General features: G+C 49.2%; 28 protein-coding genes across 28 annotated transcripts; 16 read left to right on the plus strand and 12 right to left on the minus strand.

Annotated features, from left to right (window-relative positions):
- Window positions 1–15,568: 15,568 nt before the first annotated feature.
- On the plus strand, window positions 15,569–17,648 carry HER10_EVM0002798 (amidohydrolase 3; the record flags this gene model as incomplete). Its single annotated transcript, XM_035472493.1, has 2 exons — window positions 15,569–17,074; window positions 17,136–17,648. 2 exons carry the CDS (start codon window positions 15,569–15,571, stop codon window positions 17,646–17,648), a joined length of 2,019 nt encoding a protein of 672 aa, XP_035329020.1.
- A 3,043-nt stretch (window positions 17,649–20,691) lies between these two features.
- Window positions 20,692–21,258, minus strand: HER10_EVM0002593 (uncharacterized protein; the record flags this gene model as incomplete). Its single annotated transcript, XM_035472299.1, has 1 exon — window positions 20,692–21,258. One exon carries the CDS (start codon window positions 21,256–21,258, stop codon window positions 20,692–20,694), a length of 567 nt encoding a protein of 188 aa, XP_035329003.1.
- Window positions 21,259–25,564: 4,306 nt separating this feature from the next.
- HER10_EVM0004332 (nmra-like family protein) lies at window positions 25,565–26,611 on the minus strand (the record flags this gene model as incomplete). Its single annotated transcript, XM_035473981.1, has 3 exons — window positions 25,565–26,165; window positions 26,215–26,444; window positions 26,507–26,611. The coding sequence occupies 3 exons, from the start codon at window positions 26,609–26,611 to the stop codon at window positions 25,565–25,567; spliced, it is 936 nt and encodes a 311-aa protein (XP_035329207.1).
- Window positions 26,612–29,458: 2,847 nt separating this feature from the next.
- Window positions 29,459–30,758, plus strand: HER10_EVM0009207 (uncharacterized protein; the record flags this gene model as incomplete). Its single annotated transcript, XM_035478701.1, has 2 exons — window positions 29,459–29,509; window positions 29,568–30,758. 2 exons carry the CDS (start codon window positions 29,459–29,461, stop codon window positions 30,756–30,758), a joined length of 1,242 nt encoding a protein of 413 aa, XP_035329829.1.
- A 2,608-nt stretch (window positions 30,759–33,366) lies between these two features.
- Window positions 33,367–34,596, minus strand: HER10_EVM0001290 (uncharacterized protein; the record flags this gene model as incomplete). The annotated part of the gene is made up of 3 exons (XM_035471045.1): window positions 33,367–33,784; window positions 33,842–34,326; window positions 34,393–34,596. The coding sequence occupies 3 exons, from the start codon at window positions 34,594–34,596 to the stop codon at window positions 33,367–33,369; spliced, it is 1,107 nt and encodes a 368-aa protein (XP_035328856.1).
- Window positions 34,597–36,264: 1,668 nt separating this feature from the next.
- HER10_EVM0005845 (GDSL-like Lipase/Acylhydrolase) lies at window positions 36,265–36,978 on the minus strand (the record flags this gene model as incomplete). The annotated part of the gene is made up of 1 exon (XM_035475448.1): window positions 36,265–36,978. One exon carries the CDS (start codon window positions 36,976–36,978, stop codon window positions 36,265–36,267), a length of 714 nt encoding a protein of 237 aa, XP_035329394.1.
- Window positions 36,979–38,801: 1,823 nt separating this feature from the next.
- Window positions 38,802–41,350, plus strand: HER10_EVM0009808 (glycosyl hydrolase family 3 N terminal domain-containing protein; the record flags this gene model as incomplete). The annotated part of the gene is made up of 3 exons (XM_035479281.1): window positions 38,802–39,060; window positions 39,112–40,569; window positions 40,632–41,350. Exons 1-3 carry the CDS (start codon window positions 38,937–38,939, stop codon window positions 41,348–41,350), a joined length of 2,301 nt encoding a protein of 766 aa, XP_035329906.1. The 5' UTR covers window positions 38,802–38,936.
- Window positions 41,351–41,750: 400 nt separating this feature from the next.
- Window positions 41,751–42,448, plus strand: HER10_EVM0010196 (DUF218 domain-containing protein; the record flags this gene model as incomplete). The annotated part of the gene is made up of 1 exon (XM_035479664.1): window positions 41,751–42,448. The coding sequence occupies exon 1, from the start codon at window positions 41,792–41,794 to the stop codon at window positions 42,446–42,448; it is 657 nt and encodes a 218-aa protein (XP_035329951.1). The 5' UTR covers window positions 41,751–41,791.
- Window positions 42,449–42,584: 136 nt separating this feature from the next.
- On the minus strand, window positions 42,585–44,086 carry HER10_EVM0005266 (metal-dependent amidase/aminoacylase/carboxypeptidase). The gene is made up of 2 exons (XM_035474888.1): window positions 43,013–44,086; window positions 42,585–42,958 (listed from the first exon to the last, which is right to left on the minus strand). Exons 1-2 carry the CDS (start codon window positions 43,966–43,968, stop codon window positions 42,589–42,591), a joined length of 1,326 nt encoding a protein of 441 aa, XP_035329318.1. The 5' UTR covers window positions 43,969–44,086; the 3' UTR covers window positions 42,585–42,588.
- A 630-nt stretch (window positions 44,087–44,716) lies between these two features.
- Window positions 44,717–46,600, plus strand: HER10_EVM0011695 (uncharacterized protein; the record flags this gene model as incomplete). Its single annotated transcript, XM_035481119.1, has 1 exon — window positions 44,717–46,600. The coding sequence occupies one exon, from the start codon at window positions 44,717–44,719 to the stop codon at window positions 46,598–46,600; it is 1,884 nt and encodes a 627-aa protein (XP_035330124.1).
- A 562-nt stretch (window positions 46,601–47,162) lies between these two features.
- HER10_EVM0012960 (uncharacterized protein) lies at window positions 47,163–48,874 on the plus strand (the record flags this gene model as incomplete). The annotated part of the gene is made up of 5 exons (XM_035482334.1): window positions 47,163–47,302; window positions 47,366–47,584; window positions 47,638–47,893; window positions 47,951–48,547; window positions 48,602–48,874. 5 exons carry the CDS (start codon window positions 47,163–47,165, stop codon window positions 48,872–48,874), a joined length of 1,485 nt encoding a protein of 494 aa, XP_035330264.1.
- A 170-nt stretch (window positions 48,875–49,044) lies between these two features.
- HER10_EVM0001314 (uncharacterized protein) lies at window positions 49,045–50,086 on the minus strand (the record flags this gene model as incomplete). The annotated part of the gene is made up of 2 exons (XM_035471069.1): window positions 49,948–50,086; window positions 49,045–49,889 (listed from the first exon to the last, which is right to left on the minus strand). Exons 1-2 carry the CDS (start codon window positions 50,069–50,071, stop codon window positions 49,045–49,047), a joined length of 969 nt encoding a protein of 322 aa, XP_035328858.1. The 5' UTR covers window positions 50,072–50,086.
- A 1,671-nt stretch (window positions 50,087–51,757) lies between these two features.
- HER10_EVM0007965 (DHH family protein) lies at window positions 51,758–52,710 on the plus strand (the record flags this gene model as incomplete). The annotated part of the gene is made up of 2 exons (XM_035477503.1): window positions 51,758–52,221; window positions 52,278–52,710. 2 exons carry the CDS (start codon window positions 51,758–51,760, stop codon window positions 52,708–52,710), a joined length of 897 nt encoding a protein of 298 aa, XP_035329675.1.
- A 916-nt stretch (window positions 52,711–53,626) lies between these two features.
- HER10_EVM0009055 (DHH family protein) lies at window positions 53,627–55,037 on the plus strand (the record flags this gene model as incomplete). Its single annotated transcript, XM_035478556.1, has 2 exons — window positions 53,627–53,802; window positions 53,894–55,037. The coding sequence occupies 2 exons, from the start codon at window positions 53,627–53,629 to the stop codon at window positions 55,035–55,037; spliced, it is 1,320 nt and encodes a 439-aa protein (XP_035329801.1).
- Window positions 55,038–55,777: 740 nt separating this feature from the next.
- On the minus strand, window positions 55,778–60,772 carry HER10_EVM0012887 (uncharacterized protein). Its single transcript, XM_035483194.1, has one exon. It carries the CDS (start codon window positions 58,384–58,386, stop codon window positions 56,716–56,718), a length of 1,671 nt encoding a protein of 556 aa, XP_035330256.1. The 5' UTR covers window positions 58,387–60,772; the 3' UTR covers window positions 55,778–56,715.
- Window positions 60,773–67,222: 6,450 nt separating this feature from the next.
- HER10_EVM0009113 (mannosyltransferase) lies at window positions 67,223–69,394 on the plus strand. The gene is made up of 2 exons (XM_035478612.1): window positions 67,223–68,456; window positions 68,716–69,394. Exons 1-2 carry the CDS (start codon window positions 67,567–67,569, stop codon window positions 69,137–69,139), a joined length of 1,314 nt encoding a protein of 437 aa, XP_035329812.1. The 5' UTR covers window positions 67,223–67,566; the 3' UTR covers window positions 69,140–69,394.
- A 1,055-nt stretch (window positions 69,395–70,449) lies between these two features.
- On the minus strand, window positions 70,450–71,286 carry HER10_EVM0008238 (uncharacterized protein; the record flags this gene model as incomplete). Its single annotated transcript, XM_035477768.1, has 2 exons — window positions 70,450–71,076; window positions 71,134–71,286. 2 exons carry the CDS (start codon window positions 71,284–71,286, stop codon window positions 70,450–70,452), a joined length of 780 nt encoding a protein of 259 aa, XP_035329717.1.
- Window positions 71,287–71,651: 365 nt separating this feature from the next.
- Window positions 71,652–73,104, minus strand: HER10_EVM0011796 (C4-dicarboxylate transporter/malic acid transporter; the record flags this gene model as incomplete). The annotated part of the gene is made up of 3 exons (XM_035481215.1): window positions 71,652–72,741; window positions 72,845–73,022; window positions 73,080–73,104. The coding sequence occupies 3 exons, from the start codon at window positions 73,102–73,104 to the stop codon at window positions 71,652–71,654; spliced, it is 1,293 nt and encodes a 430-aa protein (XP_035330132.1).
- Window positions 73,105–75,715: 2,611 nt separating this feature from the next.
- HER10_EVM0006229 (GPI mannosyltransferase) lies at window positions 75,716–82,835 on the plus strand. Its single transcript, XM_035475821.1, has 3 exons — window positions 75,716–77,139; window positions 77,232–82,560; window positions 82,619–82,835. Exons 1-3 carry the CDS (start codon window positions 76,673–76,675, stop codon window positions 82,679–82,681), a joined length of 5,859 nt encoding a protein of 1,952 aa, XP_035329444.1. The 5' UTR covers window positions 75,716–76,672; the 3' UTR covers window positions 82,682–82,835.
- Window positions 82,836–83,503: 668 nt separating this feature from the next.
- HER10_EVM0002882 (uncharacterized protein) lies at window positions 83,504–83,824 on the plus strand (the record flags this gene model as incomplete). Its single annotated transcript, XM_035472575.1, has 2 exons — window positions 83,504–83,650; window positions 83,717–83,824. 2 exons carry the CDS (start codon window positions 83,504–83,506, stop codon window positions 83,822–83,824), a joined length of 255 nt encoding a protein of 84 aa, XP_035329027.1.
- Window positions 83,825–84,623: 799 nt separating this feature from the next.
- On the plus strand, window positions 84,624–86,323 carry HER10_EVM0007426 (uncharacterized protein; the record flags this gene model as incomplete). The annotated part of the gene is made up of 3 exons (XM_035476982.1): window positions 84,624–85,182; window positions 85,247–85,312; window positions 85,371–86,323. 3 exons carry the CDS (start codon window positions 84,624–84,626, stop codon window positions 86,321–86,323), a joined length of 1,578 nt encoding a protein of 525 aa, XP_035329606.1.
- Window positions 86,324–87,563: 1,240 nt separating this feature from the next.
- Window positions 87,564–89,303, plus strand: HER10_EVM0003437 (uncharacterized protein; the record flags this gene model as incomplete). The annotated part of the gene is made up of 4 exons (XM_035473112.1): window positions 87,564–87,853; window positions 87,924–88,007; window positions 88,070–88,253; window positions 88,317–89,303. 4 exons carry the CDS (start codon window positions 87,564–87,566, stop codon window positions 89,301–89,303), a joined length of 1,545 nt encoding a protein of 514 aa, XP_035329086.1.
- A 201-nt stretch (window positions 89,304–89,504) lies between these two features.
- HER10_EVM0001865 (L-ascorbate oxidase) lies at window positions 89,505–93,204 on the minus strand (the record flags this gene model as incomplete). The annotated part of the gene is made up of 6 exons (XM_035471600.1): window positions 89,505–89,661; window positions 89,712–89,887; window positions 89,956–91,065; window positions 91,591–91,746; window positions 91,802–92,077; window positions 92,137–93,204. 6 exons carry the CDS (start codon window positions 93,202–93,204, stop codon window positions 89,505–89,507), a joined length of 2,943 nt encoding a protein of 980 aa, XP_035328920.1.
- A 3,678-nt stretch (window positions 93,205–96,882) lies between these two features.
- On the plus strand, window positions 96,883–98,268 carry HER10_EVM0006136 (uncharacterized protein; the record flags this gene model as incomplete). Its single annotated transcript, XM_035475730.1, has 1 exon — window positions 96,883–98,268. The coding sequence occupies one exon, from the start codon at window positions 96,883–96,885 to the stop codon at window positions 98,266–98,268; it is 1,386 nt and encodes a 461-aa protein (XP_035329429.1).
- Window positions 98,269–98,285: 17 nt separating this feature from the next.
- Window positions 98,286–99,425, minus strand: HER10_EVM0000541 (uncharacterized protein). Its single transcript, XM_035470317.1, has 2 exons — window positions 98,945–99,425; window positions 98,286–98,882 (listed from the first exon to the last, which is right to left on the minus strand). The coding sequence occupies exons 1-2, from the start codon at window positions 99,098–99,100 to the stop codon at window positions 98,835–98,837; spliced, it is 204 nt and encodes a 67-aa protein (XP_035328773.1). The 5' UTR covers window positions 99,101–99,425; the 3' UTR covers window positions 98,286–98,834.
- A 673-nt stretch (window positions 99,426–100,098) lies between these two features.
- Window positions 100,099–103,351, plus strand: HER10_EVM0006960 (protein kinase). The gene is made up of 3 exons (XM_035476528.1): window positions 100,099–101,728; window positions 101,805–102,204; window positions 102,264–103,351. Exons 1-3 carry the CDS (start codon window positions 100,886–100,888, stop codon window positions 102,815–102,817), a joined length of 1,797 nt encoding a protein of 598 aa, XP_035329551.1. The 5' UTR covers window positions 100,099–100,885; the 3' UTR covers window positions 102,818–103,351.
- Window positions 103,090–103,545, minus strand: HER10_EVM0010515 (uncharacterized protein; the record flags this gene model as incomplete). Its single annotated transcript, XM_035479972.1, has 3 exons — window positions 103,090–103,140; window positions 103,210–103,257; window positions 103,330–103,545. 3 exons carry the CDS (start codon window positions 103,543–103,545, stop codon window positions 103,090–103,092), a joined length of 315 nt encoding a protein of 104 aa, XP_035329997.1.
- A 522-nt stretch (window positions 103,546–104,067) lies between these two features.
- Window positions 104,068–106,366, plus strand: HER10_EVM0002866 (uncharacterized protein). Its single transcript, XM_035472559.1, has 7 exons — window positions 104,068–104,426; window positions 104,478–104,531; window positions 104,589–104,641; window positions 104,738–104,931; window positions 104,984–105,582; window positions 105,643–105,795; window positions 105,872–106,366. The coding sequence occupies exons 1-7, from the start codon at window positions 104,322–104,324 to the stop codon at window positions 106,085–106,087; spliced, it is 1,374 nt and encodes a 457-aa protein (XP_035329025.1). The 5' UTR covers window positions 104,068–104,321; the 3' UTR covers window positions 106,088–106,366.
- Window positions 106,367–108,825: the final 2,459 nt, after the last annotated feature.

Genomic DNA, 108,825 nt, shown 5'->3' on the forward strand with positions numbered 1-108,825 from the left:
AACCCTAACCCTAACCCTAACCCTAACCCTAACCCTAACCCTAACCCTAACCCTAACCCTAACCCTAACCCTAACCCTAACCCCCGTCCTTATTATTATTATAATTAAGCTCTTATTTATTATAATTACCTAAATTACTAATTACTAAGTACCCCAGAACTACGTTTTTACCCTATATAGCTAAATAAGCTGTAGTTAATATTAATTTATTATTATAGCTTCTACTTTATTAATTATAATATTTAGAGCGCTTTATTATATATTAATATTATTTTCTATTTATAGCTAGGTATAAGACCTTTACTAAAACCTCTTAATACGGACGAGAAGCCTAGTAATTAGTATTATTTTTTATTAATTTAGTAAAAGTAGACTTACTATTTATTTATTTTAAACCCGCTTTTAGTTACTAGCCGTTTATAAATTAGCTTAGTAATCTTAGAGCCGTAGCCCGTTTATAAGTCGTACGGGCTATCCTCTTTTTTATTATCGTTATTCTTATTATTATTATAATTAGAGTCGACTTCTTAGAATAGCTTAGTATATGCTATTAATACGTTATGAAAATATTACTACTTAATAATTATTAAAATATACCACTAGCTATTAATATTTAGTTTTTATTTAAAAGCTAACGTACTAAGCTACTTAATATTATATAATAAGCGTAGTAATATTTAATATTTTCTAGGGCTTAGTTTCTACCCGTTATTATTATTATTATTATTATTATTATTATTATTATTATTATTATTATTATTATTATTATTATAAGGCCCGCTTACTCTATCCTAGCTTATCTATTTACTTCCCTACTATACCTCGTCCCCCTACGTACTCTTTATTATTTATAAGCCCGTATTAAACCGGGGCTTATTTTATACATTAGTTTAGACATCCTCTTAGAATAGTAATACGAACTATAAATAGTATATTAATAAAGTCCCGATTTTACATAATAAAAAGTAATAAATAATTTTAAATTACCTTATTATAATAAAGCTTTTATATACCCTCGTTACGACTATAATAAGTCCTTAGTTATAAAAGATATTATAAATACTTTTATTATATATATTCTAATATTATATAATAAGAAGCTCTTATACTTATAATAAGAACTCGTTATTAATATATATAAGAATTACTAAATATTTTAGTACTTTCTTAACTTAGAGCCCGTATTAATTTATTAATATAAAGTATAGCGTTAAATTACTATTATTATTATTTATTAATATTACTTATTACTACTATAAACTATCGTTTTAAATAATCTTTTAATTACTTATCCTTAGCTAATACCCCTATTATATTAAAAAGTTATTTAATAAATAAGTACTTAATTATCTCGTTTACTATATTATTTAATAGCTTAGTTTATAAAATTACTAATAGTCTTAGTTTAGCTAGGATTATTTAAAAACTTATTAAAGAATAATAAGTCTTTATAAAATATTATTTTTAATTACTAGACTTTAACGTATATTATTACTTAGATATTAAAAATACTAAGACGAGTATTTTTATAAAAAGCTCCTCTCTACTCTTATTTTAGTATACTAAGCTATATATAGCCGTATTATTTTATATAGCTATATTAAAATTACGGAGCTAAATAATAAACTATATTAGTATCGTCTCTTATTTATTACCCTTATTAATTATAAACTATTATATTATTTTTAATATAAGTATAAAGTAGCTCGGGCTATTATCCTTAGCCTCTTCTTAGTTTTAGCTTTATTATATTTTTTATTTTATTACCTTAGCTCGCTAGTTTATTACGTATTTAATAATATAGAGCTAGGAGATTATTATAATAATAAAAGCTTTAGTATAAAACCCCCGTACTTTTTTTATATACTATCTACTTATACACTAAGAATAGTTAAAAAACTAATAAAAACGTTATTATATTCTAAATTTTTAATAAAATAGTTAAGTATAGAGATATATAGCTCGAGAACGACTATTTTAAGTATATTAAAAAGCTTAATAATTTTGGGTACGTTTATATTATATGTTACGGCCAGCTAGTCGTAGTGAGTATGTTAGCAGAAGTTGAGGCTGCGATAACTAAGTAAACAGTGTCGTAGTCGTGGATAGCTTCCCTGAAGCTATGTCTGTAAATCGTAAGGTGGGTAGGGCTTCGGTGATCAATCGTAGTCTTGTCAGAAGGGGTTCTCAGTGAAGATAGCTGAAAGCGATCGTAAGATCTGATACTAAGTTGATTGCTGAAGAAGCTATGGAAGTCTGTCCTTGTGCCCGGCTCAAGTCCACACTATATACAAGTCTCGTTCCTGAACATATTCTTTGTCCGTATGTTTACCCAACGGTTCCCGTGTTCTGAACATACGGGTTCCGTATCGTGAAAGGACGGACCCCGTATCTCGAACGTACGGAGTTCCTTATCTCTTATCGTCACGTGACTTGTCCCATAGTTCTTCCGTCCCGAGAGGAGTCGCCCTGAGTTCGTGTTCCCGCATATGGTGTGGTAGCCGCCGTAGGTCCTGTGGGGCAGGCCCTGGCCTTGTCATGCGTGTTGGGTCGTAACATCAGCTCCTCCTCTCAAAGGTCTAGTCCTCTAGGCCTATAAGTAGGTCCCTTGTTCCCAGGTTGGGGAATCATCAAGCTTGCCTTTCTAGCGCAATGTGCTGACACGATGTCAGGTCGTGTTGAAAACGTTCTTTGAAAAACACTATCTCGAAACTTCGGTCGGCTTGTGACGACGTGTTTGATCGTTTTGGTTCTAGCGACGTTATGCCCTGCACTCGGTGTTTTCGCGCCAAACGTCCATGTCGGATGGCTGATGGCGCCAAACGTGCCAAGGCTGCAAAACCTGAAGCGTTCTTGCGATGGTCTCGTTGTGGCATCGAGTCGTTCGTGCTTCCGCCGTTGTTCCGGTTTCTTAGGCTGACTATTTCGTAGTGCAACGGCTGAGTGACCAGCGTCAAGAATGGGAAGAGAAGGAGGAGCAGGCTAGCGACGCCTTGCTCGATCTTCATGAAAACTGGCTCGGATACAGTCAGAGGTTGCTGAGGCAGCGGGCCGTCTTGCTCGTATCCGGGCGATCCGAAAGAAAGTGAAGGAGAGGCATGTGGAAACTTTTGCTCGTGGTATGCAGGAGTTGGAAGAAGAGGATGGTGTTCTTCCTGCGCTGGATGCTCACGAGCGGTGGGTCGTGAGCGATCTCCAGGCTGCTGGCGTTTCTAATGATGCCGACTGGCCTTCTTTCGGGATTGGCGACGAGTTCGCGTCCCTGGGGCCGTTGGTGTCGTCTTCTGGTAATCCTCGAGAAGCTGTCGAGAGTTCTGGAGGTTCGTGACGGGTTCCCATGTGTTTTCCTCGTGTCCGTAGTTTTTCCATTTGATTAAGAATTCTTTTGTTTCGTTCCTGACTCTATGGTCGATGATTTTTCGACTTCGTATTCTGGTTCATTGGGTTCCACGATGATGCAATCTTCTGTGTGTGAGCCCTTAGGTGCTGGTTCGAGAAGTGAAATGTGAAAGACTGGATGACACTTCATCGTGTCTGGTAGTCTCAACTGTAGTTGACGTTTGAGACTTTCTGAATGATTTCGAAAGGTCCGAGCTTTTGTAGTCCAGTTTGTCGCTTGGTCGTTTTGTTTTGATGTTGCGGCGAAGGAGGTAGGCGCTATCTCCTCTTCCAAGGTTGGTCCTCCAACCTTGATCTATTCGCGTTTTTCTTCATGCGTTGACGTACAAGCTCGAGATCCAAAGATGCTTTCTTCTGGATTTCTTTGAGTTTTGCCACGCTGGCCACTGCTTTAACAGCAGGTGGTCCTTGTCGTGCTTCTCCGTACACTGTTGGCTGATATCCGTAGTTCAAGTAGAACGGGATTCTCTTGTGCTTTCGCCAACTGCACTGTTGTATGCGAATTGGGCCATTGGTAACAATGTTACCCAGTTGTTCTGATCGTAGTTCACATAACAACGGAGGTATGTCTCGAGAATCTTGATTCTTTCTGTCTGTCCATCGGTCTGCGGGTGGAAAGAGGTTGACAGTTTGTGATCTGTACCAAGTTGCGAGATCAGGGATCTCCAAAACTTTGAAGTAAACAGAGAGCCTCTGTCAGATAATTCCTTCGGCGTACCGTGGTTGGCAACAACGATTTTGAGGAACGTGTACGCTAACTCCTCTGCGCTGCTGGCCTCTTTGTAAGGTATAAAGTGGGCGAACTTGGTGAGTCGATCGACTATAACCAAGATGCTGTCGTACCATACGTTCGTGAGTGGTTCTTTGGACTTTGGTAGTTTGACGATAAAGTCCCATGAGATTGATTGCCATGCTTCCGTTGGTGGTTGCAATGGTTGCAGCTCGCCATAGGGCTTGTGCGGGCTGTTCTTGCTTTTCTTGCAGGTCGCACAGTCCTTAATTGCTTCCGCAATTTCTGCGCGTGTGGCGGATTTGTCGTAGTGCTGGCGAATCCGTTTCACGTTTTGCTCCTGGTGACCGTGTGCAGGTGCACTGTGAATTTCCATGATGAGCTCAGGGGTCATCCTTCCAGTCGGGCTGGTACTGATCCTTCTGGCTATCATAAGAAGCTTCGTAGTTGGTACAAGGCTACCGTCTTCTTCTTGTTTGAGGATAACCTGTGTCTCCTCGGGGACCGTGACTTCGTGGTCGGGTCTTCTGCTGAGAGCGTCTGCTCTGCTGTTTTCTGAACCTTTCCGATAAATGATTCGGAAGTTGTATTCAGATAGGAACTCGCTCCATCTGACTTGTCGTTTGTTCAGGTTCTTGTTTGTCGTGAAGTTCGCGAGATTCTTGTGGTCTGTGTAGACTGTGACTTCATGCTTGGTTCCGGATAACTGTGGTCTCCATTCTCGAAATGCTTCGATGATGGCCATCAGTTCTTTGTCGTGGATTTGCCAATTCAATTCTGCTCCGTGAAATGCTTTGGAGTAGAAACAACATGGGTGAAGCTTTCCTTGTTCGTCTCGTTGTCCCAAGACCGCTCCCATGGCGAAGTCTGAGGCGTCAGTCTCGACTTCAAAGGGCTTCCGGGGTCTGGAATTCTGTAACTGGTTCCGAGACGACCATATTTTTGACCTTGGTGAATGCTTCTTCGCACTTGGGATCCCAAATGAATGGGGCATCCTTTCGTGTCAAGTTGTTGAGAGGTCTGACGATGTTGGCATAGTCCTTGAGAAATCGTCGATAGAAGGACGAATCCCAAGAATCCTTGTACGTCCTTGACGTTCTGCGGTGTAGGCCAGTCCCTGACTGCTTCCACCTTTGATGCTTGCATGTGGATTTGTCCTGGCGTGATGGTGTATCCGAGGAAGTCTACCTTCTGTACGTGAAACTCGCACTTGGAGGGTTCGGCGTACAGTTTGGCATCCTGGAGTTTCTGAAATACCATGTGGACATGCTCCTTGTGTGTTTCGAGGTCGGGAGAGAAGATGAGAACATCATCAATGTAGACAACAACAAAGATGTCAACGAACTCCCGGAGTACGTGGTTGACCATCGTTTGAAAGGTTGCCGGAGCATTGGTAAGTCCGAAGGGCATGACGAGGTACTCGAAGAGTCCTCTGCGAGTCCGAAATGCCGTCTTCCACTCGTCTCCTTCCTTGATTCGAATCTGGTTGAATGCTTCCTTGAGATCTATCGCGGTGAACCAGTTGGCTCCGTGAAGTAGGTCTCTGAGCTCAGTGATGAGGGGTAAAGGATAGCAATTCTTCTTCGTGATTTCGTTGAGTTTCCTGTAGTCGATAACTGGTCTCGATTTTCCTCCTTTCTTTGGTACGAAGAATAAGGGAATCCTGCGGGGATTTCGAAGGTCGAATATGTCCTTTTCGAGCTTCTCGTCGATGTACTCGTCGAGATAGTCTTGTTCTTCTTGATTCATAGGGTATATTGGATAGAACCCGGGTTGCGTTCCTTCTTTGAGTTCGATTTCCATATCCCAGCTGCTGTGTTCTGGTAACCCTGTTTCTTCAGGTTCCATGAATAGTTTCGTGTATATCCGGTACTCCTCGGGTATAGTCTGGAGTCGTTGCGATCCTCGATCGTCGGTACGGGTGCGAACATCCTGTCGTCTTCTATCGTCCTGATGAAGGCTATGTATCGTGTTTGTTCTTGTTCTTCAGGTGTTGCTTGAAATCCGTTTGAACCCTTTTCTTAGGTCGTTCAGTGACTGGATTTTCCCATAGGACCTGGCCAGTGGTCCAATCTATCCGTGGGTTGTGTTTTCGTAACCACGAGATTCCTAGGATGACGTCGATGTCTCCAATCTCCGTGATGTCGTACTGTAGTTGTTCTTGTTGATCGTTGATATATGTCGAAAGGTGTACGGTCTCTCGATTGACATATCCGTCATCATAGTCAACTCTTTCTCCTTCTACCGTTTGTAGTTTGTATGGATTGTCCTTCCATACCCATGGTAGGTCGAGTTTGTTCATTACTCTTGGTGATATGAAACTTCCGTGCGCCGCTGTCGATTATAGCGCGCAGTCTGTGTCCGTGTATTTCGAGTTTGACCCATAGGTGTGCGTCGTTGCACTGTCTGGTTGCACATAGGAACTTGTCTTCGATTTTCGCCTTTCGTCGTTCCTTTGCGATTGGCCTTCCTAGTTTTTTGACAGTCTGTTTCTCAGTCGTGCTTCTTGTTCAATTTGTTCCTCTCGTTCCCTCCAGGCTTGGGATTTGGGAACGTAGTGGATCTGACAATGGTCGTGTCTACATTCGTCCCATTCCATGTCGTTGCTGTTCTGGCATCGCATAGGAAAGCATGGGTCTGGTTCGAATGTTGCCTTGTCGAGTCCATTGAAGTATGTGAGCGTCCAGTTCGGTAGTTGGTCGTCGACGTAGACGTCCTTGATAGGTCGGTCGTCGCGTCTTCGGGGTAGAAGCGACTTTCTTTCGTGAGAGATGCCAGAGACACTTATCGTCGAGGCATTCTGCCCAAAATAATTCTTCGTGGAATGCGTCCTGGTGTTGAGCAAGGAGCTATCTCCTTTGACTAGTGGTGTCATAGGTACTTCCTTAGGTTGACTAGTTCCGTGGAACTGTACTGTCTGGTCGTCTTCGTACGGATCAATGTTCTTACACCGTGGTTCTTCGGGTTCCTCATCAGAGCTGGTGTCGTCCACACTAGGATAGAATCCATGGTCGATCTCCGTCTGAGCACGTCGTCGAGCGACGTCGCGAGGTTCGTCCGAATCATAGGTGATTCTTCGTCGAAGGTGTGGCTGCTGGAGCCGATCTCAAGTTCGTCCTTCTTGAGTCGAAAGTCTACCTTTCCATTCTTGATTTCGAAGTCAAGATTGGGCCTCTTGATTACTTCGATTTTGTCTTCGCGTTCTAGGTTCTTGAGTTGTTCTTTGACCTTGCGAATGAATTTTTTGTTTCCGTCGTCTCGTCGCATCACACAGATGGATTTGGTCGGGATGTCGTCCGATGGGGGTCCCTTCTTCCTAAGGGATTGTTTCTTGTTGTTTCGTCGTGCCATGTGGGCGAGATTACCCATGATTTCTTCTGTGTCAGCCTCTTTCTTCGAATTTGAGGAGTTGCTCCTTGTACTTGCCTGAAGTCTTTGCATGATTCTTTCTTCAAGGAGATGAAGGGTATCCTTCATGATGGGGTCTGTCTTGGCCTTCTCTTCTATATTCTGGCAGATTTGAGAGAGTATGGCGACACATTCGATGTTGTTATCCTCGAGGGTGAGAGGTCGGTAGATGGGTATCTCTTCTTCTTTGGTTGCCACCGCTAGGTCTTGACAGGTGGTGGGGTGGTGTCGTATCCGGGTCGTTCGTTGTTCTTGGGTTTTAGGTACCATCCGGTTTGTTCCTTACTGTCTTGGTGAATAAGGCAGTTGTCGTCGTAGCAAGCCGTCCATGAGAGTGCGTGGGGAATTTCCTTGCTCGCGATATTGGCTCGTTTTTCTGGAACGGGTTGGTGTTGGATGCGTTTGGGTTGTCGGCAGTCTCTAGCCATGTCCTGGCTTGTCGCAGTTGTAGCATTTGAAGTCCTTCCTGGGGCGGTTGTCTCTCTCTTGGCGACACTGAGATCCATGGGACCGTCATGTTGTCCGTAGGCAGTGCTTTGTCGGTTGTTGTTCCAGTTGTTGCGAGGTCGCTGGTTCGCCTGGAAACTGCGTTGAGGTTGCCATTGGTACTTGCGTCCGGTGTTAGGTCGTTCCTTCCTTTCCTTCTTGCGTTCATAGAGTCGGTTGTCAATTCTGATGGCGAGTTCTCCGTACTGAAGGAAGTCTTCTGGTCTGTCGAGCTTGACCAGCTCGTCCTTGACTTCGTCCTTCAGTCCTTGGTAGAACATGAACATTTTGGTGTCGTCAGTGAGGTCCAGTTGGGCACTGAGACGTCTGAATTCGGCGGAATATTCCTTTGCCGATTTGGTTTGTCGTAGCTGCGCTAGGTCGCGTTCAGCTTGTCGTTTCTCGTCAGGGTCCTGGAATAGGGACCTGAGAGCTTCTTCGAATCCATTGAAGTTACTGTAGATGTCGCGTACTTCAGTAGAGCACTCGTCAAGAGTTTCTTTGCTGAGATATTCTTCCTGGATAGGTTCAAACCACTTGAGGGCTCGTCCCCTGAGGAAGCTGGCGGCGTGCACAACTTTCTCGGTTTCGCTGGTGAAGTCTCCGTGATGGAAGTTCTGATAGTTTTGACTTGAATCAGAAATCCCTTGAGAGTACCTGGGGTGCCGTCATAGGTGATGGGTGCGCTGAGTTTGAGTTTCTGTCGTCCTCCCTGGATGGGGTACCAATGATGTTGGCAGCGGCTCGAGAGTGTTGACCTCTCCCTGAAGCGCCTGAACATTGGTACTTGCTTCTTGTTCTCTGAGTCGGATGACTTCGTTCTCCAGGTCCTGAATGCGCTGAGGGCCATTCCCGAACTGCTGGATCATGATCTTGAGGTTTTGGAGCTCATTCGCGGTTTCGTTGTACATGGTCTGTACCTTGGCGATGTCTGCGTCTCCTTTCTTGACTCTCTCGCGGAGTCGATCGTAGGTCTCTTTTTTGAGGGTGACCTCATCGTCGGAGTCGACGTTCATAGGAGCTGTCTCCATTTCCTCGGCCAGGCTTCGAACAGGTTGTTTGGAAGAGGCTGAAGAGCCCGGGGTAGGAGATTTGGCTGAGGCGCGGGACGACATCGTTCGTACTGTTTAGTTAGTTTTTCGTAGAGTGAACTTACTGAACAGGAGCAATCAAAGTGTTACGGCCAGCTAGTCGTAGTGAGTATGTTAGCAGAAGTTGAGGCTGCGATAACTAAGTAAACAGTGTCGTAGTCGGATAGCTTCCCTGAAGCTATGTCTGTAAATCGTAAGGTGGGTAAGGCTTCGGTGATCAATCGTAGTCTTGTCAGAAGGGGTTCTCAGTGAAGATAGCTGAAAGCGATCGTAAGATCTGATACTAAGTTGATTGCTGAAGAAGCTATGGAAGTCTGTCCCCGGCCCAAGTCCACACTATATACAAGTCTCGTTCCTGAACATATTCTTTGTCCGTATGTTTACCCAACGGTTCCCGTGTTCTGAACATACGGGTTCCGTATCGTGAAAGGACGGACCCCGTATCTCGAACGTACGGAGTTCCTTATCTCTTATCGTCACGTGACTTGTCCCATAGTTCTTCCGTCCCGAGAGGAGTCGCCCTGAGTTCGTGTTCCCGCATATATGGTGTGGTAGCCGCCGTAGGTCCTGTGGGGCAGGCCCTGGCCTTGTCATGCGTGTTGGGTCGTAACATTATTATTAGAGTTAACGTTTATCGGGGCCGTTTTTATTTCTTTAGCTAAGTTTTAAATAAGCTATTTAAAAAAAATAAAAGAGCTTAAAATAAGTAATTTAGCTAAGGCGCAAGAAAATATCGTTTATATTATTTAATTAGTTTTTTATAAAATAAACTTATTAAATAAAAGTAATTAAAGTATTATAATTAGCTAATTATAATAAGTATATTAATAAAAGTTAAGGTTATAATAACTAAATAAATAATATCGTAGTTATAAATAGCTTCTTTAAAACTATATTTATAAATCATAAAATAAGTAAGGCTTAATAATTAATTATAGTCTTATTTAAAGGGTTCTTAATAAAAATAGCTAAAAATAATTACGAAATTTAATACTAAGTTAATTACTAAAGAAGTTATAAAAGTCTATTCTTAAGCCCGGCTTAAATTTATATTATATATAAGTCTCGTTCTTAAATATATCCTTTATAATACTATTATTTATAATTACTTAACTATTTACTAAACGGTCGTTCGTCTTACTTATATATAATTATCTATCTTATTTTTTTATAAGCGTCCGTTTTTTATTTTATTATACGATTATAGTTACGTAACTTATTTATAGTTCTTCTATCCTAAGAGGAGTTATCCTAAGTTCGTACTCTTATATATATAGTGTAGTAGCCGCCATAAGTCCTGTGGGGCAGGCCCTGGCCTTGTTATGCGTGTTAGGTTATAACACTTTATTTTTATAAAGGTATTTTAAATAATCCTTATTCCCTAAATAAATATAAAATAAGACGCCGTCTTAGAATTTATATTTTCGGTCCTATTATATTATTAAATTAATTTTAACTTTAAAAGTAATTAATTATTAATTAAATAAACGGTATTATAATTATTTATAACTATATATTTAAAAGTAAATATAAGCTTATAAAGGGAATTAAGAAAATAATAAGATTAGTATTTTTATTATTTATTAGGTCTAATTTTAGAATAAAATAACGTTAATAATTATAATTATAACGTTTAAGGTAAAACCCTTAAAATCCTATTTTTTATTAATTTACTAAGCTTATTTAGCCTTTTACTTTTTTTAAGTATTATTATTAAATTTATTAAGGGCCCTTATTTAGATCTATTCTTTTTAAGTAAGGTCGGTATAAAAATCGGTATATTTTAAGTAATTATTTTATTAATTTTTAAGTATATTTAGTTAAATATATTCTTATTTCGATTTTTAATAAGGGTAAACTCTATTTTTACGTATTTAATTAGTTTTAATAATAGAACCCGTTATATAAATAGTCTATAAATAAGTTAGGCTTTACTTCGTTCTATTTAAAAGAGTTTAAATAACTTATTAATATTATAAAAATTATAAAGTTTTGTTTATAACTTTTATTATATACTACCTCTATATAAAAAGTTATTAAATATTTTAATATAATAGCTTATATTAGGTACTATTTTATTTTTATTCTATTTTTATAATATTAATAAGTTCTTAATTAGACTAGTTTAAAATAAAGCGCTAAGTAATTATATAAAAAGGTTTTAAAAATAAGAGTTTTTAAACTTTAAGTAACTAGAGCTATATTACTTAATAATAAATAAAATAAAAATCTTTAATTTAAATAATAAAATTAATATTAAAGTTTACTCTACTTATAACTATATTAAATTCTTTTAAGTAATTATAAATAAGCTTAAGTCGTTAAAAATATACTTTTATTTAAGAACCCGGATTATTATATAGAAAGAATAGTTAAATAAATTAATTAGTTCTTTTTTACGTTTTCTAGGATTTCTTAAATAATAAAGTTAATAATTTAATAATCTATAGATTCGTATAATCTCTTTTTATAATTAAGAGATCGTTTTAAAGGCCGTTTATTAAATAAAAAGGTATATTCCTTAAAAAGTATATTTAGTTAGTTATAATTAGTTTAAGTTTTATAAAAAGAGTAAATTATTTTATAAAGCCGTCTTATTTTACTAATTTATCCCTAGTATCTTTTTTAATACTTTTTATTAAATATAAAAATCGAGTTATTCATTATATTTAGTTATAGCCGCTTAATAAGCTTATTTTTAAATAATATTTCGTATTTTAATATATTCTTTAATAAATAGAATTAATTTAATAAAAATAAAAATTTAAAAGGATTTATTAATTATTTAGGTTTAATAAGTCTTAAACGTCCTTTAAATAAGCCTTAACTCGTAAAGCGAAGTATTATTTTAATTAATTTTATTAATAATTAAGCTTATACTTAGCTATATTAAAAATCTTTTAAAAATATAATTACTTAGAAATAGGTTTCTTAAGTATAAAGGGGGTTAAAATTAAATATAAGAAAGGATATAATAAATTATAGCTATTAAAAAATAACTTTTTAATAAAAGTTTAGGGGTCTAAATTAAAACTAAGTTTATAATTATTATATAATTATAATAAGAGTATTAATATTAAATATAAAGAACGGTTATTTATTAAAAATAGAAAATAGGTACGAGACTTACCCTAAAATAAAGAATATAAGTAAGTATAGACCTCGGTAATTATATAACTAAGATTATGTGACATGCAGTAAGACCACGGATGGTTGAAGCCATCACGACATGACTCTTATCGATTCCTTTTGTAAGCTGAAAAGCTAGCTTGTTCAAGCTTGTTTTCTAAACCTCGCATGCCTCTAGGCTAGCAGTGGGCTTATAGCGGCTCGTGTGATTGCTTCAAGTTTTCGGTCCAAGTTCATCCTGACCAAAGCCGAATGCGCCTAATGCGTCGTCATAACAAGTAATAAGTTCGTTTCGCTTATTTTTTTTTTCTATGCTCACGACGGAGGGCCTTTTTGATAGGTAAATGTGTGAAACGGGGTCAGGCGATCCAACAGCAGAAGGGAAAGGAAGAAACGGAAGCCCTGGGGCTACTGATCCAGGCTGTGGACACAGCTTGAGCCCGGGACTTCCTTATTATGGAGCAGAGATGAACCATGCAGCCCTGCTTTCCGATTGGATGATTCCCGATAAGTCAAACCCCCCACTTCCCGGCACCCCCCTGTTTCTGGCACCCACAAAAACGCGAAAATCCACCACAACGCAATGCCCACCCCCAACCTCCTTTTATCACAACATTTTCAATTCCAAATGGGCTCATTTTTGCACATACCTTCTTCTATATCTAATGCCTCAATATACCGAAGATCAGCTTCGTCAGGCTCTCGAGGACATCTCAAACGGCAAGAGTCAAAAGAGCCTCATTGGAGTATGGGATACCACGATCAACCCTCCAACTACGTCTCCAAGGTGGTCAGACTAGGAAAGTGGCTTTTGCTGACTGGCAGAGGCTGTCTCCTGACCAGGAGAGTAAGCTGGCACAATGGGTTCGCATTCAGGCTTCGCTGGGCCTCGCAACGCACCAACAGGTGAAGGAATTCGCAGAGCGAGTTCTGGCTGCTGCTGGGGATACCAAACCATTAGGAAAAGGCTGGATCTATGCCTTCGTGAGAAGGAACCCTATCATTAAGGTTCAGAGAAGTCGTTCCATCGATTCTAGACGCGTTAATGGGGCATCTACTGAGGTCATTAGGAACTGGTTTAAGTTCCTTGCTATCCCTGAGATCAAGGACATCAAACCAGCCAACAGATATAATATGGATGAGACTGGCATCCTCGAGGGTCAGGAGCTAATGGGTTAGTGCTGGGCATGGCTGAGACGACGTCTGTTCGCAAGAAACAACCTGGGTCGAGGGCATGGGTCTCTATCATTGAGTGTATCTCAGCCTTGGGTAGGGCACTTCGTCCTCTTATCATTTTCAAGGGAAGACGGTCCAACAACAGTGGTTTCCATTACATCTGGTTCCATACGATGGGTGGGAGTTTACAGCAACAGATAATGGCTGGACTACAGACTTAACTGCCATTGAATGGTTAGAGAAGGTGTTTATCCCACAGACTATGCCCGAGGCTGAGGGCGAGGCTCGACTGTTGATTGTGGATGGGCATGGGAGTCATACGACGACAGACTTCATGTGGAATTGCTATATTAACAATATCCATTTACTGTTCTTACCACCACACTCCTCTCATGTCCTCCAGCCACTTGACCAGTCTGTCTTCAGCCCTGTTAAGTCAGCCTATCGGAAGGAGCTCGGTTACTTGTCTCAATGGAACGACTCTACCATTATAGGTAAAAGGAACTTCCTGGACTGTTACCAGAAGGCTCGACTTGCTGGTCTATCAGTCTCGAACATCAGAAGTGGTTGGAAGTGGACTGGTCTACACCCTGTAGCGATGGTTAAGCCCCTGATGAACCCTATGGTATTATGAGCCTTCTGCTAAGCCCACCACACCCAAACCAACCAGTCGGGGCAAAAGCGATGCCATAATGGTCAACAAACTACCCCTGTTGAGCCATGGGATTCTGCTTCCTCTGCAGTGGTCTGGTCGACACCCAGGAAGCTGGCAGAGCTCAGCGGTCAACTGCACTTACACCCAACTCGACAATGATACCAGCACTCAACGGCTGCTGTTCAGGAAGGTGAAAAAGGCTTCACAGAGCAGGCCTGGCAACTGGCAGCTGCCCAGCAGCAGCTGGCTCACCTGAGGGCTCAAGTTACCAACGCTGCAGTTAGGAAGAGGAAGACTGTTCAGATCGATCCCAACACGAAGTTTGCGAACATCAGGGATATCCATCGGGCTCAAATCGAAGCGGGTGAAAAGGAGGTTATTACGGCTGAATCCAGCGACTCTGAATGCCCTAGTGAGGCTGGCAGTTGTATTGTAGTGGGTGTGGTTGAGGATCAATAGTTAATAGTAATGAGGAGGTTGGGTTGTGATCCCATCGTTTTTGTGGGTGCCAGAAACAGGGGGGTGCCAGGAAGTGGGGGGTTTGACTTACATGTTCCGCCCCACTGATTCCTACTACTTACGATCCGTACATTCCATGACTCAATCATGAGCGACGGCAGTAAGGAACGAAGGCCGCCATCTACCGTGAGAATGCCCTAAAAGGGGGAGCCCATGATATAAGGTAGTAATACCGGCCAGATGAGATACTGACCCATCCCGAGCTGAGGCCGATGGCCGAGAATGTGCCTGGCTTCCTAGTAAGAACCCCCAGGTTGATTTTGAGTAATGTCTGTGTTCTACTAGCTTACGAGCTAGGTGTCTAACATGTGGTTGTCTACAGAGGCAATGTTAATTTTCACGGTGACAACTAGCACTTGACTCGGAAGCCTGGAACAGGCAATTTTACAATGCTGATGATTCAATTGGACTAAGAGGCGCTTCCTTGTGCAATCGTCATCACGGAACTCGGGTGACAGAAATTGTTATCGACCCCATATAGGACGGAATCCGGGATTGGCTGTGCATTAATTCGTTAGTAGTTATTGATGCTTCGCGCGCGGAGCTTCGCGCGCGGTACTTTGCCACAAGCCAAGGCCAGATCTACCTAGACGGTAATCATTAACTGACACATCCAACCACCTCACTAAGGGCAGATTGGTCATTCACTGACACCATGCTACCAACTATTCGCCAAGTAGCCTACGTTTCCATGGTATACTACCTCAATGCTTGTGCCTGGGAACAATATGCGACTGCCCATTGGAAAAATCCTCTGCGTTAGTTAACGAACCAGATGCCTGTTCGTCTCAGGCCGTTGCTCTCAAAGTTCACGAGGTTATTTAAGTTGACAGGTGCGCAAGTTAGAAATGGTTTTCTATTTCTGCGCAAGCTATTGCATCTCTTTCCTTTTGGACGTACGTGCAAATATCCATTTCATTCCTCCCAGAATTGGAACATTCATATATACTCGGTTCAAATCAATTTATTGCCACCATGAAATTGATTCGGTCTATCATTAGCAGCGCTGCTGCAGCTGCGTGTGCCAGAGCTGTTTCTGCAGCTGCCCAACATCGGCTTCGTGAGCCTTCCCGCGTAACAGCCGATTTCATTTTCCAAAATGGATCGATCTACACCCTGGACCCGTCATCGACGAAAGCCAGCGCTATAGCCATCAAGAACGGCACTATCGTTCACGTTGGCAGTGATGCTGATGTCAAGCGCTTCATTGGGAGCGAAACCAACATCATCAACCTCGAGGGCCGCATGGCCATGCCGGGGCTCATCGATGTACACATGCATGTGCTGCAGGCTGGTCAGAATTTACTCAAATGTGACTTCAACTACCAACGCCTTCGCCGTCAACAGGTGCTGGACCATCTGCAGGTCTGCATTGACACTGAAGAAACCGCCGAAGATGCTTGGCTCGATGCTGTCAACTTGAACTACGTCTCCCTAGCCATGGACGGCGAAACTCTTTCCAAGGCGGACCTCGACACTCTCAACACGACACGGCCTATGTCCCTGCGGTCAAACGATTACCACACGTTTGTGCTCAATTCACGAGCATTGCAGATCTCAAACATCACCGCATCGACAGTCAACCCTCCAGGCGGTGTCATTGAGCGCCTAGGCGGAACACAGGAACCGTCTGGTATTCTATTAGATGGTGCTAATATACTCATAGCCGGTCCTCCCGCCTTCACTGATGAAGAGAATGCCGAGGCCGGGCGAGCCGCCCAGCAAATCCTCCGTCAGAACGGTATTACGACTTGGCAAGACGCCCTGGCCACAGACGAGCACTGGGGTCCTTGGAACCTGCTAAGGCAGAATTCCGAACTCAGCTCCCGTGGTTACTTTGACTATCGCATTCAGCCCCCTGCTACCTTGGCAGCTGTTGATGTCGTCGTCGCCGAAACCATCTCTCTACTTCGCTCTCGAAACGACAACTCGACTATTGCAGCGCAGCCGACTCTCAAATGGCAGGCGATAAAGGCTTTGTTGGACGGTATTATGCCATTCACAGCCCGGACTGCGGCCAACACCGACCCCTTCTGGCTTCCTATGGGCAATCGAACAAACAACACCCAGGAGTGGGCCCCTGACCCAAGTGCAATTGCGCCATTGTATTGGGATCCCGAGATCTTGACCAAGACTCTTGAGGGACTCTGGTTGGGCGGTGTTGATGCCCATTTACATGTTGATGGTGATCGTGCCGTTCATGTCAGTTTAGACGCTGCGGATGCCTATCACCGTGCGCATCCTGACGCGCCTCCCCTGCGTCTCGCTCTCGCACATGCCAGCCTCACCCTCGAAGAAGACTGGCCACGTTTTGCAGAGCTTGGTGTCGACGCAGTATACCAATTCCAGTTCTCTCAATTGGCTCCCATGTGGGTCCCAGACACGTTGCGAAGCATCGGCGAATATCGAATGGACAACCTCGATGCCTACGCGAAGATAGAGGCAGAAGGAAGGCCTGTGATACATGGGAGCGACTGGCCTGTATGTGCTGACCCTTCAACAAAGAAGTTACGCAGATCCCGCTGCTAACCAAAAGTTCTAGGTCGATCCTCTCGACGTGTGGTTGGCCTTCAAAGCCGGGGTGACACGTCGAGGTGACCCATCCAATCCCAACTCCGCGGCGTCATTCAGTGAGCTCTACAATGGTCCATTTCCAGGACCAGGTATTTCCCGCGAGTCGGTTTTGAGAGCAGCCACCATCAATGGAGCCAAGTTTCTACGAGCAGATGAACAGATTGGATCTCTGGAAGTCGGAAAGCTCGCTGATGTTATCGTCATTGAGAGGAATTTCTTTGAAGTCCCCGACGAAGAACTTGGTAGGAACAAGGTTTTGCTCACTATGCTTGGAGGCGAAGTTGTATATCTCGAGGACGGGGCTCAATCTACCTTTGGCAGGAGCATTACACCCAAGTTTCCCAATGACAATTCGGTTGCGGAGAGGATGGCCCGGAGGATTGTAGGCGGCGTTCATGGAGAAGAGCTGGATGTTCATGCTAAAGCTGAGATTGCCAGAATAAGGAAGCGGCAGGGATGCGGGCATGGACATGTCCACTAGAACTAATGGCCCATGGAGATAAACCACTCATCATGCTCTAGAGGACCCCAGGTTGGGATTAAGTAAGGCTTTATGGCTCTTTTGTTACCATGCCAGTAGAGGACACATTCACGCGGTACCCTAAGTAAGGTAGACATCTTAACCCTTCCATGTTAGATCAAAACATTGTTATTGTATGGAATAGTCCCACTCTGGACTAGTTCGCAAGGTACCCCGCGATTGAATTTGAGCAGTCACTGCCAGCTGGCTTGTGTGATCTGACGTAGCCAGGCTGTCACAGAAGTCAAGGATGCATGCGCGCTGATTGATTATATAATTTTAATTATACGGTTAATTGCTCACTGCGTGGACCGGTGTACATGTCACAGAGCCTTGTGCTATGAGGACATATTCATACTGACGTGGAAAGTTATTTGTTGTCGGCCATATGAAGCTGCAGCTCAACCTTGGGTATCTTGTGTTCTGACAAGTAACATAAGACACTGAGACAACATGGCGAGCACTTGACGAATGAGTGAAAACTATCCCATAATCTGTGGATAAGCGAAACCACTTGTATATGTACCTTCATGAGGGGTAGCACTTAACAACACGTTAACCCGACCCTGTTTCACATATTTCCTTCGATCAAAAACTTCGTCAAGGAGCAAAGTTAGAAGAAACTGGACAATTATAGGGAAGCAGTTCCGTAGCAGTTGATGGAATACCTGTGTAGTGAACCTTTGCTTCTAGGTATGTTGCGATTGAAATGAGTAAGGAGTGCTGGACAATCAAGCCTTGATTCGACGTTATAGCTCAGTGAACTGCGAGCATTCCAATGCCACAACTAACAGCTATAATAGCGTCGTCAAGATCTAGATATATCGAAAAATGCGAGTCTGCGCACATGACCTCGTCTCGATTACAAAAGAGGGAGAAACTGGTCCTTTAAGATGTTCTGTTCATACTCCGGGTGCGATATTTAACTGGGTTCAATTGAAGCCTGGGTGCGTGTGTGTGCCATTAAGTAGTAAGCAAGTAGAGCGACCACGGGATATAATAGATCGGGAACTCGAATACCTTTTCTCCCAACTCGATGGTGAAGATTCCTTTGTTATATTGCCTCATACTACGTAATGATTGGCTTTATAACGAGGCTGGGATGTCTTTTCTGGTAGTGAATTGCTTTGTTAGAGCCCTCTCTATAGTCTAAGTACGCGGTAACTTCTTGTGAGAAACGAAGCCACTACGGCGCAAGGATGTAGTGAGCGGTGGAACCCCCTATTCGGGAATTATCCGCATCTGTTTGCTCCTAGGCTTCTGATGTTTGGCTCGATTCGATGTGATGCTGGAGAAGTCGGGCGTGTCTTGGGTTCGATTCTTTAGGGAGACGGACATGATTGATGAATTTGGAGGCATAAGACGGTAGCGCCGTTTCGATGGCGGCTTTGCGGAGTTCAAATCTGGTAGACGGCGTTTCGTACTTTTTGTTAGTCGAGATAAGACATGTAGTGTATGGTAAATTTGGGCAAGGCCAAGGACTGTTGAGCTAAGCCAGTATGTTTTCTTGTAAGCGATCCGTGGTAGTGGGCATTCGAGAGGATGCTCAGATTGATAACGCAACTGACTTGGTTCGGAATTACAGTGAAATAACACGCATTATTAGGTGTGTTGAAGAGTTTATCCCTTTACAGCTTTTCCCAGGCGAGACTGCGACGTCGTGATTGCAAGTATTTCCAAGGCTTATGCAGAGTGGTTTCTCCTCGAAAGTCGTTCAAGGCTGCAAGATGTGCCCAAACGCCAACAAAGCCGGCAGTACGGTAAATGTACTTTCACTACCTAGTTCATACAGACTTAGCGGTTAGCATTCTAGAAGAACGATCACGTCAACCAGAACGGTAACTAGGCTTTCGAAAACGGCAATAAGGGCAACGGATTCCTCTATTAGAGCTTCAAGGCCCTAAGTTATCCGCATCGAGGAAGAGGGGCAAGAAGCGGCAATAGCAGGTCAGATCTGGAAAGGAAGAAGCGGCAGGGACACTACCGAACATTCTTAGCTCTCCCTACCAAGCTTCTACAACGAAGCCATTTTATCAGCACATTTGAACCGATATAAATACGACCGTCAAGCAGCACTGTAACGTTTGAATCAGTTAGACAGAGGGCATAAGCCGCGAAATTCCCTCGCTAAGGAGCGAACGGACTCGATTCGTCGCCTCTCTATCGTTCGGGCACAGTCAGATCACCCGGGGCCCTTAGGTTGCGAGAGTAAGGTGAGTGCGTGATCCAGGTAGACCAGGCATCTTTGCGGCCGACAGAAATCTGAAATCCGGGTTCTATCAGCAGCAGCACGTGTCATGCTCTCTTGTTTGGCTAGATGTACGCATGTGTCAGGTTCTCGTATTCCCAGCAAATGAGAATCTGCGCCAAGAAAAGCTATGTTGCCTAATGCAAACCAATAGGAAACAAGCGGTTGACCAACTAGAAACTCTGCCTTCATCAAGCCCCCCGCGAAACCATGTCGCTCTGACTATTCCCAATTTACTGCGTACAACGCTACGGATATTATCTCAGTATCATTTTGCTCTTCCTGGCAGACCCTTACTCTGACATGGCCTAGGTATGATGGTGGGTAAGGTTGACTTATACTATAGTTTCGTAGGACTCAATGGGATAACTTCATGGCACATCTCATGGCTACAGTAGTTACACTTGGCTGGACAAAAAGACCCGAAAAAGCAATCATAGGGCGCAATAGTCGGTCAGTAATTGGTTGGCAGTAATGAACGTTTTGTCTTCGACTAATTTACTTAGGCACCCAAGGTTAATCTACCGCAATTTTTGAGAAATAGTGTTTCTTTATGCTCGGACAAGCCGAGCATATGAAGAAGGAGAACAGTGCTACCCCATAGCAAAAATGGTCAGATTACAGGACAAGAGACGTATGAAGCGGCCCGATCTTAAACACTTGGCTGCATCGCAACCTAGACGAAAGTTCGAGCACTCGCCGTAAGGCTTGGATACGGAATGATAGCGGGCCGCGTCCTGAAGTCACGCCTGTCATTTATAGAACAAGCTGTTCGTCGAGCTTGAAGGTTTCAAAGCTAGGAATGTCGTCGGCGGACGCGCCGGCAGCGACAAGCGAGACAAGCTCCTCGGTGGCCTGGCCAGTTTCAGCAATGGCGGTGTAGTTGTACTGGGTGCCGTCGGCGAGGTATAGGACGTTAGGCTGAGCGCAACCCTCAGTCTCCTCGCCATTGCGGGCGTCCAGGGTCGCACCGCGGATCATCTTTCTGTTGTTGAAGCCGTAGCCCAGCCCGCCAAAGGGCCCGTTTCCTAGGCAGATATAGTCGCGGCCAGCGCTGTCCTGTTGCTCGCGGATGGAGCCGCAGTTGGGCCCGGCATGGCCACGCGCCTGGATGTTCCAGTTGCGCGGGATGGCCCGGAACGAGCCGCTGGCGAAATAGGTACCCGCATTGACGCTGCAGCAAGTGTTGGGGTTCCAGCCCTGGCAGATGTACCCGCCGCCGCTGGTGCTGCAACCGCCCGCAAACTCGAGATGCAGGTCAATGGCCGAGGCGGCTGTGGCGAAGAGGCCCGAGACGAGGCTGATGGCGGCGAAAAACTTCATTTTGCTTGGTAAAGACGGAGAAAAGATCTCGAAAGTGAAGTGGTTCAGGTTGCTTGATGGAAGACTGGTTTCTTTGCTGAGAGGCCAGGGATATCGAGGTGAATGGGGGTGGGTTCAATAGCTCCCAGACAGAGACAGGATCGAGCCCTTTTATACATTTCAGGAATATTCTCATCACATAGGTTTTGACATCTCGTTACCGCGTCTTGTCTTCCCACCCAGTCTAGTCTGCCGCTACTCTCCTCTGCTGGCTTCTCGTGTAATCCATTGTTTCCGAGGCTTCAGGAATTGAAAGCGAGAGTGGATGTGTTAACCAGTCTTCTTTGAACGTGTAGGATGAGACATGATGTTGCAATATCATAAGCACAATGTTGCAATACCATGAACAATGTTACAATACCATAAGCACGATGTTGCAATGGGTTCCTTTGTTTAGGTTACTAAGACTGATTGCGTTCATCGTCTCTTAGCGGAAAAAGACAAACGTTGAGCTATCGTGGGCGCGACTCTTGGCGCAGGATCGTATTGCGGCGTACGTCTCGGACTCATGCACTCCAAAAAACCCCTCTCAGTGGAGAGAAGCCCACGCTTTCCTCAAATCGTTTAGGCTAATTGGATTCAAAGTCATTATAGTCGTCTTCCTTTCCCTATGTAGCACTAGGCTCTGATATACATTATGCAGAGTCCTCTCCAGCTAGGGTTGCCGAGGCTGACTGCATTCATCGGCTCTCCGCGGATGAACAGATGGCAAAACTATCGTCGGCGCGATGCTTGATGCATAGCTGTCAGGAGCGATGTAACGCTATAAAGAGCCTCTGCGCCGCATGCTAATGCAGCTTGTCCAGGAGTGTATCCACCTGGTCGCCCGAGTGCCCTACGTACATAATAGCGCGATATAGTGGAAACGAGGTGCTGCATAGTGTTATACATAACATGACTTGAACGGAGTTAGAACTAAAATGCCACGGTTTAAAAGTTGAGCCCGGTTGACCACCATGTCATTTGTTACTAGTAAACACATCGGACTCGACAGTAAGCGAGGTGGGAGTAGCCGATTGGCTATGACTTTTGCTGGGGTGGGTCTTACTGTGTTCGTTAGGGTACCTTAATGAGAAGCCCAAGATTATTCTAATGGCGTTGCCAAGTGAATACACGACTAGAAGCCATCATATACATTTACGAACTCTGCATACTCATAAAATGTTTTTGCTACGGTGGCTCGATGACAAATGAACCTGAGAGTCGCGTGGGAATATCCTTGATGATGATTCAATCCAATCAACAGGGAACGTCTGTTCTTCTTCTAGAGCAAGTGCTGATGGCATCTTTCGCTGCTGCGCAGTGACATCCACACCCTCGGGCACCGCGGATGGCAAGTGCGGGGTTTGAGGTTTCCCAGGAAAGGAGACTGGCCCAAGATAGTGTTCCACAATGCATTCATCCTCCTCGTTGTCTGACTGCGATTGGACATTATCTATCTTATGCTCATTTGTCCCGCGGATGTCGCCACCGGCAGACCTGTCGGTCTGAAGAATGAATCGGATGTTCCACGACGATGCTGCTTCTCCTGCAAGTGATCTCAATCTTTTGTCAAGCACTTCTGGGTCGAGATCAGAAGGCTGGTAAGAAATACTGGGTGTTGGTGCAAAGCCATCTATGTTGTCCGTCTAATCTGGAGACGGTTCGGGCAAGGTAAGTAATTTAGTGCAGGTTCCATAAATTCGTCCAAAGAACCCTCAACTGGGCTGGGCGAAAGGAAACCTGGTTATCCTCATCACCTCGAGGTTCATGTGTTATAAGTCAAACCCCCCACTTCCTGGCACCCCCCTGTTTCTGGCACCCACAAAAACGATGGGATCACAACCCAACCTCCTCATTACTATTAACTATTGATCCTCAACCACACCCACTACAATACAACTGCCAGCCTCACTAGGGCATTCAGAGTCGCTGGATTCAGCCGTAATAACCTCCTTTTCACCCGCTTCGATTTGAGCCCGATGGATATCCCTGATGTTCGCAAACTTCGTGTTGGGATCGATCTGAACAGTCTTCCTCTTCCTAACTGCAGCGTTGGTAACTTGAGCCCTCAGGTGAGCCAGCTGCTGGGCAGCTGCCAGTTGCCAGGCCTGCTCTGTGAAGCCTTTTTTCACCTTCCTGAACAGCAGCCGTTGAGTGCTGGTATCATTGTCGAGTTGGGTGTATAAGTGCAGTTGACCGCTGAGCTCTGCCAGCTTCCTGGGTGTCGACCAGACCACTGCAGAGGAAGCAGAATCCCATGGCTCAACAGGGGTAGTTTGTTGACCATTATGGCATCGCTTTTGCCCCGACTGGTTGGTTTGGGTGTGGTGGGCTTAGCAGAAGGCTCAGGTAATACCATAGGGTTCATCAGGGGCTTAACCATCGCTACAGGGTGTAGACCAGTCCACTTCCAACCACTTCTGATGTTCGAGACTGATAGACCAGCAAGTCGAGCCTTCTGGTAACAGTCCAGGAAGTTCCTTTTACCTATAATGGTAGAGTCGTTCCATTGAGACAAGTAACCGAGCTCCTTCCGATAGGCTGACTTAACAGGGCTGAAGACAGACTGGTCAAGTGGCTGGAGGACATGAGAGGAGTGTGGTGGTAAGAACAGTAAATGGATATTGTTAATATAGCAATTCCACATGAAGTCTGTCGTCGTATGACTCCCATGCCCATCCACAATCAACAGTCGAGCCTCGCCCTCAGCCTCGGGCATAGTCTGTGGGATAAACACCTTCTCTAACCATTCAATGGCAGTTAAGTCTGTAGTCCAGCCATTATCTGTTGCTGTAAACTCCCACCCATCGTATGGAACCAGATGTAATGGAAACCACTGTTGTTGGACCGTCTTCCCTTGAAAATGATAAGAGGACGAAGTGCCCTACCCAAGGCTGAGATACACTCAATGATAGAGACCCATGCCCTCGACCCAGGTTGTTTCTTGCGAACAGACGTCGTCTCAGCCATGCCCAGCACTAACCCATTAGCTCCCTGACCCTCGAGGATGCCAGTCTCATCCATATTATATCTGTTGGCTGGTTTGATGTCCTTGATCTCAGGGATAGCAAGGAACTTAAACCAGTTCCTAATGACCTCAGTAGATGCCCCATTAACGCGTCTAGAATCGATGGAACGACTTCTCTGAACCTTAATGATAGGGTTCCTTCTCACGAAGGCATAGATCCAGCCTTTTCCTAATGGTTTGGTATCCCCAGCAGCAGCCAGAACTCGCTGCGAATTCCTTCACCTGTTGGTGCGTTGGTGCGAGGCCCAGCGAAGCCTGAATGCGAACCCATTGTGCCAGCTTACTCTCCTGGTCAGGAGACAGCCTCTGCCAGTCAGCAAAAGCCACTTTCCTAGTCTGACCACCTTGGAGACGTAGTTGGAGGGTTGATCGTGGTATCCCATACTCCAATGAGGCTCTCTTTTGACTCTTGCCGTTTGAGATGTCCTCGAGAGCCTGACGAAGCTGATCTTCGGTATATTGAGGCATTAGATATAGAAGAAGGTATGTGCAAAAAATGAGCCCATTTGGACTCGAATTGAAAATGTTGTGATAAAAGGAGGTTGGGGGTGGGCATTGCGTTGTGGTGGATTTTCGCGTTTTTGTGGGTGCCAGAAACAGGGGGGTGCCGGGAAGTGGGGGGTTTGACTTACTTGACATACGTGATGTACTCGCACGAGTTCCGCGATTGTAGAAATACTTATTTCGGAACCCTATGCTCGATCGAATTCCGAACTATGAGATCTTACCCTGTTGGATCCTTGGAGTTTCCAATAAGACCCTCAGTCTGGTTAAACCTAAGCTGTACCTTGGGGAGGCTGCCCTTGGAAAATAAAGTTTTCCCACTGCTTCCCCCGCCACATCTCCCACCGGCACCCCACCATGGGCTCAAACCCAATTGAGGTCACATTTATCAGAATGTGAATCTAGAGCATCATTTGCACTCCAAGATTCTATTCGGAATCCGGATGTAATGCTTGGCCTAAAGATTCGGATCCGAGGAGAGCGGCCCGCGCGGCCTCTTCCTGGCACCGCTTACAAAGAAGAAGACTGTCTCCAAGACATCTTGAATGAACTACACTACAAGTCGCATGTTAGAAAACTTGTATCTGACTCTGGAAAGTCCATGACGATAGTGCCAACAGAGATCCTTAAACGTTCTGTACTAGATAGCAATCAGCTAGCAGGCCATTACAAAATACTGTTATGCATTTATTGATACCCGCTCCTAGTACACTATCACTAATTAGGGGCTAATGAATCGATATATTCAGGTATTTAATCTTGTCCCCAAGCTGACTGCAATAAAGACTCAACAGTAGCTGTCTCTATCTCGGGAAACCTCTGGTTGAGTGTGCCAGCAGGCTTGAGATTGCACTTGCCCGATTCCCACATAATGCCAAAGAAAGCCAGAAGACCTTGTAATTGATCCTTAGGGAAATAAGCGTAGTAATCCTTGTGTGCCGGAAGTTCACTGACTTTCCCGGCTTGCAAATCCTCCATCGAGTCGTGCGTAACGCTGAACTTGGCTCCCTTGATCTTTTCTGCCAAGGCCACGACCTCATTCAGAGTCAACCTATCCCCAATGACGTACATCTCCTTCTCCCAGTGATCTAGGCCCAGAGCTTTGACAACAAACTTTGCAATGTCGAAGCTGTACGTTAAAACAACAGGGACTGACCCAGAGCCTGGAACGCTAGCCGTGTTGTGCATCATGTCAACCAGAACCACTAGAGGCGTCATATGCGACTCCCCTCGAGGCATAACGAAGTAGTCGGAGAGAAATCCATTGAGGAAGCAGGTCCATTCGAGTGAGGAACCCTCGAGAGCTTGCACGGCAAGTACTTTGCCTTCTGCAGCGGGGAACACCTTCGACTCCCTGAACAGAACAAGTCAGCGGGTTTCCATTTCGGGTTAAGTATCCGTACTCTGGAGTATAAGTAATCCCCCACACATTTGCGACATATCGCCTCGTCACGGCCGACTTGCTCGCGGCTTGAATGAGATTGAGCTCAGACTCTATGCCAAGAGACGAATTGAGCGTTGAGATAACGGTGCTAATTGAAAAAGTCTCCAGTGTACTACGGAGCTGGTTGATATCCGAGTAGTCAACGGAAAGAATACGGGCGCCAATTTCAGCTTCTTTCTCGGGGTTGGCCTGCGGTAGACCGTATAAGTATCTTCGAAAACACAGATGCAAAGGACGAAGAGATATCTCACTGTTCTTGCGAGAATCACTACGTTGTAAGTTCCGTCCCGGATAATGGCCTCCACGATAGTGCGGCCCATAGCGCCTGTCCCTCCGGCGACTGCAATGATGCTCATGATGGGAAGAAATTCGTTGGAAAACTTAATGCGATAGAATTGTCTCTTGTTATTTCTTTTATGAGTTGGAGCGAGGATTTACTCGATGATAAGGTATAACATTGTTGTGTAGCAATCCTACGCCCGAGCACTTGGACTTTATAGCTAGACGCAATGCAATCACTTATTGTGTGAAGTATACTGGATCATTAGTGTGATTCGTGATGATAAATCCGCTTACAAACTACAGTCTCACCTACAGGGTTAGGTACGGTAGGCTCCAAACCTTGATTTCGTTCCACGTGGTTGTAGAACGATGACTATTCTTACTTTTGATACTTTAGTGGTTTTAAGGTGGTCTTCCGTGCGGCAAAGAGAATAGCCGCCAGCCCAGCCACGACTAGCAATTTCGACCAACGAGATTGCGGACATGTTTCGGCCGGTTCGCTGGCTTTTTTTCCGGATTCCACCACTTGGTATAATGCCTTACTTGCTAGTTCGGCGTAATGCGGTGTATTTGATTGCTCAAAGAACCCGAAACTGCGAGTGCTTAGAAATGTCCAGGCCCTCAGCATGCAGGGGTCCAACTGTTACGCGTATTTGCAAGGACAGAATAGGGAAAGTTTAATCTAGCAAACCATAAATAAAATAATGAATGGGATTTCGGTGACAATGAACTCGCCAACCGAAAGACCTGTCCAGTGCTAAAGCTGGTCGCCCCGGCCTGCTTGCAACACCAATAACCCTCACTTCATACAGACCCTTAAGCGCGATAATAGCTAATGATAGAAGTACTTGTGGTTGGTTGAAGATCCCAGCCTTTCGCTCATAGCACCACCGTTAAGGAGCTTGCAGCTGCATAATATGTGATTGGACTTGGAGTGTACCTAAGCCAGACTCTATCCGCCAGAGAAGACGGATGGAAATGACCTATTGAGTTATGACCAACTTCCATGTAATTTGTGACCTTGCGAATGATTCGTTGCTTCTACTAAGAATCCTCTATTAGGCCGTTATCCCATCATTTGCGGAATAGCGACAGTACATGAGTACGTACAGTTGTCAGGGGTAATAGCTAATTATTCGTTGATCTAACCCTATTTCTCTTATTTCCTTCAATCCAAAATTCACGAAAGAGCAGAGTTAGAGAAAACTGGAGAATCGGTGTGCTGTCGCTGCTCCGCAGTTGATGGGATACACCAGCACTCTCCAAAAGAACAGGCAACTCGGCAAAGGGATAAACATGTGGACTGATATTGTCAAAATTGGCTAGATCCATGGTTCTGCAAACTCAAGCACGCATCACTTCTTACATCAGGATATACGCTGCCAAGATCCGGCAGTAAATAGAGACGACAGCATCGTTGTCGGGAGCCGGAAACTGAGGAACTTACAGCTTGCTTCAACTTCAAAGGCGCTGTATCATTAAGTAGCATCGCGTGGTGATTGTTTGACAACTTTCAAATATATCGACCAAGCTCCTGACTTCCTCGCAGTATTTCGCGGTAATAAAGTCGAGCTAGTGAACCGTGACCTGTTTGAATGGGAGCTTCGATGGATTGGTGGGTAGCAATGCCAATTGCGCGACAATGAATGGAAAGTTGCGCAAGGACATTATGAGACTCGCCTTGGAGTCCCTTGAAGGTTGAGATATTATTCCCTTATTCATATCTAACGCAAGAGAAGATGACTTGTCAGGGATGAAACGGATGCCTCGCCTGACTGGGTCACCGGTCGCGGCTTCAGTAAGATACCGAGACCTTGCCGATGTGCCGCACCAACACGAAGCTCAAGTTGATTTAGTGTATTGCAAAACAGGGTTGAACACAGCAGGACTTGCACGCAATATTGGGGACGTGAATATTGCAGAATAGCTTGAGGTTTGTGTCTAAAATAGATTCGAATTCAGCAATCAATGATTGCTTCACACCGGCCTGCAAGCTTTACTCATAATGACATTATAGTCTTGGACATAACCTTCGTCAATGATTCGATCGATGGCAACGGCGTTGCGACTTTGGATGAGCTGAAATTCGAACAAAGTTACTCGTGTGCTATCTATCTAGCAAATCTCGTTCGTCGAGTCTACCAGAACATGTAGACTTTCCTTTCCGCCGCGCTCAATCAATCCGAACTGGGCCTCTAACTTTCGTCTTTTAAGGACATCATACTATCAACTTCTTTGTTTTCGTTAGGCGCTTATAGCTCAAGCTGTCAACTCCACCAATAGCTCTGATGAGATTCTATGCAAAGTTCCATACAACAACGTGACGGTGCAAGGCGCGTCTGTTTTCGTTAACATTGTCAAGTTCTGACCATATTGCCGGCTACGGAATTACTACGGTCGGAGTTTTCCCTGAATGCCGCAGGCCGTCGGGGTTTAGGACTTCTTCAAAAGTCCTTCCCAAGTACCTTATTTTTACAGCATTGATACAGGCGCCGTGTAAGAAATAAAAGTTTCGAGACTCCGGCCATAGAATCAGGTCCCGTAGCTATATTGTTCAACTATTGTTTCCGAAGCCTCAAAGTAAGGCATGGGATATGTGTGTCATTTGGAATTATTAGTATCGATTTTGCCTGAAAGAGGGATGTAATGCGCTTTCCCGAAGCATCGCCACGGTCTCTCCTGTGGTGATATCTCATAGAGTATTTCAATCGGTAAGTTCTTATGCCCGAACTCCTCTTAACACCATGGCTTTCGGAGCCGACAGTTGCGTCCTACCTCTGACTATTCGGACGCCAAGATCGGCTTTGTATAAAATGGAGACTGTGCCTCCATTCATTTATTAATGGCAGATTGTCTGACCAGTTCTCGAGCACACTCAACTTAGCTACCTTATTTAACGACGATCTCATCTAGTTTCATCAATGGACAAAGTTCACAAAAGCGGCGTTGCCATCATTGGCGCTGGGCTAAGCGTATGTTGTCGATCCAAACCTTTTTGCTTGCTTTGGGCGAACTAATTACCGCTCCTAGGGTACCGCTCTCGCCTTGGCCCTCAGTCAGAAGTCTATCCCGTGCCAAATCTATGAAGCAAGAAGCGCGGACGCAGATGTGCTTACCAGCGGCGTCGTTCTGACTCCAAATGGTTGTCGGGTTCTCGACGAAATCGGTGTCCTCAGCCGCATTGAAGCGAAAAGCTTTCTCTTCAAGCAGAGCATCATCAAGGATGGCGAGGATAAGACGATTGCGACGACGGATGTTTCTTCCCGAGACAAGAAGGGATATCCTGCCTATCGACTGTATCGTCTTACACTTCTGAAAGAAATGAAGAAAATGTTAGTGGAGCGAAATGTTCCGATTCACTATGACGCCAAGTTCGAAAAGATCATCAGCGATACCGCTGATGGGGTCTCATTTCAGGTCGGCAATGAAGTGAATCATGCAGCAATCATAGTTGGATCCGACGGCATACACTCTACCCTCCGTCGTTATCTTACGGACCGGGCGCCCGCTTACACAGGATTATTTTGCGTGTATGGACACATTCCAACGAGCCCTATCAATTGGCCTGACAAAGACTTCTACACTGGTAGCTGCACCGTCTTAGGCAAACCAGGCAGTCTATTCATGGTCCCCGAAGTAGCTGACGGTACAACGCTTATGGTCGGCACCCAATTTCCATACCCAGAGCAAGACCGCGAAGGATGGCAAACGTTAGCTGCTAAACCTGAGTCACTGGTTGCACTGCTTCACAATGACTATGATGAATGGCACAACACGGCAAGACAGATTCTCGATCAGTTATGCAGCATCTCAGATTGCCTTTTGAGTTGGCCGTTTTACGAAATGCCAAAGTTGCCTGCTTGGTCCTCATTGTCCGGAAATGTCATCATCATCGGGGATGCCGCTCACGCTATGCCAGCATCCTCCGGACAAGGTGTTAACCAGGCCTTGGAAGATGCTTATTCTCTGTCGAGGCTCATCGCTGTAGATTGGACAAGGGAAAAATGGCCACTCAGCCTTGAGATATGGCAATCTTGGCGACAGGCAAAAATTGACCGCGTACTTCTGATGACTCGAGCAACAAATCTACGAAGATCTGCAGAAGTCACCAGACAGACATCGAACGCAGCAGCTGGTTTGGAACCGGCACTGCTAGATCCGACTCGGTGGCTATTTGACTTGGACATAGAGAGCTTAGACGCAAGATTGGCAGCAATCTAGGATTGAGGTCTTTTTCGTCCGTTCAAGGATTCGATTCTACGGGAAATTCTCCAGACATCTGTCAAAAATATGGCTTTATGTACCAAAGTTGCTCCCGTTATCATCTTAGAACTTAACCACCTAGACTTCAAGACTCTGGACTTGAAGCAAGAATGCAGCAGGGGCCTCGGTCTTTCCATCTTCCAGCCCCCGAGGCAGACCTCTATAGTGACGTGCGTATGATGCAGAATCTTGCTTACTCTGTTTGAAATCTTTGTGAGATACGCGTGCAGGATTAGAAAGAGGGATGGCTTTATGCTGTTCTGCATCTCCTTGGCCACGAGACAGCTGACTTGCAACTCGATGCGGTCCAGTATGACTATACAATCATCGAGTACCTACGGCGGTACCCTTACATAAAGTACCGAAGTAAGATTGCGAAAACTTCATCGCAGAGACATAAGACATTCTTGGAATAACTACCGTCATAGTAATAGAATACTGAGTCTTTCAGAACATGCCCACTCAGTCCCGCCTTCGTGTTACCTAGGTAATTAACCTTAGTGGACATACTAAATCTATACCGTGTCCGGTCTTTATCACCTCCCTGTTTTCTGTCATTTTTCATGTATCTGATAGGCCAACCCTTATGTTTACTGACAGCGGCACAGCAAAACGTACTTAGCAAATGTGACCATGCCAACCAACATGCATGAACAATCTTGTGAAAGAGGGGTAGGCCGTCGAAAGGTCGAGAGTCATACAAGGCTCCTTGCTACGCCTGGTAATTAGACCAATATAGCATCCTTTTCCGCGAAAAATTTGCCCTCTCTGACGAGAAAAAAGCACAACACTTTGACCTCCGTCAGTATTTGGGCATCGACAAACGGCCCAGCATGTCAGCAGCACCTATAGCGCCCGCCGCAATGAGCTCGCAGTTGCCCAATGAGCCGCCGATCATTGCAGATGAATAGGTAAGCATCAAGAAACCGGTCATGTGCGTCTCGGGGGTATCTTGCTAAAAATACATTTATTTTTGTAGACCATAGCATCCTCAACAACTAGCCTTGCAGACTCGATTTACAATTTTCGTGAGGAGAATAGGCGCATATATCATCGATATAAGGATGGAAGTAAGTTCCTTCTGGTATTCTTTCCACGCCGCAAATTACTTTTTCTACTGATATGAAGCATCTCTGATCTGTAACGAATACTCCTATCCCGATAATGAGAGAGGAGGTGAGGACTGGGTAGGTCAGCTTTTCGAGCTCCAGCTTCTTGGAGCCCAATGTTGTTCATGCATTCTGCAGCCCTTTCAACATCACCAATTCCTCCTTTCCTTCGATGGAAAACTTGGCCTCTCCCCGCCAGACAAAGATGACTACCCCGCCAAGAGTGTTCTCGATGTTGGTACTGGAACTAGGACTTGGGCAATTAAGTTCGGTGAGCTCAACCCCGAAGCGGAGGTAGTGTACATCACTTCAAGTCAATGAAACCATCCACTGATAATGCTACTTAGGTAGTTCATTGGCATTGACTCTTCCCCCCCCCCCCCTTTGGCCGAGTAAGAATTCCATTCAAACACTGTGATCTGTAATTCCCTGGCCTACCTAGTCCAGAGTGCCGCCCAACGTTATATTTGAGGTGGACGACATCGAAGAACCGTGGACGTTCTCTTTGCCATTTGACTATATTCACAGTCGAATGATGACCTCTAGCATATCCAATTGGAGACGACTCATTCAAAATGCTTTTGAGTTCGTATCTTACTCGTTTGCCTTTTCATTCCGGAACCCCTTTAAAACCTCTGACCAAAACCAAAGTGATCTCACGCTCAGTGGCTACCTCGCGCTCCAGAAGATGGATCTCATGCCTCAATCCGATGACGATCAACGCTACGATTGTGCGGTGTTTTGCTCTTCTTGGGAAGGCGGCTACGGAACTTAATCGATCCTTTCAAGACATCCTAGATCTCGTCAATGTGATGAAAGAAATAGGTTTCGTCGATGTCTCAATCAAGGAGGTGAAGTGGCCAACGAATACGTGGCCCAAGGAGCAACACTATAAACTGATAGGGCAATGGGCCCACGAAAATTGCATGTCCGGATCGAGAACAGACAGAAGAGAGTAATTTACGGGGTTCTTGAAAACTAACAGGGTTGCCCAAACACCTTTTAAGGGCGGGGCACTACTTACTTTTGTTTTGTCCGGATCGAGAGTTGGACCAAGGCACCTTTGACACACGGTCTTGGCTGGAGTAAACAAGAAGTTGAGGTCTTTGTGGTCGAACTGCGAGAACAATTTAATGACCAACGCATTCATGCATACTGGCCTTGGTAAGTCACCCACATTACCTTTCCCGCACGGCGCTGATGGGAACTTATCACATTGCTGACTGGATTACTGTATAGTTATGCACTATATGGAAAAATCCTAGATCCACGTGATAGATCATGCGTACGTACCTTGCGCGAAGTCTCGATGAAACGAACTGGGCCAGGCCACCTGCTTCTGGAACTTTTGCAATACACCTGGCATGTTATTCTATCGTAAAATGGCCACATTTTGTTCACTTTGAGAGAAATGCAAGTCTTTTTTGAATCAAACGAATGGATATCAACGTGCTTGCCTATGGCCTAGCCTGAGAAGTAGGACTCACAGACCTATCAGTCGTCACAGAGTGTGTACTGCCTTTGGAGGAGCTTCCTCTATTCCACATCTCGAATTCCCTCGCTATGTCATCCAGCCCGGTATCAACTGGCGACAGTGACAATTCCGTTGATGGGTCGTCTGAGATCTTGCTGAACTTATCTCTCCTATAGGTCGGTTGGTATTCCTCAAAGGGTGTTGCATCCGTTGTTTTCTTTGGCTTTCTGCTAACCAAAAATCGTAGTAGTGGCCGAAGTGCAGGAAGGCTTGCACACAGAATTGCACACGAGACTTCAACTAAAGACCAATTGATGACGTCCACATTATCCCAGGTAACATCAGATGTGAACGAAAGATGAACCAGAAATTTCAATCTGACCATACTAGTGACGCATCCACTAAAGTACCGACGTAATGGTCAGCGAGTTCTTTCCGTAAAGAGACTGGCTACTTACAATGACCCCAGCCCAAATATCAGACTGAGCCAGAGTTTCTTCTTGGTACTGAGCTGAAGTCGAAGAAGCTCGGGAATTGGAAGAAGAAGGATAGCAATGTCCTCGATAACGCTGAATACTGCACCGGAGTAGCCAATTGCTACGATATTCATGCATTTTCTAGATGGATCGTCGAGATTCCAGGTTGAGGTGACTGGCGTGCATTCGAAAATGACAAGGAAGAGGAATATCGCCGCGTGCAGAATTAAGAACAGGATGAAGAGTTGAGTTGTAAGATAGAACCATCGAGAAGAGAAGAAAATGCGCGAGAAGAAAAGCAGAAGTGAGATCTTAGCCATAATCTGGGCCAAGATATAAAGTTGTTCGCCGATATAGAACATCTGAATGAGTCTTGTGCTAGCCCAAGGTTCGACATGCCAGTAGTGCAAGCCAAAACCTAGACCGGTTCCCGCAATTTGGATGCCTGTTATTGCGGCGAGAAGGATCTGGTATTGGTTTGTTAGTATCCGATCCCCATACGTCGCTCAATCTTCATTCTTTAGATTACATACCGTTGCTGCAATGATCATCCAATCATCCCACCAAAGTCGGTGGTCAACCAAATATCGTGAAATGCATCGAAGTCCAACGACAGTGAAGGCAATGATAGATAATGATAATGCCACTGCTCTTGCTTCTTCTCTTCTTGACGGCTTGGGGAAGGTGGCACAGAGGTCTGTCTCAACTTGAGCAGCACCTATTGAGACATAAATCATCATCGATTCCATTTAAGGATGGCGTCGCGCATGGCCTTACGCTTTTGGTCCTCGAAAGAACATTTCAGACGAACACATGACGACAGGTCTGCCTGGAGTTCAATGTCTATACACAGACAGTTGGCGATAGTAGAGACAGAGTCCAGCTTACAGCCCCCATGTTGGAGACCAGTAAGAAGGCAAGGAAGCTGCAAAGGCAAACAGCATGTCAGTTTTGAAGTCCCTCAACTCTATCATGCCGCGATATTTGAGCAGCGAATATGAATCGAAATCAAGTTAGGTGTACTCACCGCGCATGACGGAATCTGTGATACAAGGCTGGTGAGAGTGGTTTCCGCACCCCGTACGGACGAAAAGTATGGCGATAGCAAGAGCACGAAAAGGTGATGCTTCATTTGCCTCATGTTCGCCGAACCATTCCACGCGGAATGAGGAACGTTGCCAAACGTGGACCTGAAAAGTAAACGCAAATGGAGGAGGAAGGGCACAACGTGCCCACTCCCAAGTGAAGAGGGCTGTTTTCTGTACATAAACAGTGGATGAAAATTTGAAGGATGCACTAATAACGGGTTATGGCGTATGGCGTCCCTCTGAAACGCCGTGCCGGTTGCTAGTGTCCAAGCATCTCTGCACTATTGAGCACTAAACTTGCGCCGTAAGACACCAGCTCTTGATGCCATAGCCAATTCCGTGTGATCTACCACCTCAGGAGACGAAAAGGGGTTGAATAAGCCGTCTACCAGAGGACATTGTCGCGTTAAACACGTTGCCGGTGCCAATGCAATGTACGGCAATTATGCCGAACGCGTCGCTTGCGCGCCTCTATCGCAGTCTATATCCGGATAGAGAGGACAGTCAAATTAGGCCGTCGTGGACCTACCTTCAGCAGGTAGAAGAGAACTGAGCTTTGAAGAATCGTCAGGGTCACATTGAGAGTCCAGATTGGTATGGTGCCCTTCTCCGTTCAGCTTGGCAATAATAATTTAGGCGAGGAGAAGATATCATCAACATTGTCCTAAATAGCCTACCAACAAAGCAGCGCAAATTCTGGGGCTTGCAGGGAAATAGCTATGCCCTCGTCTTTCGATCGTAACGCCCTTTTCATCATTATTCTTCTCATTTAGTCCCCCCTCTGTGGTAGTTCCTATACTAGGACACCAAGTCTTGCTTAAGTCTCTGAGGAAAACGGACACAACGCTCCTCTTGATGGCACTTGGAAATATGGAAGGTAGCGTATGACCACATTCTAGCCGATTTTATGTGTCTCTATGACTATGTCGTCCGAGGGGAAGAGGCAGGCCCCTACTGAGAAAAGTTTCGCATTTGTAGACCGAGTTGTAACTAAACTCTAGGTTTCCCTTGCTCTTCAACAGCTACTTCATCGCTAACTCTTGAACATCGTCGCACAAGAAGGAAAAGTCTTTCGAGTAGGTGATCAGTGATATTCAAAGAGTCGTAGGCCATTTACGTTCCCCGAAAAGCTGGAAGATCCTGACTGCTATCATCCAAGTACTTGTTTTGATTAGTGAACGTTGTGAATGTCCTCTCGAACTATCTTCATCGCCTTTGTACAAAACAGGTGAAAGAGTCTTTTCGTCATTACTATGAATTGATAATTGGAACAGATTAATCATCGAAACCAGTTGTGCCCCGTCCTCGTTTCCAAGTTCAAGCTGGTAAAGTGATAAACCCTTTAGACATGACATCCTGGATGCCTTTGAGCCAGACGTTTGCCATTTTGACATATCCTCCGTCATTAGGATGCCTCGTGTCGGCAAGATCGTCGAGAGTCGGAGCGTCTGCGCTGCGCATATCAACCATCGCGAACTTGGCGCCGGATTGCTGAAACTGTGTTGCCAAGGCTGTGTACTGTTCGTTGATTTTGACGCGACATGCATCTTGTTCGGGGACTTTGTTGGCAAGGATCGATGTCAGAATCACAGTAGCTCCAGGACTCTGTTGATAGATTTTGTTGATCATGGCTGTGACATTGGCTCCTGCATCTGGTACCTCTCCACCTTTGTTGCAATTATTGGTGCCAGCGTCAACTAACACGAGGTTTGGTTTGAGCATGGGTACAGCCTTGTCGGCAGAAGCGGCTATCTGGTCAATTTTGAAGCCACCCGTTGCCTCGACGGCATTGTCGGGGAAGTTTCCGTTGGCTCTTGTGCCCACGTACGTAGCATTCATGCCTTTAGAGACAAGTAAATCCTGTAGGTCTTTCCGATAGCTGTTCCCAGTTGAAGACCCGGTACCGAAGGTTACGGAGGCGCCCAGCGCCATTATGCGTAGTGGTACGGTCGGCCCTGGCTCTTGTCGTGGGATATTTGGAGCCGCCATCGCGCCCACAACGCAAAATGTAACAAGGAAGGGGCAGCGCATCTCGAATTAGTTGGGGTATGTGAAAACCGCGCTCAAGCAAATGAGATCGGGAATTAAAGGCGAAGACATTTGAGTTTAGATGTCAGGGCCGCGTCTCTTATACCTGAAAGTTCTTTGGGTGAAAACTCAGGGTTCGGACGCTCTTGCGCCTGAAGGTATCATTCGAGCTGATGTCTGATACTCGCACGGAACCGGAAGCCGTTTCACTCCCGGCTGGCCTGCAACACAGACTTTCCGGCTGCAGCCTGCATGCCTACATCTCTAACCACTCTCCGTGTGTATGACTTCATTTCAACATTATTTCAACATGCTTCACTTCGTCATTTACTGGCGGTGGTAGCACTCATGAGTGAGTCTTGGTCTTGATGCCTAAGACTTCCTATATGGCCAGCCTGATGCCTCGGCTACGAGATGATCAGCTAACCTGAGGTCGCTGGTCGCAATGAAATGGAGGGCGGCAGGACTTGCACGATTTAGGTATTGGGTAATCAAGATTTCAAGACGTGTAAAATTATGGGCTTTCGCATGTTCAGAAGAACAAATGTTCCAACAGGGATGAAGCCATTCCAATGTGAAGCAAGCCTCAAACAAGCTTTCATGCTCCGGCTAAGAACACGACTGGTTACAACGGTCCAAGCTCGTCTAGGATATTTCGTCTGCCTAATGATAGGGAAATGTTGAGACGAAGTTCAGATGGCAGCCTTGGCATTTGTAATAGCTTGAAGCTGGGTGGCCCGGTCGTTATCTTAAAGAAAAAAGTAATGAGAAAAACAACAGATTTTCCTACTTCCTTAAGTACCTTGGTGCTAGCCGTCTTATTGACGTCTGCTTTACCTGGATCTAAGCGGCATCACCAATTACCTCCAGTCAATCAATCTTTTGGCTTTGAGACAGCCATAAGCTTTAGAAGTCAGTCTGAAGACTCAACAGTCCAGCATTGTCGATTACCTTGAACGAAAGCTGCCAACAGTAGGTCGGCATATGCCGATATCGCAGACAACAATTCGAATCAGAAGTAGCAAAGACGAGGGCCATCCGCGGTCGGCGCCCGGTGCTGCGTAGTAAGCCGAACGGTGACCCTCAAGCGCTAGCGGTGGCTTTGCAGCAATCCCACCAAGGGCCAAATCCCGAAAGCACGTCACGAATTCTGTCTACGGGAACGAAACACGGCAATGTCACGCTTGAGCTGCTGCTGCTGCTGCTGCTGCTTATAGCTTCGCCCTTGTTTGGTTAGTGGCTATCTGGTACTATCATGATATTACTCAAAGTGATCCCAGCGGCATGGTGGAGAACATGTGCCACTTTTCAGGACTCCACAGAATGTCAAGGTGGGAAAAGTTGCGCCATTTCGGCTTGGATTATCGTATGGCTGGGTCCAATGTCACCAGACGCAAAAGCCGGGAAATCCCCGGACAAACATGTCCACTTATCCATCGAAAAGACCCCAAACCCTGGCTTTAAGCTTGGTTTGTGTAGTAGCGGGCAGTCGCCGATGCGGAGAGCGCGGGGTAGACCGGAGCAGCCCCGGTCACCCCGCCGGTGGTCTTCCGGCTTGACGATTGGCTCACCACCGTGCTGGTTCACTTGTTTTCACCTACACCAGCACGATCTCACACACAAAGTTGGCTGATTGTGACCGCTATTACGTACCGGGTAAAGTCGAGTCATGAATCCACTCTCCGCAGGTGCCCATCGCATCTTCAAAATAGGACCGATTGACCGTTGCCCATCTCGGGCTCTGCTTCACCGGCGATGACGTTTTCAGTACAATACTCCTGGTCGGTAATCAGCGATCGACGGCCATCATCTTGTCTCGGTCTTTGTTTGATTTGCAGTCGACATATTAAAGTTCTTCCACACTACTGCGTCGTCAATGTCTCGTGGCACTTCATCGGTGCTTTTTGTGATTGCCCTTCGAGATCTCAAGGTGGCAAGGCTGCATCGCATTCATTGAGAAGATGAAGATCGCAGGGTTCTCTCTTGCTGTTGCGCTTGTCAGCACTTCAGCCGCGGCGGAGTCAAATAGCACCGCGCCATCTGAGGTGCCATACTACGGAAGAAGTCCGCCAGTGTACCCATCTCGTAGGTCTTCGTAACCATTAGCAAGACTCAGACGTGTCTAACATGAAGCAGCCATTGGTAATGGCTCGAGCAACTCTGGTTGGGCCGCTGCCTATCGCCATGCCAGAGCATTGGTCTCCCAGCTCACGGTCGAAGAGAAGGCGAATATCACTCGAGGGTGGACAGGGACATGCGTTGGGAATTCCGGCGAAGTTCCCAGACTGGGGATCCCAGCACTGTGCTTTGCTGATGCACCAGACGGGATCCGCGGTCAGGAATTTGTTTCCGCATTCCCGGCCGGAATCCACGTTGCTGCTACCTTTGACAAAGCCCTGTTGTACAAGTACGGCAAGGCACTGGGCGACGAGTACTACGGGAAGGGTATCAACGTCGCTTTAGGGCCGGCTGCTGGGCCTCTCGGGAGGGTCGCTCGTGGTGGGCGCAACTGGGAGGGACTGTCGAGTGACCCTTACCTTGCAGGCGTTGGCATGGGCGCAATTACTCGCGGCATCCAGAATGCCGGCGTTATCGCCACTGCCAAACATTGGCTTTTGAATGAGCAAGAGTATCGCCGTCGGGTATCCGACCTGGGCGAGGCGATCAGTTCAAACGTAGACGACAGAGCACTACACGAACTCTACGTTTGGCCCTTCATGAATTCTCTCAAGGAGGGTGCTGCCTCGGTCATGTGCTCATACCAGAGATCCAATCACTCTTACGGCTGCCAGAACTCTAAACTCTTGAACGGCATATTGAAGACCGAGCTTGGCTTCGAAGGTTTTGTTGTTAGCGATTGGCAGGGCCAAATGGGCGGTGTCGCCTCGGCCAACGCCGGGCTGGACTTAGTGATGCCGGACGAGGGGTTCTGGGGGGACAAGCTGATCGAGGCTGTCAACAATGGTTCTGTGACCGAAGATCGACTCTCCGACATGGCCACGAGGATCCTCGCTGGCTATCACTTCCTTCATCAAGAGCATGCCTTCCCTGCTCCAGCAGTGCACTCGAATCTGCAAAAGGCTTACCCAGTCGATGTCCAGGATGATCACGCTTCTTTGATACGCCAAATCGGAGCAGCCGGCACAGTCTTGGTGAAGAACACCAATCATACGCTTCCGCTCAAGAATCCCAAGTTCCTGTCTATCTATGGCTACGACGCAACGGTCAAGGCGATTCCTTGGGAGAACCCAAGTCGCTATGGCGGTGGTTACGAAGTCAACTTCGGCTGGGAAACATTCAACGGGACCCTAATCACCGGCGGTGGCTCTGGCGGCAGTACTCCCCCATATGTGGTCTCGCCATTTCAGGCGATCCAAGAACGAATTTCCAAGAACCGAGGCATTCTACGATGGGACTTCTACTCTGAAAACCCCTCTCCACCCTACGTCAACTCCGAAGCCTGCCTTGTTTTTATCAACGCGTATGCCTCTGAGAGCTTTGATCGCCTGAGCCTCACGGACGAATTCAGCGACAATCTTGTGCAGAATGTAGCCGCAAACTGTTCAAATACTGTAGTCGTGATCCACTCGGCCGGTAAGTGGAATAAAGCGAGACATATTTACTGCAGGATCCTTTTGGATGCTAATGAATCCCAGGCATTCGTACTGTTGATGCGTGGATCGAACACCCCAACGTCACTGCTGTCCTTTTTGCCGGGCTTCCTGGCCAGGAGAGCGGCCACAGCCTTGTGGACGTACTCTGGGGCGACATCAATCCGTCTGGGAAGCTGCCTTTCACTATTGCCCGGCAGGAGTCGGACTATGGAAGCCATCTTAACTCCAGTGCCTCGGATGACTTCTTCCCTGACAGTGACTTTACCGAAGGCCTGTACATCGATTATCGTTACTTCGATGCACACAACATCACTCCTCGCTATGAGTTTGGCTTTGGCCTCTCATATACCACTTTCAACTTTGCTGACTTGTCCGTTGTGCTCACGGCAGACGCGGATACATCAGAATACCCCGATCCCAATTTGTCGATCGTGCAGGGTGGCCATCCATCACTGTGGGAAAACGTCGCAGTTGCAAAGGTGTCTCTCACTAATACCGGTGACGTGGATGGAGCAGAGGTTGCACAGCTGTACATCGGAGTTCCGGGTGACGACACGCCTATTAGACAGCTTCGCGGCTTCTCCCGCGTCTTTCTTTCTAGGGGGCAGACGCAGTCGGTCGCCTTTGAACTCACCAGACGTGATCTTAGCATCTGGGATGTCGAAGCTCAGCAGTGGCGTTTACGCCGAGGAACTTATAACGTGTGGTCTGGATCATCGAGCAGAAATCTGGTTCTGCAGGATACCATTGAGATTAAGTAGCGTACTATAGTTTACTTGGTAATCAGTCTTTGAGGTAATCTTCTCAATGATTAATGACGTGGTTACTTCATCCCATTCTTGCGTCGTGTCCTGACTCTTTGTCTGATGATCTCGCCGTTAGGAAAGTCTTGCTGCGTGGAGTTCATCTATTAGGTATTGACAGAGACGGTACGATACAATTACACGTATTGACATGATCAGCAAGCCACATGAATGCCTCATCTCCTGCATGCCATCAATGCGACGCCACATAGTTTATTGCAGATACGACCCCCCTCAGCCACGTCCAGCCTAAAGTACTGAGGTAGGTTACATCATGTGCTGACTAAGGCCAACTCATCTCTTTACTCTTCTGCCTCCCATTCCTCATTCTCTTCTTTTCATCACGACAAGCTTCTGCAAGTGCCCTCCGGCGCCACCATAAAGACCTCCTACCTCGACATGCCTTCGAAATCATCTCAGATCAATGTAGATGCGGAGATCGTCTATGAATATCATCGAATGCATATGGCCGTCAGTCCTGCTAAGGCCATCTTCTGCCTTTGTAGTCTCGACACACGAGTAGCTACACGCGCAGCACAGCTTTTCCTCGCTGGTTATGGAGAATATCTCATCTACTCCGGCGGATCAGGGAAACTTACGGCAAATCGTTTTACGAAACCAGAAGCCGAGATATTTGCATCTATTGCCAGGGAGCTAGGGGTTCCGGCCGACAAAATTATCGTGGAGCCAAACTCGAGCAACACTGGCGAAAATGTTCGGTTCACCCATGCCCTTCTAAAAGAACTAGAGCTAGAGGCCACGAGCTTCGTGCTGGTTCAGAAGCCATACATGGAAAGGAGAACATACGCAACCTTCAGCAAACAATGGCCGGACCCCAAAACAGTGTTCACTGTGACAAGCCCTGAACTAGGATTCACCCAATATCCGAATGAGGAAAACCCTCGTGACTTGGTTATTGAAATCATGGTCGGGGACTTGGTGAGAATCCGGGAGTACCCAGCAAAGGGCTTTCAAGTTGAGCAAAGGATTCCTTCCGAGGTTTGGGAGGCAAACCAAAGGCTCATTAACGCTGGCTATGATGGGCATTTACCCTGATTAATGGCCTAATTTGTGGATAGAATCTTGTAAACCATTTTTTATTATTATTGTTCTGTATGGAAAGCTTCTTCCCAGGATACCTTAAATCAATGGCATCCCTCGTTCCAAATGTTCAACATGACTTCCTCGAGTACCTCCTAAGCCTTTTTGCACTCCTCATCCGGGCTTCCAAAGTCCGCCCTTGCTCGTGATGCAATGTCATCGTCAACAAGCACTCTTACGGCAAGCATTGCCATACCCTTAGCGCACGTGAGAGCCGCTTTGTGAGCTTCGTCAGTTGCAGCAGCGGCCGCGAATTTGGGATTGTGGCCTGCCACATCTGGCGAGGTCGGGATGACGAAGGCGCCGTGGAAGCTAGGCACGTGATAAGACACGTTTCCCATATCCGTCGAGGCGTTAAATGGTTTTGCCTGATGAAGCTGTATTGTCTGACCGATCGCGGCCATATCTTCCACATATGTCTTGCACAGGGTGTTATTAGCTCGTAGATTCATGTACGTCGGCGCCCTGTAAACACCGCATCAGCAAAGTCATAAGAATTGCAGCGCTCATAACATTTACACAATGTAGTTGATCTCGCAGCCCGTCGCGGCTGCGCCTGCTTCCAGGCATGCCTTGACCCTGTTCAACAGTGCATCGGCGCGCTCAATTGTTGGGCTGCGGACATTCCAGTTCATGCGGGTATAATCCGTGATGACGTTGGGAACGGTGCCGCCGACTTCGATTACACCATGGACTCTTTCGTCTGACTGAATTTGCTGCCTGAGGAGAGCCACATTGCTGTAGGCTGCTACAGCCGCATCCAACGCGTTCAACCCTTTCCATGGCTCACCTGCTGCATGAGCGGGCTTCCCACGGAATTCAACGCGAAACTTATGGCTTGCAATGAGCTTAAAGCCTGCCAGTCCTGAGGAACCATCTCCACTACCGCCCTGGTGAGCTGCAGTTGGATGCGCCATAATGGCCGCTGCGATATCCTCGGCGGGGTTGAAGGCACCGGCATCAATGAGTTTCGCTTTACCGCCTCCCCCTTCTTCGGCTGGGGTTCCTAGAATGCGTAGACGCCCAGGGATCCTCAAGTCGACGAGTGCGCGAGCAGCCCCCAAGAATGCAGCAATTGAGGACGTTGCAATCAGGTTGTGTCCGCAGGCATGGCCGATGTCTGGTAGAGCATCGTATTCAGCGCAAATAACGACTTGACGGCCGCCACTACCTATTTCGGCCTCGAAGCTCGTTTCGAGGCCATAGGTATGCTTTTTGACAGAGAACCCTTGCTTTTCTAAGTAAGCTGTGAGGGTGTCGTGGGCAAAGAATTCCTTGTATGCAGTTTCCGGATTTGCGTGCAGCTGTTTGTTGATGTCGTTGTGAAGAGAAGAGTCTAGGTCATCGAGGTGTGCGTTGATGATCTTGCGGGCCTGTTCGAAATCAAAAGCCCCCTGCACTGGTTTGGGACCCGGGTTGGCGCTCTGTTGCTCCCCAGCAGCATTAGCGGCGACCGGGATTTGAATAATAGACATGGTGATAGGATTCGGAGCGTGAATCCCTTACTCGCAGCGAAACGATTTCAAGAAATGCCAAAGATTGGCGAAATGTAATTCGAGATGGAGGAGCCTCCTCGATGAATGTAAGATATACTGATCTTCAAAATCATTGACTGCTCACCAACATGTTTTAAAGGTCCAACTCCAACAAATTCATTTGTTCCCGTCAAGACATCTCCTACGCACTGGTGTGGAGAGCTTGCGCTCCGCAGCTGAGACGGGGGTGCCATCCATCGGCAATCGGTGCTTCTAGCCAGCCGACCAGGAGACCCTCCAGTCGCGACAGTTTCCAGATAGGCACGGAAGATAGCCGATGGTCGGCAATTTTGGTTTGTTTCCATTCGATGAGACTTAGCCGCTACTCACCACACGGTATTGCTAATGGCTAAGCTCATTACCTTGCTTTCAATCTGTCTGTCAGCTTTCCTTATCATCCCGTTCTGCTGCTGATATTATGAAATTCACGTTCCACTTCCGTGTTCCCTCGTCGGCTAATTCGATCATTCATGAGTTTCAGCGGCGGCGCGCCGGAGGCACCTCAGTCATATCATCCACAATTTCCACTCGAATTGTCCTCTTTTCCCCAGACGCGCCGACGCAGTAAAGTTGTTCAGTTGGGAGTTCGGTGAACACCCTAGCCCTCGACCTCCACTCAAGTGCTTCAGTTGGAAGTCTCTACTCGCCGATACATCCGACCTCGAATCAGCTGGTTAGACGACTACCAATGAGCGCTTCTCCCTCCGAAGCCGACGGGAGCTCACCCGGCAGCACAAGCTCAGTTTCAGCCGACAATCTCCCCATTATTGCCGATGAACGGCCCCCCCTAGACGCCGCTGGATTTGTCGGTACCACCGCGTCCGCAGCAGCGGCGACGGCGGCGACGGCGGCGCGCACGGGCGAGGGTCGGAGTGGACCACGTTCGAGAAATGGGTGTTGGACTTGCCGCACAAAGAAGGTCAAATGTGATGAGCAGCGGCCAAATTGTCATCGTTGCACACGTCTGCGGCTCCTTTGCGACTATGCACCTCGCGTCAAGCTTACGAAGAGGGGCAAGACACGCAAAGATCGGCTCTTTCCGTCCCACCCCGACTCGTCGTCGTCTTCCTCGTCGGCTGGAGGAGTTGGCACGTCACTCAGCTTGCCGACATGGGTGCAGACAATGTCTCAGCTCGATCAATCCAAGGCTCTATCTCTGTTTAATCCGTCGGCTCCGGGAATGGGGGCTTGCTCACTTGATCTTTCTTCGGCTGATCACGAGGCAATCCGGTACTTTCGCACATCATTCGCTAAACAGAACCACACCAAGAATCCGGACTACTCTCTTTACTCCATCATGTTCGACATTGCCCAGACCGATCCTATGGTCATGCACGTGGTACTTGCCCTTGGGGGCCGGGAGCTGGAATTTCGGCGCAACAAAAATGCGGAAGAGGCGCGTGGCCCAAAAACGCCCATTCAGCATTATTCTTCCGCTCTCCGAATGATGGCCGACACCATCGGAGGTGAGGACAATGGTCAGCTGGATCTTGATGCAGTCTGTACAGGATTGTATCTCATGCTTCTCTATGAACAAAAGTATGGAGATGGAAAGTGCCAGGGCTTGTCCAATCATCTCGTCGGCGCGAGTTTGATATTACAACACCGCTTCAAGAATTTACTGCTTCAATTACCGGCGCCCTCACCGGAGGCGAATCGGAAAAGCTTAGCCCTCACGAGGCGAGGACAAGATGCGAGTGGTTCCCGCCTATCTCTGTACTCGGCAAGAATGCTTGTTTGGATCGCGCTGCATGATGCCGCTGCCGCCTCATACGGCCTTGGCGGACAACTCAACTGCGCCCTCCACAAAATCATGGGTGCCCTCGATGGCCAAGTTAGCAGTGGAATATCCAGTCCATTTCAACCGCTCGACGCCTTCGAGAGATTACACCGTTTCTCTAATCCACTTTACCGGAGTATGTGGGCTGATTCATACCCCCAAGCGGAGCTTCTCGACGACGTGGAGAATAGGAATGTTTATGCTCTTTTGGGAGCATGCGGCCAATTACGCTTTATGATTGCCCAGCTCGCTAATCTCATACATGAAGATGATGCCTCGCAGCAACAGCGCGTCATGGCTGTCGATATGACCATTCAGCAAGTGGGTTGGAAATTCACCGAACTACTAGAGGTCGCAGCAGAGCTTTCCATCAACACGAATAACTCGCATCGGCTAGTAGCCAACATTCGCGGCATTGTACCTCACTATCATGCCGTCGTTCTCGAATTTCTTCGTTTGACGCGATTTGATGCCACGCCAATGCTCTCAGCTCGTCAACGAAACGCTTTGCGAGAAATCATGAATCTGGCTTTCCAGGCCTTCAAGCATGAAGGCGATGAGGCCATGACACGCATCGCGTGGCCACTCTTCATGGTTGCTCTGGAGACAGACGACTTGCTGCACCGCGAATGGGTTATCAGCCGCTTTCAGGCTATGAGTCGGTTCAGTAAGAACCTCGACAGGGCCCATGTCTTTCTCAAGGACATCATAGAGATGCAGAACAATCTTGCGAGACGGGTAGACGTTCGTGAGCGTTTCCAATCCGGCGAAGTGGGCCTCTTCGTTATCTGAGCCACCGGTATGAGTTCGGTGTTTGTCCCGGTTCCCCCAAGCAGGCTTGAGTAGCGTCCCCGGCCGCGATAGCCATGATCCTTCAGAACTAGAGTCCGGCGTGTTTCCCCGCATTGTTGGAACATGACATGGGCCGGCACGGCGGCCATGTGGATCGGCTAATGTCTATGCCCCCAGAGCTGCGTCGGCTATCAGTGACAAGTTGATCAGCCACTAGTCAGAGGCATCGTATTGGAACACGACTTCCGGCCAGAGAGCTGTTAGTTCCGCGATGACTTTACTATCAACCCCACAATATCATCACAAGTGGCCAATTTCGACACTTTCATGAGATTTTGGCCGAGGCCGGACTCCCACACAAGTGAACAGGGCTCGCCAATTGCGTTTAAGCTTGAACTGGTTGAAACGACGAGCTTCCAGAAGACGGCACATAAATAGCATAACCTTGTCCGCTTATCGAACTTGCTTTCTCACTAATTTCACGGAGGCTCTCATCGGAAATCTCCTGCAGAATTGCTTATTCTTCTTTACCGCCCGCAATTCATTCGTCCTTACCTTCAATATGTCAGAGAAAGGTGGCAAGCCTCATCTAGGCCTAGGCCCAGCCGATGAGACATTGAAAGATATTGGCGAAGGCACCACCTCGATCCGAGGTCTGGCTTACAGTGAAGACAAGAGGATTCTCCGAAGGATCGATTTATGGTAATTACGAAGTCCTGAATCAACCACTCCCATGACGAGACATATCCTAATTTCAAGCCACAGTCTTCTACCAGTAATGGCCATGTCATACCTTTTCCAATTTCTTGACAAATCTGCTCTTAGCTACACGGCTATCATGGGGTTGCGGGACGACTTGCATCTAAATGGTTCCGAGTACTCTTGGGCAAGTAGTATCTACTACTTTGGTTACCTAGTTGCCTCGTACCCTGCAGGAGTCATGATGGTCAGGCTTCCTGTCGGTAAGATGATTGCGGTCTCGGTGTGAGCACTTTTCCCTAGTCAACGAAGCTAAGATGCACGACTGACCTGCAAAGTCTTGTTTGGGGAATTGTTCTCATGTTCACTGCGCTTTGCTCCAATGCTAGTGGTTTACTAGCAAACCGAATCATGCTGGGTGTTTCCGAGGCCGCCATCGCGCCAGGCCTCAGTATCGTTATCTCCATGTGGTACAAACGCTCAGAGCAGCCTTTACGACATGGCGCCTGGTTCCTTGGCAACACTGTTGCCGGCATCTTCGGGGGAGTTGTTGCCTATGCTATCGGTCACGTTGATAGTATAGCTCCATGGAAGGTATTTACTTCATTTACAATCCGCCAGTGAATACGTTGTTGATTTATGCGAGTACAGGCCGTCTTTCTTATCTTTGGCGGAATCACTACAGCCTGGTCATTTGCAATCTTTTTCCTCTTACCTGACACGCCAATGAAGGCACGATTTCTCAGCGAAGCCGATCGTATCAAGGCTATTGAGCGTGTCGAGGAAAACCTGACGGGGATCAAAAGTGACACATTCAAGTTGTGTCAGTGCGTGGAGGCCTTGACTGACATCAAGGCTTGGCTACTCTTCGGCATCCAGATCAGCGCCCAGATTGCCAATGGTGGCGTCCATGGATTCGGGTCCATCGTTATTAAAGGAATGGGCTTCAGCACTCTCAACACCCTCCTTGTGCAGATGCTGGGGTCGGTCTTTCAGCTCATATTTGTCTTGATGGCCACTGGAGGAAGCACCTACATCCGCAATAGTCGCACCTATTGGATGGCACTGAACCTTGCCATCTCTATCGCCGGTGCTGCCATGGTTCGCCAGATACAATCAGAACTCAAGTGGGCACGGTTTATGGGGTACTGCCTGACGGTCGCGTACAGTGCCAATTTTCCCATGATCCTGTCCATGTCTTCTGGAAACTTTGGCGGTTTCACCAAAAAGACTACAGTAAATGCTATGGTACGTATGACATTCCCATTGTCAGTGGGTCTGAGACTGACTTGAGTCCAACAGATTTTCATCGCCTACTGTGCTGGTAACATCATCGGGCCGCAACTATTCTTCGAGTGGGAAGCACCGTCTTACAGCTCTGGTTTCTTGGCCATGTTGATATGTTATAGTCTTGGAGTCCTGATGTGCTTCGTCCTTCGTTACTATCTAGTGTGGGAAAATAAGCGACGCGACAGCATTGGAGGGGAGCTTGAAACGGGCGTTGAAAATGATGTGTCTCTGAATCTGCTTGATAAAACGGACAAGGAAATTCCCCAGTTTAGATATGTCTACTAACCATGCGCCATAGGTCCAGGGGTAGGTGTGATATAGACACTGCTGGTAGTTTCGCCAATCTTTGTCCGATTATTAATATCAATTCATGATCAACGAGTTCATAGAATAAAGCATCATGTGCAGACCTTGCGCAATACCTGCGGCCATGAAGAGTCCACCGACAAGACAAATTACTCCAGCTCCCATACAAGCGGTTCCTCGTCCCTCATTGCGCGCCATTTGTTGGTCGCTCTCATGACATCCTCACAGCCCTTGAGTAAAAAGCTCCATTTCTCGACAAACCTTTCTGTGACCTCCCAACCATCAGGATGCCAAGGGTCTGACCAAGCAATGATTCCCGGTTGATTAAGACAGGCATCGCCTTCTTGACAGCCCACTAAGTCAGCACAAAGATCATGCTGACTGTACTGATCACGGAACTTGATAGCGTTATCGCGCATGCCACCCGATGGGAAAATGTCGATCCAACATTCGTGGGGTGTCGAGCTTTGCGTGGGAGTAGGCATCAAAGTCTCTGGCACTTGACAAGGTGTTGGAAATAGTGGTGTTGTGTGAAGGTCCGGTGTGCATGGGCTGGTGAGCAGAGACGTGAGAGATAGGATGTGAATGTTGGTAATGGTTGCCCTGAAGACATTGTAAAATACCAGCGGGATGAGGTGATCCTTATACAGAGGGAACCATGTGGTGGGATTCTGGAAGTAAGGCGGCACACGCTTTCCTGAACGCGATATGCCATTATTGTGGTTGCGTGCAGGTCGCTGTATCTGTGCAAATATCACAAGCCCCTTCGCAGCAACACGTAGGCGAGTTTGGCTCCCATCTCTTTCAGAACGAGGCTTTGAACAGCGGTGTGCTTCAGCTGCAGGCTGTCCTGGTGGAGCCCACTGTATGAAATCTAGACTTGTTCCCGAGCTCAAATTAGGACGTGATTCTTGATGAGAAGACTCATATGACATATCAGCCGTTGATATCTCTGTCTGCCCAATTTGATGCAATTCGAGAGCCTTTCGCTTTCCTGTGAGCCGCGTCAGCGATGTCTCCGTAGTGCTGAGCCTAGTTGGAGCGCCTCATACTGTAGGCTCTGACATTGAGGCGATTTTGTCTCTTGCGTCTTTCCACTCGATCACGAAGACCAGTCCAGTCATCATCCCGGCAATGTGCTTCCGAGGAATGAAGCATGGGTGCCGAGACAATCATTTGTGGGTCCTTTTCCAAAGCATGCATTGCGGAACGTGAGAAGTATGGCGCGGCTGACGCGTCAAGTTCTTTAGTCGACGTATTACCTCCAGATGGAAGGTACAACTCTCGGTCGAAATAATCCGTATAGATAGAAGATGAGTTTCAGTGAAGGACGTTGATGGAATCTCAGACGAAGTTGTTGCTAGATCCTGCTGACTGCCAAGGGTATGTCAAGGGATTGTCCAACTCCTTCATCCTCTGGAAGTGGAGCTCCTGCAATGGGCTTACAAGGCTTTCCCTCTTCCGGACGAACCTCCCAATCAGCCCGAGATGTTCAAGACCAATGAGAGTGTTCTTTTGTGTGGGGTCTCGCCGCTATGGTCGTGGGTGTTTTGATTGGTTTTCCCCATCTTCGTGCCAGGCTCCGATGCCCACGTGGAAGCAATACGTGTACCTCAATATGCCAGCAAGGATCAGGATGTCGTCGGAGAATTTCATCCGAAAAGAAAGGAGGAAAACAAGCTCAGCTTTGGAAACGCACTTTTGCTGTCAGATTGGCTGAGGATGGGACCGCGGCTGGAGTTTTACCAAAGACTCGGCTCTGTGATCTCAGACTGGACGAACAAGCACTTCGCTGTTTCAAGCCATCAACACTCCAATTTCGAGGCTTTGGTAGGTTTGACAGACTCTAGCGAATTTGTAACGTGGTCCTGTAGACTTTGTTTGAAAGAGTAATTCCATACAATGGTTATTGCCTTCTTGACATACGCAAAGCGACTTTATAGGCCGACTGCATTGGCACACGTCCGCGATCTAATCGATGTACTCGGACACTGCATCTATCTTGCGACGTTATTATCCTCAGCCACGTTAACTGCTCCCATAATCTAGTGTGTTTGAGAATCCTGCCGATTCGAGAAAACTTTCCCAGAATCCCATCTTGGTGAAAGAGTTAAGTGATGAAGGGCACTGATTGGTGTCCCAATGGTTGATGGCGAACCACATCCAGCCTTGGGGAGGGAATTGCCACCGCAATGCAATGATTATTTCCAAACTCGACATGGAGCAAGCGCGGCTGAGCATGAGATTCTTTCGTCTTGCATAGCCCGAGTGCTAGGCTGCTAGGATGCGCAGAGTTATTGGCCAGCCAAGCCAGTCTTTCCGCAGCTGACAGCCGCATTGGTATCAGCGTCTTATCTGATCTCGACCATATGTCTCAGTGCTACCGCTTTGCGTCTAGCTGATCTAGTCTCATTTCTTTCACATACCATGCGAGCCCACACCAGTATTCTCCGTGGGGTGGCCGAGAAGTGTGCCTAGCTCGGGACCATGGGCTTGGGATCGGAGGCTGGACTTGTCTGGCTTCGCTTCTGGACCCTCCCGTCAACAAATCTCCCATAGGAACGCAGCGAGCCGGTGCTGCATCCCGAAAAGAGCTGATGAAGCTACATCTAGACCATCTCGTGGGTTGGCCTTGACCCCACCGCCATTGAGTATAATACACTCACGTTGGTCACCTCTTCGAAGCATCGTGTAACACTTACCGGAATCCTGTCCACGACACTCCTTCAATTTGAAATCGTCGCATTCGCGTTTTTTGTTTTCCGCAGTGGCACCTTTTGCTTATCCCCACACTCGCAGGAGTAACTTCGAACCGGTTAAATTGATCGACATTCCATCCAAGACCCGGCCACTTCCTCAATCATGTTGAGATCCATTAGCACCGCCGCAACTTTGCTGGCTCTGCTGTCAACATCTCAAGCCCAAATACCCAAAGTCAATGGTTTCACCTTGGTGTGGTATGACGATTTCAGCGGCAAGGCCAACACAGTTCCAGACCAGAACAACTGGATTATCGACACTGGGACCAGTTATCCCGGCGGCCCAGCGAATTGGGGCACATCGGAAATCCAGTCATACACCAACAGCCCCAACAATATCCGAGTCAATGGCGCTGGGAATCTTCAGATCACCGCCATCAAGAACCCTTCCACGGGAGCATGGACTTCCGGGCGCATTGAGACTCGCAGAGCCAATTTCATGGCGCAGCCAGGGAAAACCATGCGGATCCAGGCTAGTCTGAAAATCCCTAATCTAGGAACCAACGCTGGTATTGGCTACTGGCCCGCGTTCTGGACCCTGGGCGCTGAATATCGTGGCAACTACTGGTAAGCTTTTCAACCCCGGCCTACCCTAGACCTTTAGTCTAACCCATCTTGTTTAGGAACTGGCCGGCAGTTGGTGAGATCGATATCATGGAAAACATCAACAATCTTGACCGCGCTTATGCCGTCTTGCACTGCGGCACCCAGCCTGGTGGCGCTTGCAATGAGCCATCTGGCCTCAGTGGGTTTCGTTCTTGCCCTGTTAGTTCCTGTGCTGGTAACTTTCATACCTTTACCGTAGAGGTCGACAGATCAAAGTCTGTTGAAGCGCTTCGCTGGTATGTGGACGGCGTTCAGTTCCACCAGGTTCTTCAGTCACAAATGCCAGCAGCCACCTGGAAGGGGACTGTACAGAAGCCGCACTTCATTTTACTGAACATGGCTATTGGCGGATCTTTCCCCGACGCCATTTACGGGAAGAAGACACCTATCAGTACCACTTTGTCTGGCGGAACGTACGAAGTTGAATATGTTGCTGTTTATCACACTTGATTATTGTTGAAGCCTAGACTACTCTACGATTTCCTCCCGGATTCTGCACTTATGTTGGTTTTGTTTTACTTGAGAAATCAGGATACCACAAGAGATATCATTCTAGCGTTTTATGTTATCATTGCCAGGTTATACTTTTGTCCTTCTCGAGCTCTTCCCTCGGCCCCGACATGAATTCACAGTTAATGACTGTCCCTTCAGCGAATGAGCACTTACGGGGCAACCTGCTTCGCCAATCGAATACGGAGTTCTGTCTTCAATCACAAAATCGATCTACGACATGGTAACTTCATCCATTTTAGTCCATTTATTATGACCAGTTATGGTGGTCTTGCAGCCGGCGTATTCCGACAGGAGGCACAGCTTGCGCAGGCTCCTCTTCGTGGAAAAGAATGTCATCCTAGCCCTCCGTACATCCTGCTGACGCGATCATATAAGGAAAACGACAAATTCAAGGGCTTAGATAAGCCAGTATCCAAGTGAACACATGCCAAGTTGAAAAGAAAAAAGAAAGCTCATAAATGAATACGACAAAAATCTGCACGGTCCACGCATCATCGCTTGTGACTTTACATGTACGCACCGTTGCCGCAATAACGTGCGACTCTGGCCATTGCAGGACGGTGTGAGGTGTGCCCACTAGCAAAAGACATACACTGTGGTGAGAAGCGTCGATCCAGGAACCGCGGTTGTTCTATGACGACATGCTCGAGCTTGCACTGTGACCACAGATTGAAGTGCGACTAGTGACAACAGCTTCCTTCTGACAACAGGTCCCTTCCTCGCCACCACTACCTTATCATACTTAGCCATGCACTTAAGTAAATGTAGACTACGATCAAGAGCCCTATTTTATGCCTATGATAGTCGCATGAGTCCAGTCAGCAACCACTTTGTGCCCAGCAATCTCTTCAGTATGAAACGCACTGCGATAGCTGCAAACCTTTCCAGTGGAAGTCAAAATGTCAAGAAATCACGGCCGGCAGTACCCGAATATCATTTGACACCCTCGGTAAGGGATGATCACGGCGAAATTGTGTGGCCCGCGCCAGAGAAAAAGATGGAAGCGGCGAGATCCTTCATTCGCGAATGGTATGGTTGAGAAATCCGCGAGCTCAACTGCTGGACTCGAAAATGTGTCGCGTGGTGATTTTCTCTCAGTCTCATACTGATACTCTACTAGTGTTTCTGCCGGAAAGCCCACATTGATTGTCCCGGACAAGGATGCCGACGGCCTCACATCTGGGGTCATCTTGGACCGTACCCTAGTTCTTCTTGGCCTAGATCCATCTCTCATCACTGCGTACTTGCCCCCAAAGGGCCATAACATCCACGACGAAGCGTGCCGGGCAGAGATGACTTCTCTCAAGCCCACCTACATCTTCGTCCTGGACCAAGGCTCTCGTTCTTCGCCACCTCTCATCGACGGCTTCCATCGCGGTATAGTCATTGATCATCACCACGCACTGACAAACGACCACCCAAAAGATGCGTTGCATGTCACGGCCTGCGACTCCCCTCCGGTGGCGACAAGTTCTCTGCTCACGTACCTCATCTGTCGAAGTCTCCACGAGAGCGTGCGAGAAGCTTGCGACTGGCTTTGCGTCATGGGTACCCATGGAGACTTGGGAAATACCTTGAAGTGGGAGCCTCCGTTTCCCGACATGAAGTCCACGTTCAAAACATACACCAAAAAGGCTCTCAACGACGCCGTATCACTCATCAATGCACCGAGACGAACAGCCTCATATGACGTTCCTTCGGCTTGGAAAGCCCTCCGTGCCTCAAATTCTCCAAAAGAGCTGCTGAGCAACAAGTCCCTGCTGGCCGCTAGAGCAGAGGTTAACGCCGAAGTCGAGCGCTGCACTCACACGCCCCCCAAATTTTCCGCCGACGGCCGTATCGCCGTCTTCCGCATCAGCTCAGAGGCCCAAGTCCACCCCGTCATCGCCACACGCTGGGCGGGCCATCTATCCTCATCCAAGCTCGAGGTTGTGTTGGTCGCCAACGAAGGATATCTGCCCGATATGGTCAACTTTTCCTGTCGTGTTCCGCGCTGTGCCCGAGCCAAGGAGCCGCCAGTCAACATCATTGAGGTTTTGCAGGATGTCGCTGCTCGTGCCGAGGACACAACATTGAGGGAGCGGCTAGGCGACTCATTTGCGAGGGGCCATAAGGAAGCCAGCGGCGGCATTGTTCCAAAAGCCGAGTTCGAGGAGTTGATGTCTGTCTTGGAGATTGGCAAGAAAGTTGAACGAGAATCCCCCAAAAAGGGGCAGAAGCCAGGGCAGGCGAATACCTTGTTGAACTATTTTGGAAAGAGTTAGATATGGTGCAAGACTGGGGAACTTTCAGACACCCCTGATCAATTTGTTTATGTTTCGCAGAGCAGACCTTTGTCTCGTGATTCTCAAATTTCTGGACCAACTATACCCCGTACTGCCGCCTTCTGGAGTATCCTACGGTAAAAGCCCTTGTCGGATCATAGAACATAATCTTCAGAGGCTTCCCAAGATTTCCTGGCGCCGGGATTGCGTGTACCTCTATAATGTGCCCGAGGGGCGGCCCTGTTGGCCCGAAAGATGCCCACGTCTCTCCAAATGACGCTGGAGCCAAGGTCGTGGGTACCGTCTGCCCAGGGGCCAAATACATCGCAAACTGATTCGGTATGCCTTGTCTCAAACGCTGATGTTGAATGGGAACCAGTACTGGCCTGTTTGGAAATTCGTCGTCGCTTTCTGCTGGTTGACATCGGTCTTTCCGTCCCGGAAGGACCAGTGTAACACAGCCAAGCTTCCACTCGCCCATGGCTGTTTTAGTCGCTGGTACAAGGATGAGGAAGTTCTGTTGTCTGACTCCGTGTATTATTGGATTTCATGTTGACATGAGATCTCATTATCAAGGAAGCAGACGTATCAGCGACCTCCATTGACTTTATGCTGGAGTGCGTAGGCCATTGATGTGTGTCGCTGAATCATGCTCGTCAGCCTTTAGGCAAGTCATTTCGCCACTGAAACCAGCAGGGCATCTTATTCTGAATCACTATCGTCATTATTTGAGCTCTACATGTTGTTCTGTGAGTTTTATTCCTGCTCGAGTAAGCGGTATCCAGCCCGTTGTGCATAGTTTCCAGCATTTCTTGTTCTCCCGAAATCAAGACAAGTTTCGCGAAGCCTGAATGTGAGTAGGCAGACAGTCGAAACTGCCAAGGATGTGCCATAGTCTGTACTTCGCATTCAATTCCAAGTCATCTCCAGATTACAAGCGACAATGAGTAAATCTTGGTCAGATTTGATAGTTACATGGTTGTCGCAACCCATCAAAACCATTCAGGCAACTCTGCTGGCCTTCCAATTCTGAAGGTGCCCCACACGGGCCACCGCCGAGGTGGACCCCTATCGCCGATCATGAGCGACGTTGCGGATCGCGCATCGGGATCGTCCGCAAGGATCACTCCACGTTCCCAGCTTTGTGTTCTGGGTTCACGGCGTGCGGGGACCCACAGTTTCCGGATCGCTGTACACGGGAACCCTTCGCTGTGTTTCCGTTTCCATCTCCGGCGATACCCCACTCAGCTTTACACTCATGCGCCTGGCTGTGCCCCGGCGATCAGGTCGGTTCCTGCGTCAAATTTGCAGATTCTACACGTAAGAATCATGCAGCTATGGCCCATCAGGTCTATCATGACCTAAAAAAAACTACTCGCCTTTGAACTATAGTCGACTGATTCGGTTTGTTTACAACGGCTCACAGGCGCAATGTCAATCACCATGAATAGGGAGCAAGCAAGTGTACGCAACTCTTGGTCGCCGTGCGCTTAGCACGACGAGCGTTGTCAGATTCCGATCCCCGGGTATACCTGTGCTCAATAATAATAATACATTCACGAAAGCGTATGCTGAATGTCAACCAGCTCTGGGTCCTGTTTGCGTCTTTGAGCCTGTTCGCGTCTTTGCGCCTGTTCCTGATATGTTCCTGTGTTTCTTGCTTTTCTCCTTTCTGTCTTTATGCAGTTGTTGTCTTCCTCGAAGTAAAGCGGTGGCTCCAATCCCGTATCCTTTTGGAAAAACTCCTCTTCACAGGCGCGGGTTCGGGCACCTTTTCAAGCCCGCCCAGATCATCGGACTCGGCCGCATTGTCAGTGGTCACCGATTCGCCCCCAAGCTTTGTCTGGCGGCGCTGCATGAAGGCGGCTCCAGATGAGAATGTCCTCTTGGGCGCGACTGATGCGGGCTGAGTCGCAACTTGTTGCGGTACTAATGGTGGAGATGAGATCCGATTCATTTCCGTCGTTGACACCGGGAAGGTTGATGCACGACTCTGGCAGCTGCTGCCGCTAACAGTACGAGACTGTGCTGGTCTGGAGGTCCCCGGAACAGGAGACGCTGCTGACGATGCCCAGCCTTGGCCATGTCGAAGGGACACCCAGACGGAGGTTACGGTGATGAGAATTCGAGTCGCCTCATCCACAGGGTGAGTCTCTCGCTGTGTCGCGGCGTGGGTTGCTGCTGGCAGCGATGGGATTTCCTTGTCGCCGCTCAAATCCATGCTGAATGGTCGTGTAGGAGGATAACGACCGGAGGATTGTGATACGGTGGTGTAATTATCCAAGATTTCGAGGTTAGCTGGCGTCAAAGTTGCCATTACGGGGTGTCGACGAAGCTGTGGATCGAGGACGCTGAAAGTGAATTTATACTCCGAAGGAGCGGGGGCCGATGCCGCGGTGCATGTGGCCGTGGACAGAGGTCGGGCACTACGTCTGGCCCATCTCGCAATTGTCGTTTGGCCAGCTTCATCAACGTGGACGAAATCGTACGACCCATTGCTTGTTTGAGTAGCAGTCCAAACTGAACCGTCCGCCAAAACAATTTCCGTCTGTTCGCCAGAATCCCTCCGCTCGCCTTCTTTCCGTGACGAGACCGGCGAGATAACGGCCACCAAGTCCCGCTTATCGAGATCTTTGTCGTCCGAGTCAGAATCGTCAGCGTTATTGTCGTAGTCCTCACTCTTGGCCAAGATGAGGCCATTCATGCCCAGCTGTCCCTTGACTCTGAACATCTTGGGAAAACGTCGTGCGAGGCGGGGAAGGATCACTGTTCCAGCGATCATGCTCGAGGGGACGACATCGATGGCAGGCATGGGCCGCTTGTCGTTCGATAGTTGTTGTAGCTGCAGGAGAAGTCGCGGCCGGATGGATACGAAGCGTCTCTGTTTCGTACGAAGCTTTGGAGGAGGGTAGGCCAGCATGTAGTTGGTACATTGCCTTGCAGCTCGCCTTGATCGTTTGGATCTTTTCACAGTGCTCGTATCGCTAATCTCTGATACCAGACTGCCTTCATCTTCGCTCACGCCATCGAGACCATGTATTTCCTCGCCTACAACGGTAGGCTCTTCCTCGAAGCGTACGACGAGGTCCTTTCTTTGGACAAAGTCAGACACCGGTCGGATTCTACGTACTGGGCGCGTAGCAGAGGCGGGCTCTTGTAATGAAAGGCGTCGGTTGATACGTTGTGTCGGCGTCTCGGTTTCATCGGTTGAAAATGATGATCGCTGAAGCGGCGATGCGCCTAGTGAGGAGCGCAGGAGAATATGCCTGCGCGCAGGCTGGTTGCCGCTGGCAGTGGTCTTGTTGGAGTATTCGTGACCATGCAGGCTTGCGCCAGAATGGAGAAACATCGTTGTAGTCTGGAATTTAGTCACACGATGTTGAGGAAATCATTGACGCGACCAGGGCGATTTCCGACTCTAGTCGACGTATGATTTCAAAGGACTATTGCGTTCCAATATTTACCAAATGGAGATGCAGGCAGGAAAGACGGCGTGATTAAATCAACCGACTGGGCGAGGGTTGGATCGTCTTATGCGAGGGGTATAAATCGGGCAAGCTCTCCACTTGCAGCTGGCCAAGGTGGGGTGGGTGCTGATGCTGATGCTGGTAGCGGTGCAGTGCAGCTCGGGTCCTGGGGATTCCGTTCTAAGTGGTTCAATACCGCAAGGTGCGTTACACTGGTCTTGAAGTGTGCTTGACGTGGGATCGATCGTTACAGTGACTGGCAAGTCTGGTCGACACGGCGACGAGTATGATCGATTGCGGCAGAGGCGTTGGGCGAGGCAGACGACAGGACAAAGAATAGAGAGAAATAGGGGACGTCGATGCTGGAGAGCAGGCTGTGTGAGGGAATGAGCGGCCTACAAGTACATCATCTAGCGTCAGCCCAGAAACACTTTCTCTGATGAGGCTCAGGGAGCTATGCTGTATTTGGCGGGGGTTCAGCACAGAAGGCTTTTGAATGGCTTGAGTGGCTTGACTCGTGAGCGGTCAGTGGCCCGAGGACCCAGTTGGCCTTGTATGTCCGTGGGCGCGGGATGGGCTGAGCTGAGCCTGAGGTGACGAGGGCAGAGAGAAAGGCAAAAGGCTTACAAGATGCCTGGAAAAGTAGCGTTCGGTGTCCAATGGGATCGTGTGATGGCGGGAATGATTCTTGGTTAACCCAGGGTGCGTATCCCGAGAAGGAGCAGCGGTGATGGAAATCCGTAAGTCTTCTTGTCTTGCACAAGAGAGGGGAAATCGATGCCCAGTCAAGCTGGAGGAACTGAGCTGAACAGGTCGGGATTCGTGTATCGCGTAACGTCTGACTTTCCGAAGTCAATGCAAAAGTACGTTCGGATCGTTAAGAAAGAAGGCTGCAGCGCAATGTCGTTTGTCTCTCATGGAAATCGTGGAGTAGGTACGCAGAATATACCTGGTTGAGCAAGAAGGAGACTGGAAAGGCTGGCGAGATATGCGGAAGGAGTTTGGCGAGAGGATCTAAGATGCAGGAGAGTGGTTGGAGAAAGGACAAGGAGGAGTAGATGGCCACCAGGGTCCAGATGTATAGATGTAAGTTGAGGGAAAGACGGATGCAAGAGCAGGGTAGCCCAAGGCAAGGGTTGAAGGGTAGCTCGGGGAGCAAGCTGAGGTATCCGAAGAGCAGGTTGAAAAAGACGGTAAGGTGTGTACCCCGTTCGTTTGTGCCGGAATGCGAAGCAGGTACTGTACTGGGTGTACAATAGGTACTTGACAAAGGCGAGGCGAGGGTGTCAAGTGTCTTGGAGCCGATTTGCGAGGTGGAGAGATGGAGGGACGGAGCCGGAACGGATGATATCAGGGCTGATTTGATTTTGGCTTTCTCTCTCAGGTCTCCAGCGAGTGTCGGAAGCGCTGTGGAGGGAGGGGGGGGGGGAGTGCTGATGGAGCGGTGGGTGTTTAGGTACTGTGGGCGAGTGGGTGTGGGCGTGCGAGTGCCGTCTTTTGTGGTCGCCGAGGGGAAAGAGAGGGGAGTCCCTGTCTTTCTTTGAGAGAACGCGATGGCAGACGCAGCGGGAACCTGGACTTGCAGGTGGAATGGTCGCCGTTTGGCTTGGGGGTTCTTCTTTGGTTCGGCGGACTACGTAAAGTATCCGTTCACAGGAGAGTCCAGGTAAGGTACGTACACACTACCAGGTGCGAGGGTCGATGTTAGAGGAGAGCAGAGAAAGGATGTGTGTTGCCTCTGGGGCAATAACAGGGCGAACCGGCCTGCCGTCGGAGAAGAGAAGAAGGACGAGAGAGACGGGGAAGAGAAAGTTGCGAGGTTGGGCGCCGAGAGAGGAACGGAGATGGCAAATGTGCGAGAGAGGGAAGAGGAAGAGAAAGAGAAGATCCGACGGGAGCAGAAGAAGAAGACGAAGTTGAAGAGGGGACTTGAAGTGGATGGAATGGGTACGTATTTTTGGGTGGAAATACAGCGGCGGAGACATGTACTGACTACGTACCTTTTCTTCGGTTTGCAATTCAATTCTCAGGAGGAAGTGACGATGTCCAAATGAACCGGGCTGCCCAGAAGGAGCGTAAGCAGGGGGGGGATGGGGGGAAGGAACCTTAAGGACCCGAATCAAATTATGAGCAGGAGCGGTGCTGCTGCTCGATACGGATACCTACCTTAGCACGCTTAGGTACCTTACCTTATGGACACAGGTACTGACCCTTCTGCCATGGGCGTGACAGGGCACTGAGGTGGGAGGCGAATTCCGGTTGTTTCTGTTGCGAACTTGTGCAACCAAGTACAAATTGGAAGCTGTATGGTACCTAGCTTAACTAGGTACTTAACTTAACCCGGCACGGTCAGTGAGGTAAGTCTGACATATGCGCTGCCAGTGCTCACAGACTCAGTCTCTTCTGACTCTCTTGGGGCAAGAGCGGTGCGTGCTGTCCCGCTTGGAAGTGCACTTGCAAATACGTACTTCTGCAAAGCCCCTCAAAGCGGAAATTCAGGGGAAGTATGGTGGAAGACCAGGAATGTTGGTAATTCGGTAAACCCTCATTGACTCTGACAATCACTTTTTTCCAACTAAATCGAACGACCGCTAACAATGGGGCATCCGCCAACGTGGTGACGACGGCCATATGGTCAAACCCGTGCCGTGGTGCGAACAGGAAAGGCCCCTCCTCCCTACTGTTCCTCTTCTCTGCATCATACTAAAGCACCCTGTTTAGCTGCCTCTGCCATTGACGCGTAACTACCTAGATAGGTATTGCTTTCCATAGGTAGATAGTTAGCACATTCATCAGCCCAGCCTGGCATGGTGGCTTTTGGCTGCCTTGATGAGTGGACATCCAGCTCGGCCGTTTCGTTATGGCGTCGTCTGGCCCAGTCTTTTGCGGAATGTGCTGTGCAATTTTGTGCTGCAACTTCAGCCTGGCTTGCCCAGACCATTACGGAGTTAGTACATAAAAACTGACAAGGTACCGATGCCGCCTCCACATCGTCTTTGCATCGGCTCGTCGGCGAACTGCGAGACCCTAGATCGGACGGGACGGGGTTCCCTCTCCGACCGTATGCCCATTGCACCGCTTCTTCGTGGACCGTTGTTGACGAGCTCCCTGACGGAGGAGGGGCCAGCTCCAGATCAGTGCTGATGGCCACAAGCCTCTCTCTGAGTATCAGCTCCTTCTGTGCGTCTGTCTAGAAACTTGCCTTACTTCTTTGCTGAAATCCTGTATTCAGAGAACACTCCTCTTGCATCTGTGTTGCATAGATGATGGCAGACAGCAAATTGTGTTTGTGTTTGCGTAGTGTTTGATGGGTGTCGCCGGTGAGCATCTTCAGCCTTTCCAGTTTCCCCTCGTCTGAGGCTTGCCGAAAGAACTCTCAATCCCATCACATAACTTTGTCTGTAAAACACGGCTGCCGAGGAGAAGGTGCCCGGAAGGGTGGTTTACAACCACGTCGTCTAGTTTCTCGTCCGGCCAACTGGGGACCACCATGGTAGCGCAGCTATATTCAGTTGGCTCCAGTACCAGTTGCGCGTCTCCTTTCCCCCTCCCGCCGCGGGAAGGGTTATCCCGAGTCCGGCCAAATGAACTGTGGGTTGCTGGTGAACCTCCCGACTAGGGAAGCCAGGGGAACCAACATTTCGGGAATCGTCGATGCGTATTCGATTCGCAAGGCGTTGGTGAGAAGGACGGCGAACAAACACCCCCGACCCCAACTCCGTTCATCCGTCGTTGGTAAGAGAGACGGCCTCATCTCAATCCCGTTGAATACCTACCTAGGTAAAAAGACAGCAGATACTCCGTGTGTCAGGCCACTTGAAGAGACCACAAAGGCGCCGACTTCGAGGGCACATTGTTGGTGTCAGTCAGATGTTCTCTCCGAGACTGACCATCTGGATCACTGGAGCTCAGTCTGCCGCTGAGATCGGGGGCTAGGCTAGTAAAGGGCATGCACACGCCGGCTGCAGTCTCGCGTGGGTGAGGTATGGTGGAGTCGTGCTCGGATTGGACAGACGGCTAACTCGGGTCTCCCTTGCAAGCTAGCTTGGCAGGGTACGAGGGTTCATCTTCCCTCCCAGAAAAGGGGATGCCCACATGCCACAGGACTGGGCATCCCAAGATGCGCAAGCCGTATGTGCAGCTATGTGTACGGGTAGTGCGTCGTGTGCGTTCAGAGGTGGGTAGGTAGACGTGTAGATTGTAGCATCCTTCTCCTTCTCCCTCTTCTTGTTCTTACTGTGCAACTGCCACAGGGTATCTGTTGTGGCGGGTGAATCACACTCATCGGAGCACCTCGTACTCCGTAAACAGTAATCGTAAAATACCTACGCTCGGCGTATACCCAGGCATCCAGGCTTAGCAGTCGTTGATTTGGGCGGGCGATCAACCTGGAACCGTGGTCGAGAACACCGCCCAGAAGTAGGGACGGGTTGCGGAAGACGGGCGCCGTCACAGATGAAGGGTTAGCCTTTCTGGGCGGTTGCAGTCACGGCGTGATACGTCTCGAGCCGATGGAAGCCCTAGATCAGACCGTCCCACGAATCCACGATAGGCGTCCGCACCTTCTGCACCTACTGCACCTGACGAACTCTGAACGCACGCCGAGGCTGCCCTAGCCGTGACACGTTGCAGGCCGACTGCTGTTGCTCAGAAGCAGTGATGTCGGGTCCATGGCATGTGTAAGTCTGTTTGTTTCGTTTCCAGCGCTTGTTTCGCGCTATCGTAACCAAAGCTTCTGGGAGAAACAGAAACTACCCGGAACGCCTACTAAGTGCGCTCAATGTGTCTTTCGGGTCTAACGAGCCCGGCTGGTTGGAACCGTCTGAACAACAATTGTCTGGCCACGCTGTACCTGCACTTGGGCCATGACGTGTTGGGCGGAATAGCTGTTAGGTAGTGTCCCCCGGACGGTAGAGCTGGTTTAGGTGATCAAGACGAGCTCTGGCGCTCTGGTTCTTGAATCTCAACTTTCGACTGAACTGAAAAGGTTGACTAGGAGGAACTACTGCCGCAAATTGTCTTGCCAATGCTGCAGCAAGGTAAGCAGCCGGACCAGATTCAGATACCTACCTACAGTAGGTAGGTAGTGCCTAGATACCGTAGATAATAGACAAGAGCGATAAGTTCGCTCAACTATGTGGGGGTAATTGCTGCATCCTGCGAGATGGTAAAGCCGCATGGCACTCTCGGATTTGGGTCTGCAAGATTGGCGGCAGTGCCTCGGTGTCGATTCGATTCGTTCAGTCGTCGAACAAGATGCCGCAATGCAACACCAAACGCCTCTACATCGATCGTCGAGTAGCAACAGGCCATTCCAAGACAATTCAGATACGGAATAGCGGTGAGATCCAGGGCCACAGGGTACGTATTCGGGTATTGTCTCCGTCGAGTGCCCAAAGGTCCTGCATCGACACCATGAGCTGTGTGACAGTTGCGACATTGTCGCCGGCGAAGTCGCGAATCAGCCCAGGCATCAATCAGCCGGGCGGTGATGATGGGCATGCTGATCACTGAAGCCTGTCAGCTCAGCCCAGCGATTGGATCCCTCGCTATTACGTGTGCCTCACTCGAGATTGCGGATGATGCTCCATGTCATTGTTGGCTTCCGCGAGCAAGTGCGGCTATAAGGTAAGCACCAGGTGCAAAGTACCGCCATGATCTCCATTCTCCGAAACCATGATTTGGGGTCACTCGACAGCACCAAGCGCCCTGTCACTGAGGGATTGGTGTCACAGACAGAGCCAAGGTTCCTGATGAGGTATTCGAAGCAGCTTCTGCCACAGTGCAAAATCCACGCCGTGATACCTAACAACCTTGAATCAAGCAGCGGGCGTTCGTACGCAGTAGCAGTTGCTGCAGAGAGGACTGTGTGGCTTGCAGTGCCCTTTAGCTTCTACTGCGTAAGTGCCTGCCCTGTGAGAACACCATTACCGTTACTTGGAAGTACCTACCTTAAGCAAGGTGTTGCTGTCTGGAACGGGAGCGAAAGCAGTCAACCGGGAAGTGAAGGTCAGGGGTCCAGATGTAATGGCCAATCCGGTGGCTGCCAGCGATGCCGAACGGACGCGGATTGACAGTCTGGTGACAGTTTCTCAAGGGCGAAGGGTCCCCCTGGATGCGAAGCTTAAAGGAAAAGTTGGAAACTGGCTGTGTCTCTTGGTAGTGTCAGCAGCGACGTTCAGGGCCGCCCGCAATGAAGTTGAGTACCTCTCTCTTTCTCTCTCTCTCTCTCTTTCTGAGGTCAGACGAAGATACCTGAGCGTGCTGGAGCTGAGAACAAGGTTGGAGGGGTTCGTCATCCTGCTGTGTTCTGTCGTACTGCGGTAGGTAAGGTAGGTACCTAGTGAGTTCTGTCCTTGAAGGGGAGCAAGGGACGCCATGTGAAACAAAGCAAACAATAACTGCTTAGCCTCTAAACCTTCCCTTTGTCAACCACAGGTCAAGTCCCAGCTCCGGCTGCTCACGGCCGGTTCCGGCTGCGAATTGCCTGTTGCGGTACGGAGTAGGCTTATGTAAACGCAAGACGCACATGACTTTCAGCTTCGGCTCGCAAACATGGAACGTTCACGTACGATGCCTTACCCAAGGTAGGTACTTAGTAGTATCTAGATGGTGAATTTCAACTTTTGGAAAGACCCGAACTGCCTTTGCCTCCTCGGAGAAGTCCTGCGAGGCTGCAAGCTTGAGTGAGGAAAGAAGCGAGGACGGCAGGAAAGCGAGGGCGGAGGAACGGCGCAGTGGTGCTTTCCGCTCCGATGCCGATCTGCCAAAAGAACCGGGGCCGACTTGCCTTGCTGGACGGAATGTCACCTTCCCACCTTGTTTCCCACCTTTGGATCTTGCCCTCGTCCCGCCATGAACATGAACATGTCACCATGTCACCGCGGGATGTCAATGTCCAATGTGTCAGGCACCTCCTCGCAGCCCTAGGTTTCCCTTCCCTCCTTCCTTCCTAACGTCCAAGCACCTACCTCACTCACAGATACCTCAGTACATACCTTATGCAGATGCGCCTGACACGTTATAGGTACCTAAGGGACCGAAGGTAGATGTGAGCGATGGTCTCAGTCACATGCAGCTTGACCCTTTTCCTTTCCCTGCGTTACCTTACCTCCAGATATGGATGGCAACTACCTTACTGCCTAACTTGCATTTGCACATGCTTCAAGGCGCCATCCATCTGAACGACCACTCGACCTTCAAGCGCGAGCTGGGTTGGATCTTGGTAAACGTCAAGTGACAAAAAAGGAATCTGGACCAGCCGTCAGCCCGCCCTCCTCCACCCTTCCGCATACCGTGCGGGCTGGAGTGCAGCGGATCTACCGGGACTTGGCTCATTGGACAAGCTTGAGCCTATTCCAAGCACACAAGTCATGGGAAAATAATCATGGTGGCTGCTTGTCTGCATCCATAGTCTGGTCTTTTTTCTGTTGGACCCTCGTCCAGTCACTTCGGTCTGCACGATGGATAGTTGGCTGCATGTTCATGCCTACCTAGTACTCCGTCCTGGGCGTACTGAGACCACCTTCAGTCAGTCAGCATATGGCGGTCAGCAAATACATCAACAACGGATAATTGATAGATTAGATAAGTACGGATACCTAGACATCAGATTAAGGAGACAGGCCAATATCCAGCCAGCCTCATCCTCCCTTGAACCCATGGCCCGACCCATTCTGCCATTCAAAGGTGGTGCGGCGCACCTTGGTCTTGGCACGCATCCCGCCGCCAAACCTGGACTGGGCTGTGCAGGTTCTTGAGCAATGAGGATCTAATACTCCGTATGGACGAGGTTCTCTTCATTTCACTCTTGTCAAGCTGGAATGCACTCGTTGGAATCTCAGGGGAAGAGAAACACGGGGCGGCAAATTCAGGGGATGAAGCTCTCCTGTAAGAGGTTCCACTTCCCCACTGCCGACGGGTGGCCCTGGACGAGCCCTGTTCAGTGGAACATGGTCCGAGACTTCGCCACACCTTCATCGCACACTGATCCTGATGCGGCCAAAGTCCACCAAACGTGTGCTCACTGCGCCGTGGGCTGAGCGGTCTGGTTGCTTCAAGGGGCTTTCTAAACGGGCTTTCCGCTCTACTTAATGCCCTGGAGCCCTGGACTACAGGCTCTCCACTGCTGCGGAGAGGAACACAGGGGTAAAAGGAGGCTGGAATCGAGAGGGGCAGTCCACTGAGGTGGTTTACGCTAATTACAATCCTGGCAACCAGGTACGGGCGACATGGTCTTGGAGTTTTGAATCCCCGGTCCGTCTTCAAGCCCTGACAGCCCGGTGGACACTGGCATCCGCAATGAACGGCTCGTCCCATGAAGACAGACGCTCGGAACGCTTCGAGAAGAAAGAAAAACAAAAAGGGCTGAAAAAAAATGGAGGAAGAAATTTTCGTCTCGCCCACATCGTCAACGATTAGATGGGATCGAGACCCGCTCGCATTGTACTGACCCCGAACTCCGCCTCGGCGGGATGTCTTCTTAGGTAAAGTCTTTCAAACTGATCAAGCAGGATTACCTACCTCTCCGGCCCTAGGCTCGCTCGTAGACTGCGGTGCACACAGTACGTTAGCCAAAGGGATACTGAACAGAGAGAAGAGAGGAAAAAGGATTAAAAAAAAAAAAAAAAAAGGATTCTTGGTGGTCTGTGCATTGTCGCCGTACACCGAGTCACCGACGGAGCCGGCTCACCGAGGTCACTCGGCGGTTGCAATTGGCCACAGTTGCTCCCGCCCGTCCCGACGCGGCTAAAGCTCCCACTCCGTTGAACCTCGCCTCAAGTCCTCCCGTCCAACGTGACAAACGGCAATGTCAAGGTAAAGGCGACGCCAGCCAAGGGTTCATCCACAACGATCATTACCAACACGGCAGTCAAACTTTGTCTTCCCTCTCAGAGTTTCCCGGCAGTGGAGCTCTTGCCACACCTTTTTTTTCCGTTGTCAACTTGTAGTCGTTACAAGTCCCGCCGCCTTGGCACTTCGCGGACCTTCACTCGCGCCCGGAATCGCGGCATCTCCCGCTCCTCGACATCACCTCGACTTTGCCCGACGTCATCACAATCATGTTCTCCCGCCATGACTCTCAACCCCGCCAGACCTTGATCACCGCTTTCGTCGCCTGGAAGGCCCTCTTGCTGGCCATCGCCCTCGGCAGCGCTGTGGCGCCATCTTACGATACTTCGACGACCTTGATGCTCCAGCGCAATGAGTCCGACATCTCTCTCGTCACCCGCCTGACGCGCTGGGACGCTCTCTACTTCACTCAATCCGCCAGACGCGGCTTCGTGTTCGAACAGGAGTGGGCTTTCAATGCTGGTCTGCCACTCGTCGTCTCGGGCCTGATCCGGGTCGCGCGCCTGCTTGGCTTCGAGGGCGATGAAACCGGAGCGTCAGAGGCTGCCTTCAGCATCATGGTCGCTCACGTAGCTCATCTATTCGCCGCTCTCATGCTGTACGAGCTGACCATCAAGCTCTTTGCTCGACCTCGATTGGCATTCCTGTCCGCCTTGCTCCACATCTTGTCTCCGGCTGGCCTATTCCTTTCGGCACCCTACGCGGAGAGTCTTTGCGCCTTCTTCTCTTTCGCTGGCTACTACGTGCTCGCATCGGCGTCGAACTCCACCAAGGGGTTGTTCCCATGGGTCACAGCTCAGATCTTGGCCGGCGCCATCTTTGGTCTCGCGACGGCCTCTCGGTCAAACGGCCTCCTGAACGGCCTCCCCTTCGCCGTCGAGTGTCTAATGATCCTACCCACGCTGCTGGCCAGCCCTACGAGCTTGAAAAATATTGCGGCTCTGTTCGGTTCTGTCACAGGCGGGCTCCTCGTGGCAACGGGGTCCGTTGTACCACAAGCGCTTGCTTGGCTGCGATACTGTTCCGGCGCATCCGGGGCGCGCGCATGGTGTGAGCGGACCGTGCCCAGCATCTATTCCTTTGTACAGGAACATTACTGGTATGTACTCTTTGCGCTTCACCGTCGTTTTCTCTTTGAGGAATGAAAATTTCTCTCCAGCCCTACACTAGCCATGGGTCTGGTCATCGTTGAGTCACCCCTCCGCCCCTCTCTCTGCTTCCCTCCCTCGGGCCCCGTCAAGTGCCTTGGGTCGGTACTTGCGGAGATTTGAGGTGGGATCTGGGTTTTGTGGGATCGTGAATGTCATCACTTGGTTCCTCTAGATTCTGTTCTTGCTTGCTAATCTTGGATCACGCAGGGGCGTTGGCTTGTTCCGTTATTGGACGCTATCGAACGTTCCTCTGTTCATTCTTGCCGCGCCGGTGCTGGGACTGCTCATGGTGTCCGGGTGGGAAGTCATCAACAGGCCTTCGGGGTTGGCGCGGAGTCCGACGGCGGAGAAGCAGCGACAAGGGCAGAGTGGCACGAAGTCGGTTTTAGTAGGTTCCATGGCCGCTGCCCAACTTCTGCTTGCCGCCTTGGCGATCACGACGTACCATGTCCAGATCATCACCAGGATCGCGTCCGGGTATGCGGTGTGGTACTGGTGGGTTGCCGGCTGTCTGCTGGACCACGGCGCCAACGGCAAGAGACGGGACGTTGGCGGCAAAGTTGTCACTTTTTCGGTAATGTACGCCATGATTCAGGGTGTGTTGTTTTCGTCGTTTCTACCGCCTGCTTGAGATACCCCGGGTTCTGCCGCTGCGGCGCATGGATCTCAGTTCAACCTGTTCATCATAATGAATAAACTTTCCTTCTGACATCGAGTCGCATGACGGGAGTGCCTTCTGATTTTAACGCCCTTTACTGCATATGGGATGATGACCAAGAATGTCGGCCACTTCGGATAGCCTGGAAAGTTCATGGACCCTTATCTGGACCCTAGCTCTTGCTGGCAGGTAAGCCAAGCAAACCTAGAGCCTTGCGTATGAGGTGTAGTCGAAGCATTGTGACTCAAGCATGAAGAGTGATGTCATGCTTCCCAAGGTCGGTTGACGTCTCTGGCATGTTCATGTCATCTACATGCCAACAAAATTTGTCTTTCAGGGTAATTCAGGGTCTATGATCGTGACGAAGGGCTAATATGGGATGACCACCGATGAGTAGTCCATCATCCAACTGACCCAAGTCACGAGGCACCTTGTAATGACTTGACCTGTTTTATGCCTCTTTCTAGCATCAAAGTAAGTACGAGGGTAGGTCGGCAGATTGCAGTAGGGGTGGCCTCTTGAGCCTGGTTCAATCGTGGCCTATCAAAATGTTCTGAAATCATCAAATGTGAACACCTAAGTCTGATTTTGCTGCTTGTAAAGTTCCGACTAGATGGTCCGTCGATCAAATAGTCTAAGAGAGTCTTAGTTGAGAGCGCAGCACACTATCAGTTATGATGATCTACCCAGCTGGATTCCACGAGCTTGAAATTTGGCCGGATGCCTTGTTGTCAAAATGCCGCATACAGTCGGCGGCGTGGCGAATATCATGGAGACTTGCACACTCTTGAAGCAAGGAGTCTCGGCATTGTAATTGGTGGCCTGTCGTTCTTCATTCGAGTTGTTGGGCAACTCATCACAATCGCAAGATAACAAGCAGGGAATAAAGCCTTTAGTGCGTAGTTCTTTTGATGCCTGAGCTAGATGTTCATTCTGGGTAGAAGAATGACAAAGCCATGATAGCTTTCATATCCCGATGGGTTTTTCGTAATAACTAGGCATAATTAGCATGGATTCATTCGCTCTTGAGACTGAGAACGGACAAAGACTTATAAGCCCGCATTCATGAGCGTGCATCGCCATATCTCCAACCTTCGACCCCCATCCAGTACTCATCTCCTAGCTCAGACTCGTATCGATGACGGTCATCTGTGATGTTAGGTGCGTTCTCTAATAGAACAATGATTAGTACATGTGTGTGAGTATATGAACGAGGCGGGCGGTGCATGTACTAACAGAAAAGCTACCCTCATGAGGACGGCTCAGATCCAATGACAACCCCTCTACTGAAGAGCCTTTTTCTTAACCTGCATGAGGTACGCCGAGGTGCGAGCAACCCTCTCCGTCTTGAATGCGAATTCTTTTCTGAAGCGAGCTTTCTTGCGCTCGATGTCACGGTCTCGGCGGAGGACGTCATCGAAATGGTGCGCTTCCAGCCAAAGGGGCAGGAAAAAGGACATGGAATCAATAAGGGGATCACCCCGGCCGACGACGAACTTGACGATTCGGATCTCCTCATCATCCTCACTGACCGCTGCATCGTTGCAGAAAATGTGCTTGGAACGGTCAGCAACGTAACCTTCGTTACTGGCTAGATAGTTTTCCATAGCCTGGATTCGATAAGTAGGGTTGAAGAAGCCTGTCATCTGAAGGAAGATGCAGAGCTCGTTACCGGTCATGGGAAGAGCCTGCGGATGATTGCCGACGACCAGGCGGATAGCGAAGGCAATACGCTGTTTGGGATCGTTGACTGCGGAGTTGATGACCTCGTACTTGGAGCCGTCGGGATTCTGACGAGAGTAGCACACGACGGAGGCGCCGAAGTGATCAGGGAGCGGTCCTGGGAATTCCAAAGGCAGGTGGCCATGGCCATCCTCAGACTGCAAGTCGCCGATGAGTTCCTCATCTTCCTGTCCACTGATTAGCCCGTCTGCGTGTTTCTTATCACAAGCCAATTCATTGCTCACCTCGTCCGGGAAGCAGGGCGCCCAGTCCCCGTGCCAGATGAAGCATTTCTCAACTTCCCACTTGACCTTGGCTTTGGCGCAGTTGGTAATCACATATGCAAAGTCGGAGGTGGGTGTGGTTGGGGGAGGGTAGAGAGAGCCTGGGGTGGCCATTGTTCCTCTCTATTCACCTACGTATACGTGCGCGATATGTTAGAAGCCATTGTCTTCAAGCTGGGCTCCTGGTTTCTTTGACCTGCGTTCACACAAGTTTCATTGTCTGGCTTTGGAAAGCCATGACCATACTTATGTAACACCAACAACCAACAGCTGAATGAACATGTACTTTTATCATTGGTCTATAGCTAATATCTAAAGGTACAGGAAGGCCTGGCTGGGGGTATAGGGTCTAAAGTAGGTAAGAGTAGGTCATTAGCAGGACGAGTAGGCTCTAAAGTTGCCAAACCGTCTTCATTAGGATTAGATGTGAACCTGGATGTAGAGTCCACGGATAACGGACACTTTGTGGAACTCGTCACTTAGTCGCTGTCTTCGTCCCGGCCAGGCCATACGAGCTTTCTCCTGATGACGGCACGGGCACAGCAAAAGCCAACAAACAGCCAAACGGCGACCAGCGCAATGGTGAACACCGTGGCTAACCACAGCAAGCCCTCGTTGCCAAAAGCCTCGCCTATGCGGATAGTGGCAATGGTGAAGCCGACGTTTGGGAATACGAAACTCCACCAGCTGAGGTGAAAGGAGTGATCGGGCATCCCGAACATCGTAGAGAGACAGGCGGAAGAGAAGAACCAGAACGACAGGCCCCACAGAAAGACGGCGGTGAAGAGGGCGACGGCCCGTACGGCGAAAGCGACGGTGCCTGGGTTCTCCATGCCGTACAGATAAGCCGCATCGCGGAGGGAATCAGAGATGATGGATCCCTCGGAGGCGATGAGCCGGGGCACGTTGGCGCCCATGGCTACCAAGGCTGCAGCGGTGAAACTCGGCGGCCCGACTGCGATGAACATTCCGGGGCGTTGGACGGGGAGGCCAATGGTCATGAGCCTGGACAGATACGTCGCGTACATGAAAGCTGAGACGAGGAAACCCAGCCCCTGAGCCGCGAGACCTGCGCCTAGCATAGCAGCGGCTTGGTTTGGCGGCTGCGAGGAGGCCATGAAGCCAGCTAGCGTACCTGATAGCATGACGGGAAAGATGGGCAGGATCCAGGCCGGAGTCATGCTATCTAGTGACAGTCTTCTGCGGCCGGTGAAGAGGAGGTGGTACATGCCGACGGAGGCGAAGAAGGTGACCACGAGGTAGATCCAGAAGCACACTCTCAAGGTGACGATGAGCCATGGACCGCATTTCGGAACGGCGTAGTGTTGAATGTTGGAAAGGGCGGCAGCGATGGATAGGAAGAAGGTTGGGATAAAGAGGGATTCTGAAGGGTGCGTGATGGCTTTTGCTGGCGTCTTTCGGAAGAAGGAGAAGCGGAGGCAAAGGGCCAACGTGATGAGGAAGATGAGAACAATGTCGAGAAGGAAGACGATGAGGCCGATCGTGTCTAGCCCGCGGAAGCGATGGGGAGTCTCGGCGAGGAGGAGGGCGATGCCGCCTGTTGACATGCTGTGTGGGAGGTGTCAGTGACAGTGAGATGCAGGGGGTGAGGGGGCTAGGCCGGTAAGCCAGCGTGGGAAGCCGTCGGCTCGGGACGCGGCATGAGACATACGTTAGGGTGTACCACGCAAAAGTGAAATGATGTATGCGTTCGCGCAGAGAGACCTTTTCCAGAAGGGTGTTGGTTCTGCTCTTTGTGCGGGAGAGGGTGGCCATGAGGGCATTCTGAGGCGGCTCGTCTGAGATTTGGCCCTCGTCCCTGGTCTGGGTCGAGGCCTTGGAGACGACATCTGCGGTTGTGTGTGAGTACATGAGACTGAGTATGAGAGTGAGAGGATCGGACTGACTTGTGGGTTCGTCGGCGGCAGCCATTATGATGTATTCGACATGAGTAAACTGAGCTTTTTTGAGGTTCTCTTGATGAGATTGATGAGTTGTGAGAATCGACTGATTATTTCTTTGATGCAACCTTTGGACGCGATTCCTTGTTCGAGGTTCCTGGCGCTCAGATGATCGACGTCACTGTATTTTACGTAGTAGCGACCGATGGGGATGGCCCTACATTAAATTTAGAGTCTGCAGCAGATGAGTCAGCCAACCTTTGCTGCGATTCCAGCCTGCGGGTCCCGCCAACGAGTCGGTACTGGAGTGATGAGAAAAGGGGACGGTCGTATGATTTGAGTAGTTTTGGGGCCTTTGTTCTGGGATTCAACCCGGCTGGTCACTGCTCGGCAGGAGTAACGAGCCATACGTAAGGCAAGAGAGGATGAACAGCGGTCTGGAAAATTCTTGATCGGCAGGGCCGAATTGAGGCCGGGCAACGGTTCGATACGGAGGCGGCGAGCTAGGAAGGTACTGCCGGCGTGGCGCCGTGCCATCGGGTCTTGGGGGATAGGCCAATATCGTCGTGTATCTCAGCTCCAACATATGAAAAGGCCGGGAGGGGACGGTCTCATTTCATCTTTGGTACTAGTAGAGACTTTGCCTTTTTCTAAGTCTCCCATCACGAATGGCCGTCCATAGATGCGAAGTAAGTATAGTAGGTAATAGGTAATAGTTTAGGCTGTCCGTCTTTGAAGACCACGTGAGTTGGGACGTTCCTCGCATGAACAGCCTTGACCTTGCGTGTTGGCAGAGGCGAAATTGTCATGCAGGGGCACAGTGGCCATCAAATGCTTAAAATCTGGAGCATTCGGCGTTTGTCGTGACTTGATCAACAAGGGACGATAATCGACCGGACACATTGTGCCTGCTCAGCTCCTAGACCATGAAGGCTGAGGGAGCGACAGCAAAATCTTGACGCGCATGCTGGAAGTCTTGTCCCAAGGTCCCAAGGAAAATGTCGTGTGGATAGGGCTAAGGGATGGATGAGTCCAGGCCCTGAATTGATGGTTTGCAGGACGCAGGCAGACGAGACACAACGTGGTCGCGAATTTATGTGACAGACTCGGGAGTTCAGACTCAAAGATGGAATCAATCACTGTGAGAGTGAAACACGGCTGCTTCTGGTAGCTCAAGCGTGGTGAGAGTGAGCTCGTAGTGATGGAGTGGATGATTGCGTCGTCCGAGTGCCGCCTTCGGCGAGCTGGAAGAGAAAAGGAGCGCATTGACCTGGCCAATGTCTATGATGCTCACAGCAGTAGCAGCAAGAGCCAGAAGGGCAGCGAGGACGGATAGATGTGGCGCGAATGGCCTGCAGACGGACAGGCCTAGTTCGGGCCGGGAGCACTCGGCCGGTTCCCCGCCGTGCCCGCCTGTGGGCAGATATCGTCTGGTCGAGCATGACTAATGAGCGGATGGGCATGCGAGAAGTTGGTGAGTGGTGCTTGGCTGCTCCTCGATTCCAGGCTGTTGGCCGCGAAGCGGTGCCGATACTCGGTATGTTCGTGGGCATGTCAGGTTGGTTGATGCTTGCCTACCGATTGGTGCAGGTGAATTTCGACGAGGATAGTCACGTAGACATGGGTAGCAATGCAGGTTGCCGTCACGATGGCAGCATGTTGGAACGCGTGGTTTGTGCTTTTTTGCAGGGTCGCAGCCGTATCCGTAACGTGAGAAAGATGGCGGCGACGTGTTGGTGTTGGTGAGGTTGACTATGATTGACGGTGTCGGAGAGGTCGATGAGCATGATGGGAGATGGCAGAGTGCGGATACTTGAGTTGGAATAGGTGTACGGAGTAATTACAGATCAAATATTGAGGAGCTGTAATAAGGTCTTGAAGTAGGTAGGTGAGGTGCTCCGTAAACAGGATGCTGTGACATGTGAGCAATCAGGTTATGCGTCTCTTTTCTCCTCTGAAGTAGCGCAAGTGCAGCGAGGCAATATCGAGTCCACCAGTCAGTCCTGACTGGACATGCTGCGGCACAGTCTGCATACGTAAGTCAGCCGATGAGATGGACTTGAGGCGTCGCGATTGTGTTGGTAAGAGAAGTTCGTTTGGTGATGGTTGAATTTGTGTTGATTGTGTCCTGATGGTTTCGAGAAGTAGTTCCAGGCTTGAGTCAAGGGACAAGATACATGTCGAGACTTGGAGGCTGAAAGAGGGGCCATTCGGGGTCCTTTTCCCCGCTCAGATGGTCCTCTACGCAGTCACTCAGTGCACCTTAGGCAAGGTACCTAGAGGTAAGTACGGATAGGTAAGGTAGCTACTAAGGTAAGTAAATCGCGGCAAGCGCTGGGATGCAGCTGTCACCGAGAGAGGAAGCCAAAGTGGAGACCTTCCGCTTACCTAAGGCACCAGGAACAGCGAGGCAAGGCAAGGCTGCCAAGGGTGCGTAATAAGGTCCTTTGAGATTGGAAGGTCTTCTCACATCAGATGTATCCCCACACCAGCTTTGGCACTAGAGATACCTACCTCACTTGAGAGCTCACCCTCCAGGCTCTCTCCTCGCCGGCTCTCCCCAGCAAAGGTGAGGCCCAGGCTGCTGTTATGCTGCATCATCACTCTCCCGCTGCGTCCATACCGAGTAAACACCTGCCTACCTTACGCATAGGTAGGTACCTAGGTGAGGTAGGTAGTCTTCCTCACTGCTTGACTGCGAATGCTGCAAGGCCGCCGACCGCATACCGTCACCCGTTCCCCGGTGAAGTACGTGCCCGCCTCTGCTGCCTCTCCCGCTCCGACCACAGCTGCACCCGCTGCACCTGCATCCTGTCTGCGTCTGCATCTGTCTCTTTTTTAATTTTCTTATTTCCCTTCTCCTTCTTCCTCTTCCTCTTCCTCCTCCTCCTCTTCCGCTCCAGACTGCTTGGAAATGGGGAATTAAAAGATTGCATTACCATCCAACACCCGTTATTTGTTGTTCTTGTCGTGCTTCTTCTTCTTCTTCTTCTTCTCCTCCTCTTCAAATTGCCCCTTGTCCCAGTAGGTATACTTTGCGGTGCTCATATCCCCACGCGCCAAACACTGTACTGGGACAGCCAAACGGGGGTTCTGCGGAGACACGAGACCCAGACAGCATCATCGTCCATTATTCATCATTGGTTCAACTTCCAACAAAACGACGCAATTGATCACCATTGATAGACGACAACCATACCCAGCGGCCATCAGACATCTGCCCTGGTTGCCCGCGACAATCCCCCTCCTCTACGACTTCTTCCTGACGTCCTCTTTGTACCACCAATCCACCCGCGGATCCGCCCATCCGTCCACCTTCAACCGTCGCCTCGCCTCCAATCTTGTGCTGTATCCCCCCAGATCAACGCACGCCCCGCGACCGACGACACCACCCGACCTCCCGTCCGCCAACGCCCCTAGCTGCATTGCATCTCGCCTGCCTGTGGTGTGGGAGCGGGAGAGCTTGATTCCTGCTGCACCTGTGCGACCATCCCCATCGTTGCTACCCCTCCGCTCGGTCGCTCATCGATAGAGTCGCAAAACACCTCCCACCCCATCTTCCCAACGTCCAGTGTCCTCGACACGACGCCATCGCCGCCATGGACGAGACACCGGGGCCGCAGCCCTCCAACCATGCCGCTGCCTTGTCTGCTGCCTCTACCGCACACTACCTGTCTAGCCACTTCGCCTCCGTCGATACAATCTCAAGATCAAACTCCCCCGGTCCGCCCTACACAAAGAACGACGAGGACGACAAGAAGCGATACCGCCCCCGCACATTTAGCTACTTCAATCACCTGCCCTTTCCTGTCGAAGAGGAATCACAGCGCGATGCTGCTCTGGCCGGAATTCTCAAGCACCTATACATCGCCATCAAGGCTGAAGACTTTAGCCCCGGTGCTTTGCACTGGACAAGAGAGCTCACAGGATGGCTGAATCTCAAGTTCGAGATGACCCGAGAGCTTCGCTCAACCTTGGCCAAGCTCTACTATCACCTGTGCCTTGCCCCAGGCCTTGAGCCAAGTACTGCCGACCGCTTCCTGCGCATGGTTGTCATCTTGACGAGGTGCGCTGCTACTCACAACCCTTCCTCCCAATCAACCTTGCTTCTTCTTCGTCGTACCAAGCTAGCCGCTAACCATTGCTCCTCTCGTGCAGAAAGTACCATTACCTCAAACCCGTCGATGACCTCCTACTCGATTGGCGCCCGTTATGGCGCGAGATCAAGGCCCTGGTGCTCCCCTCAGAGGTGGCTTCACACCAGACAAACCGGCGCCGCTCCCAAAAGCAATTGTGGAAGCTATGCCTCCATGCTCAGACATACTTCGATCCCAAGGACCGCAAAGAAATGCTTGACGAGTTCCTGCCCTACTTTAGCACCTCGGATGTTTCCAACGCCTATATCGTCGTCGGAACCATCAACGCGCTACTTCCCACCGATGCTGCCCCCGAAAACGTGCCGTGCTCCCAGCCGCAAGAGTTCATGCCCACACTATTCCACCTGTGGTCTTTGATCTCGAGATCCAAGAGCTTCGATGTCTTCTTCATTGACCTCTACTCTCGCATGGCAAGGGACTTTTTGCAAGCCTCCAATACATCATTCGATGCCCACGGCATCTTTACCCGGGAACAGTCTGATTGGATTTTCACGGCCATTCTCCGCTTGACAGAGATTCCGGTCGGCCAGTCCAACTCACCATACTCGACTCTGGACTACTCGTCAGGCTTGGGCCTGTATCTCGAGAAGGACAAGAAGAAATACCCCACGGCTTACATGATTGCCCGGTGGATTGTCTACTCCTTGTCGCCCAAGTGCTTGGAGCAAGAAAGCTCCATTCTGGCGAGTCTCGAGGGCCTTCTAGAAGCCATCGACACCTTCTACCACCCCTCCAACGTGGGATCATGGACCACCTTTTTGGGACAGTTTACAGTATACCTAACAGATATCTTCGTGTCTCGTTGGAACCGCGAAAAGAGCGGCGAACTGGATACGCCAGAGGATCGCAAGATCACTCCCGCCTTGAAGCAACGATTCGTGTCTGCGCTCAAGGAGGTCACATACATGGGACTGTTCTCCAAGAGTAACAGAGTTGCGCATTACTATTACGCGTCGCTTCAAGGATTGGCATACCTCGAGCCCAATCTCATCCTACCTGGAGCTCTACAGCGATTTTACCCAAGTTTGCAGGGTCTCGTCGAAGTACACCGGACAACGTCAAGTCTGAACGGCCTGCAAATGATTGCCAACGTCATGTCCAAGACCAAAGGCTTCCGTTGCCACATCACCGCTCTCCTGGCTCTTGCCCTTCCTGGCATTGATGCCAACGACCTGGGCAAGACCCAGTACACTTTGAACTTCTTCCAGAGTGTCGCCTATAGCATTCCCATGGTGCCTCTTGTCAAGGACGGCGATTACGTCCACGACACCAGCCTGGCCATGCAATGGGTACAGGGTGAGATGGAGCGCATGGAGCGCGAGGGCCAGGATATTAAACTGGACTACGAAACTGAACTCACCGATGAGGATGAAGCAAACGTCCTTAGATCATCAACAGCGGGACTCGGCGAGTTCGTCATCGCCCTCTTGGGCAAAGTCTTTACACTGTTGGAGAACTTGCCCGATGCGTCCCATATCCGGGGAGGCACGCCGGAAGACAATGTTATCAACGCGTTGCCGGCAGCTCTCTCACCTCTCTTCGCATCGCTGTCCCCCGAGCTTTTCGACACGGCCCTCGAGAAGCTCGCCTCCTTCGTTTCGACCCATGTCGTCCACCAGGCCAGAGACGCCATGGCCTGGATCCTCAACGCCCTCTGCAAGGTGAACCCGGAAAAGACTCTCAAGGTCTTTATCCCCATGCTCATTGTCAATATTCGAAATGAGATTGACTTCAATCATGCCGCATCAGACCGAAGCAGCGGTACTGACTACTTGCCAAGAGATCGCGCTCTCGTTTGGCACGTAAGCATGCTGGGTATGGCTGTTGTACATGTTGGTAATGAGGTTTTGAAATACCAGACCGAGCTCCATGACATCGCCAAATACATGCAAGAGAAGTGCCGTGGTCTGCCCACCATTCACATTTCCAACTACATTCACCACCTGCTACTGAACTTGACTCACACCTATCCCATCGACACCGCTTTGTATGAGCCCGATATCATTAAGCGCGGACTCGACGTCACCGACTGGGGAAAGACAACCTCTCCGGCCGACCTCACAATCAAGTGGCATCGTCCTTCGGCTGGAGAAGTACAGTTTGCCCTGGAACTGTTCGATTCTCAGACTAAAGCAGCTACAAAGAAGCTGGATCTCCTAATGAGCGAAAAGCCCCCAGTTAGCCGAACGGGAAAGAACAAGGAGTGGTCCGATGAGGTCTCCCGACTGTTTCAACAAATCAGGCTGGTGATCTCGGGAGTGGCAACCTTGTTCGATGCGCACCGCGCCTCCGGCGAGAGCCCGAATGGTCAATCTGGTGTTGACGGCGAAGGCGACACGGAAATGAACGACGATGATCCTCTTGCCGAGGCGGCCGAGGACGAGGAAACGCGACCTCAATACCGCTATGATGCTGGATATCTCCTCACTGTCGAGGATCCTGCCTACCACAAGCTGCATGAGCTAAGAGAAGACGTCGGACAGCTGCTATGCCGAAGCCACGAATTCCTCAACCAAAACCAAGAAGACGATGTCTCTTGCTTCACGACGCTATATGCGGCCTATCGAACCTGGATTACCGACGTCGGCATCGAGCGGTCAGCCCATCCACTCGAAAGACACCTCCGCCTCTACAAGTCCGATATCTCTGCATTCAAGATCAGTGGCCTTCGCAAGGTTTACCCAAGACCGTTGCTGATCAAGCGAGCGGATGCGTACCAACTCTTACGTGTCAAGCACAACGCATCGGCGCGACAGAAGAGCGATCTGGATAAACAACTCTTGCTTAATCTCGCCCAGTCATCTGTCTCGCCTTACGCTGATGTCAGACGTGTCGCACAAAGCGCCCTGGACTCATCTCTCAAGGCCCTGATTGGCGGCCGGCCTCTTGTGATACCAATTCTTCTGGACAGACTCCGGGTGGCTCTGGATGAGGTTGATCACGATCGCATCAAGGGCGCCATGTACACCCTATTCTTCACTAGCTTGTTGAGGACGATGGTCAAGGACTGGAGATTTGCTCCGGACGCGCTCAAGCTATACCTTCGTGCCGGGAACATCGACAAGCCCAGCATCCAGCAGCTCAACGCGACGGCGCTCTTCCCTCTACTGGACTTTGGCAAGCCCTTTGAGCGTATGATCATCGTCGACCAAGACTTTGTCGAGAAGATTCGACCTTCAGACGACTGCTCCAAAGCTATCGATAGCCGTCACAACTTCATTGTCCAACGTCGGGAGCGTGTCGAGAAGAAGAAGCTTGCGCTAGGCTTGGAGCTTACCGAAATGGCCAGAGCAGCTCACTGGAAGATTGCATCTCGATGCGCAATCTTTGCCAGCAACATGTGCTTGCGCTTCGATACGGTCGCGCCCCCCGAGTTCATCGCTTTGGTGACGGAGGGTATCAACGACACTCATCCTGGCTTGCGGTCCAGCTACATGGCTGCATTTACCAGCGTCTTCGAAGCTGTAGAGATGCGTGCAGCCTATGATCACACTTACCGCAATTACCTACTTGAAAAGGAAAAGGACCGGAACAAGATCACGATTGAGGTCCCCAAAGGCGATGCAGCTTTCACGCAGAAGTACCTGGACGCTTTCGCCGGCAGTCCCGAGACCGCAGAGTACATGGTCGACTCCGACCATCCTGGATGGCTGGTTTGGGGCAAGAAGTTCCTCGCATCCCGTGCGAAACCTATGCCTTTCACCGACTACGACGACACGGAGACAGCCGTCCGAAAGCAGATCGGCCAACTAATCACAAAGGAGTGGCTGAAGACCTGTTTCGAGTACCTCAAGCAGGAACCTCGCGATGCGAACGCTGATAGATTCCGCATGGGCAATGTGTACATGCTGATGCACGTGTTTGATCTCATGCATTATGGGGGCACAGCGATCAAGCTCGATGACGTCAAAGAACTCACCACTGAAGTCTATGGCGATGGTAGCGACAAGCACCAGCACCGTGCTACGGCAGAGATCATTGCGGCGCTTCTCTGCGGATCGAGCGATGACCCGCCCGAGTTCCGCGATAAAGTATGGGGATTTGCCGCACCTCTGATGCTGAAGGTCCTTAACGAGGACCTTACACCCGAGAACTTGCAGTACTGGGTCTCATGCTTGCATCTTACGGTTGACCCGAAAGATCCGCGTAGGTCGCACGAGCTTGTTGATGCACTAAGCTCTTTCCGGCTGGACATGTCTTCCAATGCTGCCTTCAAGGAGTCAAGCAAGGTCCAGGTACTAGAGTTCATCATCACGGACTCAGGCTGGCACTTCCGTCACGAGAAACCCATCCTCGCAGATTTCCTCGCGCACATTGATCACCCCTACAAGACAGTGAGAGAAGCCATGGGCCGTGTCATTGCCACCATCTATCGAACCCGCTATCACGAATCTTTCGAGAATGTCGACAAGTTGCTGGAAGCTAACAAGTCGGCTTCATCTCTCGGTCTTCGCCCATACGAGGCAAGCAAGGAGTTTTCTGAGACTGTGCTCGAGATCTTCGATCGTCTCGAGAAGTGGCGACATGAGCGTACTCCCGGTCAACAGACACCTTCGTCCTACACCAGTGGTTCAAAGACTGTCTTGACATGGCTTGACAGTACGTTGTCGTCACAAGAATGCACCCAGTTGATGCCATTCTTCCCCGAACCTTTCATGGAACAGCTTCTACACATGATGGACGTCAAGGAGGATCCCGAGCTTATGAGGCTCGCCTACCACGTTTACCGTCATCTACCGAACATTCCTTTCAGAATTGGTGAAGATGGGGCTTTCATTGATGCACTGGTCCGCATCGGCAAGTCTGCCACGAGCTGGCACCAGCGGCTGCGATCCATGGTCAACATGCAAGTGATTTACTTCCGTCGCCTATTCCTTATCGAGAAGAAGCAACGGGACATCCTGTTCAACGCCGTCAGCGATATGCTCGCCGACCCTCAACTCGAAGTCCGATCTTGTGCCTCGGCCACCTTGGCCGGCATGATTCGATGCTCGCCAAAGCAAATTCGCGATCCCACCATCGATCTCCTCAAGAAACGCTTCGAAAACGAACTTCGGCTCAACCCGATGCCCAAGAGAAAGCTCCCGGGAACGGAAACCCCCGTGGATAACAACAAGCAGATTGTGCGTCGTCACGCCGCTGTACTGGGTCTCGGTGCCCTCATCGAGGCCTTCCCCTACGCGACACCGCCCCCGTCCTGGATGCCGGAGGTGCTTCAGATCCTTGCTACTCGTGCTGCCAGCGACCCTGGCGTGGTCGGTAAAGCTACCAAATCAATCCTATCCGACTTCAAGAAGACAAGACAAGATAGCTGGAGTGTGGATCAAAAGGTACAGTCCATCATTTTACCCCTTTCCTCTTGTTGAACGTCGGCTCACATTTCAACAGTACTTCACATCAGAACAGCTTGAGGATTTGGAGGGTGTGCTTTGGAAGAGCTATTTCGCATAGTCGGCGCGACATGGCTCAAGCGTGCAACGTGCACGCGTGTATTGATTCAGTTTAGGACATGGACAATCATAAAAGGCATGGTGACGGAATGATATCCAACCAGGGAAGCGGGATTGCATGGCCCTGGTAGACGGGCCCAGGATAAACAGTGTGCTTGTAGACTTTGTAGTTCATATCCATTCTTTGATCGTACATACTGACTACCTTGATCTGTTTGACTTCGGAAGCTATTCAATGAGTTGCTTCAGTAAGAGCTTTTGCAGTCGTGTCGCAGGGCCCTCACCAGCTGAATACCATGTGCGAATGCCTCGAGTCACGACCTCTGTCGGGAGGCCAAACCTTATTTTGAGCACGTTTAATGCGACGAACTCAGCCTAAGCGACGCGGCGTTCTGGAACACTCTGACACGCCTTGTTCCAAGGGTCCACAATGTAGAACCTAAATCGTTCTCCAGCGTTGCAACATGGAGAATGGCGCGCGACAGCAGGGACAGCATGCTCGCTGTCGCCGTTTCGGAGTCTCAGGCCCTGACATCTGAGACGTCCCGACAGGGCGGTTCACCGTCCTCGCGCATGACTGACTCGAGGGCGGGCTCAGGCCTAGGCTTGACTTCAGCTAGTCGCCTTACGTTGCCTTGGCCTTTTTGTGGCATGGAGAGGTGTATATAAACTGGATGAACCACGTTGTCTTGTTCTGGCTTTGTTCGTCTTAATTATCAAATCATCACAGCTTGTACAACGTATAAACTGCACCATACCATCCATAAATAAGCCTATCAAGAAGATTACATACCCATTCGTCCCACCAAACGAAACTGCCAAGATGAAGACCACAATCGCAACACTCGTTCTCTTCGTGACCATGGGTCTGAGCGCCAAGACGACCTCCCTTTGCCGAGACGTAGGCAACAAGGTGATTGAGGACAATGGAGTATGTTCTACGGCCGGAGGCGCTCCTCTTGGCAAGGGAGTAAGTTAACCCTGGAGATACTCTGAACTTCTCTCAAGGAATAATGACGCACTGACGAGGAAATAGATTTGTTGCTTTGACCAGTCCAACGCTCTCGTCAAGTCGAGGTTCGATATTGCGTGTGATGATAAGTTGGGTACGGTTCAGTCTACTGGGGAGGCTTGCGAGGCCTAGCTGGTGTGAGGCGGAATCATTTGGTCATTTCGAGTCATCCAGCATTGCCTAGCGTCATTACAGCGAGTTGATTATCAATAAATGTCTGCATTCGAGGTTTCGGAACTTGTGAACTCATGGTGCATCGTCCCAACGTCAAGGGGTCAGCTGCTGTACACCCGTGTACTGGCGGTCTTCACTATAGTCTGGGGATTTGCCTGAGGGTCCAGCCAGGGGACTGAAACATCAAACGCTCAACGGAAGAGCTTAAGTGGGCTTTCAGAAAGCGGTTCCGATCGTTGTAGATTTGAAGTTGGGTGCTAATACCTCCATCTACCTTACCTTGAGCCACATGCTATTGACAACTAGACGGCGCCAAGGCCTGTTATCAAAGCATCGAGGAGGGACTATATCGGCACAGAGGCCGCGAGCTCAGGATCACAAGCACTCGAAACCCTTGAAACCATCATCGCTGACACATGTTAACATCTTGATATCGGTTTTCATACTTGTTAGTAGCTGTTCATCGGGTTGGCGGGGGATTCACATCGGACGAGACTACAGCTTGCGGGGATAAGACGGAGACGACACACAACAATGGCACGTCAAATGCATTGCGCCATCTGAACTATCTTTTGCGTTTGACGTGGAGGGGTTCTGGCGCAATTTGGGATCAGAGAGAAGGTGCTTGCCTTGTCGGAAACGTACAAGTGTACAAAGGCACGAGATATTCAATGCTGATGCGTTGCTTCGTGACATTGAAGCTAGAAACTAACTCCCCGCCGCCCACTGCAGCCTTCCAAAGATTCATTGGCTCAGTATGAAAGCGTTTACTACATTTATGGTCGTGAGTGGTTTTGTGCCACCAATAGCAGCTGACTGGCAATTTCGCTCCCGACCTGACCTCGCTCCTCCGAGGCTTAACATCACCATCCCAGCTGGAAAATCGGTAGAAAAGGGGTTCATTTTCGTCGCCCCCTATGCCGGCTTTGAGGACGGCAACAGCGGACCGAATCAACCTGGGGCCTACATCTTCCGCGATGACGGGGAACTCGTATGGTCTAGTATTGGCTACTACGCCGGCTGGGTTGCCAACTTTCGCCCTGATACTTGGAACGGGAAACAATATCTACGCGGTTTTCAAGGCCTGCTTGATGGGCATCACGGCCGCATGTTTGGATACCATACTCTTTTAAGTTCTGATTACGAAGTTGCCAAGGTGGTGCGAGTCGGGTCGCACAAGTTGGTTTCGGCCCATGAATTCGGCCTGGTCGATGGTAAGACGGCTTTGATAGAGACACCTATCCCTAGGCCCGTATCTCTCAAGCCATGGGGAGGCAGTCAAGAACAAAACTGGATCATTTCGGGGGGATTTCAAGGTATGTTGCTCATATGTTCTCAAACCCGGCGGGGAAGGTGTTTAAAGGCTAATTGGGATGACAGAGATTGACATTGAGACGGGCGAGGTCGTATTCGAATGGGAAAGTCTTCACCACGTTGACACGAAGTGTAAGTCATCAGACAGACAACATAAGCTTTGCGAACATTCCCATTTAACGCCTTATAGACAGCTCATTCCCGCTTGACTTTGGCGAAGGCCTCCCAGGAGGCGGTAAGACAGAGGCTGACGGTTGGAACTACTTCCACGTCAACAGTGTTGACAAAGATAATGAGGGCAACTACCTTGTCTCAGCACGCAACACGGCGGCCGTTTTCAAGATCAATGGCACAAACGGCGATATCGTCTGGCAACTTGGGGGTTTCCACGGAGGTTCTTCCTTTACCCTTCCCAAGCAAGATGTCTTTGGCTACCAGCATCACGCACGGTTCCGCGGTCGCTCGGCTGATGGAACTATTGAGGTAATATCGCTCTTTGATAACGGCGCACACTCTGCATCGGTCAAGACAAACCCGTTCTCGCGCGGCCGGATCTACCAACTCAACCACACCGACGGCACAGCTAAGGCTCTGAAAACATACGACGCTCCGGATGGACTATCGGCCCATACCCAAGGAAACTTACAATTACTTCCTAATGGGAATGCTTTCATCAACTGGGGCCAGGCGGGCGCGGTGACGGAGTACAGCAATGATGGTGACGTCTTGTTTCACGCCTACCTCGACTCAGCCCCCGAGGGCCACTCGGTCCAAAGTTATCGCGGATACCGTTTCAATTGGACGGGTACGCCTACAGAGGAGCCGGCTATAGTTGCCTTTAGAGGTAAGGGCCCTGTCGTCAACGTATACGTGTCGTGGAATGGAGATACCGAAGCAGCATCGTGGCGATTCTCCTCTAGGAGTGCGGAGAAGAACAATCTTCGCCTACTAGGAGAAATCAAAAGAGACGGCTTTGAAACGCATTTTCAGTTCTCGAGGGCTGGTGATGAAGAAGACTCGTTGGTTTTCGCTCAAGCTCTCAGTGACAGGGGCAAGGTCCTCGGGCAGACTCGGGAAACAACAATCTCAAGGAAACAGCTATCGGTCCCTTCTTTGTCGGCTCAGTGGTCAGAGGAGCTTTAAGCTTCTCTTCCAAGGTCTTTACAAGCGAGTTAGAGTACACCCGATAGAGGCTGAGTGCCATAGACGACGGCAAACACGGCCAGACTTGATGTTTACTAGCAGATTTGTTGCCAAGAATAATTCCATCTATACTGCAACTCTTTAGTTGCAGTAGAGACAGCGAAATACTGTTACCTATCTATACCAAGAGACGTAAAGATCAAGCATGCATATTCGCTACAAATGGCATCTCCTCGGGCCAAGGCATTGGCGAAAACAACGTATCCTGTCGGGTATTCAAGTGCGGTCCGAGTCGATTGCGATACTCTTAGTCAAAACATCGCTCGTGTGTATGAGTGGAGATGAGGAATCAAATCCATGGAGGTATGGACTGCGGCTCTACTGGGCGCAGTCATCATACAGCAGCCAAGTCGAGCTTTCAGCCAAATACTCGTTTAAATCAGGCGGTTCGGTCAACTCCCGACTACCAAGAGGTCTTGGATTCTTGGACGTCTTGGCTTGCCAAACCAACCCAATCCTCTTTCCAAGTCAGTATCGTGGAAACATGTCCATACACCCCACAATAGGCCCATCACTTGTCAATTTCTCGTCGTCGTTTAGCGTCAGGCCTTGTCACATTGTCCGAATCCTCCCGAAGTATTTCGGGGCCAAGAAAGTTCAGCCGGAGGCCGGCTCAGGTATCGAGAACTAAGGACCTTTATACTGATCTTGGAGACTTCATGTGAGATGGACGCCGAGTGGCTAAGCCTGTTTCGACTTCACCGCGGAGACTCTGCCGTGATAAACCGCTATCCTGCAAGATTCCCCGCTTGCATTTGGTTCATGGCCATCATTGCCGTGGGCCTCCGGAACACAGATTTGGGTGTTAACATACGGAAAGCTGCGATTTCGTTGAGGCGGGGTTGGGGAAAGATCCAGTCCTATCCCTGAACTTTCACCTATGGGTTCTCTGGGCCCGGGGGAGACCCACCAGAAATCAGCTTGACTGGAGTATGGAGGCGGGATCTGGGGAAGTTTCATTGTGGATGGCGGAGAAGTATGGGGAAGTGAAGCACAATATTGACATCGGTAACAGGCCCTAATAACCAGATTACGGCAGCTTAAGGAGTAGGAATCGAACAATGAGGGACTCGAAGATATAAAAAGAGGCATCTCCCATGCCTTTCATTTACTATCATGTTCCATCTTCCCTTGATACTGTCTATGCTATATACCTGTCACTCATCGATTATTCATAATCATGGCCAATGAAGAGAAGTCCACAGCCCAGTCAGGCATCGGCACGACCCCTCCCACTATAAACGATAACACCGCTACAGATAATGTCACCAAGAACCCCTCTCTAATGGAGGCTAACGAAGCCAACGGTAAAGGCGACCTTCTACCTACCCCAGAAGAACAGATTGAGGCTCTTGGTATCGCCAACTGGCGTGATCTCGAAAAGCAGGTCGTGAAGCGTCTTGACATGACCCTCATGCCATGCTTATGGGTACTCTACCTATTCAACTATCTAGACCGAGCTTCGATTGCGTAAGTCACTGCCTAAATGAGATTAGAAATACCAGTCTGTACTTTTGCTAAATGAACGTAACCGCCTCAGACAAGCTCGCCTTAGTAGCCTGGATGAAGATCTTAGTCTTGAAGGCTACCAGTACGGGACTGCGGTATCGATTCTCAGTGTCGGGTGAGCGAATCAACCATCAATTCTACCTTCGTTCACGTCAACCTCTAACCTTGGAATAAAAGATACGTTCTCGGTCAAATTCCGTCCAATATGATCATTGGAAAAGTGCGACCCAGTCTCTATCTTTGCTGTATGGCTTTGGTCTGGTCTAGTGTCTCGGCGGCAACCTGTGGTGTCAAGAATTACCAGGGTCTCATTGCCGTCAGATTCTTTCTCGGCGTGGTCGAAGCCCCTCTGTTCCCAGGTGTATGTTATCACCCGAAATCAGGGCACCTTCGTCCTTCTGGAATTCTTCTAACAGCTCTCCAGGCTATCTATGTCATGTCTTGCTGGTACACCCGCAAGGAAATGGCGTTGCGCTGCGCACTATTGTACACTGGCCAAACACTAGCTTTCTGCACCGCTGGTCTCATCGCAGCAGCCGTATTTGGAACCTTGGAAGGCAAGTATGGCTTGGCAGGCTGGCAATGGCTGTTCATCGTTTTGGCGTCAACCGGTGCAGGCCTTGCTATGATTGCTCTCTTCATTCTCCCAGACTACCCAGATTCTAATACTGGTAGCGCCCGCTGGTCTATGACGGAAGACATGCGCAAAGTGGCTGCTGCTCGCATCCTGGCCGATCGTGTGTCAACTTCGGAAGCTAAAGCTGGCGTTTGGGCTGGCCTGAAGATGAGCATTTTCGATTACAAGATGTGGCTGCTTGTCGGCATGAACATCGGAATCTCAGCTGCATATGGCTTCTCAAACTTCTTCCCGTCCATTGTACGGGGCTTCGGTTATAACAACACCATAACCCTCGTTCTGACTGCGCCACCTTATATCTTTGCGGCTCTTGGTTCCCTTGTGAACGCGTGGCACTCTGATCGGCAAAAGGAGCGCGGGTACCATTTCGCCGGCCCTATAGCTTTTGGTTGTATCGGCTACATCATATGTCTGGCTACTGAGAGCAAGACAGCACGATACGCTGCTTCTTTTGTGTATGTTGGGGGCATGTACTTTGCAAACCCCCTTATATCAACATGGACATCCAACACCATGGGTAGGACGCCAGAGAAGCGAGCCATCTCCGTCGCACTCGTCAACGTGCTTGGTCAGATTGGTAATCTGATTGCTCCCTACTTCTTCGTTGACTCGGATGAGCCGCGCTACCGGCTTGCCTTCATCATGATGATGGTTATGGGCCTGATTGCGTGCACGAGTGCCATGGGTCTGAAGTTCTACCTCTACAAAGCGAACCAGAGATTGTACCGGGAAGCTGTTCGCAACGGAAGCGTGTATAATCCCTACGTTATGTAAGAGGAGGATGTGGTTGCCACACTTGCATATGTTACAAGAGTTCCGCCGAGAAATAGCTTTGAACAATGTTGTACCTCAAGTACCGAGATATTCACGGGTCCCTTGCTAGAACACACGATAAACGAGTGACTGGTGCGACAGTTCGCTCCCTTCTACCCTCTATTTTTGTCATGTCGTCAAGCCACGGTCAATAACCATGTGCTATTGTCTTTCCTTGCACCTAACCAGTAAAGGCACTTTCTGCCAGATCAAGTACGTCTTTTGTCTCAAAATCCATTCCTTTGACTCCTCCGTCAACTCTAGGTCAAAATTCCAAACCAACTTGGCCAGTATTATGCGTAGCTCTGCATAGGCCATGCTAGGGAACATAGTTAGAAAGCACATGGGATGAAGGTAACGATGTCTTACCTCTTGCCTATACAGTTCCTAGGGCCATAAGAAAACGGCTGACTAGCAGACTTATCGTCATTAACAAACGTACATATGTCGCTCTTTTCTAGCCATCGCTCTGGAATGAATTGCCTTGGATTGGTCCAATTCTGCTCCGAGTGGCCAGCGGAAAGCTGATGAACGCCAACTGCCGTCTACGATAAGAATATTAGCGTCTTGCTTCTATCACCATCAGTGTAAATTCGTCGCGGATCAGACTCACGCCACCAGGCACCCATCTTCCATCAATCTCCTCACCGCTTTCAGGCACAAACCTCGGCAGAGCGCTTGGGCTGGGGGGATATATCCTCAGCCCTTCTTCGATGACTGCCTTGAGATATTTCAACTCCCCGGTCGATGCCATTGAGATCTCATCTTCGGTCTGGAATGCGGTTCTGATCTCTTCCGATAGTGCCGTGTACGTCTTTGGATTGCTACACAAGTAGAAGGTGATGCCAGAAAGTGCAGTAGCTGTCGTGCCGCTGCCTGCGACAATGAAAGCTGACGCCATCCTGACCAAATCGGCATTGCTGAGGTCAGCTTGTGGGTTTTCCAAGATGTAACTCATAAAATCTCTCTTGTTATCGGATTGTTGAAGACGGCGTTTGACTTTGCCGGCAGTCAACTCGCCATGTCTCTTCAGAGCCAGCTTCTGGGCCTTTGGGGCGAGCCATTCTAGCAAGGCTTCGAGTCCATAGTAGATAGCGAACTGGTATCGGACAATTCCCTGCGCTCGAGCACCAATGACTTGCAACCATGGTTGGGATGCATCGTCTAGACACCCAGCCGCTTGTCCAAATGCCAGGTCGCTGATGATGTCAAAGGCAGCAAGGCTAAACCATTTGACCATGTCCTGAGGAGCTCCGGTTTCGCTAGAGAATCGCAATTGTTTCATCAATTTCCCTGCATAAAGCTGGAGGATATCCTCCTGCTCTCTTAGTGCACGATCGCTGAAGGCTGGCAAGACTGCTTTACGAAGTCGGGAGTGAGGCTCCTGCTCGGCCGTCACGATGCCGCCATTACGAACCGCTAGGTTAGTCACGCTAGGCCCAGCGATTCCCCTTCCGTCAAAACATTTCGCAAACTCTGGTGATCTCTGACCATATATCTTTTTCCAGGCCGTAGAACTCGTGTAAGACAGCTCATCAGGTGCAATTCTGACAATCGGGCCATACTTTCCGTGGAGCTCGCGGATTGTCCAAGCAAGGTTGCCTTGAAGGTTGACAATGTTCCACGGTAGTCGAGAAGCGGCCCAAAGTCGAGGCCCAGGGTAGCGGCGTAGAGGATGAAAATAAACGTTATAGATGGTTCGAGATGCAACAAAAGCAGAAAACTACGTACTGTCAACAAATGCAAGATCGCAACAGTAGAAGTCCTGATCAACTAACAGAAAAGCTGATAAGAAGTAGCACCAGCCCAATGTGGGATGCGCAGAGCGCATCAAAACCGTGGATCAATTGCATGAAGCCTGTCTCTCGTAGAGAAAGAGAGATCCTTCTTTCGGTTGAGAACCAATGATAACGGACACTGAATGCAATAGTCTCTTGGCATTGCCAAGGCTCGTGGCAGAGGAATGCCTTTTATTCTCACCATCAAAAAAGCTGTCGTGGTACATCATGAGTCAGGAGACACTTTCAGATGAACGAACAGTGAGGTTGCCTTGTAGAACGTGGGTGGCTCCTGGGTTTTGATTCATTGCATAAACCATAACCATCCCTGCAGTGGGTCCGCAATTATTGGCTGTATCTTGGTTTTGGTAACGATTACGGATACAACAACTGCAATTTACATTAAATCTAACAATTATATCAGTCTATGGGTATCATTTTTCCTCGTCTTCCTCAAAGAAGTGCACGACTGATGGTGCGAAAGTGGCGTTGCCATTAACGTTTCCTCCGTACTGCAAATATCCAGCCGCATCAACAGCAGGAATGCCAGTAATGTCTTGGTAATCTCCCATGACCCAAACACTCTGCATGCCCATAACCATGTGTTGCAAAATATGACAGTGAATCTAGACTTTGGTCAGCTCATGTCTAGCAAGTCTTGTGGAAATGAAGCAGACTTACCATCCATACACCGGCGTCCTCCACACGCAGACGCCAGCCTCTCCACCCGGAAACATCGCCAGACTTTGTCTTCTCGCTATATCGATAGAGGTTTGTTGTGTCTCGCTTGACTGGATTGTAGTTCTTCAGCCGCTCCTCGTTCTCGGTGCTATTGTAAGTTCCATTTCCACTGCCAATGTCCCAGTAATGTCCGCCATGAGCATGGAAGGGATGGAAGTCGAGGCCACCATTGCCATTGACCAGTGATCCAGTGTTGTGCCAAATGATCTCGAGAACCTTGAAATATGTCAACTCAATGTTCTATTGAGTGAAACAGTACAGTATCAAATACTTACCTCGCCCATCTTTGCCGGCCATGTCAACGTAGTCGGATCCCAGCCGTTGTTGTTCATGGCGGCAGTGTAGTTCGGAATGGCAGACGGTCCGTTCTCGTAGATGTTTATCAGGTAGGGCTGATCTCCCGCATAAGGCGTCGAAGTCTCGTTCCATTGCAGTCCGTTGAGCTGCCAAAGGGTAGTCTGGGTCGCGAGCTGACGATTATCGATGTGAATTTGCCGAGTTACTTCGCTAGCCTGGGGGAAATTGTTTGGTACCAACGGTTCCAAGGCATACTCTGCCCATTCATACGTCTTGTTGGAAAGTATCAGAGGAGGAGTGACTGGAGCCGTTGTGATCTGCGGTTGTGCCTTGGAGTATCGTAGTACGCCATAGCCCTGGTACACCTTCGGACGGTCTTTTGTCTCCAACTGAATAAGGTAGTCGGTTTTCCCGTTTAATTCCGCCTCGGTCTTAGTCTTGAAGATGACATCAAAACGCTGACCCGAAGTCAACTGCATGAACTTTTCAGTGTGAGGTTTAGTATAGTGACCATCAGCTTCGATGATGGTAAAGTTGTCATGATCCACGATGCCTACTTGCACCATGGACAGTGCCGTAGCACCAATGAAGCGCATGCGATAGGTTTTTCCAGGTTCCACGTCGATGACTGGTAGCTTGCAGTTCCCATTTCCGGCAGTCTCCCCAACAGAGACTCCGACGCCGTTGATGAGAACCGCATTCGTTTCGCCAGACCAGGTGAAAGGCGTTGCCACTAGGCCCTTCTCGATAACGGTGTCCGTTTTGTTGAAGTAGTCGGTGAGGAAGACAATCCTCTCCTCATCATATGCATAGGGGGGCTCGGCCTTGTCCTCAATGATCAGTGGGCCAGAAGCTGTCATAGCCTGGAAGCCGACATGAGAATGGTAGAAGTAGGTACCGGATTCGGATCGTAGGGGGTAGACCTCGTAGTCGAAGAAATGATCAGGTGGAATAGGCCACTGAGTGGCCGATGGGCTGCCATCAGAGAAAGGTGCCATGCGCATGCTCAAACCATGCCAGTGGATGGTTGCATTATGGTCTGGCATATCATTGTAGACTCTGATCCAACTTCTTCGCCCAGGCTTGAGTCTGAGCGTCGGCCCGAACAATGTGCCATTGATCAAGGCCGACATTCTTGTCTGGCAACCAATTGAGACGTTTTCGTAAGTCATCTTCAACACAAAGTCCGGCGTAAAGCTGGCACCATGCTTCTGTCGACCTCCATAGTGGCCTGGGGGCCCGTGATCCGACTTGCGCGGGCCCCACGCAGAGACCTGCGTAAGCAAGGCAAAGAAACAAAGTACCGAAACGAACGACTGCATCATGGTCAATGGACGCACAGAGGAAAGAGGAGGGTGTGGGAGCCGAGTACATTGAGCAGAATCTGGCAAAGGGCCTCACTTTAGATGTATGCTCACGAACCTCCTTACTCGGCGCCCTGTCTCAGAGCAAAGATGAGGGAATGCCATCATTGAGTTAGCCTTCTGCGCTACCCATTCCAACATCACCGTAGGCATTCGTAGCCCCTCTTCGTTCATTCCACTAATAAAGTTACCGTTGCGTTCACCCGCCGAAGCGTTGGCTTCGTTCCTCGTCGGCGGTACACGCACACGTTGCCGGTACTGCAGGTCAAGCGGCCCTGTGCCGGTTTAGCCCCGCGATGCAAACCTAAAATGTGATTGTTTCCAATCGGAACTCCTTAGTGCTGCGAATGCGAGGAGAGTGGGCTTGAGTAGCGTTGTTGCCTTTGGAATAGACTTTGGTTGATCCTTGTACTTAATTCAAATTCCAATTAAGCCTGTTTCTTTGTTTGATGGTTGTTCCCGAAAGTCCGTCTCGAAGCTATGTTCTGCATTCGGCCACCTCGTGTCCGGAGTTCTCGGACTTGAAGTCAAGGGTCTCTAGGGATCTGCGGGCGCTTATTAGATTAGCGTCCGCCCTAGCAGGCCAGCTCATCTGCAACTGCACGCCAAAGGAATTCAACAAACTCCTATAAGGTTTGATTCGACTACGGCGTAGGCCGACCCCAGATTAGGTTCAAATGAAGAGTACCAAAAATCACATATCAAGAGTCATGGTCGCCTGCTAACCTCTGTCATAATCCGACAAAATTCGATGATCATTTTGACACATCGCGTTCGCCGACGCTGGAAAGCACTTAGCGTCTCTGGCTCCCGATTAAGGTGGATAATTCTGGATATTTACGGGAGTATGCAGTTGACCATACTTTCGTCTGACTCGAGTGCACGCGGAGACTCCAACATCGTGATAAGCCACCCAGGAACCATCTTGCCTAATACAACAAAACTCATCGAGGACATTAGGAATTATATTCATTTGGGGAAAACTTTGACGCGCCGAAGGCCGGATCCTTCTCGATCGAGGATTTACACCTTGCCATGTTCTTCGAATTGCCTGCCGAGAGGGGAGAATCGACAAGGAGGATAATACGGACAACTGCAAAGTGAACGCTTCCACACTTAATTGACTGAAAAACAACCAGAAGCTCACATGATTACTGCGTACGTGTAAAGTTATCAGTGTTCCTTCCATGCTAGCACTCAAACTTTGAGTCCGGGGCACTGCTTGACCGTCTTCGAGGAAGAGGCGGGAATACGGCATGCATGCATTCTTGATAACAGAAATGCCTCGATGTCGCCAACCCTTCCTAAGCCCCCGGCTCTTACACAAGCAGGGGGCACCACAAATCTATGCAAAGGGGAATCGAGCCTGCTCGGCAGAAAAGTGATATCATCAAATAGCAACCGGCTATCAGAAGCTTCCACGGTTCAAGACGGGAAATGTCATTTCATTTCACAATTGATGCAATATGTCTTAGTTTTCTGCTGAGTCAAGGTCGCCTAATTGGGGCTTAGGAATCCAGCCAGCCTAGTGACCTTGTCAACGGGACCACACACATCGGTCAGTAGAGTAAAAAGTGAATGATGACGCACTTGGATCTCGAATTACACAACGATATGTATGCAACAGACCATCCTTGTGAGTGCTTTATAGATTATTATGTAGCTCAGGAACCTGACTACTTTACGAATAGCCGACCACCACTTGAAAAGCACGCACATTGTGGTTAGAAGAGGCCGATCCCATCCAAGAAATCTCTTGAATGTGGGAAGTTCCAATAGTGCGAGAGCGTTAACTGGAGTCAGCACGAGTCTTTGATCATTTTTGAATAGACATCTACGCTACTTCAGCCACATAACTTCCCAGGTATCTGCTCTAGTACAGTGCAACGGACTTTGGCAGATGAAAAGCTTTACATGAAGACGGAATTACAAGAACCAATCATGACATGTTAGAATATCGTAGTACTTTGTTCATACTGCCACATTTTCAGACGTAGATCACTCTGCACAAATAGACTGAGCAGTGAGCAGTTTCTCCTTACGTGTTAGCTGTTCTCAACGTCTGCGGTCTCTTAGTCTGAAACGCTCAGAGTGTGTTTGTAAGTCCACTTTAAAATCAATGACAGGACCTTAAGAGTTTTCTTAATAATGAGTGAGACTTATGTAATGAATATGAGCTGGGATATTAATGTCAGCTTCGTCTATGTTTCTCAAGGCGAAGGCGGCGAGAATTTATCGCTCTCAAGATCTCAAATCTGTTCAGGCAATACCTAGACAGCCTGGCAACCGCTTAGTAATGAAGTACTGTGAATAGTGCCGTTCAGGCGCTCGCGCCTCGCGTTTAGTGCAATGAGTCCGAGAACACGACGTTAGCGCCTCGCCACCTCACCGTTCGGGAGGAATACTACGCAAAGATGCAGAGACCCGCTGTATTGGCGTGATAGCAAACATCACACTGCTCCCGGTGTCAAGTGACGGTTTTCTGAAGATAATATGCTTCTGATTAGAAGCTATGGAGTATCAAGAGCGTCCGCTTTGAGATGCGGGAGCAGCCGCGTCACTAGCGAGAACTTTGTCAATGTAAGGTAGTATGGACACTAAGAACAAGGTGCCTGTATATCGCAACGCCCTTTTCAGGGTAGAAGCAGGTATCAAAGGTCTGGTGACGTATTACGTGGAAATATTACTCACAGCGCCGTTCGTAACACCGAGTCGCCTAAGAAGCTCAAAGTATCCCGAGCGCAAGCCCGAAAGATCACCAGTGCCAAGATCTTAGTTTTCATGTCCAAGATGGGCTACTGATCTCTGTAAGCATCGTCGCCTTGCGTCTTTCTCACCGATACGCGAGCTTTGGTACCCGGATGACATCTCATGTGCAAGTTGGACAACGCTACACGCAGCGGCTCAGCTGGATTTCCAAATAGCCATACGCACTCTGAAGCTCGTGATTGGACACTTAGTTGCCAAACCATGATATCAAGTTGCAAGGTGTCCCTCGGTTCCATGCAGCGGGCGATCTGGCACTTCACGACGAGTGTCTCAGTCGGGGGAATACGCCTTCAACCATGAGCAATCACACCGTGTCTTTGCTTGGTCGCCAAGCCTGGTCAGCAAATGTATCCATACGTGCTTTCATCAACCAACCAAAATCTTTCATTGTCATTCAGTCCATCCCCACGCGTTGCGAATGGTCCATATTTGTGACTACACGATGCATGGTTTCCATTCATGCTTCATAAGCAAAGGGTGACATCGCGAATGATCATAGACTTATGAGCACGTATTTATAAGAGGCCCAAGAGCCATCTCTTCCTGGTTGCGAAGATTTCCATATACAAGTGCTCAATCACATTTTACGCGATGACGGTAAACAAATCAAAAAGCATTAAACATGCTTCAGAAAGCAATCCTCTCATTCTCATGGCGGCCTTCCCCGGAGAAGGTCATACCAACCCGCTCCTTGTCATCGCAGCATACCTCGTCAAGAAGGGTTACGAAGTTGTGTTTGTCACAACTGAAGACTTCCGAAACAAAGTCGAAGAGGCGGGCGCCGAGTGGGTGCATACCAACAACCCTATGACCAATACGACCTACCAAGCCCTCCGCGAAGCAGCTTCTCTGCCGATTGGTCCGGAGCGGTTCGCTGCGCAGATCAAAGCTGTTTTCTTGGAGACACTTCCTCCACGAACGCTAAAGATGGAAGAGGTTCTTTCTCAACTACAAGCACGGAATCTAGACCGTCAGATCATTGTTGTCGAAGACATTTTCAACTGGTCGCTCTTTCCTTTCAGACATGGCCGTCCTCTGCCTCAAGGCTTCAACACAGCGCCCAAGTCTATTGGCATCGGTGTGGCAGCTTTCATGATGGAAAGTCAAGACACGGGACCAGTCTCGCTTGGCTTGCCCGCTGACGCCACTGACTCAGGTCGTCAGCGTAACGCGGTTCTCCAACAGTTGGTTGAGCGAGGCCCAACGAAACCTATGATCGATGCGTGGCAGCAGGCCATGAAGGACACCGGATGTACGGCCATCCTAGAGACAAACCTTTTCCGTTCGTGCTACACGGCGCATGACTATACGTTGCAGCTTTGCTCTCCCAGCCTTGAATACACCATTTCGGACTTACCACCATCTGTGGAGTTCGCAGGTGTCTTGCCTCGAAAGTCCGTTGCTCCAAGCTTTCAGTATCCTTCATGGTGGTCAGAGGTCGAGAGAGCTCAGAAAGACAATCAATACCGGCATGTGGTCTTTGTCTCCCAAGGTACCGTCAACATGGATTACTCCGAACTCGTTCTTCCAACAATCGAAGCCTTCTCTCAGACTGAAGATATTCTCGTTGTTGCAACCTTGGGTGGCCGTGGCGCTCAACTCCCGCATGGCTATGTCGTTCCCTCGAACGCTAGGGTCGTGGACTATATGCCTTACGACATTGTGCTTGAGTATACCGATGTATTTGTCTCCAACGGGGGATATGGCGCCTTAACACATGCGGTGAGAAACGGTGTTCCAATTGTACTAGCAGGAGAAAGCGAGGAGAAGATTGAAGTTACTATGCGGGCAGTTTACGCTGGCCTTGGCGTCAGTCTATCGACCCAAAGGCCTTCGACAGATCAAATCAGGCTTGGAGTTGGCCGAATCTTCCAAGACACCAAGTTCAAAAAGGCGGCAATGAAGTTGAAACATGAGAATGATGGCATGGACGCATTAGCAGCGGTTGAAAGAAAGGTTCGTGCACTCACATTGTGAGGCCCGAAGGAGTCAACGCCTGTACAACGTGACTTTCTCGGCTTTACCATTCAAAACATAGATCCTCTCCACTTAATACCATCTATCATACTATCCGCAAGCTCATCTTCTTTTCTCAATAACAGCAATGAGCATGACTTCTATCATGCCAAATTGATTGTCAGCCAAATCACCTTCGGCTATGGTACGCTATAGCTCAACACTAGCGACTAAATTGAACCTCTTGTTTGCCTAAGTGCGTGCGTCATTGAACGTTTTTGAACTTCTAGCCTTGCCTGGTCCTTGCATTTACACCAGCTCGTCTTCTTTAAGAATCTCTTATGATTGTTTTTGTGCTATTGCTAGCTGTGCTATTTTTACCGAGCCAATGCCTTGCGAAGTGTCCTCGCGCACTGCAGGCGCAAGCTTGGTCACTCCTTAAGTACATGTAGCACTATGGTACAATTGCTCTAGATTCAAGACCATTGCGTCAAGGGTCGATCACAATACGGGCGCGAAGTTTGACTAGCATCTCGGGATCAGTCACTGTTGGCGTCGCTATTCTTTATACAAGACTCACGATGCAGCTAACGGACGCGTGACCCGACTGTGATTCGGAATTTATCCCGTTTCAGCTGAGCCATGATTAGTGTCTTCAAGGCAGGTGAAATCCAAAAGTGGCGGATAGAAAATTTACCTGTACTGAGTACTGTCCCGGATAATTCGTGTCCAAGTATTCCTTGAGCTGGCTGGAGCTGACTTGGGATGCAGAAATAATAGCATTCTGGGTGCCATCCTGATTACATTGCCATTGAACCTTGCCGGAAGGTGTATGTCTTTGCTGCCAGGCCATGACGCTTACTCAAAGTCGAGGTACGAAATCGACAAGGTGATTATTCGGGGAACTGACAGGGCGCGATGTGGAAAGCAGGCAGCCAGATGCCTTGCGCTACAGTCGCCGGAAGCGAAACTCCTATTTCAACCTGGAAATGGCCCGCGGAAAAAAAGTCGACCGGGTGATCAGAGTGGCGAGAGTCGGCACATTGCTACCAATGAATAGCGATTAGTCTCCTAATTATGAGGTCAAGAGTTGTTCCCATAAGCTTCCCGTCGAGGACCTACTCAACTTATGAGGATATGGTCGTCTGGTCCCTGACCGCCACATCATTGTCACACGGGTCTCACCGGTCATGTTGTCCCATCAGATTCCCGGCCATCGACACAGACAACATTGGCTTATTGATTGGATATGAGACAAGGGTCGAGGCGGACCACAGGCGACCCAGCCCCTCGCCTTGAGGCTTTGACCGACTGAGCCGCAGTATTAGCGCGTTGCCAACGCATGTTGGTTACACTGCAGGCAATAAAAGCAAGGTTCACAATCCCTCAGTGTCATGGGTGTGCTTTTTAAACACAATCTGGTTTGTTCGAACTTCGCTGCCATACCACACTTCATCAAGTGGGCTGAATAGTGCTGCAAGCCCTCGAATCCCGTGTCTTGCCGCGACCGCATTATTGCTTGTTGGAGCACCTTGAGCAGCACGTTCTCAATAGGCTTATCTGGAGCATCGAAATCTCAAACTTCTCGGCTATTCCCATGGTGAGAGTCGAACAATATGAATAGTATTTGAGAGTCTATTCCCATGGATTGCTCTAATGCTTCCTTTCATCTCGACTGAATCCCCAAAAGCATCAACGTCGATCCCGAAGACTGGTTCGTCCCCTCTGAGCTTCTTGAAACAATTCCAAAGATCTAGGTACCCCGCCCATATAGAAGATATAGACACGAGAGTCACTGCTCTCTTGACGGGTTGGGAAGTTCATCCCTTACTGCCGTATTGCTTCCTTGCAGGCGATGTTGAGGCAGCCTGTGGGGGCTGTTGCTCGGCACAAGGGGCGAAGGTGGGTGGTGGGCCGAGGCCTCCTTCGGCATACACTTCGTCGGGCTCTCTCGGATGGAACAAGCAGGCTGTCTGACGGCACGTGTGGAATGCGAACTGCGGTTAAGTGCAAGACACAATAACCAGACCAATCACGATAGTGCCCTCATTTTGCTGCGGCTTGTTGAGATCCTGGTGCGCGCCCCAGTGCCTTACTGCTTCTACCTTATCAAGATGCCATCGCTACGTGCTCTCCGGCCGTTTTGCTGACCGAATTCTACATTAGATGCAAGGCCCGTCAACGAGGCTTTCCTAATAAGGCCAAAAATGTGTGACAGAGACTGGCAAGAAGATGACAAGGCCAGCAAATCATGGTCCGAGGCACCACTCCATCAACTGGATATGGACTCTGAGAAAGGTACTTCAACTCTCACAGCCCGTTCTATGTGTACGATTGGCTTTAAGATGTGCTCCATTCCGGCCCCATTCCTCCATCTTGTGTGCATGTGGATTTCGCACTTCTTCACGTAGCGTCGCCTCGTGGAATTTCTCTACGCTGGCGCGACGTCTTTGCGCATCACATTTGATCGATAGGGACTGGTCATAAGTTGCGAGAACCAGCTCTGAGGTTCGTCACTAAGTCACCATCTAGCAAAGCCACCAGTCGGCCATCATTGGTAAGTTCACTGACCGGTGGGTTTTGGCTAAGAGCTGAGCTCCCTAACATTGCATAGGTCAGACTACGTAATACTTGCATCATGGCAGCCAAACCTCAGGAGGTTTTCAGGCTGCTGTTCCAACAAGGAAAGCTTGTATTGGATAATCCGCAGAAAGTCACACACATCCATGACAGAGGCGAGTCCTTTCGACTAAAGAGCGAACAAAGAAATCCAGCAAGCCGAGGATCCATTGGGGCTTCCAGGCGACCAGAAGAGTTTCGTTTCGAACACGATGTTATCAGAATTATTGCCGAAGAACTCGACGAAGCGGCTGCCATGGTGCCTGACCTTCTTGAACCGGACAAGGACTTTATACCAAGACGCACATTTGAACAGATTATGACACACAGTCGAGTCTTATCTGCTGTTCATGTGCTCAAGTGCTTCAAAGGCGTACAGGACAAAGATCAGCTCGCCAGAGAAATCCAGTATGGTAGCGCCGATGGCTCCAAGTCGCCCTGTGTCAAGCTACTCGCAATTTTGATTGGAATTGACAAAGCCGAGGATATGTCAAAACACATGTGGACTGATGAGCTAAGGGATAGCTGCCTGCCCCTTCGAAAGGTACCCAACGACAGACGTCGAACGCTTCAGTGCAGGAAGCACAAGGAACATCGCCTACTGAATAGCTATCGTCGACCAGAAGACCGTAATAGGTTTTCCCAATGGACCTACTCCATGTGCTCTCCCTTCATCAAATGGGAGCATGGAACACATCAACATTACCTGCTGGATACGGGAGACGTCTTCCCCATGGAGGTTATGGCCAAGGTTGAGGAAGAAGAAAGAAAATCGGATTCTGGTGGGAATCAATACGGGGGCTTCAGCGAGGTATACAAAGTAAAAATTCACGAAGGTCATTCTGACTTTGGAGTGCATGGGGTAAGTTACATTGCAGAGCAGTCCTTGAGAAGGGTCCGGGCAGGGGTCAAATTAACTGACAGTTTCACTCATCTAGATTCGGCATCCACAAGGCTACTTTGCGCTAAAGAAACTCACATCGCATAGTCGTGACAGTTTCAATCTCGAGTTGTCATCACTAGTTTCCACTGCCCAGAACTATCAAAAGAAACACATCATACAGCTCCTGGCCACATTCGAGGTCAAGAATGCGGCGACAAGAGAATCAACGTTCTATCTCTTGTTTGACTGGGCTGATGGAACATTGAACAAGTTTTGGCAGAGCAATGAAGCTCTAGTGAGAGATAAACGGCATTGCAAGTGGATGGCGACTCAATTCTACGAAGTTTCCGAAGCTCTTCGCTATGTTCACAACGATCGCGAACCAACTGTACGATATTTGGAGGACCGAGACTCCAACAAGCAGTTGTATGGACGCCATGGGGACATTAAGCCAGGTAAATTGACTACTCTCATCCCAAATCGATACACGACTTACTGAAACACTCGCTCCCAGGGAATTTTCTGTGGTTCAAATCGGATAGTTTTCCCGGTCTTTTGGCATTAGCGGATTTCGGTCTCGGGCGACTGCACACCCAAGTTTCCCGCTCAAAGCAAGACCCTAACAGCCTGGAAAGAACAGCAACGTATCGCTGCCCCGAATTTGACCTGGAGTTTGGTCTCGTGTCACCAAGGTCAGATATCTTCAGCCTAGGATGTGTGTTCCTCGAATATGTCACCTGGTTTTTGCTCGGGCTCGAAGACGTGGAGAAAACCTTTCCCGATTTCAGACTGGAACAAGATAAACATGGGTTCGACTCTGATGTCTTTTTCTCGATCAAAGACAAAAAGGCTTACCTCAAGTCCTCGGTTACCACATGGATAACGAAACTCAAGAACCACCGTGACTGTTCCTGGTACCTTTCGGACTTGCTTGATGTCATTCGAGACCGCATGCTAGATCCCGAGTCCACGACGAGAATCCCATCAAGCTTATTGAGCAAAAGGATGAAGGATCTTTTGAAGGCTTGCACCGTCGACCCCGATTACTATCTTAAGCCTAAAAGCTAAGATTCGCGAAAGAGATGGCTGGGAGACCCAGGCAACCTTCCCAAGACCCGAGAAGGTGAATGAATCGCACTTTTCATGCTCAAGCTCAAACCCAGAAGCAAGAGCCATCATTGCTTCCGCGTCAGACCACGACCCTAAGATATCATCAATTACACGATTCAACGGAGAAAGGTCAGGGCGTCTCGTCTTTCACACATGTCCGACCTTAAGACAATGTTGCAGCTCGACAGGTCAGATTTTCCACATCCCGAGCCTGAAAGCCAACCACTAAGTCAATCGCTGTAGTGAACCCTAATGCGCTGTTCGATCGCTGCTAGCTCGCCCTTCAACCCCGAATACGTTAGTTCATTCAGCTCAACTTATGGATTTACCAGGAGGTAGGTATCTCAGACCTCTTTCAGTGGCTTGGGCAGCATGAGGATGAATCTGTTGGCTCTTTCCTGTTTAAAGCTATCGTCAGTAAACCATGTACCGGCCATGAATGAGAGTATTTTGTAGTAACGGCAGTGTACCTTGACCTTATAATTCCCTTGGCCATAGATCGAATCCAGCGATGTTTTCAACTTTGCAGAATCATGATATCTCGCTCTCATCATCTCCTCGAACGGGAAATCCGATCCCGGCCCTGGTTTTGTTGCCGCTTGTGTTACTTGTGTACTACTCTTTTCAGGTTCTGCCTTCGGTTCTGATTTATCACCGCGGCCCCAGCTCTTGCGGAAGAGAGACATCCCGTGCTCTCGAGGCTTTATAATATATTCTTGGTCAATTACCGAAGAGGTGTGCTTCACAGCAATTTGGATGAGAGGCTTGTTGGTTTTCGGTGTCCAAATTGAGGCGGGAGGAGAAGTGGTTGGAGACCTGAAAAGGCAGAACCGGCGGGGGCAACATCCGAGCTTGTTTCCCTGGTGAGTCTCTGTGTCTAGAGAGGGTGGGATCATGCGTGCAGGTACCCAATCCTGATGTTCGAGTCCCGCCCGCCCTGTCTTGCATGATGCATGAGAAGAACCCCAATGGCAGCCCGACAACACATACATGAACACTGCCTATCGCTCCACCTCGAATCTGCCTACATACCTACACTAGGCAAAGAGGTGTTTCGGTTGCTGCAATGCGAGTAAGCCTACCTCATACTAACTGGTCTTGGTCCCGGCCAGCATAGTGTGGGCCGGGGTTATGGATGCCTACTAAAGCGGCCAAAGGCATCCTGCGAGGCAGGCTAGAGAGCAGAATGTCGAGAGAGGTTTGGAAGTGTAGAAACTATGAACGACGCTACGGAAACAGCTTCCTTCTCATAGCCGACTCTCGCATACTTATACATATATCTCTCAAGGGAGTCGACATACACAGGATATACCAACGACGCTGTCAAAGAAACCGTCGCTCAACACCATCAAGAAGCACCCTACCTCTGACGGACCACGCATCTTAGTACTCGTGGACTTGAGATCCCAAGAGTTTTAAAGCCTTCTTGAATCAACATTCACTGAAACGTCAAGTTAAAAGAATGGATTTACCAATTGAGACAGTGACATGGTCGGCATCAGATCTTGGGTTCTTTGGATACACCGAGCGAAAGGCTATGGTGATAAGATCCCTAGACGGTGAGGAGGTTTGTGACGAATTGTTACTTAAAGCACTCGGAGTGGCTAACACTCCATAGCCTACAAGCCAAGCCCTTCATACCAAAGAAGACTGGGAGCGATGGTTCAGCTCTGTAAGTTTGATCATTCTCCTCCAGCCGAGTAGCAATGCTAACTACAAGTGCCAACAGTCACAAGGTAGCTCTCCTGAGTGGAAGGACTTGAAGCCAGGAGTGTGTGTGATGTAAGTCGAAGTTCTAAGATACTTGGCATCCATACACTCTATTCTACATCAAAAGCAGGCAATGCTACTATGTAATATTATACTGATTCCGAAAAGTCTGTGTAGCAGAGCTCCTCCGATCTCCGAAGCGCCCGGCAGAATACAGTACCTCCCGTTTACAGGAAACACTTGGGAAAGAATCACTAGAGAGTTTCATGTATCTCGAAATGTTAAACGAACGATAGCAAGACTGGTCCCGTGCTTCTCTTCCGCCCGTGAAAATGACGCGACGTCAGGTCATCTCAAGATGTGTTTGTTCATCATTCACTACTGTTTACCTACAGAGTCTGACACGTACTATAGCCTTTTCTGCGCGCATGTCTTCAAGTCTGCCGGACGATCTAGCAATGTCTGCCACTTACATACCGAGTACTGGTACCACATTTGCTGTGGCATATGGTTGTAATGATCACCAGATGAGAAGCATTGAGTTAAAAGTGCGGAGAGCAGGCAAACAAGCCTTCCACCCACTCATGATGCCAGGGATATTTGAAGAGCTAGCGAGAGCGAGGTTGGTTGAGGCAGTAGAAGATCTGCTAGATGATTTTACACTTCGATCAGAAAAGCTCGAAACACATCCGTGGAGCCCAGACGCAGATACGGACGGCTCAAAAGCGCAACAGCATTTATCTCTCTGTGTTAAAAGCCAGAATTTGATGGACCAAATTCGTATGGCAAAACGACAATTGGCAAAGTTCTCAAAAGAAATTGACATCATAACGACAGAGCTCGAGTCTCTCGGCGGGGTTGAATACATTTACAAGAGTCAGCCAAGAGCAACAGAGGTGGCGAAAGTAGGGCTAAAGATGAAGAAGAGGGTGGACGACATCATGATAGAATATGACGATAAGATCGATGAGTGCCAGATGATGGTTTGCAACACATCATTGGCAATGCAAACAGTAAGTCATCTTTCAGACGCGAGACTTTACTCCAATAGTCAAAGTTAGTAACACCGGCAGGTCTGGAACCACATTGCAAGACAAGACTCAAAGACCAACACCAAGATGTCAAAAGCAAATGCTGCCATCGCAGTGCAAACAAAGGTCGAAAGCGCTCAGATGAGAACGATTGCGCTTCTTACAATGATATATCTCCCCCTGTCTAGTGTTGCAGTAAGTCATTTGTTGCAATTTACGGAGACTTCTTTCCACAAGTTCCTCTGTAAGTACTAATTGAGGACAAACATAGGCCATATTTTCTATGGATATGTTCAACTGGGAGGCAGTCGAAGGTCAGTCTATAGTATCGAAACACATTTGGCTATTCGCAGTCCTTGCAGTTGGTCTCACGCTGCTCACCATTGCTGCATGGTTCTTGGGAACGCGGCGAGAGAAGGCCATGGCGGATAAGTCGGACAATTACTTCAACTCGCCGCAAAGACATGACACATTCGAGTATGTTTGAAGAGGGGAGTCACTTGGTCTGACCGAGATGAGGCAGGGGACTTGTATAGGGCGAATCATGGTTTCATCTGGAGAGACGGCCACCACTGGAAGAATTTTCGACCTGAACATTATAGGCGGTCAATAATGTAGGTGCACTGGCGGTGATCTATCACTGAAGTTCAAGTTCCACAGAAGTCGGCGTGGAGATCATGAATTACTTTAATCCATGCTTACTGGCGTATGCGCGATCAAGATTTCGTCTTATTATTCTCGAGGCTTTAGCTTTAGCGGTTATCGCACGTTCAATTTCTTACTCTCGTAATTTTTATCCGAAAGCCACCTGAATGGATACTTCAGCGAGACTTTAGGCGGAAGAAGGAGAATAAGTGTACATATAGTATGGTTTTCTAAGTATGATTGAATCTTTGGGGTTCGATGGCCCCTTTGCCTCGAGACTAAGAGAGGACAGAAATGGTTTGCATTCTCCTACTACAAACAAGCAAAAAGCTCAGATCGAATCGCCCGCCACTCGAATCCCATTTTTTTCTGCCATCATGATATAGCTTCCATCTTGCAAACTCTTGCAGCACATCACTGTTCAAGCACAAGGCTCAAGAAGTCCTCGCTAGATATATCTTTTACTAGAGCTCTGGCGCACGATTGTATAATTCATAGCCAATATCTTGACTTTATTAGAACTCTACTAGCTAGGCTCGCCTGAGAGGTTTAGATGAAGACCACAAATGAAGATGACTGACTTACAAGTCCTCAGCTTGCATTGTGGTCACACTTATATGATAAGGGCCTACGGCGGTGTAACAGACGCCCTTTTCACGACTCGAGGCTCCATTACTTGAGTGCAACTAAGCGACAAGCCCAGGGACTCGTTTGTATCTACAAAGTCAGACTTGCGCTCTCATTTCGTACACAACCTCCCGAACGAGGCTCCGGCCTAACGAGTGACAGTTGATGTGCCAAGGCAGAGGCTTTTCACAGGACGTACGGGAGCTTGTCATCCATTTCTCTTGGTAATGATGATCCTAGATACTTTACCTAGTCCATTTAGTCCACGGTGAAAACGCAGGTAAATCAACCATGTCGTGAGTTGTGTCGATGGAGCAAGGATCACTAAGAGGAAGGCAAGGTTCAAATTGGTTATCCAGTTTACAGGGATTTCGATCCTCTTCAGATCATGGAGTAACAAATGCAAGGGCTGCATATGTAAATCCAGTAACGGTGCGAATGAGGTAATCAGAAACCCTATTTGTGTCCATGGACCATAACCGTAGTGTTCAAAGGAGTGGAATTAACTGGCATCTGAGCATTGAGTATGGATGCTTCAATCTTCAAAATTGCGTACACCCCACATCTTGAGCCGTAAAGAGAAGAGGAACGGTCCGCAGACCTCTATGCTCAGTGAGAATGCTTATTATTACCTAAACAGCTCGTATTTTCTAGGCTGCCATTTATGCAGTGTCATGACCAGCTGAAGCTTAAGTTCAACTGTTAGGTTGGGAAAACAATAGCGTGGTCCTTGGACGTCTTGCATCTAACTGCACTAAGCCAGATGAAGAGATGAAAAGAGGCGTGGCCGTGTGGGAGGGATTGAAGATGGTGCTGACAGACGCCGATCGGAGGCCGCGAATCGCGGCCCCGCTCTCTTACAGGCCTGTTGACGATGCCGCGGAGCCGAAATGAGGGTGGAGCTGGCGCGTGAGGGAGTTGAACGATGGCCTGCAAAGGGGAAAATTGCGACCAGTGAGGATCGTGATGGTACAAAGACGCATTTCCATACCTCGGGCGCCTCACTTGATGTGCGTTTGTATGCGTACAGAGTCGGAAGTGGGGATTGCTACTACACTATTCAATGGAATCCTCCTCTTCCATTGTGCTCATGAAAGTCTGAATAGTGAGCGAGTGAGTGAGTGAGTGAGTGACATGGAAGTGAGTGAGCAACGGAGATTGAGTGAGAGATGGCCGCTGACTAAAGCACGTTATCAAGTGGATTGCGTAAGGGGACTCGACGAATTGTGGCTGATGGCGTGCGCCAAGTCGCCAACCAACGCCTGCAAGCTGCTGCATGGACGGAAGTACCGAGGCAGAGTTCATGATTGGTGAACCCAAGGACTGAATGGCCGGTCATTGTTGCTTGCTTGATGCCTCTATGGCCAATGGGCAGTGTGAGTGAAATGGGTCGTTAGATACTCGGTAAGGTACCTTAGGTAAGTGTTCAGAAATTGTAGCGAGCTATTCTTACTCTCCAAGATTTGACCCTTTTCTCTGACTTGGCCTTTGCAAAATTCCCAGGCACGCAGCAGAAATAATAGACAGCAAGTCAGCAATAGGGGAAATTCCCAGTGGTGCGGATCCGGTCGGTACAACGGCAGGGATGCAACGTGGAGTTTGGCAGTGGCAGACCGCAGCGCATCACAATAGGACGGAAGGTGGGTGGTGCGGCGTGCCGTGAACAGTGGAACGATGCCCTTTTTGTGTGTGTACGTGTGTGCGTGCGTGCGTGTGTGGGATGAGGAGGCAAGGTGTGGTGACGTAAACAGTACGGAGCAGGGCATCTGTTCTTGCATTGTGCATCGTTCCATGCATTCCATGATGCATCAACTTGAAGGTTGTCAACAGTGGAAGTTCATTCGGAATGGCAGGTATCTCTTGCCAAGAGTTGAGGTGCTCCATCGAGAGAGGGGCCGCGGAAGGAAACAACGGGAAGGATGAGAAACCTCGAAGACCTGCCTCGGGGAGTCG

Source organism: Colletotrichum scovillei, assembly GCF_011075155.1.
Source record: "Colletotrichum scovillei strain TJNH1 chromosome Unknown Contig00009, whole genome shotgun sequence".
Classification (NCBI taxonomy): Eukaryota; Fungi; Ascomycota; class Sordariomycetes; order Glomerellales; family Glomerellaceae; genus Colletotrichum; species Colletotrichum scovillei.

Coding starts and splice junctions, on each gene's coding strand:
- HER10_EVM0005266 (XM_035474888.1), bottom strand. CDS start 43,968: ATGTCTATTATTCAAATCCCGGTCGCCGCTAATGCTGCTGGGGAGCAA. Junction 42,959..43,012: donor TGCGAGATCAACTACATTGT/GTAAATGTTATG, acceptor CGGTGTTTACAG/GGCGCCGACGTACATGAATC.
- HER10_EVM0012887 (XM_035483194.1), bottom strand. CDS start 58,386: ATGTTTCTCCATTCTGGCGCAAGCCTGCATGGTCACGAATACTCCAAC.
- HER10_EVM0009113 (XM_035478612.1), top strand. CDS start 67,567: ATGTTCTCCCGCCATGACTCTCAACCCCGCCAGACCTTGATCACCGCT. Junction 68,457..68,715: donor TTTGTACAGGAACATTACTG/GTATGTACTCTT, acceptor TGGATCACGCAG/GGGCGTTGGCTTGTTCCGTT.
- HER10_EVM0006229 (XM_035475821.1), top strand. CDS start 76,673: ATGGACGAGACACCGGGGCCGCAGCCCTCCAACCATGCCGCTGCCTTG. Junction 77,140..77,231: donor ATGGTTGTCATCTTGACGAG/GTGCGCTGCTAC, acceptor CCTCTCGTGCAG/AAAGTACCATTACCTCAAAC. Junction 82,561..82,618: donor GCTGGAGTGTGGATCAAAAG/GTACAGTCCATC, acceptor ACATTTCAACAG/TACTTCACATCAGAACAGCT.
- HER10_EVM0000541 (XM_035470317.1), bottom strand. CDS start 99,100: ATGGCCTGGCAGCAAAGACATACACCTTCCGGCAAGGTTCAATGGCAA. Junction 98,883..98,944: donor CGGGACAGTACTCAGTACAG/GTAAATTTTCTA, acceptor ATCATGGCTCAG/CTGAAACGGGATAAATTCCG.
- HER10_EVM0006960 (XM_035476528.1), top strand. CDS start 100,886: ATGGCAGCCAAACCTCAGGAGGTTTTCAGGCTGCTGTTCCAACAAGGA. Junction 101,729..101,804: donor CTGACTTTGGAGTGCATGGG/GTAAGTTACATT, acceptor TCACTCATCTAG/ATTCGGCATCCACAAGGCTA. Junction 102,205..102,263: donor CCATGGGGACATTAAGCCAG/GTAAATTGACTA, acceptor ACTCGCTCCCAG/GGAATTTTCTGTGGTTCAAA.
- HER10_EVM0002866 (XM_035472559.1), top strand. CDS start 104,322: ATGGATTTACCAATTGAGACAGTGACATGGTCGGCATCAGATCTTGGG. Junction 104,532..104,588: donor GGGAGCGATGGTTCAGCTCT/GTAAGTTTGATC, acceptor AAGTGCCAACAG/TCACAAGGTAGCTCTCCTGA. Junction 104,932..104,983: donor GTCAGGTCATCTCAAGATGT/GTTTGTTCATCA, acceptor CACGTACTATAG/CCTTTTCTGCGCGCATGTCT.